This window comes from Xenopus laevis, chromosome 1S (genome assembly GCF_017654675.1).
Source record: "Xenopus laevis strain J_2021 chromosome 1S, Xenopus_laevis_v10.1, whole genome shotgun sequence".
NCBI lineage: Eukaryota > Metazoa > Chordata > Amphibia > Anura > Pipidae > Xenopus > Xenopus laevis.
In genome coordinates this window covers 88,905,730-89,049,382 of record NC_054372.1, presented here as the reverse complement: position 1 = coordinate 89,049,382, position 143,653 = coordinate 88,905,730, and the positions used below count along the sequence as shown (strand labels likewise).

Genomic DNA, 143,653 nt, shown 5'->3' with positions numbered 1-143,653 from the left:
TATCGAGCCCTGAGGGCCTCACTAAGAACCTTACTCCAAGTAAACTATTTACTATTAACAATCACCCACTATGCACAGTTTCCTATATGGCTACATAGTATATGGCACATTTGCATCAGCAGGCCACAAACCATAGAAAGTGCTGCACTTCCCAAATATATAAACCACTTTTATTCCAAAGTAGTTAAAATAATCAGATAAACACTGTGAGGACTGTGTGCACCACCTGACATGTTTCAGACTTTGGTGGTCCTAAATCATAGGCTATGGCTCATTTTCACCAGCTTTTGAGATGAAAAAAGTGTATAACAAAATGTATATTAAGCACATTGGTGCCACACATCTGCTCCACCACGCTAAAATTGGACTGCAGTAATCCATTTCAGTAAAATAAAGTGTTGCTTTAAAACGCGTCCCCTTGTACTAATACATTTGGTGGTGTTTGTACCTCCACTTTATATGGGTAGAACTACACAGACAAGTTCTATGCGTTTTCGGTGGCTGTGCCAAAACGCAGGCGTCAAATTGGATGCGACGGAAAATAAGGAAAGAAAAACAAATGTCATATTAAAAGCTCTACTTGCACAATATTGTAGAATTTAAGATCTGCAGCACCCCCTTCTCTTGGAAAATGCTAAACCAGCTTTTAAAGCCAGTCCAGCATTTCAGCTTGCTCCCTTGCCCCTAAGCAACAAGCAAATTGGAAGCAACTGCCACAGGGTACCAGGAAAGCAGCAAACATGTCGAAACCATCCTCACTTCTGGCCCACTGTGTGCTAGTCCCTGAAACTATTGAAAAAAAATATGTTTTAGTTTGAGTGATTGTATACTCTGTTGCATTCTTCTTGAGTACTTGTTTTTGCCTGATATTTATGTTGGTACATTAGAATACTTGGGGCATATTATGGTGTACGTGCAAGCTTTGAGTCCATTTTTAGAAACTCAATACGCCTTTTTCGATGTCTCTCACCACATGGCACTTAATCTACAGACAGTATATTTACTTATTACAATGTTTTTCCACACTGTTTGAACAGTTCTGTATTGTTAATTGTACAGGGCTACATACAGTATACCAGCAGTACTATAAAAGTCATACATACATAGCGTCTCCTATATATTCATGCAGGACTATGCCTCAAAAAAACTCTTCATATGCAAGGCATTCATACATTAGCCTTATCACATGCCACATCTTGTACAATGTACAGTTACTTAAGTTACAGTGTCACTCATGCATGTGCTCCATTTGCAAGTTTCAGTTTATTGAACACAGAATCATCAGAAATCATCTGCCACTTATTAGGGTTAAACCAGCTGCAAAAAAAAAATGTAGATGTTTTAAGTTCTTAGTATTTTAATGACATTTCCAAAGGTTACAAAAAGCCCTTGGTTAGAAGAGCAATTAGTAGCTTGAAAAAGTTCTTCCATTGAAACACAAAACAATTTCATTCAAATATTAAGACTTTTCACATAAGACACACAATCGCTTGCTGATAACTAATCCCTGAACATTTTCTGCAACTAGGAAACAGGTATTTCTCCACAGAAATATTTATTTTTGGTTGCACAGTCTCTAGGCAGGAAAAAGGTACATCTTTTGAGCCTTGCTGGCAACAACCTGTTTTCTTGAGAGTTTACCTGTCTCTGTGCTCGACTTATAAACCACATGAATGTGCATCTCATAGAAAAAGTTATTATGTTTACTTTATTTAAAAAAAAAAGGTGTTTACTAAAGGTCTTAAAAGTTATGTAAGTGACTGGGCCTGCATACAAAGAGAAAAGAATTACTGGCTTTAATATTTCATCTACAGCTCATTTGAAGAAAACTGGAACACACCGACAGGTTGACATTAGACTATTCCTCATTAAAAATACATTGTTGGAGCTTTCAAAAGACTATACCAAATGGCAAGGCAGTAACAAAAAAATACAGTTACAGCTCTAATTTAGTAGACTCTTGGTAAATTTCATTAGACTCTGATTTTAACTATACTATCAATTTACAAAAGGTGTTTGAAAATTAATCCAAAATAATATTTTTACAAACGTATTTCTTTTAAAGCAGCTGTGAGGACTAACAAAGTATCCATGTTTTCTTTGTAGTAGAACGAAGAAGGTTGATGAACGCTGACTGGTAAAGAAATGTCTTAAAAATCAAAAGGTTTATGGCTCTTCAGAGATTTCAGCATCCAAAATCAGGCCTGCTGACAGTGACCTTGGGATCAGAGGTGTAAATGAAGGGCACACTTTTCTTTGAGGTATCAATGCCAGCCCTGCATCAGTGCTTTGTGGGTCTGGTTCCAGTTGCCAGTAGCAAGTATTTTATGAAGAGAAGAGGTTGATAGGTAGCAGACCTATAAAAGAGAGGAACAGCATAAATTACACTAGACTAGACTATTTCTCTGTCTCGCAGAAAGGGTTTCACTGATAGTTCACATTTAAATAAACCTTTAGTATGATTTAGATGCTATTTTTTTAAAATTTAGCTTTCTTTTCAGCAGCTCTCCAATTTGGAATTTCAGCAGCTAGTTTGGTTGTTTGAGTCCAATATATCCTAGCAAACTTAAAGGTGGCCCACCATTTTAATGAACCTTAATGGGTTAAAATTCTTTTTTTACTACAATTCAAGTCTTTCAGTGCTGCATGGCTAAGTAATACTGTGCAATTAAGTGATATTTAAGTCTCATATCACAGCATTTATTTCAATGGAAGTTCAATAGCCAAAATAAAGTGGTTGGTAAAGAAAGACTTATAGACATTGAAAAGGCCCAAACCCAATCCTGGATTCGGTGCATCCCTACTTTAAAGTGAATGTGTTTCTAGCTTGTTTTTGAAATATTTCTCTACAGTATGAAATAGAGAATTAACTGCATTCGACATTGAAGGGTTAATAGTATTTAAAGGGGTCGTTCACCTTTAAATTAACTTTTTAAATGTACAGAGTGATATTCTAAGATAATTGGCAACTGGTTTTCATTTTTTTATTTGTGGTTTTTAAATTTAGATTTTTATTCAGCAGCTCTCCAGTTGGCAATTTCAGAAATCTGTTGCTAAATTTTCCTAGCAACCATGCATTGATTTGAATAATAGGAGATTGCCTGAAGAGAAAGATAAGTAATAAAAACAAGCAATAATAAATGTGTAGCCTTACAGAGTATTTGTGATCAATTTGGAAGCTGGGCACAAACAGAGTGCAAATAATCCAAAAACTATAAAAAGAAAAAATAAAGGCCAAATGAAAAGTTGGTTAGGTTTCAACATTCTATAACATCGTAAACGTTAACTTTAACGTGAACCACCCCTTTGAGTAATTAGATGGTTCTTGGCCCTCTTAGCCTTCATTTTACAAATTTTTGCATGTGGCTTTATTATTTGCCAAGATTTTTTTCCATCAACAGGGCATAACATTTTTGCGGTTTATCAAATCTTTGAAGATAATGCTGTACCCATAACAATGTTTACCATTTTTATACATCATCTGCTTCTTGTTCTCTGGGGTCTTGGTCTTCCTCTTCGTCATCAATATCTTTGTCTAAAGGAGCACCACCATCTTTGGAAATCTCTTCCACATGAGCAAGCATATCAGCCATGAGAGCTTCCTCTAGTTTCTTCCTAACTTGCTGCACCAGCTCCTCTTGTTTCCTGGAAATGTACAATAAATCCTTTATTGGCATATCTAATATATTTTTTACAATTTTTTTTTTAAGCAACATTATCAAAGATAGTTGTGTTACACACATGTAAAATGGCAGTTATTCACAAGATGCCAGAAATGTCAATAATTCATTAAAACAGTAGCGGTGTTGGCACAAAATGTTTAATTGTTTAAAAATTAGTAGTGACATAAATTTTCCCTTTATGAGAGTATTTTTGTATGAAAGCTTGTCAACAATTCCCTGTCAGATAAGAAAACAGATTTGACACCGTTAGAGAAGCGATGTAAAACGGAGGTTCATTCGTTTTCTGTAGCTCCATATCTTTCTTATCTTGGTGGGCTTTCTCCCTGGTACATGTATGTTCAGCTCCCACTGTACAAGTACTGGGATGTGGAGTAACTACTACACAAGCACATGAAGTGTTAGTGGACAACTTTGGGTACACAGACCAGCACTGGCAGAGAGCTTGCATCTAAAGCCTAGTATAGTAGCCCTATGCATAAGCCAGCAATTTTGGACTCCACTTTATTCATTCTTTGTTTTATACCATTATATATGTTTATCATATTTTTTCACTCTCTTTAATTAAAAATCTGAGTATAATTATTTTTACATCATAACAAATATGGCAATCACCTGATGTCTTCGTCTGTCACCATAAAGGCTTTGCAAAGAGGCTGAGAAGTATTAAGCCATACACCAGGATTCTTCTCTACTGCTGCAGAAAGCTGACCTGTGATAGGCATAGTGCTAGTATGCAGAGCACTAGCAATAGCAGACAGAAGAGTCTCATCTGTGCAGCCAGGACCCACACCTAGGGAAGTAAAATAATACAAAGTACAAGAACACCTACCATTTAGGTTCATGTATTTTTCACAAGACTATTTACATGGCAACTGTACATCTAAATATCATGCTGACCTAATGTGGGACTTAAAATTATATATAATATCCACATACAGGATTTTACTAAAAACTGTCAAATCCGTCATAATTGTATTGATTTTTTTATTCAGCTAATGAGATATTGTCAGCAGTACTAACAGCTCCTCTGTTGTCAATATTTAGGATGGGGCTGTACATGCATAAAAAACAAGTTGTTACCTCTTAACAGCTGCTTAAAGGAAAACTAAACCCTAAAAATGAATATGGTTAATAATTGTATATTTTACATAATTAACTTATTGTACCAGCCTAAAGTTTCAACATCTCAATAGCAGAAATGATCTGGGGCTTCACACTTGTCACAGGGGGTCACCATCTTGGAAAGTGTCTGCGAGACTCGCGTGCTCTGAGCAGCTGTTGAGAAGCTAAAATTTGGGGTTGTTGCAAATTTTCAAGCAGAAAATTAAGTTTGTCTGTAATATAGCTGATGCTACAAGGTTGATTATTAAATTCTGATGCTAATTGCATTGGTTTCTGAGTGAACAGGTAGTAATTAGGTACTGAATTAAGTACTAATCAGCCTTATATTATGACATTTCTATTCTAGATATACAGTATACTGTCAGTCCCTAAGCTCAGTAACCGACAGCAGCACAGAGCAGGTGCAGTGAATCAGCAAAGAAGATGGGGAGCTACTGGGGCATCTTTGGAGACACAGATCTTTCCTGCTAAAGGGCCGAGTTTCCCTTGGGCTGGTACAGAAGCCCAAAACATAGTGTACAATAATTCTAGCCTATATCTTTTGTTAGGCTTTAGTTCTCCTTTAAAGGGTCACACAGTTCACTACAGCTGTGAAACCTCCTGGCTAAGCAATCAATGTGCTTTATAATAAAGCAGCGGAAATTTTGTCAAGAGGTAATATAAATAATACATCCAGCACTTCAGACTTATCTCTCTCACGCCACACTTCAAAGAGTTAAATGAAGTGTTCAAAGGATGGTTAGAACATACCACTGCAAAATGTATTCTTCCAATAAAGTTAGTTAGTATTATTCCAAATTGTAAAATTAACCCACACAATAAAATATCTTATATTTTAGGGCAATACTTTAATAACCTCTACTTGTAGCAGAAATGAAAACACAGCTACCTGCCCCAATTGCTGGCATGTATTCAAGCACTAATCATGAGAGCAAGCTCATCCACAATACTTCCAATTCAAGTAAATAGGGAAGCAATAAGAATTGTTACAGACACATTAAACCAGAAGCAGTGGATATTAAAATGCTGCATGTGGCAAGGGATTTAAAGCATAGAAAACTACCTTTGGACATTTACCTTGCAAACCTTTAGGTAGTTCCATGGTTTTCACCAACTCCTCTGCAATGTCAAATGCATTTAACCCACTCAGCTTCTTTTCCCAGAAGAGCTGCAGATGTTAAAGCTAGTGTTACCTTAAGTTCAGGAATATAGAGACTGTAACATTAGAACACAGAACACAACATAAACACCTCACCTGCCTTGGTTGGTCAACAGCTTTCTGTGGGTCACTCTTGACTTTGTTAGTGGGGTGATTAGTCACCTTTGTCACTGGTTGCTTAAAAATGGAGGCTGTCTGCCGTACAGGAAGTGCAGTATTAAGGTCTGGCTTACCCTGTGAAAGATTTACAAAATGTAGGTGGTGTGCAATGATGCCAGTCTGAAGAGAATTAAAATCCATTTAATACAGTAGGTTCACTCTATTCCCTGCTGTTCATACCTTAGATTGATTGAGTCCATCATACCGCATTCGCTGTCTGTTTTTGTTGATTTTGCTCATGAGCATTTTTCCTGTACGAAAGTCAAATGTGCTGAGATCCATGGAGTTTCCTAAGTAACGAGCAAGCTGAGGCTTACTGCGGAATTTCTTCCCACTTGGGCTACAACATAAAAGGAAGGTATTCACTGGCACAGCAAATTGAAAAGATCATCCATTTTTATCATGGCTTAGCAATTTCAACCTGTCTGCTTGCCTATCATGGATCTCTTTGGTTAATGAACGGCAAACAAACAGCTTAAAATATTCATGTCACAACATTTTACTGCAATTTTCGCAAACGACTACAGTCAAAGTCACTTGTGGGGACCCAATTTGGTAGGCACACTCCAAGAGATTAAAATCAGTTATCTACTACCCATTTTGGCACAACTCTTCTTTAAATTATGCACTAGTGGTGCCTTGCTCGAATGCAGCTGCATTTTATTTATTTATTTAGATAAGGCACACTGCCCATGGGTAGAGCACAATCAAATGAGAGGACATAACAAATTTGCACCCCCAAGTGTATAACACAATTCTGTTAAAGCATTTGTAGGTATAAAAATGTAAATTATGCAAAGTAGTTATAAGCAATACAGTAAGCTTGTATGTGTCTGGGTATAGTACGACATGCTTAAGTCTCATTGCAGTGATAATAATATCCTTTTGACTGGGAGAGTTAGTACTATGACATTTAAAGCAATGGTTATCAGTTATCCTAAATGAGATAGGAATCCTGGTTCTGAGCTTAACTACAATTAACTTCATTAAGGGGAAAAAAATTATCCAAACTGGCAATGTGACCAGTCAATGAATCAACCTTGTACGAACAGTGTAAATGCCAGTAGCCTTGTATTTTCTTACTTGATATTAAGGCATCCAACCCTGTCTCGAAGCGATCTATTATATCTGCTGGGAGAGCTGCTTTTGGGAGAGAATTCCACAACTTCATACTTTTCATTGTACAAAAAAAAAAAAACAAAAAGCAAAAACAAAGACCTTTCTACACCTACAGATGATTTCCCCCCCCATGCCCCAAATATCATGCAATTACCTTGTGTTTTCAGGAAACATATATAAGTGAATAAGGAACCAGAAAGTGTATTTAATGGTCCCCCTTATAATATATATTTTTACATACTGATGATATAATCTCATTAAATCAATCATTTGCAATTATCCTTTTTTCAGGAGTCTTAATCCTCTATATACTACATATTTTGCCATGAAGATTTACCCCTTTTAGAATATATCAAAATTCTTCCAGTTTATACTACCCCCACAATTATTACTAGATACTTCTCCCTCAGCCACCTGACTTAGTGGAGCTGATTAACTGACAGATACAAAATTGCACCAGTGCAGCTGCCTATAGCAACCTGTCAGAAAATGAAAGCAAAATCTAACATATAGTAGATAAATAAAAAATAGTAGGTTCTAAACTGGTGCATTCTATCAAGTTAGTAAATCGGCCCCAGGTAGGTTAACTGCAAACTGGTAAACCTCACATTCATTACCTAACTATTTAGCCTGACTGAATTGCATCTGCCACTCATATGCCCAAATCGCCAACTTGTTCAGATCCCCAATTAAGAATGATATACCCTCCGTTGATTCATCAGCAAACACAAAAATATTGCTTTCAATGACTGCCAGGTCATTAAGCCCATGGGTATTGGCTTTGACATCAGCTGGAAAAAAAGGTTCCAAATTCTGAGGACCTCTGTGCCCATGTCTAGAGAAGATAGGGCGCATAAGGCATTTTTATAGCCAGAATGCATTTTCAGATAATAATTGCAGGTGCAGGGATACTAAGTGTGCTTTACGTAGCAGGTAATGGGAAATGACCATAGCGATTAAAAAAAAAAAAGTACCATGTCATAACACACAAATATTACCAGATTCCCCTCACCCCCTTATTGATAGGGCAGCAAAGACGACACCACATTGTGCTGAAAACGCCAGGAACTGAATTTAAATCTGCCAATCAGGCCCGGACTGGCAATCTGTGGGTTCTGGCAAATGCCAGAGGGGCTGCTGTATGGTTCCATAGAAAGTTACCATATAGTGGGCTGGTAGGGGGCTGTTTGGGGCTCTTTGTACTTGGCATGGCAGGGCCTATTTTGACTCCCAGTCCAGACCTGCTGCCAATACATTTTATCTGATAATAAACATATAAAGCACAACGGACAATTACTAGTAATGCGGGAGATTAAGCCACAGGTTTAGTGCGTGTGTTAATAGCAGAATCCAGTACTTGTTAAGAGTATACTGTAGCACACTGACTCTAAGGATAATTTCTAAGGACTTTTGCCATTCTATGGCTTTTTCTCATCATGGTCAGAATGAATAGGGATAGAAATTCACTAGGGCATTAGGAGCTCTTTTGTGTAAATAAATGGAACATTCAGATACAGCAGTGAGGAGCATTATGCTCCAACTTGATATTCTGTCCTTGTTCCTCGGCACACACACACACTTCTTTTCCAACTATACAACGGGCACCTCTCTGTCCCTCCTAATTATCTTCGCTCCGATATCCCGCCTACTCTTTATTCCTCCAGTCTGCCCTCATTTTCTACTTGTCCCCGTCTGACCCACACTGAGTGCTATTTTCTTTGAATCGTTGCACTGTTGCCACCCAAACCCCCTTCTTAGTCCTACCCAGAGCTCTCTGCATCCACATTCTGCACTAACCAACCCGCCTTACAGTCCCTCACTTCCTTTCTGTGCATCTCTTACCCCCTTGCCTAAACAAATACTATAACTTGCTCTCTTACTTCTCTCCCCAGTTACCTATAGTAATAGACATCGCTCTTGCCGGCGGAGAGGCCAGACCTTCGAGTAACCTCCTCCTTTTTCCAGCCCTGGGGCAAAGCCGAGCACTCCCATCGCTTTTTCTCCATCTTCGTCCCGCTTCAGTATGGAACACAAAGCACGTATACCTCCGCGGAGTCTTGCAGAATCCTTCCGCTAATTGCCTTTTTTCGTAGAAGGAGGGCGCGCGTTGATTGGGTCGATTCACTGGAGGGACGGCGCTTAATCACAACATTGTTTGTTATGGGTCACGGGGTCGCTAGGAAAGAGCTATAAAACAGCGGCTAAATCCTAATGAGAAAAATGACAAGTAGTCGCGATAGCGTGACCACGCTGCCGGAAGAGGTGGAGCTTGGGATGTAACCTGTAGAGGAGCGGAGGGATCGTAAGAGTGCAAATTTAAACAGAGAATGGAGTAGTCTTGGGGGAAATGAGTCTCTGGGTTCCCTATGACTGAAATTAAATGAGCGACAATCTTTTTTAGGTTCTCTACTTTACAGTAACCTTCTATTGGAAGAAATGTTCCAAATGGATTTTCTAATAAAAACTGGTAGACCTCTTTCTTGTGGTGTGCTTTTTATTTCATTGTCTTTTATCCTCTCCCTTGGGGAGCAGCAGAATTATCTGTTAAAGGAAAAGGAAAGCTACCAAGGCAGTTTATTGCAAATAGATTAGCCACAATAGTGCAAACTATAACACTTATATTTACACTTAATTTATTCTGCAGAATGCTTTACCATCCCTGAGTAAACGGCTCTAGAAGTTCTCTGTTTGCTTAGGATAGCAGCCACCATATTAGCTTGGAGTGATATAACTTCCTGCCAGAGTCTTATAGCTCTGGGCTCAGATTACTGCTGTGAGGGGAGGAGAGAGGAGCTAACTGGGCATGCTCAAGCCCTTGCCCTGGAGGTTTAACCCTTTAAGTGCCACAGAACGTAGAATCTACATTCTGTGGAAAAGTAACTTGAAATGCCACAGAACGTAGATTCTACGTTCTGCAGCACTTCCGGGTTCTGGAGCGGAGGAGCGGCTGTTAGAGCCGCTCGCTCCGTTCCGCTTCGATCCCCTGCCCCTAGGCAACGAGCAGAGCAGGGGATCGAGTGGCCCCTGGGGCGCGATCGCCCAGGGGCCCAAAAACAGCAGCAGGCACGTGTTCCTTACGTGTCCTGCTGCTGCAGCCTGCACTGCGCCATCCAGCTCCGCCCCCACAGCACAGAGACACGCAGATCGTCGCAGATGTCTTCCTGGGACCCCTCCACATCGTGTGCAACAGTCTTCAGCGACTTTTTCAGGTTAGTGCAACAATTACACACACAAACACACCAACACACACTTATTACAGTAATACACACTTAGATTCACACTTACACACACTTACACATACATTTTTGGGGATTGGGGGGGTCACTTACACTCACTGCACTTACACACACGTGCACACGCACACACGCGCACATAACATGTAATTTACCATTTGTACACACGCACACGCACATACATGGCATTGTGGCTTTTTTTTTTTTTTCTTATCGCATCGTCTCTTTTTTTTGCTGAAAAAAATGTTTTATTGCCATTACGAATAGCGTATTCGCTAACCGTACTGTGCAATATCTTTTGTATGTTATTTCGGTGATTATATTGCAATTTTGGGTATTTTGGTGCATTTTTAGCCATTTTATTGAATTTTTAGCCATTTTATTGCATTTTCAGCTCTGCATATGTTGTGTTCACTTGTTTCTAGCCGTATAACCTGTTTGGCCCAGCTAAAATATTCAAACTGTGATTCTGATGGCCGATAACACTATTCTGGAAAAAAAACATTGATTTTTGTGGTTTTATTGGATTTTTTTTCATTTCACTCTTTACTGCCTTATTTTGTTTTGCCTTGTAAATTTTATCTACTATATATCCATTTGGGGGTCTCTGTGCGCCACATAGTTTGGTATATCTATGCATATTGGGCATCAAAGTGTTCAGTAGACCCCTGGCGTTCATATTTAGGATGTTTTATGCTGATACGTTACGAAATGTGGGGCATATAATGGGGTAAAATTCAAGCTTTGTGACGATTTTCAGAAATTTGATAAAAACCGTTATGTTCAGCATTGCTTTGCAGTTTGGCATTTTGTAGTAGAAACACTTATTTACCCATATTGGATTCGTCAGAATGTGTACTTTCTGAAAATATATGGTTTTCTGGGGTCTCTGTACTGTTAGGGGGGTCTAATGTCGCATAATACACACACCAGGTGCTCATATTGCAGCAGCCAGCGCGTCAGCCGTGAAAATGTATATACACTATTGTCATTTGGTGGTCTCTGTGCGCCACATAGTTTGGTATATCTATGCATATTGAGCATCAAAGTGTTCAGTAGACCCCTGGCGTTCATATTTAGGATGTTTTATGCTGATACGTTACGAAATGTGGGGCATATAATGGGGTAAAATTCAAGCTTTCTGACGATTTTCAGAAATTTGATAAAAAACCGTTATGTTCAGCATTGCTTTGCAGTTTGGCAGTTTGTAGTAGAAACACTTATTTACCCATATTAGATTCGTCAGAATGTGTACTTTCTGAAAATATATGGTTTTCTGGGGTCTCTGTACTGTTAGGGGGGTCTAATGTCGCATAATACACACACCAGGCGCTTATATTGCAGCAGCCAGCGCGTCAGCTGTGAAAATGTATATACACTATTGTCATTTGGGGGTCTCTGTGCGCCACATAGTTTGGTATATCTATGCATATTGAGCATCAAAGTGTTCAGTAGACCTCTGGCGTTCATATTTAGGATGTTTTATGCTGATACGTTACGAAACGTGGAGCATATAATGGGGTAAAATTCAAGCTTTGTGACGATTTTCAGAAATTTGATAAAAACCGTTATGTTCAGCATTGCTTTGCAGTTTGGCAGTTTGTAGTAGAAACACTTATTTACCCATATTGGATTCGTCAGAATGTGTACTTTCTGAAAATATCTGGTTTTCTGGGGTCTCTGTACTGTTAGGGGGGTCTAATGTCGCATAATACACACACCAGGCGCTTATATTGCAGCAGCCAGCGCGTCAGCTGTGAAAATGTATATACACTATTGTCATTTGGGGGTCTCTGTGCGCCACATAGTTTGGTATATCTATGCATATTGAGCATCAAAGTGTTCAGTAGACCTCTGGCGTTCATATTTAGGATGTTTTATGCTGATACGTTACGAAACGTGGAGCATATAATGGGGTAAAATTCAAGCTTTGTGACGATTTTCAGAAATTTGATAAAAACCGTTATGTTCAGCATTGCTTTGCAGTTTGGCAGTTTGTAGTAGAAACACTTATTTACCCATATTGGATTCGTCAGAATGTGTACTTTCTGAAAATATCTGGTTTTCTGGGGTCTCTGTACTGTTAGGGGGGTCTAATGTCGCATAATACACACACCAGGTGCTTATATTGCAGCAGCCAGCGCGTCAGCCGTGAAAATGTATATACACTATTGTCATTTGGGGGTCTCTGTGCGCCACATAGTTTGGTATATCTATGCATATTGGGCATCAAAGTGTTCAGTAGACCCCTGGCGTTCATATTTAGGATGTTTTATGCTGATACGTTACGAAACGTGGAGCATATAATGGAGTAAAATTCAAGCTTTGTGACGATTTTCAGAAATTTGATAAAAACCGTTATGTTCAGCATTGCTTTGCAGTTTGGCAGTTTGTAGTAGAAACACTTATTTACCCATATTGGATTCGTCAGAATGTTTACTTTCTGAAAATATATGGTTTTCTGTGGTCTCTGTACTGTTAGGGGGGTCTAATGTCGCATAATACACACACCAGGTGCTTATATTGCAGCAGCCAGCGCGTCAGCCGTGAAAATGTATATACAGTATTGTCATTTGGGGGTCTCTGTGCGCCACATAGTTTGGTATATCTATGCATATTGGGCATCAAAGTGTTCAGTAGACCCCTGGCGTTCATATTTAGGATGTTTTATGCTGATAAGTTACGAAATGTGGGGCATATAATGAGGTAAAATTCAAGCTTTGTGATGATTTTCAGAAATTTGATATTTGATGTTCAGCATTGCTTTGCAGTTTGGCAGTTTGTAGTAGAAACACTTATTTACCCATATTGGATTCGTCAGAATGTGTACTTTCTGAAAATATATGGTTTTCTGGGGTCTCTGTACTGTTAGGTGGTCTAATGTCGCATAATACACACACCGGGTGGTTATGTTGCAGCAGCTAGCGCGTCAGCCGTGAAAATGTCTATACATATTGTCATTTGGGGGTCTCTGTGCGCCACATAGTTTGGTATATCTATGCACATTGGGCATCAAACTATTTAGTAGACCCGTATGTTTATATTTAGGATGCTTTATGCTGGTAATGATACATGGACAATACGATGCTGGAAAGTTGAAGCTTTGAGGCAATTTTCAGATATTTCACCAAAACCGCCAAATTTGGCAAAGCCTTGCGACTCAGTAGTTTGGAGCAGAAAAGCATGGGTACCCATTTTAGATTCTGTAGAATGTGTACTTTCCAAAAATGTATGGGTTTGGGGGGTAAACATATATTTCTGTGTTTTTACCCCACAAAAATGCAGACTATGTGCTGATTTTTCATTAGCTGAAGTTACCCACAGGACAATTTGTATGTGCTAACTTCATTTTGGGGCCTCTAAATGCCATATACTTTGGTAAACCTATGCACAGTGGGCACCAAACTGTTTGGAGGACCCCTGGCAATCACAATTTGGGTGCTTTTTTGTGATACGTAATGATACATGGGCGATATGATGCTGGAAAGTTGAAGCATTGAGGCAATTTTCAGATATTTCACCAAAACCGACAACTTTGGGAAAGCCTTGCGACTCAGTAGTTTGGAGCAATAAGGCATGGGTACCCATTTTAGATTCTGTAGAATGTGTACTTTCCAAAAATGTATGGGTTTGGGGGGTAAACATATATTTCTGTGTTTTTACCCCACAAAAATGCAGTTAATGTGTTGATCTTTCATTAGCTGAAGTTACCCACAGGACTATTTGTATGCACTAACTTCATTTTGAGGCCTCTAAATGCCAGATACTTTGGTAAACCTATGAACAATGGCCACCAAACTGTTCGGAGGAACCCTGGCAATCATATTTAGGGTGCTTTTTCTTAGTACGTAATGATATATGGGTGATATAGTGCTGGGAAGTTGAAGCTTTGAGGCAATTTTCAGATATTTCACCAAAACCGACAACTTTGGGAAAGCCTTGCGACTCAGTAGTTTGGAGCAGAAAGGCATGGGTACCCATTTTAGATTCAGTAGAATGTGTACTTTCCAAAAATATATGGGTTTTGGGGGTAAACATATATTTCTGTGTTTTTACCCCACAAAAATGCAGTCAATGTGTTGATTTTTCATTAGCTGAAGTTACCCACGGGACTGTTTGTATGCGCTAACTTCATTTTGGGGCCTCTAAATGCCAGATACTTTGGTAAACCTAGGAACAATGGCCACCAAACTGTTTGGAGGAACCCTGGCAATCATATTTAGGGTGCTTTATCTTGGTGCGTAACGATACATGGGCGATATGGTGCTGAGAAGTTGAAGCTTTGAGGCAATTTTCAGATATTTCACCAAAACCGACAATTGTGGGAAAGCCTTGCGACTCAGTAGTTTGGAGCAGAAAGGCATGGGTACCCATTTTAGATTCGGTAGAATGTGTACTTTCCAAAAATATATGGGTTTGGGGGGTAAACATATATTTCTGTGTTTTTACCCCACAAAAATGCAGTCAATGTGTTGATTTTTCATTAGCTGAAGTTACCCACGGGACTGTTTGTATGCGCTAACTTCATTTTGGGGCCTCTAAATGCCAGATACTTTGGTAAACCTATGAACAATTGCCACCAAACTGTTTGGAGGAACCCTGGCAATCATATTTAGGGTGCTTTTTCTTGGTGCGTAACGATACATGGGTGATATGGTACTGAGAAGTTGAAGCTTTGAGGCAATTTTCAGATATTTCACCAAAACCGACAATTGTGGGAAAGCCTTGCGACTCAGTAGTTTGGAGCAGAAAGGCATGGGTACCCATTTTAGATTCGGTAGAATGTGTACTTTCCAAAAATATATGGGTTTTGGGGGTAAACATATATTTCTGTGTTTTTACCCCACAAAAATGCAGTCAATGTGTTGATTTTTCATTAGCTGAAGTTACCCACGAGACTGTTTGTATGCGCTAACTTCATTTTGGGGCCTCTAAATGCCAGATACTTTGGTAAACCTAGGAACAATGGCCACCAAACTGTTTGGAGGAACCCTGGCAATCATATTTAGGGTGCTTTATCTTGGTGCGTAACGATACATGGGCGATATGGTGCTGAGAAGTTGAAGCTTTGAGGCAATTTTCAGATATTTCACCAAAACCGACAATTGTGGGAAAGCCTTGCGACTCAGTAGTTTGGAGCAGAAAGGCATGGGTACCCATTTTAGATTCGGTAGAATGTGTACTTTCCAAAAATATATGGGTTTTGGGGGTAAACATATATTTCTGTGTTTTTACCCCACAAAAATGCAGTCAATGTGTTGATTTTTCATTAGCTGAAGTTACCCACGGGACTGTTTGTATGCGCTAACTTCATTTTGGGGCCTCTAAATGCCAGATACTTTGGTAAACCTATGAACAATGGCCACCAAAATGTTCAGAGGAACCATGGCAATCATATTTAGGGTGCTTTTTCTTAGTGCATAATGATACATGGGTGATATGGTGCTGGGAAGTTGAAGGTTTGAGGCAATTTTCACATATTTCACCAAAACCGACAATTTTGGGAAAGCCTTGCGACTCAGTAGTTTGGAGCAGAAAGGCATGGGTACCCATTTTAGATTCGGTAGAATGTGTACTTTCCAAAAATATATGGGTTTGGGGGGTAAACATATATTTCTGTGTTTTTACCCCACAAAAAATGCAGTCAATGTGTTGATTTCTCAGTAGCTGAAGTAAAGTCCTGATCAATTTGGATGTGCTAACTTCATATTGGTGTCTCTAAATGCCAGATACTTTGGTAAACCTATGCATAATGGGTATCAAACTGTTCAGTGGACCCCTGGCAATCATATTTCAGGTGCTTTTTCTTGGTACCTAATATAGTTTGGGATATGCGGAGCAGCAAAATAAAACCTTTGAAATGATTTTTCAGAATTTTGAATTTTTTTTTGAAAAACCGCTATGTTCAGACAAGCTTTTATGTTTGGTAGTTGGGAGTAGAGAGACATAGTTACCCATTTTGTAATCGGCAGAATGTGTACTTTTCAAAAATGTATGGTTTTCTGGGGTAAACCTAAGGTTTCAGGAGTTTTTGCCTTGGAATCTAAAGCATGCCGTTTTCTGCCTTAGTGCTTTCAAAATTCGTTAATATACTGCCGGGAGTTTTTGAGGTACAGAAGTCCTAAATCTCCCTAAAACTATACATATCTGGTATTGGCACGTTCGAGAGACATAAGGCTTTCCAAATCAGTTGGATTTTCATCCGTAAAATGAAATATTTTTCTGGTATAAATTGATATACGATGAAAAATGGTAATTTTTCATTTTTTTTTGGTATTTAGCACTATAAATTTTTTTGCACAGGTGGAAATACATGAAAACTCAGGCAGATTTAGAAAGCTCAGTTTCTACCGAAAAAAACAATGTATAGTTTTCCTAGGTAAACTATAGGTTTCCCCTCAGAAAATGCCCCTAAAGTGAGAGAGCACAAAATGTTTCAAAAACGGCTGGCATTTCGCGTAACCAAAATGTGAAATTCTGCTGGCACTTAAAGGGTTAAAGGAATTGTTCAGTGTAAAAATAAAAACTGGATAAATAGATAGGCTGTGCAAAATAAAAAATGTTTCTAATATAGTTAGTTAGCCAAAAATGTAATGTATAAAGGCTGGAGTGATTTGATGTATAACATGTCAGTCAGAACACAACTTTTCAGCTCTCTTGGTTTACACTGACTGGTTACCAGGCAGTAACCAATCAGAGACTTGAGGGGGGGGGTGCATGGGTCATATCTGTTGCTTTTGAATCTGAGCTGAATGCTGAGGATCAATTACAAACTCACTGAACAGAAATGTACCATGTGGCCCCCCTTCAAGTCGCTGACTAGCTCAGAGTTATAGAGCTGCAAAGCAGGAAGTTGGATTCTGGCTGTTTTATTAGATATCTGTTCACTCCAGCCTTTATATATTACATTTTTGGCTAACTAACTATATTAGAAACATTTTTTATTTTGCACAGCCTATCTATTTACACAGTTTTTATTTTCACACTGAACTATTCCTTTAAGCTAAAAACAGGAAGCCCACGTGTACACAATAGAAGGAAATAAATGTAGTGTTTCTTTTGACAGAGGACTCAGAGCAGCATTACTTTTACTGGTGTATTTATATAGACCTTTCTGATAAAGCTTACTTAGTTTTAACCTTTCCTTGGGAAAGGTAGAACAGTAAAAGCATGCTTTGGGGTAATTTATGGACTAGAGGAATTAAAGGAAAACTATACCCCCAAACAATGTAGGTCTCTATTAAAAGATACTGAGTAAAACAGCCCATGTGTAAAACCCTGCTTCATGTAAATGAACCATTATCATAATAATATACTTTTTTAGTAGTATGTGCCATTGGGTAATCATAAATAGAAAATTGCCATTTTAAAAAATAAGGGCCGCCCCCTGAGATCGTAAGATTCACTGTGCACACATACAAACCACATGTAAGGTCACATGAGCCAATTAACAGACAGAGTTCTGCCTTTTGCTTCCTCACTTAGAGTTGTAGTATTTCTGGTCAGGTGATCTCTGAGGCAGCACAGATAGAGTCATGAAATGGTGGTTCAAGGCAAGAGATGTAAAAGGGCAATATTTATGTAAATATATATTTCAGTTTGGTAAGATTCTTTAGTATGTCATTCAATTTGATATAAACCATCTGTTGCTAAAGTATTCATTATGGGGGTATAGTTTTCCTTTAAGGAATGCAACAGGAATGTCATGGGTAGGCTGAATAGGTATGGGAAGACAGAGTTAGTGTGGGTGGTGAAAGTAGGGTGGTTTGTGCAGTGATAATGGGGGAGCATAATGAGTTGTGATGAGATAGTGGACACAGAATCAGCCATTCTGGAGAAAGAGGAAAGCAGGATGGCACGTGCCACCATACATAGCAGTAAAATATAGTGCCTGCGGTCTATATCCTATTTAAAGGGATTGTTCACCTTCCAAACACTTTCTTTTCTGCTCAGTTGTTTTCAGATTGTACCACTGAAATAAGGACCTTTGTTCAATTGTTATCCAATTGTTTACAGTTTCTCTAAAATTGAAGTATAAATTGCCATCTTTTGTCTTTTCAGTCGGGCAGCTCAGTAATCTAGCAGATTCTGAACTGTTACAATTTGCTACATTAGTTGATACATTTCTCAGCAACATCTGTGGAATATTAGCAACTAGTGTATCAATTCTAACAGCTGCCTTGAATAAACAGGGATTCCGCTCAGTAGGGACAAAAATAAGAGATGTATTAACTAATGTATTAAATTAGGACAGTTTGCAGAGTTGTAGATGTGTGATTCCCTCACCCCCCAGCTGCTTTAGAAACACATAAGAATGTGAAAAAAATGTAACTTTAAATATTACAATTTTAGAAACATGGTCGCAAGTAGACAGTAATTGAAAACATGTTTTCCTTGTGAACTATCTGAAACCAACTGAATTGATAAAAGTGTTGGGAAAGGTGAACAACCCCTTTAATATTACTCGTGACAAATAAGTGGGCAGTGATTTGGGATATAAAGTTACTTTTTATCTTAAATTTAAACTCTTCAACAGTAAACAAAAATATAACCACATTTAGATCGATTTCATAATGAATTAAGTATAAACAAATATCGAGATTCACCTGGAGGGCTTTTATCACAAAACTGCTGCACTATGTTAAAGGGGCTGTTCACCTTTAAATTAAATTTATTATGATGTAAACATTGGTTTTCATGTTTAATTTTTTATGGTTTTTCAATTATTTGGCAGAGCTTCCTGTATGGTATTTTAGCAGTTAAATAGTTGCTAGAAACGTATCTACTCTAGAAGCTAGGCTGTGTTTTGAATGAAAGACTGGAATAGGAATAGCAGATGGACATAACAGGAAGAATAACAATAAAATTGTAGCCTTACAAAGCAATAGTTTTTTGGCTGCCCAGGTCAGTGGCCCCATGTGAATGCTGGAAACAAGCAAAAGTAGGAAAGGTCAAATAATTTAAAAACTATAATAAATAATAAAGACCAATTGCATAGTTGCTAGAAATATGACATCACCCCTTTAACACGTTACAGAGCATGACTAGGTGTTAAGACTATATTGTACCAAGCATTGCCATCTAGTGGCCTGCTCCAATATTGCACAAGTGTTTAGTAGACACCTTTTTTAAATGATATTTTAGTATAGGTAAATCTAAAAAAAATATTAAAAACAACTGGACTTGCTGAGTAATCATTGAAGACGTTTCACTACTCATCCGAGTAGCTTCTTCAGTTCAACTAACTGGTGTGGGAAATTCTCGGCATATAAACTCTTCCACTAATCCAATCACAATGGCACATTGTAATTCTTCAAAGAGGTGACATCTGAAATTCTTTGAAGTTACAATATGCCATTGTGATTGGATTAGTGGAAGAGTTTATATGACAAGAACTTCCCATACCAGTCAGTTGAACTGAAGGTGCTGCTCGGATGAATAGTGAAACGTCTTCAATGATTACTCAGCAAGTCCAGTTGTTTTTAGATTTACCTATACTAGATATACCATGACCTGGATGAATGAAAATCTTCATAGTCACTTTTTTAAATGAAACCTGCAAACTTTCTATTTTTCTTTAACAATGTTTTACTTATGTATACAGACGTACATGTTTCATATACTCTTCCCAGCACACTTCTAGTGTTTCCTATTTAGATTAAGTCTATATACAGGTATAGCATTTATTTTCTTAAAGGAGAACTGAACTAAAGAAGTAGGCTAGAAACATTGTAAATTGTGTTTTGGGATTCCGTAGCAGCCCAAGGCAACCACCGTCCTTCAACCACAGCCCTTTTATCTGTGCTGCCAAAGATGCTCATGCAACACCCCATCTTCTTTTCTGCTGATTCACTGTGCTTGCTCTGAGCTTAGGGACCAATACAAAATATACAATTCACTTATGTGGTAATGTAATATTGGTCACTAACGGAAAAAATATTACCTTTTAAGAACATGTTGTTGGGGGTACTGTTAAGGACAGGGAGGACCACATGTCATATGTTAATCATGGTACCAGTATTAAATGTATGTTTGCAAATGCAAAGAGTCTGACTGGTAAAATGTGAGAGGCAGAAAATTTGATGTGATTGGTGTGGCCGAAATATGGCTGAATGAGTCACATGACTGGACAGTTAATATCATCTATACTTTGTTTCAGAGGGACAGAGGTATTAGAAAAGGAGGAGGGGTTTGTCCTAGAGGGGATCTAAAGGAGGAGGTCATGTTAGAAAACGAGGGGGCTGAAGTCTTATGGGTGGAGTTCTTCATCGATTGTAATGAGTCCAGCAAATTAATTGTAGGAGTATGCTAGACCCCCTAAATAATGTAAGCGAGGAGGATAAGCTCCTGATGCAAATAGAAAAGGCTAATTTGGGCAAAGTATTGCTAATGGGTGATTTTAATTACCCAGATATTGACTGAAGCAACAGTACAGCCAGGACAGTTAATGGGAACAAGTTTATATTTTATGGCACAAGTTGTTGAGGAGCTATTCAGAATCTTGTGATGTCTAATGACCCAGAAAGTATAGCAAATGTGCAAGTATTTGAACCCCTGGGTAATAGTGACCATAATTTGATATAATTGAATGTTTGGTGCAAAGAAATAATATACTGGGGCAACACATTTTAGTGCCTGCCCTTCAGAGCATATATTGGGGCAGTATGTTTTCATCTCAAAACACAGAACAGAAATGGTGGTCATTTAAAATGATATTAAATCGTTACAGTTCTCATTTTAGTCCCTTCTGAAGTAAATGTAGAAGCACCAAGCATCACCCTATGTGGCTTAATATAGAAGTAAAGAAGTTAATAGGAAAGAAGAGAAAGGCATTTAAAAATCTGTGGGAACAGAAGCTGCATTTAATGAATATAAACACTATTATAAATGTTGTAAAACAGTCCGGAAGGCAAATATAGGAAGTGAGGAGCACATTACGGCAGAGGCTAAGACAAACCCCAAAACGTTTAAGTATATTAAAGATGCGGGTTCAGAGGGTTGCCCCTTTAAATAATGGTACCAGTATGGTTGTTACAGATAAAGAAAAGACAAATGTTCTAAATCAGTTCTTCAGTGATTACAATAGCGTAATCAGTGTATACAATAGAGGCGTCAGAGTTCCCAGGCCCACCTCATAGCTGTACTGTTGGCTCAGTCAGTGGCTGATATGATTCATAAAGCTTTAGCGAATATTAATGTGAACAAGGTGCAAGGCAGACCGCACTGGCAGTTCCATTGTGAAGTGCTGCCTGTTTTTGAATACACAGGATCAGTCACAATGACCTGAAATGGATGCCTATAAATCAATATTGCAGCTAAACAAATTACATTTGTTCGCTTAGGAATAAAATTGCATATAGCAGAATTAATTGTTTGAAATGCAAACTGTGCAATTTAGGATTAAAAAGACCATCGTAAAGCTCATAACAGAATCCCCACAGTATAGAGATATATACCACAATTGCTACAGGTATTGCAGAAATGATTGACACCAACAGATATGCAAAGAAAACATATTCATAATTAATGTGCTGGCAGGAAAAATCCCCTGCAAGTTACACATAACTAGTATATATACTTACAGTATATTATACATGTATAATTAAAAATACACACAGAGGGCACTAAATCCCAGAGAAAACTTCACATAATGTTCCCTACATTCATAAAGGAGAAGGAAAGGTACCAAAGCAGTTTATGGTCAATAGATTAGCCACAATTTGCAAGCTACAACACTATTTATTCTGCAGAATGCTTTAGTATACCGGAGTAAACAGCTCTAGAAGATCTCTCTGTTTGTTTAGGAAAGCAGCTGCCATATACACTTGGTATGACATCACATCCGGCTTGAGTTTCCCTGCTCACTTATAGCAGGGAGGGGAGGAGGGACAGGGTGAGGAGGAAACCGGGTATGCTCAAGCCCTAGCCCTGGAGGTTTAAACTGACAACAGGAAATCGAATACAGAAGCCTGTGTGTACACAATAGAAGGAAATAAATGCTGCGTTTATTTTGACAGAGGACTCCGAGCAGCATTACTTTGAGGGTTTGCTGGTGTATTTATAAAGACCTTTCTGATACCGGACTGGCTCCAACTGCACATGCACCAAAAGGCTCAGCATCTATGTGGGGAGGAAGCAGGGAGAGGGACAATGGCGTTCAGTGCATGGGGCTTCTCTCTTTAGATTTAGTTCTCCTTTACTGTTTCAATGAATATTACTAGACAAAGTATGGAGACTCAAAGGCTGTAAAACCGTCCATTGTGGCACTGGCCTTAGGTTACAAGGACCTAACTGAAAACCACTTCTTAGAAAGAGCCATCTTGAGTTTAAGATGAACTGGAAATACTGTATTTCAAGTTGAATTACAAACATTTTATTAGATTTCTTTTTCAGAAGTGAGCACTACAGTTAAAAATTACACCAACATAGCAAGTTTCTGAATATAAATCTGGAATATGTAAGTCCAAAGTTTATTCATAAATAAGCTGCTTCATCCAAGGTGTAACAAGTCGGTCCATTCCCTTCCATTAACATTCTGGAAACTGAAGATTTTCTGGTCTGGGCCAAATCCAAGACATGCTATGGACAGAATAAATGGCATTTAATAAAATAAGTCTAGACAAATTTGTTAGTATCTTGTAACATTTATCATTACTAGAAGAAAATAAAACACACGGCTTATGATGTTTAATATAAAGATGCCATTGTTTCAAACTGATTCACCCCTAGGTTAAACAGACGGATATATGTGTTGCCACACTCACAGCCACCTTCGGAGTCTAAAAGCTGCATGCATTTCAAAATCATGCAAAAGGGAAATGGTTATTACTATAGAAAATCCACTTAACTGTAGTGGCTATTTAATACATGGTTTCATAAACAATTTCTCAATTGCTCAACATAACTTTCTTTCGCAGTTACAACGATCATGCCAATACTGTGAATTACAGATAGATTCCCTACAGACAAATGGCCCCAGTATCCTATTGGGCTTCACAGACCGCTTTGTTTGATATCCTGATTTTAATATAACCCATTCCTCAAAATGTGGTATAAAAATCAGCCCACTACATGTACTCACCTCATAGTAGACAGACAGGTATTCAATTATTTCTCATCCTTAAACTTTCCATTTATATATGGAACATAATCAAGAAACAGTCTCCAGTCTGTGGCCCATATCAGTCCTACTGCTCCTATGGATCCCCAAGTGGCTAGGACAGGAGCCCTGAAGAAGAGAACAGACAAAAGTCTTAAGTCCAAACTTGATCCCACCAAGCGATCAGGATTTACATCTGAAGACAGTGGATTGCAGGACAGCTCTCATTTTATTGTTTTTAAAGGGGCGGTTCACCTTTAAGTTAACTTTTAGTATGTTAAAGAATGACCAGTTCTTAGTAACTTTTCAGCTGATCTTGATTTTTGATCTCTCATTCAAATCACTGCCTAGTTGCTAGGGTAATTTGGAACCTAGAAAAAAAGATAGCTGCTGAACAAAGAGCTACATAATTCAAAACCACAAACAAAATAATTGTAAATATTGTCTCAGAATATCAATCAATTTGAACGTGTACAACCCCTTAAAAGAAAGTAACAAAGTAAAAAAAAAATGTAAAGGGTAGAAGAGTCATGAAAAATGAGTATACGTTGTAATGTAAACCTATTAATAATTCTTCCCCCATTTTTAGCCTTGGGCAATAATCATATCAGGCTTTTGATGGGTCTCCGCAGACCTGTATTACGATCAGATTTGCAGAACAATGGTGAATTGAGTGGGCCTTTGCCAATCTGACCACCTAAGGCCACAAATTAAGAGCATCTTTCTGCTGCTCATCAGGAAACCAATTGGACCTTTCTTTGTATTGAAAACGCATGCGATCAGATGAGATCTGGCATAAGTCAATCTCTTAACTTCTAAACCTATTTTATGTATTTTTAAAGTTATTTTCCCCTTTACCTTCTCCCATATCTTCACCTGCTTTGGGCAAGACTTCCATTACCTGTTGGGGCAGTATAAGAACGGTTACTGTATTTCTCTTATCATAGAGCAATGTAGGCTATTGCTTTATAAATACAGAATCCAGATGGTAGTTGTTTTTCTGTCAAGTTTTGCCATCTTTGTTGTGCTGGACCTCCCAAGGGCCTTATACACAGGACAACAGGCTGCTAAGTCAACAGCTCCACACAACAAGATATCTGGATTACTCACCCATGGTAGAGCGTATTCACCACAGGCAACTAATTTCAGTGTGTGCCATATATCCCTTACAAGCAAAGCTAAATTGGGTCTCTACAGAACTATGTAAATGGGGTATTTGTATCCAAGGAATAGTTAAATTTTAGGTACTGGATAAACAGATACAAACCTTAAAGGCAGGGAAAGACATTTACTGTGTGTGTGGGGGGGGGGAGGGGAGGGATAACAACTTGCTAAGCAACCCCAATGAATATAATCATGCGTTTTTCAGAAAAAAGAGGAGCACCAGCCTGGAGTATTTTCAATGTGAACACAACCATCTTTGAGCAGTTTCCTGGTAGGAATGTGAAATTTTGAGGTAGATCATCAGATAACGAGAATAGAACCCCCTTGCTTTCCCACTTTGTTGTGACATTTTGTCAGCAGGAGTCCATTGTGCAGAGGAACTAGTAGTAACAGTCTACCTGTAGGGACCACTTTCCCTGTTTAGCTCATAAAAACATAGATTTTGTATGATTAATATAATAGACAAAATATGTCCAGCACAAGCCCTGTTCATTAAAGTCAGAAAAAAGGGGAAAAGCATATATGACCTAGAATCCCAGGACCGTAAAGTCTGCAAAAAACGAATTCACTTAGTAGGTTACAAGCTCATTGAAGCCCAATAATGTAAAAGCTATCCGGGTGTATAACATTCAATATGCGAGTTCGTTCCAAATATTCTATACATTGTTTCGAAATCACACAGACAATTCCAAAGGGTAATAACCTACACCTGCACTAACTTACGCACCCAGGGCAGTGGAAAAATGACTTTCTTTGTGAAACTTAATTTACATTCTATGAGCGCTAAAATTGCCACGGTAAATTAAAATATACCCGCCTTAATCTCGACTGTGCAATGAAAAGATGTACATGCTTATGTAAACCCCAAGTGTTTGTTTCATACCAATTCTTTGCCAGTTGCTGATACCGAGGACCTAAAAACCTAGCAATCATGATTTCTGTTACGCATTCAATGTGACCTGCAAGTCCCAGCAGTCTATGATATAAACATTTGCAAACAAAATGGCGGCGAAAGGACCTCTGGATCCAGGCTGCCCGAATTGCTGCCTGATTAAAACATATTTTCATCGGCTTCCCAAAAGCAATGTCTGTGTTGTCAGGAGATTTGTAGGACTACTAAACATCACGTTTGGTTGCAGAAAAGAAAAGCTATATATTGCCAGAAGTCTGGCTTGGAGACCATATCATTTTGTTAGCTAAATTTTCAGCATTTAATAAAACGTGGTGGAGGTTTGCATAGTGAAATGCAGAATGCTACATATTATTAGTGGCATGAACTATGCAAAGGTCTTGGAACTTCTTGGGTACAGGCTGCATTTAATTTTGTCATTAATTTAAAATCTATAAGTCTGTGCTTAAAGGAACAGTTACACTGAAAATTTTTTTGTTTTTTTTTTAAAAATGCCCTGTACTGGTACAACTTATATATGTGTTCAAAAACTCTACAATAGTTCATATAAACAAGCTGCTGTGTATCTGTGGGGGGCAGCTATTCAAAGCTGAAAAAGAGAAAAAAGGCACAGGATACACAGCAGATAACAGAAAAGATATGTAGTAGTACAATGGGATTCTTCAGAGCTTATCTGTTATCTACTATGTATCCTGTGCTTTAATGGCTGCCCCGTTGCATACACAGCAGCTTGTTTATATGAACTATTGTAGAGTTTTTGAACACATATATAGTAGTGTTTCTGAAGCAAACACATCAGTTTTACCAGTGCAGGGCAACAGTACATTATATCGTCATTCCTTTTAAACACTTTTCTTTTTTGGTGCTACTGTTGCTTTAGCATTGGCAGCAGGGCTGTTATTTGAAACCTGGGTAGCTAAAATAACAGCTATTTTCATACACTACATATGTTAGTTCATAACAGCCACTTGGAACAAAAAAATGGGGAGTTTTTACACACTGGCTACACCCTGCCAGCAACTTCATGTGTCCTGATTATATTATGATCAGCTAAATAATTGTTACTTCCTCCTAGAGTGATTTACATCTGGTACATTTGTAATTTCCTAAGTTCGGGCCCTGTCCTGTCCACGTACACCCTGACCCTCCACTGTCCAACTGAAACATCTTACCCTCATCTACTGAGCCTTGCCCTGATCATTCCAATGTGCACCCAACTACTTGCACACCGATTTCCTGTCCTTACACATGGCAGTGGGCAGTAAGGGTTAAATCCCCCTGACGTAGGAAGGCACAGGAAATAGAATAAAAGCCCTTCCGGGTCCCACCCGCGCTCATCTCAATTTTCCTGTCGAGGAAATACCCCCACACCAGAGGAGCTCTCTCTCTCCTTCTGAAGCGCCTGGGGCCGAGGTTCACCTTGTGCGTGTCCCAGGGGAAGCCGGCGGGCTTCAGGGCCTTTTGTTGCCTACGGCGCAGTAAGACGCAATGCTGCCTCGGGAGGTAGCGCATGCGCGATAAGACGCCGAGCGCCCATCTGATAATGGCGCTACTTGACTTGGCGAAAACTCGCTCCCGCGACAACACGCCGAGAGCCCATCTCCAAAATGGCGCCTACGGAACACGGCGAAAAGACGCATGCGCATTGGCGCTCAAAATAAAAGGCGCGCGCCGATTACAGGTAAGCACTGTTGGCGTTTTTTATTTTCTTCAAGCTGCACCCTAACAGAGGATCTACTGAGAGAATCTCCAATACCTCTGCAGTGCACCTGTATTCTGTCCAGCCCAGGTGTAAGTAAGCTGGCTAACAAAAACGCAGGAACCTCATTGTTAATATACAATGCCTTACAAAGACTCTATCTATCTTACAGACTGTCTGATATGAGCAGACGCTCAGGTTCCAGGGGGTAAGTGCACAAGAGAGTTTTTTTCGAGGGATTACAAGTAAAAGCCGATGGGCTTAGTGGTAAGTAACTGTTCTAACTGTCTTTCACAGAAGTCCCCCTCCAAGAGAAGAATCTCAAAGGAGGAAGACTCCCAGGATCGACTGCACGGCCTGTGGAGATGCAGCTCTACATGACAGAAGGCTATGTGAAAGATGCCTTCACGAAGCAGCAGGTCCTTCACCGGACCTACACAACCTAAAAGATTGGATGCAAAGCACCATCAAAGAATCCATGGACGACATGGTTAACCAAGTCACAGAGAGAGTCCTAATCAATATAGGAGACAGATACAACCCACAGTCCTCCACGGCAGGGAGCAGTGGCAGAGCCCATAAAAGAAGGGAGCCCCCAAGCTACTCCAGCGTCTCGGAAGGGGAACTTTCCCAAACCGAAGAAGACGAACCAGATGACTCGGGCTCTTTCAACTTGGACTACTTGGAACCCCTAATTAAAGCCATGAGATCAGCCCTAGATCTCGATGCTACCGAAGACACTCCCAGACACGACAGAATGTTCAAATCCATAGCCAAAAAAAGTGCTAAATTCCCCATCCACAGTGTCATCAAAGACACTATTCTGGAAGAGTGGAAAATGCCTGATAAAAAAATAGGCACCTCCAGAAGAATTAAGAAATTATACCCCTTTGAAGAAAATGACTTCAAATTCTGGCATACCGCCCCCAAAGTCGACGCGGCCATAACCAGAGTGGCAAGACGTACCACCCTACCAGTAGACGAAGGGGTATCACTCAAAGACGCCATGGAGAGGAGACAAGACATGACTCTCAAAAAGTCATACCTAATCAACGGAACATCCAATCAAGCCTCAGTAGCCATCACCACATTGGCAAGAGCTAACCAAATTTGGATAGAAGACCTAGAACTATCCATAAAAAATGGCACTGACAGAAAAAAACTGATACAAATGGTTCAAGACATCAAAACCGTCAACGAATACACCACAGAGGCCTCCATGGACCTAGTAAAATTTTCCGCAAAAGCCATGGGGCTTAGCGTGGCAGCCCGCAGAGCCCTCTGGTTGCGACACTGGCATGCCGATCCCCAGAGCAAGCACAACCTCTGCTCTCTTCCCTTCGAAGGGTCTTTATTATTTGGGGAGAAACTGGATAACATTATTTCCAAGGCATCTGCAGGCAAATCTGCCTTCCTTCCGCAAGATAAAAGGGACAAGAAACCCTTTCGGAAACCCTTCCAGGACTCCAAACAATACAGACCAGGCAAACCCTCCTTCAGACAACCTTGGAGGGCCAGAGGCCAGGGCCAACCCTGGACTAGAAGGAAGGACTTCAAATCTGACAAAAAGCCAGTATGAAGGTGCGCGAGCCCCCCTGTCTTGCCTTGGAGGACTAATCCAGATCCAAGGAAAATGGACCCATTCAGAGAGCAAGAAATCCTCCAACTGGAGAGAACTGAAGGCGGTCTCGTTAGCCATCTACCGCCTCCAAAAACACCTAAAGGACAAGTCCATCCTAATCAGATCAGACAACTTAACCGCAGTAAGTTATATCAACAACCAGGGGGGGACCAGGTCCAGACAGTTGTCCTCCTTGACCACAGCTATTTTCGAATGGGCACAAAAGAACGTGATAACCATCAAAGCTTCCTACATCCCGGGCCCTTCGAACTCCCTAGCGGATCATCTCAGCAGGAAGTTCCCAGCTATAGGAGAATGGGAACTGAACCAGGATGTATACCACACGATCTGCAAGAAATGGGGCAACACATCCATCGACCTAATGGCAACTTTCAAGAACAAAAAGAACAAAGTGTTCTGCTCATGGCAGAGGGACCCCAGGACAACATACTGGGATGCGTTCTCCTTCCTATGGAACTTCCCCCTAGCATACATTTTCCCTCCAATATCCATGATAGCGAGAACTATCAAGAAAATACAAGAGGACAAAGCACATGTGATCCTCATCACACCCTGGTGGCCAAGGAGACCCTGGTTCCCTCTCCTCTTCCATCTATCCCTACAGAAGCCATTCCGTCTTCCCGTCACTCCAGACCTACTCCATCAGGGACCAATACTACATCCAGATCCAGGGAACTGGGCCCTAACTGCCTGGAACCTGAAAGGATAAAACTGAAGGGACTGGGGCTCTCCGACGAGGCCATCAAGACCCTCACAGCATCCAGGAAAATTTCAACATCCTCCAAATACTACAAAATTTGGGAAAAATTCTCCAGCTGGGGACTGGGGAAATACGGAGAGGCCTTCTCCATTTCTGAAATCTCCATCATAGAGTTCTTACAGTCTGGGGTAGAGGCCAGCCTCAGCACCTCTACCCTAAAAGGGCAGATCTCTGCCATTTCTGCTTACACAGACAACCAATGGGCCTCCCGTCCACTCATCAAACAATTCTTCAAGGCTCTCTCCAGACTTCGCCCTCAAAACAGGGACTCGGTTCCCCCATGGGACCTATCTCTAGTCCTAGACGCTCTGACCAGAGCTCCCTTTGAACCCTTAGAGGACGTTCCCCTAGAAATCCTCTCATTGAAAACCACATTCCTGCTGGCCATCTCCTCAGCCAGAAGAGTGGGCGAACTCCACTCTCTTTCCGCCAGGGAGAGCAAGATAACCTTCCTCCATGACAAAGTCATCCTGAAAACCAGGGACAACTTCATCCCCAAGGTAGTCTCAAAATTTCACATGTCCCAGGACATAATACTACCAACCTTCTTCGACAATCCCCAAAACGAAGAAGAAAACAGACTTCACCACCTAGACGTCACCAGATGCCTGAAAATCTATCTCCAGAGAGTCGCAGACTTCAGAAAGTCAGACAACCTCCTCTTAATTCATGAGGGTTCTAAGAAAGGCCTTGCAGCCTCCAAAAAAACCATCTCTACATGGATTAGAGACTGCATACAATCAGCTTACTCCTCTCAGACAGTACCTGGGCCTACTTCTCTACGAGCACACTCTACCAGAGGAATCGCGGCTTCCTGGGCCTTCCATGCCCAAGTATCGGCTGATACCATATGCAGAGCAGCTACCTGGAAGAACCTCCACACCTTCTCCAAACACTACTGCTTTGACATTTTCTCCAACGATATAGCTGAATTTGGGCGCAGTGTCCTTTCAGCGGCTACAATAAAAGCTCATAACTAATCCCTCCCTAATGTGTTGCTTTTGTACATCCCTTACTGCCCACTGCCATGTGTAAGGACAGGAAAGCAGAAAATCTATACATACTTACCGTGATTTTCTTTTCCTGGACTGTAACATGGCAGTGGGCAGGGGTTCCCTCCCTAAAATGGGGGTATTATCTCCAGCCATTGAGATGGGCGCGGGTGGGACCCGGAAGGGCTTTTATTCTATTTCCTGTGCCTTCCTACGTCAGGGGGATTTAACCCTTACTGCCCACTGCCATGTTACAGTCCAGGAAAAGAAAATCACGGTAAGTATGTATAGATTTTCTGCTGTCATGTCCCTGCTGCTGTAAGTCTCCAAATATTGTGTCTGGTTTTATTTTTAAATATTTCTTTTTCTTTTTTTAAAAGGTGACAACCCTACTTTTTCCTGACCAATAAATATTTCAGCATCTATTTGAAGCCTTTTGTCTAAGCTGGATATGTTGCACATAATGTAAGAAATGTCATGCAAGCAATACGTTTGTGATCTATTTTGGTACCTGGAGTTCTTTATTCTTTACTATAAATGTGATTTGATTTTCCAGTTACAATAATAGACACTCTGCGGAAACTAATAAACAATTGCACTATTACCCTTTTTGTGCCAAAACATGTTGATCTGGCAAAACCACCTTTTGCCAGGTAAAATATGGCATGTCATAAATAAAGGAGAGAACCAGAAACCTTGGCACACTGGTACCTTTATATTGGCACCACTGATTTTATAATCAGTAGCACATAAATAATTAAATATTTCCAGTCTAAGGTTGGAAAAGCACACAAATGCAAATACTAATGACTTTTCCAAAGGATAATTGGGGTTGGCTATAACAAACAATGAGATGGAGTGTGCGGTACGTACACTGTGTTGAGGTACGCACACGGCATTATGTAAAAGGAATACAATTACTGGTTACTAACACTAATAATCGTGTTCATGCAACATGCTTCTAGAAAATGTTTGGTGCCGGTGGAGGTTATTGCTGCTAAAATATATTTTTACACTTACTTAATGGAGAGGTTCACACACTTTCTTTTCAGCCTAGACTTGGAATGTAAACAGTGTGTTCACTGTTAGCAAGAACAATTTATTGTTTGATATTAGTTTAAGGAGATTGTGTATGTCTAATATTGTGTAAAAGCGTGACCACGTTAATTCGAGTAATAAATGCAGAAATCTGAGTAATGTCAAATAGTAAATTTTTTTTTTTTGTGGCAACTGTATATATAGTTACATAGTTTAGTTGGGTTGATAAAAGACCATCAAGTTTAACCCCTCCAAATGAAACCCAGAACACATACTTACATACTGTACACCCACTGAAACTATATATACCAATATCTATATTAAGTGTAGATTTTAGTACAGGTATAGGATCCCTTATCCAGAAACCCGATATCCAGAAAGCTCCTAATTACGGAATGGCTGTCTCCCATAGACTCCATTTTATCCAAATAATCCAAATTTTTAAAAATGATTTCCTTTTTCTGTGTAATAATATTACAGTACCTTGTACTTGATCCCAACTAAGATATAATTAATCCTTATTGGAAGCAAAACCAGCCTATTGGGTTTATTTAATGTTTAAATCAATTTCTAGTAGATTTAAGGCATGAAGACCCAAATTACGGAAAGATCCATTATCCGGAAAACCCCAGGTCCTGAGCATTCTGGATAACAGGTCCCATACCTGTATCATTATATGGTGGGTGTCTTAGGGGGATATTTATCTAGATCCAAATTTTTCTGAATTTTTTAAAACAAAAAAGTCCGACCAAACTAGAATCCACTATTTGATCTTATTTAATATTAAAAATCGATTTAATCGGTTCTGGTAAAAACACTAAAAATCAAGCGAAAAGCCAAATTGTATGATTTCACTTGATTTTTTTTGATTTCTGCAAGAAAAGGTCGGATATTCGGGCTAATTACAGTGAAGACCACAGAAACTATAAAATAGGATAGGGACCTCTGCCATTTACTTACTGTATACACAAACTTGGCAGGTCTGAGTTGGTGGATTTTTGGATTCTGGGTTTTTGCTGCATAGGGCTTTAATAAATTTTGAAAAACTTGGAGTTTTAAAAAGAAACCCGAAAAGTGTGAGTTTTGCCAGAAAAAGACAAACCGGAGTTTAGTAAATAACCCCGTTAACGTTGTTACTTTTCGTGATGGTCCTGTGCCCTTAATCTCTTGGGGACCTTATACTGCCATACAGTACATGTTACGTGCATACATTAAAACATTTTTATATATATATATATATATGTTTTTTACTGTTGCCATGATTTATGTGAGTTTTTTTTTTAACAACAATAAAACAGGGAATGTACTCTGTACTTTTCAGTATGTATTCTGCATTTGTGTACAATTGTGGAATTGTGCAACCTGTCAGCAAAATTTCAAGGTTGATAGAGATTCCGAAGGTTGGGATTCCCTAAGGGTAGGGACACACTGGGCGATTTGGGGAGATTTAGTCGCCTGGCGACTAATCACCGCGACTTTCCACGACCAATCTTCCCCGAATGCCTCCCCTCGCTCTGCGCCTGGCTAAAATGAAAAATCGCCTGCGCTAATCACACGCGGCGATTCGTTTTCCGAAGTCGCCCGAAGTTTCCTCGTGAGGCAACTTCGGGCGACTTCGGAAAACGAATCGCCGTGTGTGATTAGCGCCGGCGACTTTTCATTTTATCCAGGCGCAGAGTGAGGGGAGGCATTCCGGAAGAAAAGTCGCTGCGATTAGTCGCCAGGCGACTAAATCTCCCCAAATCGCCCAGTGTGTCCCTACCCTAACAAAGGAAGAGAGGATTAAAGGTGTGGGACAAATCCAAGGCAGCAACTGGACTGCAGACATGTTTAACACATGAATTATAAGTCCCAATAACAAATACAATATATAAATTTAATTTAAAATCAGGTAACTGCTTGAGTCAGCCTAACCTATGGATACAAATGGACAATGCAACTCAGCCTATACAGTCACTTGCTTTGTTACTATGTTGTGGACTTGAAAGCGATATGTTGCTAATCAAATATAAACTCTTTTCGATCACTTTCTTGTTGCAGTGTTACTACATGCTAATTGTTAACAATATGTACTCCTGCTGGAATGGACTCAACCATATGTGATTCAGCAGGAGATCCTTGGCAATACAGCTAGCTGACTAATTATAATACCTAAGGGCAAGAAACAGAATATTTAATTATAAAAAGCATGACAAATTGTATTGTTCATTTAGCCCCTTTGGATAAGTACATTCCAAACGCCTAATCCATCTTGATTCCCTTTGCAATAGTATAGTGTTATGCTCTCCTCCTCTGGTCGGTTTAGGTACTATTTCTAGCACTTTCCATTTAAGCTGACATATATTGTGTTTAGCTTTATAGAATGTCTAGACACTGGTGTGTCAGAGTAACTGTCAACTTTAAAATTTCTTATGTTACCTTTGTGTTCCTTAATCCTAACATTCACAGATCTGATAGTTTTGCCCACATACAGCATCCCACATGGGCATTTCAGGACGTATATAACAAAGGCTGTTTTGCATGTAGCAAACGCATTAAGTTTAATTTCCTGCCCTGATGTTGGGTGATGTATATTGGGACCTTTTATGATTGAACTACAACAATTACACTCCATGCATGGAAAGGTACCTACTTTCCCAATACCTCTAAATTGTGTACTTATTCTATCTGATCCTGAACTGGAACACAGTGTGTCCCGTATTGATCTACCTTTCTTATATGAGAACCAGGGAAAGTTGGAAAAAATAGGTCCGAACGTGGCATTGGTCTGGAGTACTGGCCAATATTGTTTTACAATTCTTTCTACCACTTTACTCATTTTATCATATTTACTAACAAAAGTTAGTCTTTCCCTGTCGATATTCGTCTGTTTGGGTCGTAATAGTTCTGTCCATTCTTATGCACCTACTCCTCCACCGCTTTAAGTTTCCCTTTGGGGTACCCCCTCTGTATAAACCTGTCTGTTAGATCTTTACATACCAGTTTGTACCCAATATCACTGGATGCAATTTTCTTCGCTCTCATGTATTGTCCCTTAGGAATGGCATTTAGGGTCTGAGGGTTGTGAAAACTCTTCCTATGCAAGAGATTGTTTCTATCCATTTCCTTGCGGTACACATTAGTGCCCAGACTATTGTTCTCCAATTTAATCTGCAAATCCAAAAACTCCATTGTTAACTTGACTGTCCGATGTGCTTCATTGGCAGAATTAACCATATTTTTAAAAGCTTCAAGTGGTCCATCCCACAGGATCAGTATGTCATCCACATACCTAAAATAATGAATAATGTGTTGCAAATATGGCTCTTTCAGGAATAATTTCTTCTCCAAATCGTAAACATATAAGTTGGCAAGGGACGGCGCCACTGCCGATCCCATAGACGTCCCTTGCCTTTGCCAATAAAAAGAATCTTCAAATTTAAAATAATTCTTTTTAAGCACAATTTCGAGACAGTCAAGTATAAACTATATTTTTGCATTGTTCATGTTAGTTTCCAATAGAGCTTCTTCTACACATTTAATGCCTTCATCTTGGGGTATATCGATACTACACCTTAGAAATTTCTCCAAGTTTGATCAACAGATCATTCTTGTCTTTTAAACAAGTGGGAAGGTTACGGACTAACTCCTGTACGTTATAATCAATAAATTTAGAAAGGGGTTCAAGCACAGAACCAATGCCGGACACTATGGGTCTTCCGGGCCGGTTTTCTAGTGTCTTGTGTATTTTAGGTAACATATATACATATATTTTCCTAGGAAAATGTGTAATTAGGAAATCTTTGGTAGTAGTGGCCAGGGGTCTCAAGTTGTATTTCTGATCTATAATTGATTACATCCATCACAACCACTGCCCCTCCTTTATCTGCCCTCTTGATTATGATTTATTTATTGTTTTAAGTGCCTTCCTTTCTGCATGTGTAAGGTTACTAGTAGTTCCACTATTTCCTTCCCAAACCTTTTTCACCTCTTCTATAACAACAGTTGTAAACATTTCTAAAGCAGAACAAGATATATCTGGGACATAAGTGCTTTTCTTTTTCAATTGTGAAATATTTACAGTAGGTTGCACATTAGGAAAATTCGTTTTAAGTTTGGCAGATCGAATGAATTCAAAGAATTCAATGGAATAACTGGGCATAAAACCTAAACCCTTGTTTAAAACGTTCAGTTTGGCTTTAGTCAATACATGGGACGAAAGATTCACCACAAGTTGATTTACCTTCTGCTGCTGTTGCTCCGGTATCGTTGTGGGTAAGCTTCTCTTGCTATTGGGTAGCGTGGGTTTTTTTCTCTCGGTTGTCCCTGGCCCCTCTTTGGGGCAAGCACCTAAAAAATGCTGCCCAATGTTTGTGAGTAATATTTGTAGACAATGCTAAGGCTGTTGTAGCTATCCTTTGACTATGAACAGAATCATTTTTATTCTTTGGATTTTTGATGCAGACCCAATACATGGGGAGACCCATTTCTCAAAGGTAGAATCTCGAATTCATGTGTTATAAACTAGAATTCATGTGAGTCTAATAAATTAGATTTACCTCCAAATTCGGATGGTTATTTAAGAATGAAATTCAATATCTAAAACTCAAACAAATTTTACTAAAACTCGAATCGAGTTTTTTCTTCGAAAAAACTTGAATGTCAGGAAGGCTAGAAACATCTTCAAATTGGTCACGGGACCTCTCCAATTGACATACACAAACTCAGGTTTTAGGTGGCAAATAGTCGAATTCGAATTTTTAAAGGGGGCAATGTTTCAATTTGATCCTTAATAAATCTGCCCCTTAGTAATAGTTTTAACAATTAATTTTTAGTATATAGGGGTTTCATGCAGTCACTCTGGTCAATTGTGTCTGACATTTTATCACTTATGTGAGCATCTGGTATACTAAGGGGCAGATTTATCAAGGGTTGAATTAAAAATTCGAAGTAACAAAATTGAATTTCGAGCTATTTTTGTGTACTTCGACTAGGGAATTGTCTAAATTCGATTGAAATTTGAATTTTTTTTTTTAGAAAATTAGAATATTGAAATTTATCATGTACTGTCTCTTTAAAACTTCGACCATTTGCCATCTAAAACCTGCCAAATTGCTATTTTAGCCTATGGGGGACCTCCTAGAACCTATTTGGAGTCAATTGGTGGACTTTGAAAATACTTTGAATCGAACTTGATCGAATACGATCTTACTTTGATTCGTAAGATTGAATTCAACCGATTCACCCGCAGGAAAAAAAAAACATTTTTTAAAATAAAATTCGGGTGGTTATTTATTTCGAAGTTATGGGAGATCAAAAAAAACTCCCATTACTTCAAAATTCGACCCTTGATAAATCTGCCCCTAAGGGCTATTCCACACGGGGAGATAGCCTTGCGTTTGCGGTCGCGGCTACAAAGCGCCGCGCCAGTCGCCGCGACCGGCGCAGGCGACAGTTTTGTATGGGCGCCTATGTAAAAACGCCTGTGCTAACCACACGAGGCGATGCGCTTTTCAACAGTCGCCTGAAAAAGCCTGGCGAGGCATTTTCAGGCGACTGTTGAAAAGCGCATCGCCTCGTGTGGTTAGCACAGGCGTTTTTACATAGGCGCCCATACAAAACTGTCGCCTGCGCCGGTCGCGGCGACTGGCGCGGCGCTTTGTCGCCGCGACCGCAAACGCAGGGCTATCTCCCCGTGTGGACTAGCCCTTAGTGTGGGTTTGTTGGCACATAATGAAGCCTGTCTGTGCCCTCTACCGCCAGATATGAATATCAAGTATGAGTTGAAAAGATTTGCATCAGACTGTGACTAGTGCGCGGATGAGCACCATTAAAGAAAAGCAATATGTGGATGGGACTCGCAGTATAAGGAGTGGCATGTCCAAGTGATCCTTTCTTAAGGCACTCCTTTGGAGCACCCATGAATTCAGGTTGTATCTTAGAACCCTGTACTTTACAGCTGTTCAAGGCACCTCTCACTGCCAGTATGAGCATGGCTCAAAATGTTTGTTATGATTTGGTAAAGAGTTTTTAGGGCTTGTTTAGGACTGCTGCTGTTTCCTGCATAACAAAATGAAATCAAGTACCTTAGCATAATTTTGTTCATAGGTACTTATGAATGTCTGTATATTTTACTTCCTGGATCCATGAGCTTCTTGGACAGAAATACTAATTCCACTTTGGGTGGTAAAAGCAATTTGCACTGCTTTAACAGGTAAATCATGGTCTTGTAATGTAAATGCATTACCTTGCAGTTAAAATAGCTGCTAAACTGGATTAACCTGTATTCAAGTATTTACATTTCTTGTTATATCTTGATACAGTAAGAGGTGTTTTTTACAATATTTCAACAATTATTTGTTGCTAAATGCAAAACAAAGGTTTAAAAGAGAGTGAGCATTCATTTAAGCATATGTAAAATTAGTGCCAGAAGTGAAATTTGATACCCTCAGCCACCCCATCCCTTACCTCCTGTCATTCATATGAATGGGAAATGCTCCTGGAGTGTGCCATACACTGCTTGCCATATGCTCCGTACAGTGGCGTAACTAGATGTTGCTGGGCCCCACAGCAAATTAATTCTAGGGCCCCCAACATATCCAGTGTTTGCCCTGTTTTAACAATATATGTTGAAATTGCTCATCAATGAGAGCCTCATGGGGCCCCCTGTACCTCCTGGGGCCCCCTGCAGCCGCAGGGTCTGCTTCCTCTGTAGTTACGCCCCTGGCTCCGTATGTGTGTAATACTCTGCCCTACTCTGTACCCTGTGGGGTGTGAGACTGGTAGGGTTTGTTCTGTGGTTTTGTAAGCATTTGCATTTTTTTGGTGTGTTACCACCATTATTGTGGACATTGACTTAAATGTTCTTGAGATAACATGGGTGTGGCTTAAATGGGTGTGGTTTAAAAAAGGGGGAGTGGCCAACACTGGCTTCCATTATCAGCTCTCCACCACATAGGCCAGAAAAAGTCTGGCCCTCTGTAACACAGAAGTTGGACAGCATTGCTTCAGAATATTGGCAAGCAATCAGAAGAACTTGAATTTCCAATTGAAGATCTTATTCTTAATTTTTATCCTTAAACCAAAATCTACACATCTCATATGCATTTACATTACTCCCCTTTACAAAGCACTGGAAAGGCCCCATCTAAAATCTAAGTCTCCAGCAATTAAGAAGGATATTCATGGACAAATGATGATAAAGAGTTGATGTGCAGGACTGATCAACAGTTATCACAAATGTTTAGTTACAGTTATTGCTACACAATGGATTCATTTTAGCCACACACAGATATGTGATTGGATCTTTTTTTTTTTCAATAAATACATGACCAAATGTAATTTGTGTGTCATGTGTTTAACAAGGCTTTCTTCATCTACTTTTAGAACATGTTTGAAAATCAGATTATATTTTAGGTCATATTCATAAAAATATAGAAAAAGGGTTCACAAACTTTCATGCACAAATGGAAGAAGGGAGTAAGAAACAAAGTGTACGGTTGGGTAGGATCAGAAACAAAACAGGTGATCCTGAAGGAATACAGCATCCCTCAAAAACCTTTATTAGAGACTCATGGATAGGAACATGTGTCTCATAGAGCTAGGATACTCAGGGGCACATTTACTAAGGGTTGACTATCGAGGGTTAATAAACCCTCGAATTCGACCCTCGAAGTAAAATGCTACGAATTCGAAGGATTTACAGCAAATCCTACAATCGATCGAAGGAAAAATCGTTCGACAATGAAATCATTAGAATCTAACGATTCGAAGGATTTTAATCGATCAAAGGATTTTTCTTCGATCATAAAAACCTTAGAAAACTAATGGGGAAGGTCCCCAAAGGCTAACATTGTACCTCGGTAGGTTTAAACTGCCGAAGTATGTAGTCAGTTCTTTTTATTTTTTTAAAGAGACAGTACTTCGACTATCGAATGGTCGAACGATTTTTAGTTCGAATCAAAGTCGTAGTAGCCTATTCGATGGTCGAAGTACTTTGAATCCTTCACTCGAGCTTAGTAAATGTGCCTCTCAGTTTTGATATTTTTTAGATGGCATATATTTGCATAAAAATAGTTTATATGCACGCGTGTGTGTTTACAAACTTTTAAAAAAATAAAATAAAAACCAATAGAATGAGACGCTGGTATAAAATTGTTGTGTTTGTAGAAAGATTTTCGAATTTTAGGCCATTCTCCTGCGCAAAATAAAAAAAAAACAGACCTCACAGCTGTTGTTTTAATTACCAACATCATGTTAGTATTATAGCAAAAAAGCAAACAGTCCCATTTATATATCTGGACTATTGTGCTAATGCTATAAATTAGAGCTATAGAGTATAGTTCTTAGAGCTTGTGCTAAACAGGTTTGCCTATTGTTTTAAAAATGTTAGCGCTATATAAATACATGTTAATAATAAAACCACATGAAAAAATTCTATGGCTCATTTACTGAGCTTCTCCACATCTTTGACTCAGCCACCAATATCCTATTTACTTAAATCTATGCAATTTAGCTTGATATATGAATGCTTTTAACTTTATATAGTCCGGATAGAATATTTTGCTATAACTGCTGCCCTTGCTGGATTAATATTTTATTCCCCTCAAGGACATTTTTACATTGAGATCCAGTTTGGGAGCCGAGCATCCCTCACGTACCTTCTAAGACAGACTAACCCAAGACTCAATGTGTGGGTGCTTTCTATGCTGGCTTCTGCTTCCAGCAGCCACTAGTTATAGACCAGCACCTGTCCTGCCCCCTTTGCGAATGTCAGAGATGAGTGGGTTGGGAGTGGGCAGGTAAGGGTTGACTTATGCCCATGGTCTGCTAGTCCTAGTCTAAGTTGTGCAGAGCAACACGTTTAGCTGGTACAGGTGTGCCAATCTAGAGGCAGTGGCAAAATAGACTAAGAAAAAAAAAAATGAAATAAGAAAGTTGGTCTAAAATAAATATTGTAAGGCTGCTATAGTTTTGGGGCTTTACAACATGAAAAAAAGCTCAGTCAAAGCTGTATTTAATACAATGCAAATCTTTTATTACAATGTTTTTTTTTAAATGTATTTCCTTTTTATCATTCATCGTATACAACATCTGAAAGAACGGGATTCAAGAAGTTATATAGTTATAAAAGCTTACATGTATTGCTGCAACACAGATTTATGTACAGGACAGTTCTCAAAACCTACATAAAAAAAGTTAGGATTATTTTTGTTATTAAAAATTCCAAATATTCCAGCCAGCTGATTTGACACATATAAAATTTAGAAAAAAAAAATATCAGAGGCACTAAAGAAATACCATTTGTTTTCTGTTTGTGCTTCTTCAAAAAAAAAAAAAAAAAAATGTATTGTTTTTCTAAAATACTTTTGAGTTGTAATTACTTGATTTGGGGTATTAAGGCCTCTTCATTCCCTGCCTTTGCAATATGGAGCAAAATGTTATTGTCATATGCGTAATAGCATTAAACAAATTAAATTTTATTTTAACAAAAACACACAGGACTATAAAAGAAAAAAGAAATATACAAAGCTTAATGGCATGCTTAGCGGAGGATTCTGGAAGTTGACCATGCTTATTTCTGTTGAAGTCATGGACTTGCACTCAAGGCATTCTGTTTCTAGATCAGATACAACAATTAAACCCATGCTATAAATCAAGTCTTCAATGCTTGTAAATTATGGCTAGAGCACCCCCTTTAATCCTCTCACGGTACTTTCAACTCTATTGCAAAGAAAAAAATTGAATACCAAGAAAAGTATAAGGACAGTAACAAGTAAGCATAGCTGGACATGTTAAAGGCAGGATATTTAAAATAAAATATTAAAAAATATATATTTACGAATGTCTGAAGGCAGTTTTCCAGAAATATTCCAAAATCCCACTGCACCCTTCCAAACAACACATATCTACAAAAATAAGGGTATCTGCACCCTAACATTTAATGCTACATATTTCTACACTGATGCACAGCCCTTATAAAAAGCTGTGGGAGAGAGAACTAAAGACAGTCCAGATCTTCATTCGGGTGTCAGCTGAGCTACAGCTGTGTTTATTCAGAGAGTTAAAACAGGACTTTCAGTAAATATTTTTATATATAGAATCAATTAAAAAAATACAGCAAGACATTTTTGTAAAAAAAAAATTTAAACAAATTGCAGTAAGGTTTTTTTTTTATATGGAAAGGAATAATAGTGAAAGGAGCAATAAAAGGGAGTTTAAATGTGACACATGGGACAATGAGGGTTTTTAATATTTTTTAGAAAATACATTTCATCAAATAGATCTGATGGGTAATTTGTTCAACACCCCTTGCATCCATCAGAAACAATGCTCTGTGGACTTACATTATCCTATCTAAATTGAAGACTTATTTTTGCGGAATATAAATCAGAGTAACTGTTCATTTTTAAAAAATCAACCTCCCCCAACACTGGATGTAATCGGGAAGCACTCATCTATTACGAAGAATTCCAGATTGGAATAACCCACCCAAAATCCCCGTTCTGCTAAACAGTTCACAGGACATCAACAATGCAATGGTTGTTCTTTGCATCATGTTTGTATGCAGAGTGGAATAGTTTTGCTTCCTAATCACCAATAAAAGGAGTGCATGATATGCACAAGGAATAGGATGAGCAGCAAGATAGTGTATGGAAAACAACGGCATGTAAAAAGGTAGAACTAGGGTGTGCAAGATGGAATTAAGGGGCAGGTTACAATCAAGTGTATAGGGTTGGGTTCCTTTTCTGTTTTTAAAATTTTTGTTCAGCATTTATTTTTATATAAAAATGTTACCGTAAGAAAAAAAAATCCTGAAAAAAAATAATTATTTCTATTTTGTTCTAAGTTTAAAAACATTTTTTCTATGATGCCTAACTTTCGTTAATTTTTTTTTTCACGGTTTTCCATTTTTTCTTTTATTTAAAAAAATTCAGTTTGTTGTAGATGTGTAGGTACAAGGACAGAAAAATTATCCTTGCTTCCCCACAACTCACTAGTAGCAGGGAGTATCTGAGCAGGCCTCCTTTCCCCTGCAGCCTCCTTTAAATAAACCGATTGGATTTTGTTTTCAGTTAAGGCAATTTCTCACGTTGTCTTCCTTTTGCTTTATAAAAGTCCAGAAAAGACAAATTGTCAGTTTGTGTCAGTTTTTTTTTGTCCTTCCCGCCCCCCCCATTGGAAAGTTCCAGCGAGTGTCTACATCTCAGGAGAATAAAGTCAAGGCCACAAAGACTTCTGTGTCGTGGAGGTTTTCCAAAACACAAAGAAAAAAAAAAATTCAAAAAAGGAAATTTATAATAATATAAAAAAACAATAACAGCAACAAAGGATCATCGGGAAAAATATTCCAGTGCGCCAGTGGAAACTGCAGAAAGAGAAAATGGAAACTTAATTAATAATCCAAAAAAATATACTAATGCCTAAAATTTGAGGTATAGTTAGGTCCAATTTGGCTCTTTTTAAATACATGCATATACACAGAAACATAGAATTTATGGAAACATGTACATATGTACTTATTTTATATAATAATTGCACCTAATTTGTACATATTTCTCCCACCAGAAATCCCCACTAATTCGTTTCGTGGATTTGCTACGGTTTCTACTAATTCTCTGCTCTTACTTACCTCACATGTGCCCCACTGGGTTGTGAGAGTCCCCAACACCAGGGTGTCCTCCAGACAGGCCCATTTGAGGGTCAACACCTGAAACTTTCTCCTCCTCGCGCCTCTTAAGACAGGCAGCTTTTGGGTTCAGGTTCCGCTCTATAAGAGAAGTGGGTAGCGGCAATTATGAGTGACAACATACAATCCTTGTGTGATGTGCATATAAGCTGATCATAGTAGGACAGTGCCAGATTGTCAATGATTTACATGTAATTCATTTGTGAAGGCAGAGGTACCAAGTGGTATACTGAAGATAGCAAGAATAAGGGTGTTATTTTCTTGCCTGCCTAATAAAACAGTACTTCAGCTGAGAATTCACAATAAAGACCGTTGATCCATTTGCTTCAAGGTTTTTAATGCAGTTATTTTTATATTGTTATATATAATTTTATTGTAACATTTCTAATAAGTAAAGCAGCTGCACTGTTCCCTACCACTACATGGGAGACAAGTGCTTTCTGCTGAGAGTCAACAGCCTGGGACAGCAGCAAGAAACAGTAGATGCAAGATGTAAGCAGGGGTAGCAGCATAATATAGAACAAATTTCACAGTCATTTGTGATATATGTTTGTGATATTCCCCTTTTACATTAGGTAGCATTGCTGCTTTGCAGTGCCGAGGCCTAGATTTGATTTAAACCAAGTCACGATTGGCAAAAAAGTTTTTATGTTCCCTTTATTTGGGTGAGATTTCCTCCCACACTCCAAAAACTAGATCTTGGACTGTGAAGGTGGCTATACATGGGCCCATCTTCACTTCATCTGCCAATATACCATAAGCTGACAGATTTGGTGCATTGGCAGATAAAATCTTCTAACCTGGCACATTCCCAAACCAACCAATATCCATTGTACATGAATATCAGTTGCGCATGGGGAGGCACCATACACAACAATTATCATACATATAATTTTGTATTAAAATATCTGTATATCTATGGCCAACTTAAAGGAAAAGATGGACCCAAAGTCTGCTGTATGCAATAGTACCCCCCACACTGTACCTGACTGCTTAATTAATTTGTATAAATATTATCTGCTGTGCTTAAAGATATGCACACGCACTTACTGAAAGCAGGGCTTTGCAGGGGAAAGTGCGCCTTCTCCCAGAGTACAAAAAAATGATTTATGTAGATGCGTTGTCTGGTGATTCTACGTTCTGTACATGAGGGTGATTCATGGGAAACGTTTTAACTTAAGTCAGCAGTTTTTACTACAATGTGGAGATTGAACTGATAAAGGGCTTTCACAGAGGAGAGTGAATAGACACTGAAAGGAATGTCTTTCAATAAAGGCTAAAGCTGGCCGTAGACGCACAGATCCTATCGTACGAATAGAGGATTCGTACGTTTTTCGGATTGTGTGTGGAGAGACCGGCAGGGATCAGTTGTTTGGTGGATCGGACAGGTTTGATTTTGACCCGACCGATCCCACCGGAGCCCATTGCGCATCGTAATTGGATCGTTCGGCCATATGGCCGAACGTTCAGATTACCCCCGATATAGCCATGCTCGTTAATGGCATATTGGGGAAAGATCCGCTCGTTTGGCAATGTCGCCAAAAGAGCAGATCTTTGCGTCTATGTCCACCTTAACTCTTTAGTAGCCTTTCTTAGTCATTTGAGCTCCACTGGGGCAGGAACGGATGTGTAAGGGGGATGCAAAATATATCAGCTTATATAAGTAAAGAATAAAAATAAAGTTTCGATTTTGCTATCCTTAGCAAGAATTTTAAAATTAATGAAATTTAGCACATTTGTCCTTTAAATATCACCCTTCACAGATATAAATTTTATTTTCTAATGCAGTTGTTCAGGCCACAAGTTAGGGTAGAGGAAAGGTGATTTTGTCTTGATTTTTATGGTGTTGTTTTTATTTCTAAATTAGACTGTTAGAATGCAAATAATTAATTCTACCATATACAATTATTTCCTAAAAACAGGTATATATTTTTAGGTGTAATATTGTTGCATCCATCTCAGGTTATTTTGTCTGGTCATGGGCTTTCAGAAAGAGCTAGTGCTGCACTATGGAATTGCTTTCTGAAAGGCTATTGTTTCTCCTACTCAGTGTAACTGAAGGAGTCACTGTGGGACATGGATTTTTACTACTGAATTTTATTCTTCTATCTACCAGGGAGCGGTTATCTGGTTACCTTCCTATTGTTCTGCTGATGGGCTGCTGGGGGAAAGGGAGGGGAGTGATATCACTCCAACAGTAAAGAGTGACTGAAGTTTATCAGAGCACAAGTCACATGACTGGGGGCACCTGGGAAACTGACAATATGTCTAGCCCCATGCCAAATTTCAAAATTAAATATACAAAAATCTCTTTGCCCCTTTAAAAAAAGGATTTCAGTGCAGAATTCTGGTGCTTTTCGAAAAAAAACAAAAATGCTTCTAATAAATATCAATCTTAATAGGCATTGTCAGCAACATTTCTTTTACAATCTTATACTATATTATTGATCTTACATTCCTTCCCTCACTCAGGGTACATCTAGATTCCGGACTAACTGCATTTTCCATAATTCCTTTTCCTACAGCTATCCCCCTTTGGCATAGCTGCCGAGACAAGGAGGCAGTTGCCTATATGCTGTGCTGTTAGTTTTTATTCTAACAAAGAAAAGCTTTATTATTCTGCACAAACCTTTATAAGTGTCAGATGCACTTTCAGAAAATAAAATATATAATGATGCATTTAGACTTTCAGAACTCATTACCAACGAGTAAGTCCACATGGATAACAGACATAACAGGGGCTTTCCATATAAATGTAGCACTCTCCATAACTTACCAATTTAACAATTTTAAGTACTATGTAACTTGCTCATGCTATATAAATTATAATGATGAAATAAAAAAAATTAATCAAATAAACCCCAAGCACATAATCCAACAAAACGTTTTTACTGCTCAGTGCAAAGTACCAATCTCTTTGAAAAGTTTACAAGCATTTATTTTTACGGAGCTATGTTTAGACTTTTCAAAACCACACAGACTTTCCAGAACCGGACAGCATCTGCCTAAAGCAGATTGTCTGGTTCAAAACCCTAATTATGAATGTTACCCATAAGAGTGTTACTTACTATGTTACTATGTATTCAAAAGCTGTACACTCAAGAATGACTAGCCTGAACTGGTGATATAAACGTTTGTGTGCATGCTCAAGCACAAAGCCTAGAGGGGATGCTGCAGTAAGAAAAAGTCGAAGTCTAAAACAAAAGCGGCAGCAATTAGCAGAGGGGTCAAAACAACTACTTTCTGGAGGGAAACAGCTCCCTAAAACTACAACATTGCATGATCTGCTCTATAGCAAAGTGAGTCTCTGACAACCAAAGTCAAAAGTGCAATTTTGGCCTCAGAATTTTATTTTGTTGCCTTCCTCTGAAACAACTAGACATTAGGTAGGATTTACTTGAGCAACCACGACTACTACAAACCATGTGAGTGCAGCTTCAGGTGGATAAAGATCAGCATCACCATGCTAAAAAAAAATATTTGCATACACTGGCAAACTGTTAGTTATTACTTCTGCATCAGGCTCTGGATGTGGTGGAGAAACTAATATATATGTTCTGTCCATTAATTGACAATTGTACAAAAGTTAAGTTGGACAAATAGTAGTGAGATCTTATTGCAGCCAATATAAATATTTTTGCCTGTCCTCTTGACTAAACGACAGATTGCCATGATATGAAAAATGTCGAGACACCACGCACAGTCTGAAAAGCGCATGAAACGAAGATGCACTGCCTCTGTGTGTCTATGGTCAGCTTAAGGGTAGTGGCACACAGGGAGATTTGTCACCTGAAAAAGTACAGCCAATATCCTGAAAATTCTTTCCCATCGGCAATCAATGAAGTCACGGATCGGAAAACACTCTGCTTTTTTACGAAGCCGCCCGAAATTCCTGCATGAGGCAATTTTGTAAAACTAAGCATTTTACTTTACTGTCTATATAGGAACGCATTTCTGGGAGATACAAGGCCCACGGTTTCGCAGTTTTAAACATGGTTAACAAGTCTTACTGTGTGCCACTATCCTGATGCCAACATTGTGATAGCACAAGAAGCACTTTTTTCACAAAGACAGAAATTATATATATACATATACATACACATACACACCACGGGTAAACATATTTAACTGCAACTTTGCAGATGTATGCAATTAATGTGTTTTCCAGTGTGAAGGTATTCTCAGGCTTTAAATTAAAAGGCTGCTGAAGGCAGACATGGTCATGGGAGCTGGCTGTGCTAAAATGTATGATGATGCAGTCACTATTTTTGCAGTATACTGGTTTATCAAGTTTGTGATATAATTATATGTGCTCATATGGCTAGATGTGTTACTCTTTAATGCAGCATGGCAAAGGAACATTTTTTACAGGTAGGACCAAAGTGCTAAAGGAGGAAAGGTTAAAATGAAGTAAGCCTTATCAGAAAGATCCACCTAAATATACCAATAAACCCTCAAAGTAGTGCTGCTCCGATTCCTCTCTCAAAAGAAACACTGCATTTCTTTCCTTCTATTGTGTAAACATGAGCTTCTGTATCTGCCTTCATGCCTTCAGTTTAAACCTCCGTGCCCTGGGCGTGAGCATGCTCAGTTTGCTCCTCTTCCCCTCCATCTCTCTTCTCTGTTGTAATCAAAGCCCAGAGCAGGGAGAGATTCAGGCAGGAAGTGATGTCACATCAAGCTAATACTGCAGCTGCTATCCTAAACAAACCAAGAGCTTCTAACTCAGGTATGGTAATAAATATAGCATTCTAGCTTGCACTATTGCAGCTAATCTATTGGCAATAAAATGCCTCCGTAGCTTCTTCCTTCTCCTTTAAAAAGAAAAGTGCTAAAACAATATTTGAAGGAAACCACAGCCAAGTTGGGGTTGCCATAGTGGATTCTGGGTATAATAAACTCCCCAACATAAAAAAAAAAAAAAAATGGATTGTCCTGAGAGAGGGGCAGTAAAGGACTCATCTGTGTTTCAAAGGGTAATAAGTTTAAAAAAGAAAAAAAAAAAAAAAAAAAGCCTCTGGTCTAGAGGACAAAGAAAGAGACCAAGTATGATAACGGTTCAGACATCAAGACAAGCTTTACAGAAAAATAAATATAGCTGTACTGCATGGAAAGATGGCTGATGTGTTACAATGATAGAGGTTATAGATTAAAAGAAAAATGTAATATTGGTTATAGATTGGTGAAAGATTCATTGTGGATCATCATGGTTCGAGTAGGCAAAGTGAAAGCAACAAGAAGATGACTTTAAATGGCAAGTTAGATACAACAGTGGATGGCTGCTAGGGGGATACCTCGCACTTGCTGCTCCAGAGTCATTATGACCTGCACGGCCTCCTGAAGGATGAGGAGCTTGGTTTGGGACTTGTCAGCCTTCGAATGCATCTGCACCATACGACCAAGTTCCTTGAAAGCTTCATTAATGTCTCGTACTCGCACTCTTTCTCGTGCATTATTGGACATTCTCCTGTCACGATCCCTTGTGTCTTTTTCTTCCACAGAGTTACTTTCTTCCTTACTGCTTTCACCGCTGCTGGACCCCAGGAGAGTGAAGTATTAAAGAGGGCATTGGGTACAAACCCCCAAAATACCTTTCACTACTTAGGACACTCAGATTGTTTTAAGAGACACACATACGAACATACTGAAGCCATGCTCACACTAATGGAGAGAAGCTGTGTAGTGTTTGAAAATGTAGTGAAATTTTGGAGATTCTTAAAATTAAAACTACTTTTGAAAATTCCTTTATTTTACGCTCTGTCAAAAAACCATAAACAGTATACTGAAACTGTTGTTGCCTACACTATAGGCTATATTTTTAAAGGAAAAATGAAAATTTAATGTAAGCTTCCTCATAATGAAGTAAGAAATGTTCCATATACAATCAATTAAAAATTCGGCATTGTTTCTGAAATGATCAAATTTATCTTCACTAGTCCTCTCAGCATCTATTTCTCTTCATTCTGTCTTCATGCAGCAGTTGGGTGTCAGATGAATGATCCAATATATCTTATGGGGGGCTACCTTTTTAGCAGATGAATTAGAACTCACTCAATTAACAGATTCCAGTACAAACAAAATCTAACAAAATATCTGCCTTTTGCACAGATTCTGCATGTAGAGAGACCGGACGACTGGTGATTTTAATAGAGTGAGCTTGAATACATCTTCTAGGCAAAAGGAGCCCCCCTATAAGATATATTGGATCATTCATCTGACACCCAACTCCTGGATGAGGACAAAGATGCTGAGAGAGGAATAGTGAAGATAAACTTGATTTCAAAAACGGTACAGAATTTTTAATTGATTTTATTTAGAAAGTTCTTATTTTGGTATGTTGTAAGTTAAAATTTCATTTTCGTGATAGTTCCCCTTTAAACCGCCTTCTTTTGCTTCCAGAAGACAAAGCGAATATGATAAAGCAGCCTAATCCCTCAGTAGATATCCCCACCAAAAAAAAATTGGTTGACAGCAGCAGCAGTGGAGATAAATGCCAGTTATAGATACTAGATATTTTTATTATTACTATATTGGCATTGTGCACAGTGTATTTCAGCAGGCAAGAAAGTGCGTGCACTTGAGCTTATTTACAAATATCTAATATGGTATATACTGCATTCATGAAGGAGAAATCTGAGCAACTGGTCATGTATAGCTGTGTCAGATTTTAGGAAATTGTTCTAGTTCTGCAAATAATGCTATTAGAGTCTCAGGAGATCTGGAAAATACCTCAATATATTGAAACTGTATTTATTAAAAATGCTGCATGCACTATAAGGTTTCATAGCCATTGCACAGATTAAGTCCAGTATCAATCAAAAACTATAGAAAAGCCATGGCATATTTTAGTAGCTGAAAACTTTTCTGCCACATTGTATGATATGCATCATGGTAGTAGAGGAAGCCAAAGGGCTAGATTTCAGCAGAAAACACAACAGCTTGCTAAATCAAAAAGGTTTTATTTCTGAAGCTTCTCCATCAAATGCATCACTATGGCTTAACTGGCCATAGAGTGCTTCAAAAATAAAACTGCAGAGGCATACTTCCAGTATAATTCTGGCTGAGTTTACTGTGGGAGAAGCACAGCGGTTTTTGGCCTTAACAGTCCTTTATTTGGCATGTGCCACTTTTTTAAAAATCTTAAGCATAAATTAAGGACAACCTGTAGGATAGGTTTTTAGGCTGCAGTGTATTATGAATATGGGGTATATTCTAGTAACAAATATAACTTCGATTAAGCCTTAAGTTTTTCCACTGCTGCTTCATAAGTCAACATCAGTAAAATAAATCATTTATATATTCAGATATGAAGACAGACCAGGAGTTGGAGATTTAGGGGAGACTACCAGTCATAGCAAACACACACATATACACACATTGCTTTCCAAGCACTGAAGAATCTTTAAATTTTCCAGCAAAGATCTACAATTTTATTTTACATGTCCGAAATACATTCCATGAATGTATTCATTGGTGTTCTTCCTTCCAGAGCAAAAAGTCTTGGTTGAATGGAGGAGAGTGGGATTCCAAAGGCTTGTGTTTGCTTGCAGGCAGCTTTTGTTTATAGTGTCAGTAGAGCTTCAATGAAGAATGTTGTCCATGCTCCAGAATATTTCAACTTTTTGTAGACTTAATGAGTGGGTTGGTACTTGCTGTACCAGTACATTTTTAGTTTGTAAATGCACAAATCTGCCTCTATTGTACTTATTTACACAGATAAGTTAATTTTGTGCATATACTTAGACATAACTGCACGTCTGTATACTGTTTATTGTTGTAAGCTGTGCACATAAAACTCAAGGAACATTTCAGCGCTAATGGCTGCTGGAGCAACACAGTACCACACAGATATATTACTACTTTTTATGGTATCCACAATTTCTAGGAGCAGGTAGTGCGAGGTAATTAGGACTGGGGTGTGGAGGAGGAGGAGCAGGGGTTGGTAGGAGGCACTAAGTTTAAGAACTGTCTGTTAGAAAATGGAAAAAAAGTGCAAGACATTTGGCAGTAAGTATGAAAGGGACATGAATGAAGCACAGTGTAGAAGGATGAAATAAAATATCATTAGATATAAGCTGTTATGAGTATGTAGTGGGGCAAGAGAGGCATATCAGAATATTGCAAAGAGTGCAGCAGATGCCCAGCAAAAGTAAGTCTGGAGACAGGTGGTTGAAATTGTGACCCTACAAGAGAGAGTACTTATAGGGCACCAGCATGCAGAGCCTGTTACAGAAACACACGCCTATTACATGTTCTAATTAATGTTCTAAATAACAGAAGCACACTGCAGAGAATTAAGTTAAGACAAATCTGAAGACAAATTTATCTGTACAATTTCTGTTGCAACAAATTGGAGCAAGAGAATATATTTTTAATGGTCACAATTAAAAATTGCAACTATTTAAAAAGGCCATAGGATATAAGGATGCTAAATATTCACAAGCAATGTGTTACCAGTGTAATTCAGGTCTAAAAAAAAAAAAACCCTCAGTGGACATTCCCTATTTCTGATTACATTTAAATGTAAATGTTTAGCCGCTGCTGGTTGCTGTAACTGAATATCATAGCTTGAAATAAAGCCATGTTTCCTTACAATAAATTTTATGAATATATTACCAGAAAAAAAATAATTTACTGTTTTGAACATGTTTTTTTATATATAATCACTGCTGTTTTAAAGCCTAAAACTACATGAGTTCAGAAGTATATAAATTGTTCAAAAAAAGAAATTTTAGTGTTCATCAGTTTTAATTATCTCTTTTCCAAATTCTTCCTGACAGCCCATCTCTAAATGTGACTAGGGAACATGGAAAATGTCATGAATCCCATGCAGTTCATGCAGTTTTTCCCACTCTACCCACCAAAACCCACAAAAACAAAGCAGGATAATTAAAAAATCATTAGCAAGCAGGAAGGATTGGTAGCAGAATATACATGTACTGTCCAAAAGCAAAGCACCCTGAAGGATGGAGGGGGGGTGTGGCATGTATATCCTGGAACTCAAGAGAAGAATAGGAGGGGGGATGAGAGACAGACAGATCCGTGCCCCACCACTCCCTCAGCACATCCCACTCACCTCGCACTTGCTGCTCCAGAGTGAGGATGACAGAGACTGCCTGGTGCAAAACCAGCAGCTTAGTCTGTGGTTTCTCACTGTTGAGGTGCAGTTGACACATCCTCCCCAGTTCTTTAAAAGCTTCATTGATGTCTCTGACACGAAGCCGCTCTCGAGCATTGTTAGCTACCCGTCTCTCCTTCTCACGCTCTGCTTTTTGCTCTGGGGGAAGGTTATCATCATCTTCATCGTCATCTTCATCTTGACTGGAGGGCAGGTGTAGTTAGGATAGCAATGTAGAATTATGGGAATACGGGTGTAAGGAAAGGAAGACATTTGCAAGACTAAAACTTTAAACTTTCACTCCAACTCACACAAGTCCTTAAGCAGAGTTAAATTCAAAATATTTATATAAACATGCAATGATGTTAGCAGATTTTATTTATAGAGTATATAAATTGCTTAGAGTGCTCTACCTTGCTTCTGGCAGAGCAACTTAGGCCACCAGAGGGTTAATGGGAAAATACACTCCCCATTAGGGCATGTGCTCATTCATTTTTTTTTTAATGCAAACATACCTGATCTTCACAGAGTGAAAGGGAGACATCCAACCATTCCCCATCACCTTGCTCCACTGTAAAGAAATTGATCCTGGGACTTGAAGTCTCTGTGTACCAAACAATCTCCACCACACACTATGGAAAGTAGAGGGACTCCAGTCCCAGAATCTATCACATGGAACAAGGCTAGGGAGGGGTTGCACAGGTATGGGGCCTGTTATCCAAAATGCTCAGGACCTGGAGGCTTTCCAGATAACGGATCTTTCTGTAATTTGGCTCTTCATACCTTAAGTCTACCTTATATACATCTTTGCTCGGATCATGTACAAGATACGGTTTTATTATTACAGTGAAAAATGAAATAAAAAAAATAAATAAATAAAAAGAAATTTGGTTTAGATAAAATGGAGTCAGCCTTTATGTAATTCTGAGCTTTCTGGATAATGTGTTTCCGGATAACAGATCCCATACCTGTTTTAAACGGTGAGCTAGTTGGGAAATGGTTTTATCATCAATCAAAAAAGATTTTAAATCAGGTAGGTCTACCTAAAACAAAACAATAGTTTAGATCGTGTTTATGCACCACTTCTATATAAGCCCAACTGAATGAGTTTATGTTGTTAAGGTGTATATTTTTCCTTTAAATGGTTTTATCATCAATCAAAAAAGATTTTAAACCAGGTAGGTCTACCTAAAACAAAACAATAATTTAGATCGTGTTTATGCACCACTTCTATATAAGCCCAACTGAATGAGTTTATGTTGTTAAGGTGTATATTTTTCCTTTAAATATGTGGTGCAGTCAGCACCTCATGATCCTTCTCTTCTTCAGGTTGTTTAAGGTAGAGAACTGCACCGAGTCAGTCGAATCTATAGACGTATGCAGCAGTCATTTAACTCTCTGTAGATTAGATGGTACAGATGCATGGATAAGACATGCCCTGCCAGAAGTAAGGTACCAGCAAAGGTAAAGGTTTTTGTTGGACTTTAAAGGTGTTGTCAACCCAAACAATAAAAATAGTACATTTAAGCAACATTCTAATCTACAATAATTTTTTTTAGAATAAAAACTCTGTTTTAGTTATTTGTAAATGTAACTGCTATTGAGAATAGCTGCTAGTACTTGGTATTAACTATTGAAAAAACAGACACTTGGGGGATTTACTAAAATCTGAATATTTATTTTATTAAAACCACTTTGACCACACTCCCATCCACATTTCTATCTTATCAATAAATTAACTCGAAAAAATCTGGTGCTGGAAAAGATAATAGTATGATTTTTTCAGATTTGACAACCAAAAACTCAGATCTCTTTGGATTATCATCCGAAAACCACAAATTCTTCGGATTACTGTACAAAACCCAGCGCAGATCAGGATATCTTCCAATTGTAAAATAGACATCAGCCATCTACGTCCATCTACAACTTCTACATGACCTCGACAGGTTTGAGATGTAGTTTTTTTTTTTTAATTCTGACTTTTAGCAGCCTCACGGTTTAATAAATCTCGAAAAAAAATTCAGTTTTTTTCCCCCTAGGAAAAATTGTCTTTGCCTTTAAAATTCCAACCAGAAATATTCAGACTTTAGCAAATAAACCCCATGATCTTTACTAGAGAAGACCTGACCATTGCATCCTTGTTTTAAGAATCAGACCGACAAATTGAAGCTGCTTGCATGGGTTGACAATTTCTTAAAATCATGTTTACAAATAACCCCAGCAAAATATTAGTGAGACCTGTTAATTGAGCAGCGAGTCCGACTTCTCTGTGGCTTAGACTCTTTCTTCTCATCCTCCGATAGATCTGCCACAGATCGGTTCTCCTCATCCTCTTTACTCTCCCTTTTTATCTCTGGGACTCTGCCTGGAGGTATTGCCCTGCCAAGCCCAGGAAGCCCTGCAGCAATCACAGGTTAAATAAAGAATACTATTTCATACTAAAACACACACAGGAATCTATCTGATTTACAATAGGCCATGATATTTTGGAAGGCAAAGGTTGCAGGTATGGCATCTACTTAGAATCATGAACATACAGCCATAGCAATTATGAAGCAGTCTCAAACATAGTGCAATTTGTTCTTTCTGCTGCTCTGACACAAATATTTGCACTGTGGAATCTGGAAAATTTTACAGAGCACCCAGTAAATGTTTGTGGGATACCTTGTGGGCTTTTTGGTGTGGGATTTATAATCTAGAAAGCTTGGGACCTGGTGTTTTTAGAATGAGGTGAAGCACACCATGCCTTAAGGTTACCAAAAGCCCCCCTACATTATTGCAATTAACACAGACTTTGTAAACAGCAGGTTCAAGGTACAATTTACATAGGACCCATACAGCGATAAGAGGCAAACTGACATTATAAATTAAATTCAGATTAATTAAAGGATATACCTTAAAAACTAACATGGCTAAAAATGCCATATTTCATATACTGACCTTATTGCACCAGCATAGAGTTCCAGCTTCTCAATTGCAGATATGATCCAGGACTTAAAAATTGTCACAGTGGGTCACCATCTTGGAAAGTGTTTGCGACACTAACATGCTCAGTGGGCTCTGAGCAGCCGTTGGGAAGCTAAGCTTAGGGGTTGTCGCAAATTTTCAAGTAGAACACAAGGGTGGCCTATAATATAAACTGATGTTACAAGGCAGATTATGAAATTCTGAAGCTAGTTACACTAGTTTCTGTGCTGCCTACTGAGCATGTGAGTGTCGCAGACAAGATGGTGACCCCCTGACAAATTTGCAGTCCTGGATCATTGCAGCTATAGAGAAGCTGAAACTTTAGGCTAGTCCAGAATATAAAATATGGCAGTTTTAGCCACATTTTTTTAGGGTTTAGTTCTCCTTTAAACACTATTTCTATATCAAACACCAGAAAAAGTGCCCCTTCCAACCTGAGTAGGAATCCTGTGGTCTGGTAAGATCAGAAAGTGATCCTGGCTGTGGAGGAACAGTGACCTGGTTGTGCAGCATGTTGGAAGCACTAGGCAGGGCTTCTTCTGTATGAGAGTTTATCTAGAGGGGAGAAGGGAAATGTGCCAAGGGTTACATTAATTGGATAATCAAAGTATAGAATATATGTTACAAATAAAAATGCACATTATTTGGTAATAAATACAGTAATACTATTTGCATTACCATAGAATGTCGATTGGCAAGAGAGAGTACAGCAGCAGAAAAGCCACTTCCAAGAACACTAGCAGTAGCACTGAGAAGAGAGTGCATGTCCTCATGGCCTCCTGGTAGGGAGCCTGTCTGCCCCACAGCATGACTTCTCAAGACATGGATGGCTTCGTCCAAGCGATCTTCCATCTTGTTCTGCTATGATAGGGAAAAAGAATAAAAAACAGCTACAATCCACTTGAATTTACAATAAACTGATCATTTGCAAAAGGAGGTAAATGTAAAATGTTTATAGCTTCACAAAATTTTAATCAGTACAAGTACTTACCAACGTGTGAAGTGTTCCATCATAACTAGGAGACAAAGCTCCAGGACCGCTTGCTCTTGGCCACTGTCCTGTACCTGCAACACGACAGTGATGCATTGAAAGCCAGAAACTACCATGGGGAGGCCTTATACACAATTAACCAATCCTTAAAATTCTAAATACAAAACCATAACATGAATGCATCAAATATCAGCAGACATTCCATAACATTCTGTGAATACGGAGATGCATATTTGAGTTTCAGTACCAATCTTTCATCAGACATATACCAAAGAGGAAGGAATAGAATACATGTTGGTTGGCCTGAAAAAAATTGTTTTGCTACCAGTATAACTTCAAAAACAAACCTGTTATACCTTGTGGTGAACCCACAGGCGTAGATGGGGTGGAGGAAAAGTTGGTACTGGAATGATCTGGAGAATAGATCTAGAAACAAAGTCAGGTGTTAATAGACAACACATGGTAGCCAGCCACCAGGGGGGTAAAGCAAGCAATGTAATGGAAACAGTCTGGGGGGAGGCTATGAATTAAAAAGCTGAACACTATTTTGTAAGCCTCAGGAGGCCTTCTAACTATACTTTGCACTACAAGGTCAAATAATAAACTGTTATTTCTTATAAGTCTTTCTACTATTCTAAAAGACATGGAAAATAAAATCTTAACCAAACCATTTGAAGGGGTGTTTCACCTTTACTACGATATAGAATTGTCAATTCTAAGCAACTTTTCAACTGGTCTTGCCTTACCCTCTACATCATACTTAACGTCAACGCAACAGTAAACACCCCCTTTAAGATAGTTTGAGTGGGAGCGAAGGGAAAAAGAATCTGGGATGAACTATATCTCATTTTAGGCCATGTCAGCACACATATGTGTAGACCTGTCTGCTGTCCATAACAGAAGTTATGCAGGTCTTCTAGAAGGAAGCTTGCACTCACAGGGCTTAAAGGGGAACTATTGCGAACATGAAGATGTAATATTAGCTACAGCATATTGAAATAAGAAACTTTCCAAATACAATCAATTAAAATTCTGTACCATTTCTGAAATAATCAAGTTTATCTTCACTATTCTCTCACCATTCGGAGTTGTATGATACATTATATCTTATAGGGGGCTACCTTTTTACCTAGAAGATGTTTTAGCGCTCACTCTCTCTCACTCACTCAATCACCAAACATCATATTTCTCTGCATGGCAGGATTTCTGCAAACGGTAGTGATCTTGTTAGATTTTGTTTGTACTGGAATCCGTTATATGAGTGAGCTCTAATACACATGCTAGGAAAGGGAGCCCCCTATAAGATATATTGGATCATTCATTTGACACCCAACTGCTGCATGAAGACAGAATGAACAGAAACAGATGCTGAGAGAGGAATACTTAATATCAACTTGATTATTTCAGAAACAAAGCAGAATTTTTAATAATTTGTATTTAGAAAGTTTTTTTACTTCAGTATGAAGAAGCTTATATTAAATTTTCACGGTAAATCCCCTTTAAGATGACAAAAATATGTTATTGACATGTGTGCTGGATGCCAGGCTGTTGCCAAAACACAAAATGTGTTTATTGGCAGGCTAATTCTTAAACCCTGTGCAGACTTTCCCCTACAAGACATTTATAATTTTATAGATTAAGCATACTGTGCTATTTAATGATGCAAATAATCTTTACATGGGTAAATAACCTGTTGCATCACAAAGATAAGCATATAAACACTATCATAAAACATTAAAAAAGTTACTCTATAAAAGTTCTATACTGTGCTGCATATTAATCAGAGTAAAGGATAGTTTACAGAGGCTAGTGCTTTTCCAAGTGCATCTCCCGAGCTTCCAGTGGCTGTCCCTCGGTTTCCTGCAAATAAGCATAATACAGGCATAGAATGACATCTGGTGTATCTCATCTTAGTGCAGACTCAAATATGATTTGAGTCAAGTGGTGAAAATAAACCAAGTTTCCAACATACCTATCATTGTATCCCCAGTACTGATTGGGGGTGTATGGCTGGAGACCCCATACTGTGCAGGGGTAGAGGAGAAACTGGAAGTCACAGAAGGGTTCACCTCCCCGGAATGCATTGGAAAACCCTAAAAAATTAAGAGACAAACATTACTTATATATGGATATCTTAAGACGGAGAACAGCAGCAGCTAGGCAGACCACTATGACTGCTTCAGGCGCCATGTTCTACATAGATCACAACAGGCAATATTGACAAGTGGATGGGGGCATTTGGGGGGTGTTGCTCTTTTCTGACTAGATTACAGCAATGGTCTTAACACTCAGTGTGCTTTTACCACCAGTCTCTAGCAAAAATTCTGCAGTAACCGTATTCTCCACAGGCAGCTTTTGCCAGCAAATCAACAGGTAAATCTTCAATTGCTCAGCTCCTCTGTTTGTACCTCACATGCACAAACAGAATTTTAAAGAAGTGGGTAGGATTGACCACTTCTCATCATTAGGTTAGATGAGAACCACTTCTCAGGTGGCACTAATGGTAGGTTTGGTACTTCACTGGTATTTTAGCTTGACACAGATGTGGTTTGTAGGTAAGAAGGCTACGGAAATAGGAAGGCCTGAGTTTTGCTTTGCAGAAAAAGTGGCACCGATACCTCTAAGGGCACTTACAGATAGACCAAATAAGTGATTAGACAAGACACACACACACGTTATCCCTATATTTCTTTTTAAAGTATTCTAATACATTGAACTGTAACGGAGAAGAATCACGAACCATTCGCTCATGGGGATGCAGGGTGCTGAATCCTGATGTCTGGGAGACGGATGACTGAGAGCTATTCAGGACTGAACTGTATCCTCCTTGCCCAATACCTCCTGAAGAAGCCCAGATATCGGAGGAACTGTGAAGTGCATCTTAAAAAAAAAAAAAAACACAAAATTAGAATCTCTGAAAATATTAGGGATGCACTGAAACCCAAAACAGAACATATATGGGCAAATTCTGAACTGAATCCAAACTCTTGGCAGTACACAGCTAGAAAAGATTCAGTTTCAGTTCAGCCAGGCTGTTGGATTTGGTCAAATCCTGCTAAAAATCCCTAGAAAATATGAACATAAATGCATGCCAAATTGGAAGTGGGTGTGCTATGTGTCTTGTCTCTTCATGGACTGCAGTCTGATGCTCTACCAGCTATTAGACATACAGTTTAAAAGGGACTAAAAAAAAGTGTAAAAGTGTTCCTCTGTGAGCAGTAACATGGCATTTTTGGCCATACTTCACTATTTAATAGGATAAAAAGCCTCAAGCCAGATCCTGTTGACATTTTGGCACTCACTTGATGCCTTCACCAAGGTATACTGCACAGTTTTTCAAGACCTGAGTAAGAACAGCAGGTCAAAAATTAAATGAGATCTTTGGCATGGTGCAATGATTTATCCAGAGCCCAGTACAGTAGCACATTGCATAGGGAGGTTACGAATGCGAATTGCCTGATGCATAGTAATTGCCCCTCAGCTATCAACATGGGAGAGATTATTTATACTACAATGCCTTTATCAGGGATCTACCATATTAACAAACACATCTTTTAAAAGAAACATCTGTCAGAAATAGACATGATTAAAACAGACCGCAAGAACATGCAGTAATAAAAATGCATACGAGACATGCAATAAGAAAACATAACTCCGATTTTGCAGTGATAATTACTGACCTGCCATGTAGAATGCACCAGGATACACTGAATTAGGTGCCTTAGCGGAGGCATAATTTCCTCGGTCACCACAGTATTCATCACCTGAGTTTGCTGGATAAACCTGCATAGAAAAGCAAAAAATTGTATGTTCTTATGGAATAAAAAAAAAAATTAATGATGCAAAATTAATCACAAGAAACAGACTGTACCAAAAAAGTTAACAAAATAAATGCTTCCTTTGCAAACATGCAAATGCAACTCGGATAATACAAAGGCTAAAGCAAGTTTAAAACACATGTCTTCAACACCAATCAGTGGACTGAAATGTTAAGACTAAGGCATTGCCTTAAGGTTATTTTTTCCCCCCAGGCCCATCACTATTTTCTGCTTCCCTGGTCTAAATATTATGACTGGGACAAGTCCGTTATTTCTTCCTGTCGCTAGTTTACTTCTTTACCAAGCATCCCTAGCGCGGACCAGCACTCATGCATGGGCAGCAGAGTCAATTCATAGAACATGCAAGCCCGAGCCGGGGACAACCGAGAATACAGCAAGATGGCGGCGCAGAAATGTTACTTCCGGGCAGCAGGGGGTAACAATATGTTAGCCTTTTTAAAACCCTTTGTGAATTAGGCCTTCCTTGTCCTTTAATTGCTAATTGTTTATATATTGAAGTTAATGGAGCAAGATAGCAAAGGCAATAGTTTGCAAACGACAAGAATACTCTGCAACATGTCCATCTCTACACATATTGATAAAAGTATTTAGTGTGGTGGAAACAACAGTAAAGAACTGTACTGACTTTTTTTTCATGCCATGAAGCAAGTTTTCCCTTTTCATAAATTAGGGGGCCATCTTATTATGAAACAAAGTCATGATCTCTATGGGGATCACTTGAAGGGCCAAATCTGGCCCAGTGGGCCGTTTAATTTTCTTCATGTTATCCCAGAACCACAAAATGCATAGGATACTAAAATACTGGATTCCTATAATTTGATTAAAGACAGAGTGTGTGTGTGTGTGGGGAAGGGAGGGGGGAGTTAGACCCTCAGCACCATCTGCCATACCTTGGCACTGTGCCAGCATTCTGGGCAGCTGGGAGGGGGGATGTTGATGAGAAGGAGGAGGGGGCTATGTTGCAGGCTAGAATGGAAGGGGGATGGGAGACGAGAGGTGAAGGGATGTATATCAGAAGAACTCCACCTGCCAGAAAGTCACACACATACCAAAACCAACATTATAGATGAATACAAATATACATAAGTAAATATGAATGAATATTTTCTCTTGAAAGAGGTTTAGAGATGTTTATAAAAGTTACTCATTCTCAACCAAAGACATCATCAATAAATGAGTATTATATCTTTTAGCATATTTAGCAGATTCCAACAGCTTTTAGAAATGTCATCACCTGGCATTGTGGAATTGACTCTGCTCATACAACTTATTCCTAGCTCATGTCCCTGTTTAAAAGCTCTGGTATCCAGAAATCCCTTTTAACTCTTTACCTGACAAAAATCTACCTGGGTAACTTTTGATGAACTCCTTACTTTAAACAACTATTATGCTACATATTGTATACGACTACTTGTATTATATATTTTGTTTGGCCTGCAGACGAATCAGTCCGATTACCATACAGGATTGGACAATATACAGCCACTTATACTTGCATGAAGACTATTCAATTCCTCTGCTTACTTATTCAGCTCAAGGTATTACAAAAAAATAATTAAAAACATTTTTTACATAAAAAAGTAGGTTCAGCACAAGTCCCATTCACTGAACTCATGTTCAACAAGGGGTTTACTGCTCCTTTAAAGTTCTAGTCCCATTTAATAGTCTTAATAAGGATAATAAAGTAATTTTCTATAAAGCGCCAAAATATACTGCCGTGCGGTTTTAAACCTCATGCCTGTGGCACTTTGGACTTGTTAATATTTCATACCAATAGACTAGAGGGTCAATTTATGTTCTTCAAGGCAGGATATAAAGCTCAAAAATCAGGCACAAGTTTACATCACGCTGTGCCCCACAAGTTTACACAGCCAAAGCTGTCCTTGCAATTCCATTTCTTCACCTACATCAGCCCACCAATGTAACTGACCAATCAGATTTCCGCATTCCATATGACTTACAAAACATGAGTTTTAATCTCCAATAAATTTGCTCCAATCACATTTGACCAATGACATTATGCCATTCTGTAGTATCAGACACTGCATGGTTTCCAAGTAAAAAACCATAAATCTGAGGGTTTTCATGGGTAAATTCAAAATTTCCTAGGCCGCATCCAACATACTGTTGGCATAAAGGCGGCCATATACAGGGCTGATTTGTACATTCTCAAAGACAAATCGCACGCGAGGGGCTGGTCATGGTATGGTTACCTTTCTTTTGTTCCAATTTTTCATGCAAACAGAATGATCAATTAAACAGAAGGAAACGAGGAAGGGCTAGATGTTTCGTCAGATGCCAAAAGAGCTACTAACATGAAATCAACATCAACATTTAAAATATATTCATATTGAAAACAGTGGCAGACAAATATGGGGTATTTTGGCCACCCTTTTTTTTTTTTTTTCCCATCGCAGGACATCAGTGGTCAGAAAGTTCGGTCTGACAGCAGTTTTAGCTGCAGCAAAATAAAGCAGTGCATTAAGCTATTAAATAATATGATATATTAAATGTAAACCTCTAATACATGGCTCAGGACTCCAGCACAGCAAGACAGCAGGGGCAAAACACTGAGGTAATTCCTTAAGAGTTTGTTCTCTATGTTTTGTGCATGTCTACACTGCTTTTCTCTCACATCTCAAAATCATATAGGCAGGTTATACAGCCTGTTTTTTTTTTTTTTTTTTTTTTTTAAATCCCTGTTATGTGCGTGATATGAACATAATTGGAAATTTAGATTGCAACCTCCACTGGAGCAGAGTCTAATTTAAGACTTTGACGAATACTCTTATAAGGGATAATGTGACATGACGAAAAGATGTGAAATTTACAGCCATATTACAATATTATATATAATTTTTGTGGTTTAATCTTGGGAGCATTTTTTCATTTCTCCAAACATCACAGCTAGTATTTTCCTTGCAACAATGGTAGTGCATTTATATAGACAGACTAAAATAAAACTCAAAAGGAGGAGAAGAAATTTATGTTTTGTTTTTAAATTAAAACCCACAAAATTCCCATTAACCACAGGTTGGAAATGAGTAAGTTAACAGTTACTCAGGAAGCTGTAAATCATACAGGCTACCCCTCCTCCTTTCCAAGCCCCTTATAAATGGTTGGGAGGGGGGGTCTCACCCCTCCAGCAGAGTGAAGTCATTTCCTCTGCTCAGTCTGGTTAGGAGGGGGCGCAAGGGGATTAAGCATAAGAGGAGGGGTGAGGAGTGGGGCTTGACACACTGCCCTGAGTGTTTTAGTTGGGTCTGGAATGTTATTTTACATGAGCTATCACATAATTTTTAGTGCATCACAATAAAAACTCAAATAGACACTATATTTATTTATTTAAGGGTTGGCTCTATTGTACCATTACTGTAGATTTTATATCTCCTGTTTCCTCTATCATTTTGCATGGTGGCTAGCACTCAACCAGATGTTTTATCCAGCAACTACAGATTTCCTATTTTGTGTGAGAGACATTCTTTCTAAGGTTATGACACACAGATTGCTTTCTATGCTGACATAAATATGCCATTGGAGAAAAGCCAATGTACGGCCTTTCATTTTCCTTATGCATGTGCACTGCTATCGAATCAACAATTGCACTGTTGCCAGAAAGTTGTACATTTTCCTGCAATGATATAGCAATAAATCAAAATTTACCCCTAATCTACATGAATGATTTCAGTCAAAACTAGAGCATTTCTAGTCTGCAATATCAGTTTCTATGGATCTAAATGGATGTCATAATATAGTTTTTACTAAGATTTTATAGGTGTGATTGTTAACAACTATGTTAATGAACATTTTTGCTTTCATTATTTACGTTAGTCTGTCTCAGCAGAGTACAAAAATAATCCAACTATCATTGTGTATTTATAAAGCACCAACAAATTCCACAGCAATGTACAATAAATGGTGCGTATATTAAATATACAGACTACATACACAAAAACATAAGGGACCTGCCTAAAAAAGTAAACTACATCAAATAAGTAAATGACTTATCCCCTTATTTAGCGTGCATGTTTATATTGATTACAGTTACCTTTTAAGCAGTTTTTTTTTGTTAATCCAGGACGGATGCTAGCTGGCACTTTACAGACAATGTATATTCAAATTAGCCAGTGCCCTCATAGAGCTTACCACCTAACATCCCTATTAAAGTTAGCCAATAATAAAATTTCATCCAAAGTCAAGTAATATCAATGTGTATACAGACTGGAGGAAAAAACCTCAGCGATAGAAATAGGCACATAACTAGAAACCCTGCAGGCAATTATGACATGCCAGATGGCATTCATATCATAAACTACTTTACTGACTGCTGGGTTTCCAGATATGTGCATGCCTCATCTTTTGAAATACAGTTCACAATATTCATCTAAAAACCAAGGCAAACAAAGGGATATCATCCAAACACCATGCAGATAGTGGTCATAATGAAACCCAACATTACAGATCTGCATGAGAGTAATGCTAACTAGGATGCAAAAATACAGAAATACCTAAATAACAGAATATTTTCTACTCTTATATTCATTGTATTATTATGTTATCCTAGAACAGAGGGAGCAATTCAATTTTTTTTTTTTTTTAAATGTACAATTTTCCCAGAAAAGAACACTCACACCATCCAGAAGCATGATTCACCTTCACAAAACAGTTTTGAAATCGTACACTATAGTCACAAATGGTTGGGGTGGGTACCTGGCCTAACTTTTGCAGAGTCTGGCTTTTGTCCTGAACCCTCTCCCCTCCTCTTTGTTGGTGTATTACACATTAACCATTTTTTTTCAGGTGATTTCTACCCGCTCCCATGGTGTATTACACATTAACCATTTTTTTCAGGTGATTTCTACTCGCTCCCATGTTGCCAACTTCTTTTTTTTTGGAGAATGAAACATTTTTTCTATACATTTTCGGTGCAGATGCACTACATCTAAGTAAAGCTTAATTAATGGCAAATAAATATCACTTACGGAAGAAGGCAGTCCTGGTGGTACCTTTCGCACTTTTTTTGGCTGGGCATCTGTGGGATAAGAATCAGGATAACGATAATCAATAATGACTAACAGCTTGGGGTAAAATACCACTCATTAGCTGGGCCAAGGGCATAAGATTGTGGGTCATCTGCAAACCCCCTTGCAGGCTAAAGCATGAAAATTTTTTCTTACAGAAACTGTACTATGCAAGAGATTATTCATTTGGCAAAATGCCAATCTGCTTTCTTACCAAGGCTACTGTCTCCAGGTCGCCGCCGTGAGTTGGGGTATGTATAATATTGTGACCCTGCTTTTCCTGCATTTGGCGACAGTGCAGAAGGACTGTTCATTGCCAAATCTCCAGAAAGAAATGCAGTCTAAAATGACATCAAAAACATCCCTTATGTATCTAGCAACAGCAAGCTAAACAGAATTGTAAAATATTCAAACATACAGGAGACTTAATAAATTATTAATAAGTTAAACAAATAAACTATCACAAGGCCCTGCTTGCAAGAGCTTACAATCTCTTCGGTCTGTTTCCATTTGCCAATATAATGTGACTCAGAACTAAAACTGAAAGTTCACCATAAATCAACTTTTAATATGATGTATACCGTATTCTGACAATATGGAAATTATCTTTGTTATTTTTAAATAGTTTCACCTCTACAATACCATAGTTAATCAACTATTTGTGGGTGTCACAATTTTGGAATCAGACAATGGTATGACTGATAAACATGTAAAAGCCTGAATTAAAAGAGGGGTAGAAATGAATGACTATTAACGCTATCCTATATAATAAAGTTGAAGTGTCTCTGCGTCCAGTCCCTGTGTCCGTGGGATTGCGCTACTGCGCATGTGCCCCACGGACCGTCTCTGGCAAATGTTTGACTACATATGTTCTAGCGCCCGTTAATTTAATGGGTTTAATGTCTAGTAGTTTTATAATTTACAATAATGCACCTGTACAAACTGCTCCAAGGTTCTATTGTTAATCTTACAGGTAAGTGGAAATAAGTCACTTGGTTGTAAACGGACATGCATTACTACTCTAGTTTGAACATATACTGACTTTGTGAGACAAAGACATGCTCAGCAGGAGAATGAGAATTTTCAGAAATATTGAATACAGACCTACATATTACTGTGTTCACCTAGTTTGAATTACACTTGCCAAATAAGACTAAACAAAACACTGTTTTAGAGTCTATAAAGCTTTTACCTACAAACACTACAGGTATATTACAGGTATATTAGATCAATAAACAAACATTTAACCATATTTATTTTGTGTGTTATTTTACAAGGGAGTCTTTCACCTACACCCTGGTAGTGTATTTGTACACAGGTATAACTATAAGGTTGTAGTATCTACCTGATTCATGGTCATCCCAGGGTCTCTTCCAAATGTAGAATAAGGAGGTCTATCATTTTTTCCTGGAGAGAAAAACAAGCACTTTGTCAGTATATAATAATTGTGGTTTAAATCATCTTAGAATGTCTAGAATATTAAGCTCTTCTGACAGCATTTTTTTCACGGTGATGTAACGGACTTCAAATGCAGCATTCCCGTAACTGGGCAACTGTGCATAATTAACACCAACTCGCCAAGTTGAAATGTCCCCATTCATGCTGATTAGAGCAAACCCCCAGCCTATTACTGCCTCCATTAAACAGTCCCCATAAACCAGTAAAACCATTACATTCCTTCATAGAATTGCACATAGCATAAATACTTTTGTTAGTACCTATAACTACAGCTGAAAATTAAGCTAGTCTCACAGCTACTATCTTCCATTCAGCCTGTAGAGATTCAACATGTTCACATAACTCATGAGAACTGCAGTGAAATCACAAGCTTTAAAGATAAGTTATCAAGGGTCACTGCCCACGAGTAATATACAGTAGTTATAGGGTCGGGCAAAAAGGAATTTGTATTCATTTGTATCAGCATTGAAATAATTACAGGCTTGCTCTAGCTCATATTGAGTGCAATGGCAACCCCTGCAATCCTGAAGATCTACCACCTAATTTCTTTCACTTACCTACAAGACCAGATGCAAGGAAAGGAGCAGATATGTTCCCTTCGTGTGATGGCAGTTCCCTATGCTCGCCATAATGTGCTCCATCTCCATAACCCTAGAAAAAGAAAAATATCAACAGATATTGGTCAGAGAAGGAAAGAACAAATATGTACATGGGCAAACAACTTCATATAAAATATTAACAATGGGTTTTTGGTAGGGATGCACCGAAGCCAGGATTTGGTTCAGGGTTCGGCCAGGATTTTGCCTTTTTCAGCAGGATTTGGACTCGGCCAAACACTTCTGCCCGGCTGAACCGAATCGGGCGGGGAGGGAAATTAGGCGCCTTTGTCACAAAACAAGGATGTAAAATATATGTTTTCCCCTTCCAACCCCTAATTTGCATATGCAATTTAGGATTCATATGGTTCAGTATTCGTCCAAATTTTTCGCGAAGGATTCGGGGGTTCAGCCGAATACAAAATAGTGGATTCAGTGCATCACTAGCTTTGGCAGCAACGGTTGTTTATATGGTATGGTGAACCCATAGAAACTTTGTTTTTAAAAATAGTTAAAGGCGAAGGAAAGGTATAAACACTGGGGAGAGCGCCAAATGTTAGACTATTTACTGAAAACTACACCAGCCCAGGGTACTTCTGAAGGAGCATCACAACTCCAATGCAGTGCAAATGCACAATAGAACTATGGGGTCAGCTTTTTGCTTCTAAGTTCAACTCTTTACTCTTCCTGCACATGTGCACCAGGACTGCTGAATGTAGAGAAGATCCAAAAAGAAGTAAAAGTAGTACCCTGAGTGCAATTCCCAGCAAACAAGTTCACCATGCAGGGTCTCAGGTAGGTGATTATAATCACTGGGGGGTGCTTAACAGGGTTTTTATGTGCCAGTTCTGAATAATTCTTAAAGGAGGTGTTCACTTTCAAACACTTCTTTCAGTTTAGTTGTTTTCAGATTGTTCACCAGAAATGAAGACTTTTTGCAACTACTTTAAATTTGTGATTGTTTTTCTAATATTGAAGAGTAACATTACAAAGCAACTGAAAGTATTTCTGGTGAACTAACAACTAATTTTTGCACCCACATATAAAAAAAATACATAATTTTACACATGTTCTATCCTATCTGCACTAGGGATGCACCGAATCCAGGATTCGGTTTGGGATTCGACCTTTTTCAGCAGGATTCGGACGAATCCTTCTGCCCGGTCGATCCGAATCCTAATTTGCGTATTCAAACTAGGGGTGGGGAGGGAAATCACATGACTTTTTGTTACAAAATAAGGAAGTAAAAAATGTTTTCCCCCTCCCAAACAAAATTTCCATATGCAAATTAGGATTCGGTTCGGTATTCGGAGGTTCTGCCGAATCCAGTGCATCTCTAATCTGCACTATAAAATAGTACAGAGCCTACTAGTAACCCCCAGCATAAAACAGCAATGTAACCACCAGCAACCCCCTCCCCTTCATAGAACAGCACGATTTGTAAACTTACAAACCAGGCTGCTCGTCCCTCAAAGCCACCATTAAAGTCCCCATTACTTTACTTACTTACAAAAGCAGAACTATCAACATGACCTACTTTTAATGATTAATATTTTGAAAAGTACATTTTTAGTGTCAGTATCACTTTAAGAGCTTTATCAGTCTATTTATAACATGCCCACCTCTAGCTACTGGATGCAGGGCACATGCCTCAGGGGCCTACAGAGAGCAACACCCATGTCTTTGGTCACCCTTAACTAACGTTTAGTATGATGTGTAGAGTGATATTCTAAGACAAATTTTCAATTGGTTTTCATTTTTATTATGTGTGATTTTTGAGTTAGCTTTTTACCGTATATACTCGAGTATAAGCCGAGTTTTTCAGCACTCAAAATGTGCTGAAAAAGTCTACCTCGGCTTATACTCGGGTCAGCGATAAAAAACACACATACTGTACATACACAGACGGTCTACAATGCTGGACTGCCAGCTACCGGCACTGCAGTCAATACACTTTAACCCAGAGCAGATAACCCCCAGGAAACCGAGCAGATAAAACCGCGTCCTGCTTCTAAGAAACGAGCCACTACCTCTCACCTCAGTGACCGGATGCAGCCGTTTGGATTTAACCGGATCTTGAGCTGGATTTCTGTGCGCGCCGCTGAGCTTGTGCAAGGACATACAAGTCCCACGCGCATGGACCCGTGTGCGCACCTTAACCTCCTTCATAACCGCACTGCCGCTAAAAATCATGTCAGCGACCCCCACTTTTACCGACATGCTGGCTCCTGTGTCCCCCGCAGCCTGGGCCTTCAGAACAGAGTGCCACTGGGATCAAACCAGGTAAGAGAGGGCGCGCAGCAAAGTCCTACGACTGGGACTTTTTCTTTCCAAACAAGCGCACAGGGAGCGGCTTAAAGGAATGTGGCGGTAGAAACATCCACTACAGGCTGTGGATCCTCCCTCACTTCCAGGCCCCAGCAACCCTCCAGGCTTACCCTGTCACCCGACCCGGGCGTGTGCGCCCCTCCAGTTATTGTTGCACTTGTTGTACCTGCTTCCCTGTATTGTGCATTTCCTAAAGTGCAGCTGGAAGTCTACAGGTTGGACACCCTGGCCCTGCATTAACATATGTTATCAGAGTTTGACACAGACCAGTGCATGCTTTCTGCCTCCTCTGTGCCTTGTCATTGTTGTGTGGGGAGTGTGTGTGTATATAGTATATGTGTGTGTCTGTGTATGATGGTGTAGGTAGAAAAAATGTCTAATATAAATCTACTGGGGGGGACAAATTTTCAGTGATTTAGCTGTAGTGATTGCAGCATAAAGGGTTATAAATGGAAACTTTCTGTTAATAAAAGGAATGAAGTTTAATTTTGCCAAAAATTACTGTCTATACCTGATTGTCTAACGGTCTTGCTTGTGTCTAGGCTTATACTCGAGTCAATAAGTTTTCCCAGTTTTCGTAAGTAAAATTAGGTACCTCGGCTTATACGCGGGTCGGCTTATACACGAGTATATACGGTATTAAGCAACTCTCCAGTTTGCAAATTTAGCAATGTGGTTGCTAGGGTCTACATTACCCTAGCAACCATTCACTTATTTGAATAAGAGCCTGGAATATAAATAGGAGAGGGCCTGAATAGAAAGATGAGTAAGTGCAAAGTAGCAATAACAAATTTGCAGCCTTACAGAGCATTTATTGTTTAGATGGGGTCAGTGACCTCTTTTGAAAGGTGGAAAGAGGCAGAAGACAAAAGCAAAAAATTCAAAAACTATAAAAATGAAAAAGTGAAAGTCAATAGAAAACTTGCTTAGAATGAGCCATTCTATAATATAACAAGTTAATTCAAATGCGAATGACCCCTTTGATTTTTATGGATGCTTTAAAAAAGTTAATTTACAATCTTTAAACAAAACATTTACATTGTAATCACGTATCCAATACTGTTACATAAAAAGTAGGTTGATTGATAATCAGGGAGGAGATTATGGTCACTTATGCCGTTTAGAAAATCACGTAAACATTTTTAATGGAAATGTGTTCTCTAAAACTCAGCTGAAATTAAGCAGAGCCTGGGTTTTAATTTAGCTCACAATTAGGATTATTTTCAAAATAAATATTTTTACATGTAAAATGTAAATTAAATAGGCCAATTGCCTTACAAATAAAAACATGTTCATTTTTGCAGAAATATTAGCCCTTTAAATAACGTGCTCAAAATCACAAGAACTGGGGAAATTTGTCATGCACATAAAAATCAGTTATAACTTCAATTACCGAACATACTGCCTTTGAATGGATAGGGGAAGAAAGTTCAACCTACACAGTTCCCAAACAGTAAGCAATGCTCAACAAGAAAGAAATGGAAAAATTCTAATGGCAGAGAAATGAAGAGGGTGTCCCAATGATACAACTGTATTACAATAGCAGACATTAATTCTGCCTTTCCTTACCCTCCCTTGGTCAAAGGTAGATCCATTGTGAACTTCTGCACCCCATGGTCCAGAGCCCGTTCTCTCTTCCAAACCTTTAATTGAAGCAAAACAAGTGTTACATTACACAAATGATCAAAACAGAAGTAATGGCATTTATATTGTCTATTTGTAGATTTTGGGAAGCTAAAAGTAAACAGCGAAGATGCAATAACCCACTCTGAATAAAAAGTACCAGTTTCCAAATGTGAACAAAGCAGTTTTATTTCTGCTTGTGCTACTCAAAAATTCCATGCAGTTGCCAAACAATTAAAATGGCCAACATATATTGCATCATCTATGCACTCCCTTGACACCTTGAGCTAAATAACACACCATGCTTAAAGGAGAACTAAAGCATAACAAAAGAAGTAGGCTAGAAATGCTGTACATTATGTTTTGGCCTTCTTTACCAGCCCAAGGCAACCACAGTCCTTTAGCAGGAAAGATCTGTGTCTCCAAAGATGCCCCAGTATCTCCCAGTCATCTTTTCCGATGATTCACTGCACATGCTCTTTGCTGTGGTCACTTACGGAGTTTAGAGAGACTCATAATATACAGAACACATAGAATATAAATGTCACAGTATAAGGCTGATTAGTAATTTATACAAATAGTTACTACATGGCAGCACAGAAACCAGTGCAGCTAGCATCTGAATTTAATAATCAGCCTTGTAGCATCAGCTTATATTGGAGGCCAACTTCATTTTCTGCTTGATAATTTGTGACAGCTCCTAAGCTTAGCTTCTCAACAGCTGGTCAGACCCCACTGATTAAGTGAGTGTCTCAGACAGACACTCTCCAAGATGGTTATCCCCTGTTAAAAGTTTTAAGTACTGGATCACTGCTGTATTAAGAAGCTGAAACTTTAGGCTGGTGCAGTAAGTTAAGTATATAAAATAAGGCATTTTTAGCCACATTTTTAGGGTTTTAGTTATTTAAAGCAACAAGAAGTGAAAATACATCAAATGTTTGTATAGACTTTAGTGGATAGTTTAACAGTGTGACTAATACTTATATAGGCTACAGTATATACGCGAGTATAAGCCGACCCGAGTATAAGCCGAGGTACCTAATTTTACCTACGAAAACTGGGAAAAATTATTGACTCTAGTATAAGCCTAGACACAACTACAGCCCTGTCTCCCAGCAGCGCACATTCTGCCAAAGCGACCCCCCCAGCGATCAACCGGACTTCTTTGCAAAGTTGATGGTGACAGAGAATTGCCAAACGGATTACTGTGTGCATTGTCCCACTGTCCCACTACCATGTGCAGAGGGTGCTGTTTGATATTGCCATCACTGTTAATCTTTCATATAACCAACAGAGGGCGCTGTGTGATATTGCAGTCACTGTTATTCTTTCATATAACCAACAGATGGCGCTGTGTGATATTGCAGTCACTGTTATTCTTTCATATAACCAACAGATGGCGCTGTGTGATATTGCAGTCACTGTTATTCTTTCATATAACCAACAGAGGGCGCATTGTTATTCTTTCATATAACCAACAGAGGGTGCCGTGTGACATTGCAGTCACTGTTATTCTTTAATATAACCAACAGAGGGCGCACTGTTATTCTTTCATACAACCAACAGATGGCGCTGTGTGATATTGCAGACACTGTTATTCTTTCATATAACCAACAGAGGGTGCTTTGTGATATTGCAGTCACTGTTATTCTTTCATATAACCAACAGAGGGCGCACTGTTATTCTTTCATATAACCAACAGAGGGTGCAGTGTGACATTGCAGTCACTGTTATTCTTTAATATAACCAACAGAGGGCGCACTGTTATTCTTTCATACAACCAACAGATGGTGCTGTGTGATATTGCAGTCACTGTAATTCTTTCATATAACCAACAGATGGCGCTGTGTGATATTGCAGTCACTGTTATTCTTTCATATAACCAACAGAGGGCGCAGTGTTATTCTTTCATGTAATCAACAGAGGGCATTGTGGGATATTGCAGTCTCTCCCCAAGTGTACTGTTGGTATAGGAATGATTAAAAGTGACTGAAATCTCAGCTACTCGGTACCCGACCCGAGTATAAGCCGAGGTAGAGTTTTTCAGCACATTTTGGATGCTGAAAAACTCTGCTTATACTCGGGTATATATGGTATATAGAATCAGAGAGACTCTACTAAATAAATACATTGTAAAGAAATCAATTATTAGCTATAAAATTAGCCGACTGCATACTCTTTTACACTCATTCTATTCTGAAAATATTTACAAAAATGTACGACTTTCCACGACAAGAAATTAAAATTATTAAAAGAATCCCCACAAAAGTAGTAACAGTAGTCACTGTTTTAGTTCTAGTGTCCATAGGCTGGGACTAGTTTGTTTCAGTATTTTTTAGTGCTTTTCCCCTTTATGCTTGCCCACACAAATTTAAGCCCGTGTTCAAACGTTCAGTAAATAAACATTTGCAAAACAATAAGCATTTTACAAAGAGTATGTTTACACTGGTAAAGAGTATGTAAACGATTATTCATATAATGCATAAGAGACTATCCTCTGTACATGCACACTGTGCTGGGATCAAATGCCCCCAGGGAAACACTACTGCAGGTATGTATAATGTCCCTTAGCAGAGAAAAACTTGCCAACCACCACCATTCCTGGAAAACATAATATGACAAAGAAATAACGACAATGAATTTAAATGTACATGCGTTGTGTGTTGCTTTTTTCCCCCACAATAGATTATATTTCCCCTTTTCTTCCCCAACCCCCATATTTGTAGGTTGCTTCTTTTGTGTATGTAGATAATCTAAGCAAGCGTAGGCGGGGCCAGGAGAGAGAGAGTGAGTATGATATATAAATATAGATATATCTATATCTTTCATTTGCCAGGAGCATCATGAGAAAAGGTATTTAAGGTGGCCAATTGCAAGTTGTGCCTCTGTTTGAATCTCCTCTGAAAAGTGACAGCATGGGATCCTCAAAGCAACTCTCAAAAAATCTGAAAACAAGGCCACAGGCACAGTTGCTGTAAAACCCAGGTCTGACAGGCCAAGAAAAATACAGGAGTGGCATATGCAGAGGATTGGGAGGTTATTTGGTCATAACAATAAGCAATATGCATGGCGGAAGAAGAACATTCCAAAAAAAAAAAAACACCTGCTACCTACTGTAAAATTTTGTAGAGGTTCCATCATTCGGTGGGGCTGTGTGGGTAGTTCAGGGACTGGGGCTCTTGTTAAAGTCGAGGGTCGGATGAATTCAACCCAATATGAACAAATTCTTCAGGATAATGTTCAAACATCAGTCACAAAGTTGAATTTAGGCAGGGGTTGGATATTCCAACAAGACAATGACCCTAAACACACTTAAAAATCTACAAAGGCATTTATGCAGAGGGAGAAGTATAATGTTGTGGAATGGCCGTCACAGTCCCACAACTTGAATATCATCGAAAATCTATGGGACGATTTGAAGCAGGCTGTCCATGCTCAGCAGCCATCAAATTTAACTGAACTGGAGAGATTTTGTATGAATGAATGGTAAAAAATACCGCCATCCAGACACTTAAAGTCTATTGGAGCTGTCTAGAGGCTGTTACATTTGCAAAAAGAGGCTCAACCAAGTATTGATGTACTCTCTGTTGGGGTGCCAAAATGTATGCACCTGTCTAATTGTATTATGATGCATATTGCATATTTTCCGTTAATCCAATAAACTTTATGTCACTGCTGAAATACTTATCCATAAAGCTCTGAATTACGGAAAGGCCATCTCCTATAGCAGTGATCCCCAACCAGTAGCTCGTGAGCAACATGTTGCTCTCCAACCCCTTGGATGTTGCTCCCAGTGGCCTCAAAGCAGCTGCTTATTTTTGAAGTCCAGGCTTGGAGGCAAGTTTTGGTTGTATAAAAACCAGGTTTAGTGCCAAACAGAGTCTCAATGTAGGTTTACAATCCACATAGGGGCTACCAAATGGCCAATCACAGCACTTATTTGGCACCCCAAGAACATTTTTCATGCTTGTGTTGCTCCCTAACTCCTTTTTCTTCTGAATGTTGCTCACGGGTGAAAAAGGTTGGGGATCCCTGTCCTATAGACTGCATTATAATCAAATACAAATTTTTAAAAATTATTTCCCTTTTCTATGTAATAAAAAAAAAACAGTACCTTGTACTTGGATCTAAATGAAGACAGAATTGATCCTTAATTATCAAAAACTTTAAAAAAAAAAAAAAAAAAAAAAAGAATAATTACAACCAACTGAAAATGTTACTTAGAATTGGCTAATCTATTGCATACATAAATTACGCTGATCTAGTGGCAGGAGACTTTTGGGATGATAGCATAACATTAAATTAACAATGCATCTCATAATTTGTAGGCATTGTTTTACATTGTAAATTCCTTTGCAGGAATTTAAAACAACAGATAGCCCTCAATCTAGGGAAAAACTCTGCATATATGCAGAGAATATAATATCTATATCTCTATATATCTATATATCTATCTATATATATCTATCATATTTTGCAGAGTTCAGTCTTGCTGTTGCTCATTTAACTGGAATAGCCTAGCTGCAATTAAAGCCTACTACACTTGGGTCTTTTGTGCTCGAGAGATTCACCAACCCCCTCCTCAAGCCACTCTGGAGGATTGGTGGTTTAATTGCTGCCTAATTTGCATAATTATGCATATTAATCTATGCAGTTCATGAATATTCATCATGTTTCTTTTACATTTTGTTTTCTAATCAACGGGGAGAGAGATGGAGACGATAAAAATGTTGATTACGGAGCAGTTGAGATGTGGCAGCAAGCCAGATATATCCATGGTCCAAGATAATGATGGATCTCTGCAACATGCAACACAAGTGATGACACAGATCTGCATAAACTTACTTATTCCCAGGATTTAAAATACCCCGGGATACAAAGGATCCTAATATTGGAATAAAGACTGCACTTTTACTGCAAACCTCAACTTATTCCCATTTTTAACTCTTGGCTCCAAGTACAATGTAGTCTAAAGAGTGTCACACTTGGCGTTTTCTCAGCTGGTGTAGATATGCCAGTAGAGTTTGCAGATTCTCAACTTCCAGTGCCATCTTGTCTATGCAGAGAGGTCTGTCAATGCATACATAAGAGGACACGCACGACTGAACTGTCATTTGACCAAAAGCTAGAGAAATAAGGCCCCATCCAATCAAAAGCCATTGGTTAAGAGTCCCCAATTAGAGTTTTACAAGAGACCTAAAGTATATGGTTACCTTTAAAAGTTCAGTACAGGTATGGAATTATTCAGATTGCTTGGGACCTGGCATTTTCAGATAAGAGATTTTCCCCATCATCTGGATCACTATACCATAAGGCTAATGGCACACTGGAATCCTGGAGTCTAGCGCACTCAGATCCCCATCCTCCCACCCCCACATCCCTGCCAACTTGCTTTCTCCTTCCTCACCACTAAGAGAGCATTTTATTTTTTTTTTTTTTTAAATAATAGCTATAGAGGAAGCAAACTCCACAGTGCAGGCCCCCTGCAACTGCGGGGTCTGCTTCCTCTATAGTTACGCCCTGAAAACATTACCAGTGATCTTGCTCATAGCAACCAATCAGCTCTTTGCATTTGTTTTTGCAACTGTTTTGAAACTGATTTTACCTAATAGCGATGCACCGAATCCAGGATTCAGCAGAATCCAAGCGCATGGCTGAAGCGTATCAGAAGCTGAAAATCATGTGACTTTTTTAATCACACACAAAAAAATTTTTTTTTTAAGGCATGCTCAGCATACGGTTCTCTTTCTAACCTGGTTTCTTTGATTTGCATATGCAAGTTAGTATATATAGATATATATAAATGTTTATATATTTTCATGGAAATATAGGCTCTCACGGAAATGGCCTTCTCATAATTTGGAGCTTTCTGGATACTTGTTTGCCAGATAAGAAATCTCAGATCGGAGATGCAAAATACAATGTACTGACATTATTATCCAGACACCTGTCTTTCCAACAGGTTTTCTGTTGAATTAACATAAAGAGGTTGGTATTTTATATTATTAAATGCAAATCTGTAGCCTGCAGGTATGGTGAATGTGAACATATAACATGTCAATGCCAATACAGGTATACCAGTTATCCATAATGATCGGGACAAGGGGATTTTCCAGATAAGGGGTTTTCTGTAAATTGGATCGCTATTAAGTCTGCTACACATCATTAAACCCAATAGGATTGTTTTTACTCGAATAGGAATTTTAAGTGCTGTCGCATGCTACATGCATAGAACATTTCTCTGATATTACACCATTTTTTTCTGCTCCAATGGGGGTTCTACAGCAATATCTTAGATGGGATCAAGTACAAAGCACTTTATTACACAAACAAATTAATTTTTAAAAATGTAAATTTGTTTACAATAGTATCTATGGAAGATGGCCTTTCCGTAATTCAAAGCTTTCTGGATAATTCATGTAATCCCCTCTAGATAAAGGTTTCCTATACCTGTATTACATAGCAGCACAGTGGTTAAAACAAGTGCAATATTTAATGTATTTAAAATAAGAAAACTGAAAAATAAGAAAACCCATATCTTTTGATCAAAATGCAATAAACACTTAATATTACTTTAAACAACAATATAATCTTACATTTGTAAGGAATAAGAGTGGAAGAAGTAAATGGGACATCTTTATCTTCCCCCAACAAAAACATCTGCTTTTGGAGTCATAAATTCCAGACATAGGCAAAAAACAAAGGGCAGGGTTTATTCCCGCAATTTAAAGATAAACACTAGTTATACTAGTTACAGAATGTAATATTTTATAACAAATGTGATGGTGTCATAATAAGTAAACTTTTTGCATAATTTCTGTAGAAGCATTAACGTCATAAATACACACCAATCATTAGTACAGGACTTGCATGCCTAGGGGGGCAGGATTCCGGAGTGGTTCATTGTGCATAGGCTTAGGCCAACTCCTGCTGCCATCTTGCAGAAAACAGCAGTGGTCATGGGGCACTGACTGCTGCCGCTTTCCACTGGACTACAGCATGCACAGGTATCTAGCTACTTAACTGCTTCCCCCGAAATGGGTACTGTTTGAGAAGTGTCACTGCAACAAATTTAGCAGGGCGCATGCACAGTAAAGAAATCGTATCTTGCCCAGAAAAATCTGGTGGAAATCAGAAAACCGTACCCCGGGTAGCAGGTAAATATCCAGAATCACAGGGGTGCCTCTTAACTTGGCTACTCCAAAGGATATTACCATTCTTTCTCCTATAACTGAAAAGATAGATATGAAATTGCTAGTGACAAAATGACTGGAGAGAAAATCCCAACAAAGACACATAGCAGAGCACTGGAATTAAGCAAGGATGTCAGAAATATGTTCACTCGTGGCATTATACACTTTTCTTGCTTGTTCCATTCCTGCACACACAAAGTGGGGAAGGTAGGTAGATCAGCTTTGCTCTGCTGGTATATAAAAGCCAGTGGAGAAAACAACTTTGTTGAAGAGATAGGCATGGAGCAGTGTGCTTTCAAGCAATAAATCCTCGGGTTAAGGACAGGTAGTTTTTTTTAATAAATTAACGTATAGGTATAGTATAGGCAGTATACTGTGCATGAAGGCACAAGCAGCCTTTTTCAGTCAGCTGAAAGCATCCATAAGTGTTTTTAGCAGTTCCCACTGACCTGAAATGGAAAGCGTAAAGGTGCAGATATGAGCTTTTAAGCCCAAAAGATCCTTACAAGAGACTTTGCAGCCAGAAAACACCACACTCCTAGTCAAGTCAATGAGAGATGCACAGCACTCCCAAGGGTGCTTTTACAGGCCTAATTTTTATAATTTGCCTGTGCAAAACTCCAATTCTCCACTACTCTTCCTAATCTTCACCAACTAGTTCCATGATGTTACAATACTGTTACAAAACACCAAAAAGGCTGTAAACTGGAGGTTAAAACAAACAAGTTGCCCCACTACGGTAATTCTTTTAAAGCAGAAACGCCATTCATTGTGCTCTATAACACTGCACCAAATTCCACCAGTACTACACACAATAAATCTGCATGTACAGTTTAAAATTTTACAAAAAAATACAAAAAGTAAATTTTAAAGTAGTTAGAATGCATCTACATAAGGCATAGCATGTTGCGGACAATAGCATCCAATTGCACACATTTCTTAGAAAGGCACCATATATAATACATAGTTTAAATCAGCCATACAAAAAAAAAAAAGAAACTGTAAATGTACCAATATTCTTTTCCACAATATTAGGGTAGTACAATCTAATAACACGCACACAATATTCCTTTGCAAGCATAATGATGCACATCAGGAGGTACTCACATTTGTATGGAGTCTTAAAAACACAAATATGGGGGAACCTATGTCCAAAGTCCAAGCTACCATTCTTCCTACACTTTTTGTATTCCAAGTAGTCCAATCTTTAACAGAATAGGAGAGGACCTTGATAGCAAGCTATGCAACAAAAAGTAACAATAAAATTGTAGCCTCACAGAGCAATAATTTTTTGGCAGCCGAGGTCAGAGACACCATTTTAAAGCTTGAAAACATGCAGACAAAGAGGAAAGCAAATATTTCAATTATAAAAAATAAATAATGCGGACCAATTGAAAAGTTGCTTAGAATTGATCATTCTATAATATACTTAAAATTAAAAGAAGTGAACTAGCCCTTTAAAACATGTACAATAATACTCTAATTTTGAAGAACAAAAAAAAAAAGTTTCAACATTGGCTTGAAAAGGAAAAAAGAGGCATGTTTATTGAATTACTTTAATGAAGAGGTTTATAATCAGGATAGGTCTCCTGACACCTAGATGCTTCTCAAATACACAGCAAACAAGGACAAAAATAGGAGTGTTGAAAACAAATAAAACTAGGAAATTAGGAAGAGAGGAAGAGAGAACGAGAGAGCGCGGGGGGGGAGGGGTGCACAATGGATGAACGAGTTGGAGAGGCGATGGAAGGAGGGAGGAGATCAGCAGATGAGGGTGAAGGAGCAGCTGCTTGAGAGAGAGGGGAGGGAATTCCAGAGGAACTCTGTAAATGAGAAAAACAGGCTGGGGGAGGGCAGAGTTTAGCTTAACACATGTACATATACTCAGAGTAAAATAATTTATCAGCTCACTCATAATGGTCAAATTCATGAAGACTTTACACATCCTAGAATTTTTTTTATTAAAGCAGCCTTTTTAGTTTTGAATGTAGTTGCTTTTACATTGTTTGAATAATACACCTAAAAAGGGAGCATTAACCTTATAAGCATCATTCACAGGTGGTAGTCTGCAACAAGCTGGATGCCATAAACCAAATTCTACAAGAATTGGATGGGTCTGTTCAATCTATACAATCCACATGTGATCAAGCTGTGAATTCCACATTGTGAAAATATCCACAAGCTTCATAGAAACTGCTGTTTTTTGCCAAACATACACATTCAAAAATTGGTTACTTGAACCATCTGATATATAAACCACAGCTCGAAAATCCAATTTTGCCTGGGTTCAGTGTTGCACCCAGTAGAAAATTCAACAAAACAGAAGTACAGGTCATATTTACTGCAGACTATAGCTGGACAAGGTTTACCCCAGAATTTAAGAATATTTGTGACCAATGTTCCTTTTGCACTTGTGCACACAAGTTTTGAGGCCAGTGCACACAAATTGTGGTGTGCACAAGGAATTGTGTAAAAATGCTAAATTGTATCCACAAGCTTCATAGAAGCTTGTGACCTAAGCACAGTTTTTAAAAACTGTGCATGCAAATTTAAAATGTGTGTACAAAAGAATTTTTACGCACTGATAGCTGAGAGGAAATTCGAGGGAACATTGTGACCACTTTTATTGACCACTATTTATTTATTATTTGCTTGTTGCACTAGTGGCAAAATAAGCACCAAGTCAATAAGATAAACATTCCTTACAAACACACTAGAATGCAAAAAAACAGCCCATGAACATTCGCAAAGGAAACCATCTACTTAATACCCAGTCAATAGCGTCTGCAAAGATAGGTGTCAATACACACTACATTATTTTAAATTGCCAATAATAACCATTTAGATCTTTGCAACCAGAAAATGAAAGACCGGTTAAAAACAAATTGCTGATTGGTTGCTATGAGAAATTGCACTTGTGCAGTTAAGAAACTACCTTTGTAAATAAGTCTCTCTTTCACCGTGCCTAATCCCCAAGGTGCAAAAGGAGCATTGCCATTAGGTGTAAGAAAAATCCATGAAAAGTTGAATTTCATACCAAGAATTATGCCTTTAACAAACAGAATTATCCTGCTACGACAGTTCATAGCATTAGATGTAGACAGAATATTGTTTGTATTTTTGGATTAGTACATTTCCTCTTATTTCTTTATACATCTTTAAATGTTACATGCTTCACAGAGCACTGCATGAAACGATGGTGCGGTATAAATAATAAAAATTCTCATGTGTTGGAGGATGGGTGGGGGGGCAGGATACTTTTACACCTTGACATCCGGCCAGTATATAACCAGTCCAGCAATATTGGGCAAGGACTGTATATTAGTGGATGAGGTCCTCCCCTGAGAAATATCCACGGGCCCCTATGTGAAACAGTTGCTGATCAGTTCAATTTGAACCAGCTGCAAAGTTGCCGCATCATGCAAAGATTTTTATGTCAAACCAAATGGACAGATGCTGTACAAGCGGCCATGCGTGTGTATAGACATGTGTTAATTTGTTAATTTGGGCTGACCCCCTAAATGACTAGAATAGCCTGAAGTGTAGGGTTCAGCTCCTCTTCCCTTCCTTTACTCTGAGCAGCAGAAATGATCCACTAGGACTGCAGGATTATTTAAGTGGCCCCTGACAAGCCGTATATTCCCAAATGGTTGTCAGTAACATGAAAAACTATTCTAGCATGATCAGGAATAATTTGTTTCATTTCCCCAATATAATTTCAAAACCTTTTTGAAGATAAGTACAGTAAACAAAGTGAATATTAACTTACTAAAAACACTAACTACTACTTCATAAGAGATTTGTATAGGATTTCGGAGACATTATCTTTTTTTTTTTTTTTAAAGTTTATAGTATAGTTCTATAAATAAAGCAATACTTCTAGACATTAGACCACAGTTTGTTGCATAGTTATATAAACAGCAAATAATAGCAGACTTAAGAATCAAAGAGCTTTGCAATAAATACCCTTCAACTTCAATGACAAAAGTGACTAAGAAGCCGTTTTATTGCCGAGAAGTTAAGCTTAAAAAGCAGTTGTCAAGTAAATTTTTATCAATGTCAAAGTAAATTAATGTGGGATAAATGGGCAGGCTGTGGAGTAATGCTAACTTCTTATTTAAATCCTAGTCTAGTAAACTAGAAATGCATAATCTAGAACTCTACTGCAATAAAATCAAAATACTTATTCAATGAAAAAATACAGAATTTGGTGGGGATTACACACTAGGGTGATCTCCCCCACCTTCTTTAAGGTTCTTTACCAAAGCATGAAAGTTCCAGTTGTCCCCCCTCAGTTGCCTAGGTATAGAATAGCATATAGTGTAGTTCTACATATCTGGTCTTTTATTTTGCCATTGAAATGTATTTATTTTATTTTCTTATGAACAGTGCTCTTCCACGAATAAATCACCTAATGAACTACACTAATGCCTTGTAGAACGGAGCACTGCAATGAATAATGGTTTCGGTGCTATAACTCATTTTGACTTTTTTTTTTGTCTGAAATGTACAGAAAAACCAATGTCACTAAACAGATGCTTATGTTTGCCTGTCCTGTAACTATGATAATGTTGAAATAAGTGGAACAGATTTCTAGCAAAGGAAATCTAGCAGCATTGAAGCATTTTGAAGTAGAGAAAAAAAACTGTGGAAAGCTCATATACCAAACAGTGAAACCTGAATGTGTAAATGTTTGCCTGCCAGTTAATGTGAAAGTATACGACGCTAGCAAAACCAAAAATAAAAATTACAAAAGAAGCTACAGTCCCCCTCCCTGTGGAACATACAATTGCTAGTTGGGGAGTGCCTCTCATGAAGCATGCTGCCGTCATGCCTGAGTTGATACCCATGTTCCAACTGAAACGCATGATGGGCAAGAAAGAGCTGTGATGTCACGACCCCCCTCCACCCTCCCCATGCCCACGCAGCGTAGGGGAGTGTAAATCTATTCATATCTGATCATTGCTCAGCTCTTGCACCCATCTGGCAGCAAAGCAAGCTCAGTTCAAGGCAATCCAACAGGACATAAAGGGGATGTTAACAGGCTCACCTCAGAGTGCCCAGCCAAGGGTTGCAACAGTAGGTTAATAACCTTTGATCCAGATATAGCAAATAACTGCGAAATAAATGTATATGTATAAACAAAAGTGACATATATAGGACATATACAAGCCACCTGGTCAGTTTTCTAAGTGGTCTTAGCCATGCCTGTAAGGAAACCCTCCATTATAGGCATTTCTAAAAATGCACTTAAAGTCTATGAGCAGACATCATAATTAAAGAATGAGGGGAAAAAGACTGATCATAAAAAGAAATTTTGAGCCCTAATCATGGGGGCTGGGAGCGTGAGCACTCAATACATTTTAGATCCTTTGTTTCTTGTTGCCATAACACAGGCTCTTGCTCTATTATATGTCTGGCCCTGTGTCAGTACACAGGCATAGTACATTAAACGCTGTAAATAATGAGCAAAAAACTAAACCTGAAAGAGCAGACCAATTATTTCATTTCTCACAGTAGACACTAAAGCTTGGGGTAATTTACATATTATATTATGCAATTTTATGATCATGAGTCATGATTACAGATACATAACTACAGCACAATTAATGCACTATTATTAGAGGACTGTGCACAGTGCAGGTTTTTTTGCACTGTGGGTGAAGATTGCATGTTTTGTGCACCAAAAACTGTTGCACATGCATTGCTCAGTTTTTTTAAATCGACCTGAACACTATTTGCATATGAAAATTAGGATTTACATTAGATTTGTCCAAGTCCTGCATGAAAGATTCAGGATTTGGCCAAATCCCCAAAAAAGAGGATTAGGCATCCCTAATTTCATCTAGAACAAGATGAGATTACTTTTTCCTCTCGCAGTGTTAATATTGCCACAAAACGCAGTGTAAATTGAGTAAAAATAAATATGCATAATATGGGAATACATTGTGATGTCTACTACTTTCTATACCTGGATCACTACATACTAAATATTTTATATGTGATCACCATTCTCCTTAATTAAAGGATCTTACGGACATTTTGCTGCCTGCAGGAGAGGCAACCTACCATGAGCATTATGCACGACATAGCCTTTAAAGGGAAACTATACCCCTAAAACTTTGTAGGTCTCAATTTATATTGCATGTAAAATACGGCTTTATCTAAATAAATAAAAATAGTAGTATGTGTATAATTCTAAAGAGAACACTGCCATTTTAAGTACTAAAGGGGATATGTATAACGCTAGGTTACATTAGCCAATGAACAGACTTCTCTCACTTCTTCCTGTTATGGTTAGAGCTGTATTATGTCCTGCCAAATGGTCTGTAAGGTCCCTTAGCTCAGAACATCAGAAAATGGTAGCTCCAAACATTTCAGTTCTGCCCTATATTCGCAGTTTCAAAGCATACAATAGCAGAACAACAGAATCCACAAAAGGGATTTTCAGATAAATTAAGACGAAAATGCCAGTCTTCATATACAAGACACAAATGTAACCTACCCCAGCAATTACACAAGTTATTAGATATTAGTTTGCAGGCTATAAGGAAGTAGAAATTGCTTGCATTATTAAGCCTGTTTCACAAAGAAAATTGCAGGGCACAAAGTGTAGCACAAGCTAGCAGTTCTCCCCCCCCCCCCCCCCATTTACTATCCCCTTATTTGACCACTGTTGCAGAAGACTAAATCCAGGTTTTTCCATTGACAAAATCCTCTGCTATATGTTTAAGGATTAAACCACATAAACTGATTACTTGAGGGAGCTAAAAATAGGTTACATGATTTCCTGTGGGGACAGACTGCATGACAGTCTTAGTTTGCTCCTGCAAGTAGTCATCGAAGTCTTGTGTTAGTGCAAAATGAACCCATTGCAAGAGTCCATAGAAATATTTTTCAAACTTTTTAGATTAACAAATATTTTTACAGACTAGGTTAGGTGCAGGCTGATGGAGCCTATACTCAGGTTGGGGGTAACTTTTTTTTTTTAATTGCCCCCCCCCCACCAGCACACTTACACTGGCATGTTACTCAGAGAGCATGCGCATAATGAACAAGTTGCGAGAGAGAGAGAGAGAGAGAGAGAGAGAGAGAGAGAGAGAGAGAGAGAGAGAGAGAGAGAGAGAGAAGAGAGAGAGAGAGAGAGAGAGAGAGAGAGAGAGAGAGAGAGAGAGAGAGAGAGAGAGAGAGAGAGAGAGAGAAAAAATTGGACACATGGTACTTAATGATCCCAAAGAGAAGACACATTCACAAATTAATGATAGAAGGTCCATGATACAATAGCTTGCCCATGTTTTTACTAAATTATTTTCCAACATTTCCTCAGCCATGAAAAGGATCCAAAAAATATTCAGTACTTGCCCATGTGCCAAACATACACCAGACACCCATACATTCCCCACAAGAAGGAAAAAAAATGACAAATTCAGTTTCTTCAAAAAAAGCTTTTACCTAAAGACAGTGTCAAGATAAGGCAGGTGCAGGGCACAGGTATGGGATACATTATGCGAAAACCTGTTATCCAGAAATCTCTGAATTAAAGAAAGGCCATTTCCCATAGACAACATTATAATCAAATAATCCATAATAATAACCATTATTTCCTTTTTCTCTGTAATAATAATAATTATAATAATAATAATAATAATAATAATGCACCTTGTACATGATCCCAATTTAAATATAATCATTGTAAGCAGAACCAGCTTATTAGGGTTATTCAATGTTTACATGATTTTCTAGCAGGTATGAAGATCCAAAACCCCAGGTATCCAGCATTCTGGATAACGGGTCCCATACCTGTATTTTACGTGAAAGGAAATGACAAACGAGGTCTAATTTTTTAAGGAGCCTGCAAACGCAGTTTGCACAACAATGTATTTAACTATACCAGCACACACACAACAACAATATATTACAAACTTTTCAAAAAACTTCTTCCTGGGAGGAAATAATTTACCTGGTCCTCCAAACTGGGTGCTGGCCAGCGTAGTAGGCCTGGTCTTCCCATTAGCCACAGGTAGAGGGAACATCTGAAAAACCAAAGCAAAAAAAAAAAAAAAAAAAGCCATGAGTGAAGTTGATAGATATAAACAAACATTCAATGTAAAGTTATATTTATGCGTGCAAGCCAAAAGCCATTTCTACTCAAGCTTATATTTCACTACCTGAAATAAAGCAAATGATGTACATGAACTTAGCAACACTTTCAGTATTTAGGCTTGTAATTAAACTCAAGAGCAGGGATCCCCAACCTTTTTGAGCCACATGCAGTAGTAAAAAAGAATAAATAAAAATGGGAGAGCAACTTAAACCATGGAGATTGTTTGGTAGTATACGCGTTCGTTTTTGCAACTAAAACTTGCCTTTAAAAGAACAGTAACACCTAAAACATTTACAATGTTTCAAAGGAATGACAATGTATTGATGCCCTGCACTGGTAAAACTGGTTTAGAAATACAAATATTGTTTATATAAACAAGCTGTGTAGCCATGGGGGGCAGCCATTGAAACACAGGATGCACAGTAGATAACGGATACGTTCTGAAGAATCCCATTGTATACTACAGAGCTTATCTGGTATCTGCTGTGTATCCTGGGACTTATTTTTCCATCTTAATGGCTATACAGCAGCTTGTTTATATCAACTGTGGTCGTGTTTCTAAAGCAGATACAAAAGTTTTACCAGTGCAGGGCAACACAATTATATTACTTTAAAACACTTTCATTTATTGATATTGTTCCTTTAATTTCTAGCATGCTCTTGAGCAGTGATCCTGGCTTAATGTAATGCAGCAAAATGTATAAGCTGGTTAAAAATAAATTATGCAAAATACAATGGCAATAGCACTTACACAAGGTAAACACATGCTAAATGCCAAAACTATAGCCTTTTATAAAATGCCTTGCACAAAATAAATAGAATGTTTGTTGCATTTTATTCATAGAAGGATAAAAAAAGCTCCCAACTTTAACTGTGTATATATTTTCACTTGATGTAACTTGTCCTTTAATTGATTTCCTTTTAAATTTGAAACTATTACAAACTATTAAAATTAGTTTGAAACCAAGTACAAATTAAACAAAAAAGAAGCTGCAGGGTTCCCAAAGATAGAATAAAGGCTTCTCACAATTTACCTAAGGGTTCATAAAACTAGGGATGTACTGAAGTCACTATTTTGGATTTGGCAGAACCCCCGAATCCTTTGTGAAAGATTCGACCAAATACTGAATCCTAATTTGCATATGCGAATAAGGATTCAGTTTGACTGTGCAGAAGGATTCGGCCGAATCCTGCTGAAAAAGGTAGAATCCTGGCCGAATCCCGGATTCGGTGCATCCCTACATAAAAGAAAACAAGTTTTTTAATCTAGCCCATAACATGTTTATTATAATAAGGAGGACATTGTATCAAGCAAAGTACATAAAAAAAAAAAACAAATCATACAAGGCTATCTCACCAACCCTTGGGCAGACAGACGACCACAAAATATCCTGGAAGCCCACATCCAGCCAAATACTTCTAGTACCACATAACTGCAGTTCCCAATCCCATAATCTTGCTTATATAGGCATCCTAAAATATCTTTTAAGATCCATCCTCCCCTGTAATCTCTTAATGTGATCCTTATTTACCTGAGTCACATATCTAGACAGGGTTGTAACATATGTGTTAACATTCTCATGTAAATAGTTCACATCTTCCATAGTGCTGACATTATAGTTGCCAAAATAGATCCTTAAAATACCCTCTATTTTCTATTCTGGAATATTCTATTTACCTCTAAGAACAAATAAATAAAATAAAGGTGGCTATACATTGTAAACATTCTTGTTAGGTTGCCAAACCAAATTCCTCCAACTATATAGTTGCCCAGATTAGGCCCCTGAACCCATGGATTGTTTATCAGTCACCACGTTTGTGTGTATGCAATTATCTCATGTAATTACACAGATGTGTATATTATATACATGTAGACACACTCTTCGACACTATTTTACAGGATGCATTTCAAAATCCTTAATGCAAGGTCTCAGTCTCAACATCTAACAAAGATTTATTGCTTGAGTGCCATGAATACAAAAATGTCAATGTCCACTTAAAATCATGACAAGGCCAAACTTAAGGCTAATGTTGCACATGGCATTTTTACACTGCATTTTTAAAAAAATTGGCGCATAATCACACCAATGCATGAAAAAAAAATTTATAAATTAAAACTGACAGATTCAAGCTGATTACAGACAAGATTTTTTCCTCATTGCGATTATTCAGTAATTTCTTGCTCCCCAAGACACACTGTGTAATTTCGCAATGCATAACTGTGTAAAGGTAATGGCTCTGAACCATGCTTCATGCTTGTCAAAACTGCTAGTGCCATCTTGAAACCAGTGTATTTTTAGTCATATGGTTACTATTGAATTATCATTGTAATGAACTCATGTCATCTACATCAAGTTTTTTTTTTCTTTTCAGCAAAGTCAAAAAATGCACTGTCCTGCATTGCTTGGCCCATTAGAATGTGCATAGAAATGCAATGCGTTATTGGCATTATCCACTCCAAGGGAATTTTTAAAAAACGCCACACGTTAATTTGGTAAACTGAAAATGGATGTCGGAGATGAGAGATGAAACAATTAAGCAAAAGAGGGAATTAAAGCAGAACACAGTTTGCTGGCCAGCTTGGTCTCGAATTACCATCTGAATTCCTACTTTTAGGTAAACCGTAAACCTCCTGTTTGTCACTCAAGTACATAATCAAATAGTTATATTCACTTTTCACCTGTGTTCATGTTCAATATACTATTTAAAAAAAACCAAAAAAAAAACCAGTATTTATAAATTGCCAACATATTTGTTAGTGCAATAAAAGGGTGTATACAAACATTTTAAATATACATATCCCTCTTTCATAAATCTAGAGACTGAATCCAACTACATGCTCCCTTCTATTCACTCAGATTTACAGGACCAGTAACATCACAAAATGAAATGGCTTTAAAGTAAAAAAATATAATGCAGTGTTGCCCTGCAATAATAAAACTGCTGCTTGCTTCAGAAACACAACTATTGTTTATATAAATAAGCTGCTGTGTAGCCATGGGGACAGCTATTCAAAGGAGAAAAGGCTCAAGTTACACAGTAGATAGTAGATAAGCTCTGTAGAACATGTTTTCAGTTATCCACTATTTAACCTGTGCCATAGTCTTTTTTCAATTTCCGCCATTGCTAGTCAGCAGCTTGTTTATATGAACTATAGTAGTGTTTCTGAAGCAAACAGATCAGTTTTACCATTTCAGGGCAACACTACATGATATTTTCACTACTTTGAAACACATGAATTTTTTGGGGTTACTGTTACTTTAAACTCATGTGGCATATCAAAACCTTAGGCAATCCCTTTGACAAGTTTCACAAGATAGAATTCAGATTTAATGTAGCAGTAGGGGGTCTTTACAGAAGCAAAGAAGAGAACTGTTTGCTTTACACGCACACAGCAGCATTTTAATTAAGCATGCAAATGAAACAATCTGCAGAGGTTCACACAGGGGACCCCCCAGCATTGTGCAAACTGCAGCTTCCTCAAACTGCAGGGGAAAAGGTGGGGGTGTGAGAGAAAGGAGGCGGCAGGTGGGGGACCCTTCATTTCCTTTTTGGTTGCGTGGGAGTGGAATTCACTGTTCTCATTAACCCTGGGAAACCCCTGTCTTATGTGTAATTAAGTGGCGGTGAGGTGAGAGAATTGACTCCCTGAATAGTCTACTCAACACCCCTTCTTTAAAAAGAAAAAAAAAAGTGTCAGTCAGGATGTGAAAGGCGAATCAGGAATCCAACTCTGCCCAGTTACTCTCAGATCTGATGTAACAACACTGCTACCTCTCAAATGGCTAGAACACGCCTTTCTCTGTTTGCCATATTCATCAATAGGCTTAGTCAATTTGATGTAATGAATCGGGATGTCTGTATCTTCTCATACTTCATAATGAGCTCATGTCAAATTATTTGCCAACAGATCATATAATGAAAAGGTAAAAAAAAAAAAAAGCTGCAGACAATCTTTTTTCTCTTTTATAAGTGTCAATGCTAACCCACAAGAATAAAAGTTGAATGTCCTGATACACTTTGATCATTTGTCCTACTACTTAAAATTACAAATTTTACTAAACTACAATTTGTAAGGACAGATAATAACCTGCTTAAAGTAGCCATTAAAAACATTCATAGTTAAAGGGATACAGTCATGGAAAAACATGTTTTTTTCAAAATGCATCAGTTAATAGTGCTGCTCCAACAGAATTCTGCACTGAAATCCAATTCTCAAAAGAGCAAACAGATTTTTTTTATATTCAATTTTGAAATCGGACATGGGGCTGGACATATTGTCTGTTTTTCCAGCTGCCCCAGTCATGTGACTTGTGCCTGCACTTTAGGATGGAGCTACTTTCTGGCAGGCTATTTCTCCTACTTAATGTAACTGAATCAGTCTCAGTAGGACTTGGCTTTTACTATAAGGGTAGGGACACACTGGGCGATTTGGGGAGTTTTAGTCGCCTGGCGACTAATCGCCGCGACTTTTCTCCCCGAATGCCTCCCCTCGCTCTGCGCCTGGCTAAAATGAAAAATCGCCTGCGCTAATCACACGCGGCGATTCGTTTTCCGAAGTCGCCCGAAGTTTCCTCGTGAGGCAACTTCGGGCGATTTCGGAAAACGAATCGCCGCGTGTGATTAGCGCAGGCGATTTTTCATTTTAGCCAGGCGCAGAGCGAGGGGAGGCATTCGGGGAGAAAAGTCGCGGCGATTAGTCACCAGGCGACTAAAACTCCCCAAATCGCCCAGTGTGTCCCTACCCTTAGAGTGCTGTTCTTAGATCTACCAGGCAGCTGTTATCTTATGTTAGGGAGCTGTTATCTGGTTACCTTCCCATTGTTCTGTTGTTAGGCTGCTGGGGGGGGGGTGATATTACTACAACTTGCATTAAAGCAGTAAAGAGTGACTGAAGTTTATCAAAGCACAAGTCACATGACTGGGGGGGAGCTGGGAAACTGACAATATGTCTAGCCCCATGTCAGATTTCAAAATTAAATGTAAAAATATCTTTTGAAAAATGAATTTCAGTGCAGAATTCTGCTGGAGCAGCACTATTAACTGATGCGTTTTGAATAAAAAAAAAAATATATACATGTTTTCCCATGACAGTATCCCTTTAAGGAAAATGTCAAAGGAATTCATTTTACTGAATATACATTAGAATTTATGATAGTGATGATCACAAGCGTAATACAGTTTTAGTACTAGTTCTGCAAATTTTTTTGTGGAAAGTGAGAATGGTGCATAGCATAGATAGATGCTCTTGCAAGCTATACATATGAGCGATTCCATTAAATGGATAGCTCAACCTAAAGTTTATTATTTATAGCATGTGTCATCTCTACAAATCTGTACATTTCAGTTCAAAATGTCTTCATATTCAGTGACTAGGTAGAAAAAAATTGAAGGACAAATAATAAAAAATAGTTCATTGGTGTGCAATTAGGATTGATTAGGGAAACTCATGACAGGCCGACTGCGCTTACCATGCTAAAGTCGAGGAGGTCACTTAACTCCTTGTCTGTGCCCACAGCTGTGATCCTCTGCTGCTGATTCATTCTCCTCCAGACCCTTAAAATAAAAGGCTTTTATGTTTAAAAGGAAAATATGAAATACACAGTTGCATGGTACTTTGAGCTTAAAAGTATTAAATATAATAATTGGAGGAAGGTTGTAAAGCAAAAAGAAATGCAAACTTAGCCCCTATACAGAGTGACCAGTGGAAGCCAAAAAAAAGCCAGTCTTCTGCTCAACCCACAGTTCATAACTGGTATTATCTTTTATTAATATAGCAATTATATATTTCCCTATCAGATTCACACAACAGCAATAGGTACACAAGTCCATTAACTTGCCTCTTTGCTTTAGAAGTTTGGTAAGAAGCCACCAGAACATAAAACTACTACTTGACGAGTGCAAAATACATTTACTATAGTTCTCAACATTTTGTACACACAAAATTAATGAAAATGACTTCTAACTCAAACAGGGAAAGGGATTGTCAATGTGATCAGAGCAGTTCCCCCTATTCTTTATTGTAATGCTACTGCTCTTTCCTGTAATTATTTTCAATGCTGAGACTTTAAAAACATGTTTTTTTCTCTCTCTCTCTCATCAGAAGAAAAAAAAGTGCATAGCAACAGTCCAATAGGATGGACCAGAAAGAAAAAACAAACAAACTTGTGAAAAGTGAGGTTAGAAAGGGATGAACACAAAAGCCCAAGTTAAATAAGGTGTCAACAAAATTACAAGTTTAGACAGCAGGAAGCCCCTTTAACTAGAATATGAATTGTAAGCTTAAGTGAGGGTATTGCTATTTATATCACACAAAACAGAGACCATTCATCATTCATACAGTTCCCCCAGTTCCCAGTTGGCTCACATGTTTGGGTTTAATCCAGAAATCCCAGTATCTATTTTATCACAACATGTTAGATTGTTGACTGTCTAAGCAAAATGTATATGCTAGCTGCAAAGATGGTTGGCTGTTTTTTTTGCACATAACAAAATAGGTTGTCTTTAGCTAAGAAATTTTTAGAACTGTAATAATATTTATCTGAATCCTGCACAAAAGAAAAAAAATTAAAGGTGGCCCATACATGGGCCATTAAAAGGTGCAGACAGCTTATTTGTAGTGTACAGAGCCAATTGACTGGTTTCCCTGATTAATAACTCAGCCAGATATAGATTGGACAGATTTAAAAAACCTGGTGGAGCAAGCTTGTTAATGTGGTCCTCACTCAAATGGCCTGTATCTCATTATGGTCTACAACACAAAGGTTTGCATACTTTCCTGCAGCCCCCTTCAAACATTAGCAAGGGTATATGGTAGTTCCCCCCCCCCCCGATTTATCATCACAATTTTTATTTTTAAATCTGGAACCCAGATTCGGTGTCATCCACAGAACAAAGTGTTTTAAAGGAATTCAAAACAATTGTCATGATTCAAGACATATTGCATATTTTGCTCGCATTTCATTGACATGCAAGTCAAATATTAAGCATACACGTCACTTTGCAAATAGCATGTAATTCTTGGTTTAGTTATCTATTGCAATGTTTGTGCTGGTTTTTAATTTTTTAGTATCGTAAAAAGGTACAGATCTGCATATACTAGTAGCACTATATAACATTACACATTCATACTGTACATACTTCCATATCATTATAGGCAAAAAACAGATAAATCACAGTATGCATTAAATCTAAACATATGAATATGAGCTCATACTAAGATGGCAGATTGTGGCATTGTACTCAAAATGATGCAGAGCCTTTTTCCTCTAATTTAATTTTGGATGCATATGCAAAAATCATCTTTTCACACACACGTCTAAAACAATGTTCACACAAAAACCTGTGCACACAGAAAGGTCAGAATTACCATAAAATTCTGTGTACAAGCCGCAATCAGCTGTGTACTTGATTCAAAGCTTGTGTGAGAACTTACAGTGATAAAACATCAACCACTATGACATGGTCATATTACAATTACTAATTGTTAATCATTTGCATTGCTATATGTGATATTCTTATTGGTTCTTTTCAACCAAATAGGAAAAGAAACCAAACGAGGGAATGCCATTTATGTGTATCCCTCCAGGCTCATACAGACAAACATTCCATGTTGATTACCTGCTCTGAACTCAGTCTCTAAACTACATAAGTGTCCCATATAGTTTCCTATGCTTTCAAACAGGAGTGCTTAAAAACTTCTAATATTATTAGCAATGTTCTATTTTGTTGTGGATTTGGTATGGAGCACATGCCTTAAATAACTATACAGACATGGGGATTAAATGTTATGGCAGCAAAGACAACATAGGCTGTAGCTAGAACCTCAGTCCCCGAGCACAAAAAGGCTGGTAATTGTACATCTCAAGTGAGAAAAAGGAACACATTTCTTCACACAAGCAAAAGGGAGTATAGGTATAATATTTTCAAAAATGTACATACAGAACTTCTCCAGAAATTACTTCTACCTTTATATTTTAGTAAATATTTAAAATTGTCTTCAAGTACAAATATTAAATTGATACTTTCATGACAAGGTCAGTTAAAGAGCTCTTACAATATTGCATTATATAATACCTGCTTGATGGAGCTGTCCCATAGTCATATGAAAAAGTTTGGGAACCCCTTTAGTTTTTTGGAGTTTTGTTTATCATTGGTTTAGCTTTCAAATGAGCAACTTCCTTTTAATATAACATGCCTTATGGAAACAGTAGTATTACAGCAGTGTCATATAGTTGCATAAATGTGGGCATCCCAACAGATATTACATCAATACTTAGTTGAGCCTCTTTTTGCAAATGTAACAGCCTCTAGATGCCTCCTATAGCCTTTAAAGGAGAAGAAAAGGTTAAAACTAAGTAAGCCTGATCAGAAAGGTCCACCTAAATATACTAGTAAACCCTCAAAGTAGTGCTGCTCTGAGTCCCCTGTCAAAAGAAACACTGCATTTCTTTCCTTCTATTGTGTACACATGGGCTTCTGTATCAGACTTCCTGTCTTCATCTTAAACTGCCTTGCCCCAGGCGTGAGCATGCTCAGTTTGCTCCTCCCCCTCCCTTCTCTGCTTTAATCGCAGCCCAGAGCTATAAGTGAGCACGGAGAGACTCAAGCAGGAAGTGATGACACACAAAGCTAAAACTGCAGCTGCTATCCTAAACAAATTGAGAGCTTCTACAGCTTTTTACTCAGGTATGTTAAAACATTCTACAGAATAAATATAGCATTCTAGCTTGCACTTTTTGCAGCTCATCTATTGCCAATAAAATGCCTCTGTAGCTTTCCTTCTCCTTTAATGAGTGTCTGGATTCTGGATGGCAGTATTTTTGACCATTCAGCCATACAAAATCTCTCAGTTCAGTTAAATTTGCTGCTGAGCATGGACAGCCTGCGCCAAATCATCCCATAGATTTTCAATGATATTCAAGTCGGGTGACTGTGATGGACATTCCACAATATTGTACTTCTCCCTCTGCATAAATGCCTTTGTAGATTTTGAAGCGTGTTTAGGGTCATTGTCTTGCTGGAATATCCAACCCCTGCGTAACTTCAACTTTGTGACTGATGATTGAACATTATCCTGAAGAATATGTTGATATTGGGTTGAATTCATCTGACCCTAGACTTTAAACAAGGGCCCCAGTCCCTGAACTAGCCACACAGCCTGATGGAACCTCATGGTGTTTTTCTGGGAATGTGGTGTTCTTCCGCCATGCAAAGCGCTTTTTGTTATGACCAAATAATTTGTCTCATCAGTTCAAAGCACTTTGTTCCAAAATAACTGTGGCTTGTCTAAATGAGCTTTTACATACAACAAGTGACTGTTTGTGGTGTGAGTGCAGAAAGGGCTTCTTTCGCATCACCCTGCAATACAGATGTTCTTTGCGCAAATTGCGCTGAATTGTAGAACGATGTACAGATATATCATCTGCAGCAAGATTTTCTTGCAGGTGAGCTTTGGGTTGTCTACCCACACACAATACTCCGCATATACCTCTCCTGTATTTTTCTTGGCCTGCCAGACCTGGGTTTTACAGCAACTGTGCATACGCAATATGTTGGCGCTATATAAATACATGTTAATAATAATAATATGGCCTTCCAATTCCTGATTACATTCCTTACAGTTGAAACCTCTGAGAAAGCTTTTTTTATCCTTCCCCTAAACTATGATATTGAACAATCTTTGTTTTCAGATCTTTTGAGAATCGCTTTGAGTATCACATGCGGTCACTCTTCAGAGGAGAGTCAAACAGAAGCACAACTTGCAATTGGCCACCAAATATCTTTTCTCATGATTGGACACAACTGCCTATGAAGTTCAAAGCTTAACGAGCTAATCCAACCAATTTGGTGTTTCCAGTAATCAATATTACAAGGGTACCAAAATTTTTGCACAAGCAGCTTGTCACATTTGATTTAGATTCTTATAACTGAATACTGCTTCACTAAATATCTTTGCTCAAAAAACACCCCAGTACTCATGGGAAATGAAAGACATACCACTGTTATCTTTTTTGTTGAAAGTGGAGTATATTATTATGCAGGCTGAGAGGTGTTACCAAACTTTTTCATAGGACAGGATTGAATAATTCTTATATATAGGGATGGGCGAATTTGACCCGTTTCGTTAAGTCGCTGCCTGCGAAATGTCGCCAATGCCCATTAAAGTCTATGGGCGTCCAAAAATTTGCCGCGCGGCAAATTTTTTTTGACTTGCATTTTTTTTTTTGTCGCACAACGCCATACAAGTCTATGGACGTCATTTCCATGGAGAAACAAGGCGAAAAAAATTCACCCATCCCTACTTATATACTTAGACATTTCAAGCAACCTCTTACTCTTGAACCAAGATTCAAAATAAATACCATTAAAGATTTAGAGCACCTTTTAATTAATGGGCTGAGGGAAAAAAAGGACAATAGTTATGATTTTTTAGAGCAGAGGCATATTTAGTGCTGTACATGGTGATAAACACGTTAAAACAAACTAATATATATCCTTGGCACAGGCAAACAAGACGACACACATTACAGGCAACTGGTATTACTATTAGTATTAGTTAGGTATGCACTGAATCCACTATTTTGGATTTGGCCGAACCCCCAAATCCTTTGCGAGCGATTCAGCCGAATACCGAACCTGAACCCTAATTTGCATATGAAAATTAGGGGTGGGAAGAGGAAAACATCTTTTACTTCCTTGTTTTGTGACAAAAACTCATGCCATTTCCATCCCCCCCTAATTGGCATATACAAATTAGGATTTGGTTCGGCCTGGCAGAAGGATTTGGCCGAATCCTGCTGAAAAAGGCCAAATCCTGGATTCGGTGCGTCCCTAGTATTAGTAATGTGGAAGGCTATTGACATAAAAGCTATTTTTCATGTTATAAACCTAGGAGAAATTGTTCTTTGGCTGAAAGTCAGGTTTAAAATAGGACACTCAATGCATGTGAATTTATATACAAATGTATTCAAGGTAAAACTACGTAGCTAAAGTAAATTAAAAAGGTGCCTAAAAAATACAATCCTGGGTAAAAAATTTAACAGTTTAAAACTTTACTCAACCACTCAGTTCTTTATAATAATCTTTAACTAATGGAAATTTTCAGCCCAGCATGTAATGCATATTCAGTTATTAAATATACACATACAGAACACTGGTCTGGATTTGTGTACTCACGTACACAAACAGAGAGAGTATTGCTGTAAGCCTAAGCAGAGTAAAGTACAGTTTCACTAAAAATTAACATCATTACACCAAGTCTTACTGAAGTTATGTAGACCACCTCAGAAAGGATAAACATATTCTGCAGTAGCAGTGCAGGGAAAAGGGTTCTTCATATACAGACGGTTAGAAAACAATGCAGAATGCCTAGTATCTATTTTACAACAGCATGATTAACAAAAATGTTATGCACATTTAATTTTATTATAATATATTTTTTTTTCTTAAGCAGCTGCTACTTCAATTACCTTTGGGTGTGCTCCATTACTGAAGTAAACGCAGAGCATAAGTATGATCAGTAACTTTGCTTAAACATGAGCAGCAAAGCCCACAGAATACACAGAAGATTAGAGAGTTCAGAGAATAAAGTATTCAACATCAGTAACGACAAACAAGTAGCTCTCTACAAAACAGAGTATCCTCAGGCAGACATCTTACAGCAGCATAATGCTGGAACTTTTAGTCTGCTAAAGAATATAGGGATAAAAATGTGATCTTATACAATACTATCTTAACATACAGCTAGTTTAGTAAAAAAAATAAAACTGAATATCCGTGGTGTAGAAACAAAATGATAAAGAACAACGTGCTCTTTTGGGCAGGCCTCTATACCTCTTGTATTGCTTACTGGCTGCTTTGTATGTTACATGTGCAGTATATACCCATTTATTGTTTAGTGTTGCCGAATATGTTGCTTTATAAATGTGATGTTAAAGTCAAAAGAAATGGCAAAACTAATATCTGAAAAACCATACCAAACAAAAAAAAATTGCAGTTATAGGATCGATTATCCAGAATACTGAGGACCTGGGGATTTCTGGATAAGGGATCTTTTTATAATTTGGAATTTTGTACCTTAGGCCTAATAGAAAAACCTGTAAACATTAAAAAAACCAAATAGGCTGGTTTTGTTTCCAATAAGGATTAATAATAGTTTAGTTTGGATCAAGTACAATGTACTGTTTTATTATTACAGAGAACAAGGAAATCATTTTTAAAAATGGCGTCCGTGAGACTGCCTTTCCATAATTCGAGCTTTCTGGATAACAGATCCCATACCTGTAATATTTCCCATTTTGTCAGATTCATTTTGTACTTGAGTTTTAACGAAGGTTGCATTAATTTATGATGTATGACAAAACAATGCCAACAGAACTTTGCCCAGGGACAAAAATGAAAGTGTCATGTCTCCATTTTACTTACTTTCTCAGGCAACTCTAGCTCAGACTTATACTACTTATATACTATATCCATACTTTGTTTTTTTTTCCTCTGGGCCAATGCACATTTTATCAAAAAGGAGCACTGACCAGGGGGAAAAAAAATCTGATTTTATTTACTGGGAGGGCCTAACAATTTGCCATCCCTCCAGTGAATATCCTTTACAGGTTGGTGTTCCAAATTGCACACATTACCATGTGCAAAACCCCAAGTCCCAACTAGTCTGCATAATAGATTCCATAATATCAATATTACTTTTAGGACACAGCAGTGTTAACCTTATGGAGGTTAATCTGGCTGATGTCATTTTAGGTTTCATGCATTTATTTATAATGTGCAGGGCCCATGCATGTGCAGAAAGAATCTGATCTTAAAGCTGGGATTTTACATGGATTACATACTGTTCCTGAAAAAATGCCTACAATAGAATTCCCCATATTAGAAGAGTAAATGTGCTAAAAGCAGCATAAGTAAAAAGTACACGTTTTTGTGAAAGGCCACCGCCGTTTGATAGCAGAACACTTTAATATGACTACAACTAAAACAAAACAAAGAATAGCCAAGTCCTGTGTTTTTAGAAATAAAATAAGAAGAAACTGTGTTTACAAAAGCTTGGCTGTGCAATAAAAAGGGCAACCCCCTTCCCCGGATCTGGAGAGTCAAAGACCTAAATCCTTTTTGGTTTACTGTTAGAAAAGCCATAAGACTGTCATCTTCTAAGAGACTCAATGTTGTATTTGTTTTCTTGCACAGTAGACTTTCTCAGGGTTAACATGGTCTATTTTGTGTTCAATGGTCTGTTGGGTTCAGGGTGTTATGCATTAAGCGGAAAAAAGTTTGAAGGGTTTTTTGTTAAAGGATTTTAAATTATTCTCAGAACTTTGTTCCCCCCCTCCCTTTTTTTTTTTTTTTTTTGCTGAATATCTTCATCCCTCTTCTACCCAGTTAACACAGAGCAGATGTTTCTGTAGCTCAGAGAAAGGGAGAGACTCCCCCTCCCCTCCACCACCTCCCTCCCCTCCTTCAACAAACTGAGCCTGCCAAACTCACTCAGGAAGAACCAATTCCTTACGGACAAAAGGTTCTCATCCACCATTACACCCCTGCCATGCGTCCCTGTCCACCAAAGCCCACGCCACAAAGGTGGAAAAATTCACTGTACTCTAAAATGAAGCCTTAAAAATTAGAAAAAACTGAAGATGTTTTTAATTTTGAGAGGGGCATAATTAAATATTTCAAAACAACAAATACTCCTAAGAAAAAAACTTTTATAAAGTCAAACTTCCATAAAAAAAATGCTTTGTTCGATTTTAAAAATATGAGTGACCATATTCATATGAATTTAATTTAGAAACTACACTGTTGGAAAAATAGCAGATTAAAAGTATTTGCAAATTCAGCATGAAATAAAGCCTTGCAGGTTTAATATAAAAAATATATAATATATAAAGTACAAGCAGCCAATCCACAAGTAAAGCAAGTTCCAGTTCTGAAGAGATTAGTATTTCATAACATACGACGAAAACAAGCAAGTAATAAATAAAAAGGAGTAAGGAACGAGTAGCAGGAAAGCCACTTCTTACTGCACACACAAAGGAGAAGTTATCAGTATTAAAACATGTACACTGCATTCTAGTAAACCAACTGAGGCCCAAGGTCTATGGTGATATTACAATGTTAAAGAAAGGCTTCTTAAGATCTGCTGGGGGAAATCTCTCTCTTCTGGGATTAACAGCGAACAATTTAATTAAATTTCAAACCATGTTTAGACTTTAGGAAACTTGCCTACATATGTGGCAACAATTAAATAGTTTCAATAAATGTTTAGTATGTGCATTATCAAACACATATGCACCAATTCAGTCTCTTACAGTGGTTTTGATATGCAAAGCACCTCATGCCTTTTCCCATTTGTAAAATGTCTTAAGTATATAGATGGGATGTAAATATATGATTTACCTTTTTTTACAAAGTCAACAGCCAGAAGGATTGCATGGAGATAGGAAGTGGATTAGTCCCCCAGGAGAAGCAGGTCTGAGAGCAGTTATACTATCCTCAAGCTGAAAGCAGAGATGGGGGTTGTTTGATGATTTCTGGGGTCCTTCCTGTGCCCCCCTCCTGACTGGGGGGTTATTTGGGAAGAGGAGGGGGGTTCAGAGGTCTGTCTTCTTGTCTGAGAAACAGCAACTGTAACTAGTTCCAATGCTACAATGTAACCAGAGAGAGAGGGAGTGAGAGGAGAAGGGGAGGGTGAGGAGGAAATCCACACCTTCCTCCACCCTCCCACCTTGTATAAAACTCAAGCCTCCCCACCCCCCACAGTAACACCCCCTTCTATTTCCAATCCCTTTGCTTAAAAACCTGCAGTAAAAACCTACAACTTCACGAAGCGGCTAAAAGCCGCCCCCCCCCCCCATTCCACCCTACAACTCCACGAAAACACTCCCTCGTTTTCTTACAAAATGTTTCATTCTAAAATAATTTCCCCTCTCTATCAGAACCCCCCCCCCCCCAACTAATCCTACACTGCCACTTTAAAAATCGCCTTCCATTATTTCACAAAACACCCCTCTGTTAGCTTCCTGCGTCTCTTTACTGCCAAACACTCCCCTTAACGTTTTAAATACTCCATGACATAACCCTTCCGTTCTTTCTAGATATATAAATATGCCTGCTGAAAGCCAAGGCCTTCTTCCCTACCGCCCTTTAGCCCCGGTTGGACTACAAATCCCAACATGCCACCGACATCTTAAATGCCTGCGGCGTAGTCCGGTAGAAATAAAGCTAAACAGCTGTAGGCTAGCCATTAACCATATAAAGAACCCACATTCTCCGCTCTTGCCTTTGCTAAACAAATACTGACGTTATCATTGTTCTTAAGTATTCAACAATCCATCTTTCTTTCTCACCTTCGACTAGCTTCTCGGCCCCTCCTGCGCCCAAAGAAGACCCCAAGAAGAAGGCGGGAGTTAAGGACTATTTTCAATTCTTTCTGCGGCGGAAGAACATGTATTTTGCTAAATTGAGCTACACAACAACCGAGTCACCACGCGCTAGTCCCTGCCCGCCCCTTAAAGATGGCGAATCATAATACTGTGGAGGCTTAATTGCGGTCACGTTGGCCAATCAGAGAGTCTAGTCCGCATCAGTCGCCCACGTGAGCTCTTTTTGTGGCGAAGCTGGAAGTCGTGTAATATAACTGGTTGGGGGGTTGGCAAGCCTTCCAATTTTTTTAATAAAGACTAAACGATGTTTTTGTACACCATACAAAGTTCTTGGGTTTCAGTGTACTTGTCAAAGTCCGGTGTTCTCATACAGCGTTCAGCACGAAGTCCCATTTGCAATGGCTTAGTATGTCATCCATGCATCTTGCGATTTGCGTAATACGTGGCAGGGCCGTGTGTACGCTCCCAGGTCCATGAATGTTTCCGTTTAAGACCGAGTGTAAATAAAAGGGAAAGGAAATAGCAACAGGTTTTAAAGTCGGCATTTTGCCAGTTCTGGGAAGGCGCAGTACTGGAGTGTAAATAAAAGCATATGGTCACACTTGCCATCGTGCTTCATTTTAAGAGCAAAAGCAAAAAAAAAAAAGAAAACAACAGATTATACACACATACAGAAATCCAGCATTGAAAATGGTCCCATATATTTGCAAATGTTACCCTAATGTATGTGTAGACCTTACATTTTATCATTGCACATGTATTTTATATGCCCATATTAGAGATGAAAGACTACTGCAAAAGTAGCTGAGATAATTTCACAAAGATCTTTGTCTAAATGTGGCCATCCATAGACTAATAACATATGCAGACTAAATTGGCAGTTTATTGGCCTGGGCCTGGAGACCCTCTAAAGGCCTGAAAATCAGCCACATAATTATTGGGCAATTTAGGAAATCTCATGGGAGGAGGCAGTGGCGTAACTAGAGTGCACTGGGCCCCCTGCAAAAAAAATTTCAGAGGGGCTTGGTGCATTCTGAACCCCAATCTCCCAACCATCCCACCCACTTCCTGTCCCACCCACTCCCCGTTCTGTGTTCTCATGTGCCCCCCTTCCCCGCCGCAGGTTAGAGTGCGGTCGGGGAAGGGGGTTTTTCTTCTTAGCTGTTGAGAAAGCAGACCCGGGCCCAATGCGACTGTGGGGTCTGCTTCCTCTATAGTTAAACCACTGGGCATCGCTGAGGTGATGTCTTCCTTTCCTGGTGGGTCTCTGTAGGCCTCCATCGTGATCTGATCATTGGTATGGGTAGCCATATCGGGCGAAAATCTTCACATCTGGCAACCTTGTAGGATCTCTTAGTCTAGAATTTTGTCTTAATGTTTCCTTTTCTGTCATGTTTGCTAGGATCAATTGAGTTAGGGGCTTAACAATGTCAGACTAGGGTGTGTGGATAGTGATGGGCGAATTTGCGCCATTTAGCTTCGCCGGAAAATTCGCAAATTTCGCGAAACGGCGAAAAATTTGCGAAAACACGCCGGCGTCTCCTTTTTGACGCCGGCGCCCGTTTTTTCGACGCCGGCGTCCGTTTTTTCGGAAAATTTTTTTATAACGGCGGCGAATTTTTGCCGCAAATTTTTGCGGGCGTTTCGCGGATTTATTCGCTGGCGGCGAATCGCGCAAATTCGCCGCGAATTCGCGCCTGGCGAATAAATTCGCCCATCACTATGTGTGGGGCCAACCAGGGCTGCCACTTCAGGGCTCCCCCACCCAGCACAAGCCCCCCAATCCAGTTTGCAAGCCTCCCCAGATGCAAGCGCCAATAAACTTGCCTTACCCTCCCACTAGGGTTGCCACCTTTTCTAGAAAAAAAATACCGGCCTTCCTATATATTTATCTTTTTTCCCTATTAATAACATTGGGTTCAGCCCTTATTTTTACCGGCCAGGCCGGTAAAATACCGGCCACGTGGCAACCCTACCTCCCACACACATATTACCTTCTTTCCAGCAGAAAGTAGGTTTGGGTTGGTGGGGCCCACCAGGGGTTTCCCTATGTCCCACCAGCCCAGCCTGACCCTGGGGCTCAATGACTTTCCTAACCCCAAAAAATAAATCAGAATTACTATTCAGAGTTACCCCATCCAACTTTGAAAATTACATTATTAAACTAATGTAAATGTAATGTAAATTGCAAAATTGCTTAGAAGATGACACAATTTTTTTGTGTTTAGATTCCCTTAAAGAGCAGCCACTTCAGCTGCTACTTAGTATAATCCTTGGTTTTAATGAACTTTGAAAATTACATTATTAGTTTCTGAAATAGTTGCTGATGCAGGTATGGGACCTATTATCCAGAATGCTGCAGACCTGAGGTTTTCTGAATAAGGGACCTTTCCATAAATTGGATCTTCATACAATAAATCTGCTAAAAATAATTTAGTTATTAAACAAGCCCAATAAGATTGTTATAATTATGATAAAATAATAATAATCTAAAACATCTAATATCTTAAAAAGTACTATAGATACACAGTTTTTTTGTCTTTAGATTCCCTTAAAGAGCAGCCACTTCAGCTGCTACTTAGTATGCTCCTTGGTTTTAATGAACTGTTTCAGATTAATGCATTTGTTTCTTTCTAATGCTGTTGACAAAATGTATCAACTATTGAAGCAATTTGTATTGCAGTATAATAGTTCAGAGTCAGCAAAATGGCCTGCTGAGATTCTACTGTGAAAGGGAGGAAAACAAAGCAAATTAATTTTTACATAGACAAGCATTACAGAAATAAGAAATACAGAACAATTGGAAAAATAATCAATTTCTTAACTATTAGAAAACTATTGGAAAAAAAAGTGTTTGGAAGGTAGACAATCAATTAAGGTTAAACTTTCTGTTTTCCAATCTCAAAGCATGACTTCATGTTCTTTTTGTGGAATAATATAGCAGTAACTTGTGTATAAGACATCAGAAATGTCATTGAATAGTATCCTCATGAACCCTTTGCCTTCCATGCACAACAACACTAGGGGAACATCTCGATATTAGACCATCGGAGTTAAATCCTTCGACTTCGTATATCGAAGTTGAAGGATTTACCACAATTCACTCAATCAAAAGATCTAAGGAAAAATCGATCAAATGATTAAATTCTATTCAAAGGATTTTAATTCATCGATCGAACGATTTTCCTTCGATCACAAATTGATAGGAAAGCCTATGGGGACCTTCCCCATAGCCTAACATTGGTGCTCGGTAGGTTTTAGGTGGCGAAGTAGGTGGTCGAAGTTTTTTTTAAAGAGACAGTACTTCGACTATCGAATGGTCGAATAGTCGAATGATTTTTAGATTCAAAGTCGTAGTCGAAGTAGCCAATTCGAAGGTCGAAGTAGCCAATTCGAAGGTCGAAGTAGCCAATTTGAAGGTCGAAGTAGCCAATTCGAAGGTCAAAGTAGCCAAAAAAATACTTCGAAATTCAAAGTATTTTTCCTTCTAATCCTTCACTCGAGCAAAGTAAATGTGCCCCTATGTGCTTGTCAGGCAAATGTTCAGTATGCCAGCAACTAAAAATCTGCTACACAGGCAGCACTAACTGCGGCTCAAATGCCTGTGAAAAAGGGCCTGTGACGCCCGAAACATGTCGTGTGGATAGCAATAAATTGCACATTGGCATATCGTCCCTCTGTCCTCCTATTTGAATTTATATGCGGCTCAAATGCATTATACTCCTTCACATCCTGTATGGACTAAGCCTAAGGGCTTGTGCATTCGATCCTGAAATCCAGTCACCACAGTATCGATCCCAAAAAGCATCTATCTGCTTTCTGGACATTTCCTGCAGCCCCCAGCGCTGCCCCCCACACTTCCTGCTGTATGGACTCTGTTGCTAGATCCGTCCTGTTGTCCTGCAGCTAAGACACACACACATACAAACACACAGTTACAAACAGCACACATCAATGTTTACCCCTTTTCTGGCCTTTTTCTATTTTATACACTTTCACAAATAAACACACACACATACATTTTTATTCTTAACTTTTCTTACTTTTTTGTTTTTAACATTGTTTTTGCATTGGAACTGTTTTTTTGTGGATCAGCTTTTTTGACCACTAATTGATTTACTGTATTTTGAATGATTTTATTACATGTTTATGTCTGTTTTTGCTGTTTGGCCCATAAAACAGTATTTGTACTTGATGACAATGTAGACTTTATTTTTTTTTTTTTAAAAATCCCAGCATATTTGTGGGTGAATAGTAATTTGCAACATTGGAACATGCAGAGGACATGTAAAAGTTGTGATTGATGTAGTTTCCAAGGGTATTTGTTATAACTCTGTCACTTACCGAGCACTGTGTTATTAACAGCTTTATAATGGGATTTGCATTATGCAAGTGAATTGCTACTTTGGACACATTCCGCACAAGAGGTTTTCGCAATCTTTGCTATCGTGGGCAACAAAACAACTCATGTTTCCTTCTCACCAGCTGAAATACAAATCTCCAGTGGGGAAACATGTGGTGCGGCTACTATAGAAGCAAACTTTGGGCAACTTTGTCCTGTGTATGTTTCTCCACTGGCAATTTTTAGCTTGTGGGAAGGAAACAGTGGCAACAATATGCCCTGTGTGCCATTTCCCCAACGGCAGAGATCCCCAGCTTTTTTTTTTTACCTGTAAGAAGATTCAGATGTAGAAAAAAGTTGGAGAGCAACACAAGCATTAAAAATGTTCTGGGGATGCCAAATAAGTTGTGACTGGCCATTTGGTAGCCCCTATGTGGACTGGCAGCCTACAAGAGTCTCCGCCTGTCAGTACACCTGTTTTTTATGCAGCCTCTAAGTCAGAAATTAAAAATTAAGCACCTACAGTGAGGTCAGTGGGAGCAACATCAAAGAGGTTGGCGAGCAACATGTTGCTCACAAGCCACTGGTTGGGGACCACTGCCCTAAGGGTGAGAGCATTGCTGCTGCTGCAAGTTGTTAAGAGCAAGTATGGGACTAAGTTCCTTTGAAAATAGCATTTAATTCAAGCTCATTTTACATCCATGTTTGATCTTTGTTCTTGTGATCATAAACAAGGCTTAATATTTGCATTGCAGCACCTGTATATTTTTATGGTATATTTCTAAACTCTTTGTACTTGCAGTAAGCATTTGATGCTTGACCTGTTCTTTCAATTAAAGGGGTGGTTCACCTTCAAACAACTAGTTGTTTTCAGACAGATCACCAGAAATAATGACTTTTTTCAATGACTTTCTATTTTCTATGTGTGACCGTTTTTCTAATGAAGTGTAAAGTGTAATTTTTCACCTTCTGAAGCAGCTTTGGGAGGGGGGTCGTCGACCCTGTAAACTGTTCTAAATGGATACATTTAGTTGATACATTTCTTATCTTTGTCTCTGCTGAGCAGAGTCTCTGAGTTTCATTACAGGCAGCTTTAGAACTGATACAATAGTTGCTAATACTCCAGAGATGTTGCTGAGAAATGTATCAATTAAATGTTGCAAAATTTAAACAATTTAAAGTCTGTACCTACATTTCTGAGCTGCCAGAATCAAACACCAGAGACATCAACATTCAACTTTAAACTTTGATTTTGGAAAAACAGTAAAAAATAAATAATGGAAAGTAATTGAAAAAAGTCTTTATTTCTGGGGAACAATCTAAAAACAACTGAATTGGAAAAAGTGTTTAGAAGGTGAACAACCCCTTATGGTTATTTATAGTCAAATATTTAAATGTCATGCATTGCCCAGAATTTGCAAATGCAACCTTTCCTTGCAGCAACCATCCTATTTAATATCATTTTCTATAGGTATGTGGAGGCTATGGATGACACTGTACCCTTGTTATTTCAACTTATATTAGCAGTTTACAGACCTTTTCTGGTCAAGTGCCTATTTGCAAAATTTGACTGGGGCTTCAATAAGCTCATAACAATGTTACAGATATTTATCAACTGTATTGGTCCTACATAGTTTCATGAATATCTAGGACAGCAAATAAATGTTCACCCCAAAATCTTACTGTAACTGAAGTTGGTCTTCCAGAAGTTTCAAAGGAAGAAGTCTAAGTCCTAAGTCTCTCCTAACTGGGCTGTAGTCTGCCCACCCCCAACGAATGCTCTGGGCTCCCCTATGAGGGAAAATATTAAATGTGAATTTAACCCAAATGGTTAAACAATGCACTATAAATAAAAATAACTACAATAATGCTGTACAAATAATTATATGAAGACCTTGGGGCAAATTTACTAAAGGGCAAAGTGACTAACACTGGTGAAAATTCACCAGCGTGACATCATTTCGGTACTTCACTGATTTACTAACGGTCGCTGGCGTAACTTTGCTAGCGAAGGAGATAGACTCTAGCAGACTCTTCGCTCCCTAATGCCTGGCGAATTTGTGCTCTGGCGAAGGACATAACTACGCAAATTCACTGAGATGCGGATTTTACTGAATGTTACCTCTTGCGCCAGACTTGCCTTTGCCACCTCAGACCAGATGAAGTGCAATAGAGTAGATAGGACTTCCTCAAAATTTAGGTAAAAAATTTCTATGTCCCAAAAAAATGCTGTAGTCTTTTTCCTTTTTTCAGGGTGATAGATTACAAAAGAGTGTAAATTCTTTTTGGGGTAAGCAGCTTCTCCCGTACAGTTCGTAACATATGGCACATAAACTATACACTGGGCTCATGTGTAGGGAAATATAACAACTCTATTTTCTTTTATTAAGGTTTCCCGGGTTTGTGTAGTGTAATATATTTGCTGCAACATATACTTCCAAAATACTCTAACTTCCCGCTGTATGCAAATTAGGCAACGCTAGCGCAACTTCGCAGTAACTTGGTGCAGTAACGCTAGTGCAACTTTGCCGGCGTTCTGTGCCCTGGACACATCTTCGGATTTTAGTGAATTAGTGTTGTCCTGCCGAATCTACTCCTGGGGAAGTGTTGCACTGTGAGCGAAGCCGTTGCTGGTGAATTTTCGGAGGTAAGTAAATTTGCCCCCTTGAAAAGGAAATGGGTTACAAAAATTCCATGGATGGCAAGTCCTGCCGACAGGCCTCCAAATGGACATCCCTGGCACATTAAATGAATATCTATTAAAGTATATATTTCTGGGCAATACATACTATTTTTTAAAAAATAAATAACACCTACTAAATATATACTCTGTTTCAACAACAACTTCTATTTTCTTCATATTAGCTTCATGTTCTAAAGATAAAGTACCTGCATATTCCTTAAACGTTTTAAACAACTTCTGTTACATGAAACCTACTACATTTGTCAGCATTTTAGTAAATGCATTTTAAAGCTGACAAGATTTCAAGGAATAGCCTTGTAAATGGCATTTTCACCATAGTGAAATGTTCCACCCCTTTTTCCCTTCCCCCTCAACCCACCATGGGAGACAGATCTGCACCTGTCCCTGTCTGTCACAGGGTAGTGATACCAGACTTGAGTCACAAAACCATGTGTGAGTAGTGGAGGGGACAAACAAGGGAGGATGGGGGTTTCTTTCAGATTTAACACCATTTCTGCTAGTCGCATCTAGATTCTGAAAGTTCTTTACTTCATTTTGTTTACTATAGAATATTGTTTTATAAAGCATTTGGACAAATTGATAATTGTATTTTGTGATGTCCCATTTTGGATTTAACACATTCCAGTTTTAGTAAATAATTTATAATTTAAGTCGTATTTCAGAGGGTTGTGGGTAGCATTTTAAAGCTTGCTTATTTATTATAGGGATGTCCAGCCTGCATCCTAATCTGGCTAACTGTTGTTTTAGTAGATGCTGGGAGTTGGGGTCCTGTGACAACTGGACAGCTGCATGAAACATGCAAACTGAAGTTGATGGAGAGTTTAAAAGAGAAAGCACTTTTCTTATGAATCTGCAGAAATCATAAGACACCGCTTTCAGTCTCATTTAACACTTTGCAACCTCCGCTTCTTGATTTGTTTTGATCAGTATGATCAATGAAAGTAATATTGGCGAAGATTTTTCCTCCCAGTCCAAACAGCCTGCGAGCATACCATTTTGCAGAGCCTTCAGCTACAATTGTCCATAGACAACAGTAAAACAGTGACCTCTACTGTCCAAACAGTCATTAAATATGTTTGGAATTCTAACTTAGCATTCCTATACAACTGTTCAAAACAGAGCCTTTTTTAATAACCATCTTTATAGGAAGCAGTTAACTTTAATTAGTCTGGCACTGTTAAAATGAAAAAAACATTTTATTGGTTGCTATGGAGTTCTCCCATTCAGAAAATGTGCATATACAGTATGCTATTTTGAAATGTTTCATATATTTTAATTCAGTGTACTCTTCCTCTGTAATATATATATATATATATATATATATATACACACACATAGATATGATTTTAAATGACCATTTAAAGGGGATATATTCCTATAATATATGTTTGGCAGTATACCGGACTATTAATTTGGTACAGTACTAAGTTCAACAGGTTTGTCAGTTGGTCAAATATTTTCCATAAGCTTTAACAGAATAACGAACAGCTATAATTTGTGTACATTAATGCTGTAGATCAACAGGGGTGCTGCTGCTATCTGCTGCTTCAACTTGCTTCAGGCGGCAGCAGCCACTTGTTACCAGGACAGCAAAAAATCCGCTCATGGTAAATTTAAGAGATGAAATTCAGATTTTTAAAATTGCACTCTTTGCATTAGCAATTCGGCCCCCCTACACCAGCTCCAGTGGTCAAAATGGTATGCACCAGGTGCAAGGGGGGGGGGTGGCATTAGAAAGGACCCCTGGAAGCCCCTGGAATCAACTAACCTTATTTTAACATTAAATAGGCTGTTTAACTTCCAACACTTTTTTTCAGTTTAGTTGTTTTTCACCAGAAATAAAGATTTTTTTTCAGATACTTCTTATTTGTGACAGTTTTTCTAATATTGAAATTTAAGTGAGTAGCTCTGGGGAGAGGGGGTCAGCGACTCTGTAACTGTTCGAAATTGATACACTTACTTGATACATATCTTATCTTTGTCCCTGCTGAGTTGAATACCCGAGTTTCATTAAACGTAGCTTATATTTAAGTTAACAATAGTTACAATAGTTGCTAATATTCCTGAGAAATGTATCAACTAATGTAGAAAATGTTTACAGTTCACTTGGATTATTGAGCTGCCAGATTGAAACACCAGAGACAGGAAAATTAAAACTTTAAACTTCAAGTTTAGAGAAATAGACAAGAATATGGGCAAAACAACTGGAAATGGTCTTTATTTCTGTTGAACTATCTAAAAACAACGGAACTGAAAAAAATGATTTGGAATTTGATCACCCTTTAAATTATTCTAACTATTTAAGCTTATGCTACTAAAATATCTACTACCACCTTTAAGCAGTGTTTGTATGCAAACTTAATTATATGTATAAAGCATTGCAAAAGTGTGGTATGGTCAGAGGGCTTGCTGAACTAACAGCCCTTTGTAAAATGCTACCATATAGCTCTGGCTGTGTGATTTTTGGCACTTTCAACATCTCTTTGTAGTGATTACTGGTATTGTTCTCTATTTGATAACAGTTGGAAGGCCACCACTGTCTGTAAATTATTGCACCGCATGCCTTGCATTTAATTATCAGGTGCCTGCAAGGGTGTGAACTATTTTTAGTTTCACCACATTACCCAGCATATGGTTTACAACCGTCGTATTTGAAACCTGCATTTTCTGACTAGTTGTATACTAGGAATAGATTAATTGGAAGCAAGTAAATATTGATAAGAGTTTCCTATAGACCCGGAACCTAGAATGACTAGAACAGAGACATATGTTTAAGAACCCAAATGAGTTTTCACAAATTGATCTTGCCTCTGTAGAGCACAAATCATCTAGTAGATGTCACCATGTTGCTGTTGATCCCAAAAATAATGGCATACAGTATGTCCAATTTCATTCTATGAATTCTTCCCTGTGGAAACAATTGGGAAGTGCCTAAACTGGCTCCAACATAAAAAATAAGTAGCAGCAAGACGACACGAGAATTACATACACTGACTATCAGAGCAAATATCCTATTGCTTCTCTTGGCTTATAGATGAATCATCAATTTCATTTGGGGGGTTTAAAGATGCAGTAGGAGGTTAATGAACTAAACAACATTTAATAGCATATAGTTATGATTTATGTAGAGGTATGGGGTACAGTATGTAATCCTACATACACTTCTTGCATGGAGCGAGTCACTAATTCATCAGTTAGTGTCAACACCACAGAGTTATTCTTTTAGAAAAATGATCTATAGAAATTCTAGAAAGATCTGAGACCCTGAGGGCTGGGGCCCATGTTTGCAATGTGGGGATAGCAAATTTGACAATAGGCCACATAACAGAAACACAGTAAGGACTGAGATTAAATACATCCTTGTGTGAAAAGCGAGAGGGGGGGCAGGGGTGTGAGTAGCCTAGGGGCACAGGAGGTTTAAATTCAGCACTGTGCTAAAAGGTACTATACTGGCATGTTTGCAGTGATATTGAGTAAATTTTGGCATGCATATGCACACTTAAATGTTTCCATGCTGAAATCCACTACATGTGTCTGCAAACAGGCTGATGCAGATACAGGAGCAAGCTGACTGCAGCTGGGAATTATTAAAGCTACAACATGGCTGCAGTCAGCTATGAGCAACAGACAGGTGATCCCATTGGAGTCCAATAAAAAGGGTGACCATTTGGGAGATTTAACCATGATGCAAAGCAAGTTGCAGATAAAAAGTCCATATGAAAAAAGTATAATGAAGTAATAGAGTTCTTAAAGGAGAACTAAACCCTTAATGAAAAAAACCCTACCCCCCTACCCTACATAGACCCTCCTCCCTGCTCCCCCTAGTCTAGCTGCTACCCCTAACTCTTTACTTACCCCAGATTCAGGGCATCGGAGTTCACGGACGCCATCTTCTGGCACTTTTGGGTCTTTGGGTCTTCTTCCTTCACTTCGGCAATTTGTTTAACTTTGTTAAACCATCTTTGCAAGACCAAGACCATGCACATGCTCATTGTGGTCTGGGCTTTTGTTGGGAGGGTAAGCTTAGGGATCGTCATAAATTATCAAAACAACACAAGTAGGGATGCACCGAATCCAGGATTCGGTTCGGGATTCGGCCGGGATTCGGCCTTTTTCAGCAGGATTCGGATTCGGCCGAATCCTTCTGTCCGGCCGAACCGAATCCTAATTTGCATATGCAAATTAGGGGCGGGGAGGGAAATTGCGTGACCTTTTGTCAGAAAACAAGGAAGTAAAAAATGTTTTCCCCCTTCCCACCCCTAATTGCATATGCAAATTAGGGTTCGGATTCGGTTCGGTATTCGGCCGAATCCTTCGTGAAGGATTCGGGGGTTCGGCCGAATCCAAAAAAGTGGATTCGGTGCATCCCTAAGCACAAGTCAAATAATATCTGCCATAGAAGCTGACACAGCAAGAATATGCAGACTGCACTGGGTCTGTGGATACAAATGTCTACACTGCTCTACAGGGAAACAAACAAAGCTGCTTGAGTTCTGAGATGTAAGGTGGCAGCTCCCCTCTGCCATTTGAAAGTATGATCGTTTTCCTTAAGATCAGCTAGGACTGTCCTATGCACAGCAGTCAGAGCAAGTAAAACGAAGGGGGAATTTCACTGCATACAGTCAGGTTTATTAAAAAAAAAGTACACATTTTTTAATTAAAGTATATTGGTGATAGATTTCTTTTTCATTAAAGAAAGTAAAAATGGTATTTTATATTTTTGCCTTTACATCTCCTTTAATGGGGAGAGTATTTTTTTAGTAGCTTTTATGCACAAAATGTCTTAATGTCCTTAATATATTGATAATAGGTGAGGGCAGAGGATTTCTTGCTTATGGGATACAAAGGTTTTCCCACCGCTGATTCACACTGGCACCATTGAAAAATAATCTTTGTATGTTTGATCGCCAATACCGAAAGATATTTATTGCAGAAGACAAAACAGTGAAGAGTGGAAGTGATAGTTTAAAAAGGGCCATATTTCCAAGTGCTCAGAATGTTCTGTTTAAGTGTGACTAACCCCCAAATGTAATAAAAGTTTGCCTAGGAGCAGTAACCCATAGCAACCAAAAGATGTTTACTTTTTAACAGGTGACCAGTAAATGCTTCCTGCTGATTGGTTGCTATGGATTACTGCTCCTGGGCAAATTTAGTGCATTTTATTGAATAATCCCCTTAGTATACAAAACAATAGTATGTTTTGGGGCTAACTTGATTTTGATGAGAAGTAGTTGGCCTAGAAGTTAAATGATCAGCCTATGGCAGGCTTGGCCAGTGGGTCCCATCTTCATGGCCCCCACGGTGGCCCAGACCTGCTCCCCTGTTCCCCCTTAAGAAACAGTTTAAGTGGCGCAATGTGCGGCCAGCGTTTGCTAATGTGCACGGGGTGCTGGGTTTTCACACATACACGCAGGGTGCCAGGTTTCGTTCATGTATGTGGGGTGCCGGCGGTTGCGAATTCATTCGGAAGTTTGCTAGTCAGGAGGGTGTCGAAGCCTTTGTGGGCCCCCAGGGCTCCAGTCCGACCCTGACCTGTGATAACAATCTCATACTGGAGACTCTGGTTCAATTCTGTGTGGCACCTCCTTGTGACTCTGGACAAGTCACTTAATCTACCTGTGTCCCAGCATACTTAGTGTACTTGTAATGGCTGCCTTGCTTGCTGTAAAATTGCTTTAAGTCCCATGCGAGAAAAGTGTTATATAAACGATCCACTTTGATGAGAAACATGTATTTTATAGTCTTTCACAGGGCCCTTGAGGCTCTAGATGGTAAATTTAAAGTCTCATTCCAATGCCCTTCACCTGACTGTAGGTACCTGGTTCAAAAGAGTATTATATACTCCCGAGATACATTATTCCTAAAATATAGATCCTGTGAAAAAGATAATATATGAATAATCACACACAGTCAAATGAATACTCCTGATTCTACTACATGTGTACCTTTAGCTCTCAATATAAGGACATGGTTAACATAATTAAGAACATTTTTACCATACTTAATACGGAGAGATTATGCAGAAAGGTTGCCATTTTGTCTCTAGAAGATCCAGAACCCTTAGGAATGTACCCTCACCCAGTAGAATTAGTTGCAATAAGAAACTTACCTGATTGGAACATAAGGGTTCTTTTAAATGTGGGGCTAGAAGGTGCATTACTTGTAAATACGTTATAATAGGTGACACTTTCTCTTCCCACACCACCAATAAAAACATCAAAATTAAACTGATGATTTATTAAACTTTTCCAGCGTAACTGGCTGTTTGTTTTTTCTTCTTTCTTTGTTTCCTTTTTGCTTTGTTAGCTTACTCCTTTGATCATCTTTCTTTTTATCTTTCTATCTTGCTTTTTTTATTATCTTGCAGCGTTATAACAATCCTATATGCATGCTTGCATATTAATGAATGCAGAATGTGTCTTTTATGGCTCCCTAAATTCAGAAAATGTGGTAGGCTCCCTGGTCATGGCTCAATATTCTGCCTGTAGCAGCCGCCTTTGGCCTCGGGAGGAGCCCTCAGCTACTCAGATGCTGTCAGGTCTTAACTTTAGAGAAGCAAAGCAATTGTTCTGCATGAACAAAGGGGCATGTTCATTTCCAAGGTTTTGGACAGAAGGCAACAGTTCAAGGAGTAGACAAAAAGCGTAATCAGGCAGGCCAGGGTCGGTACAGGCAGAGTTCAATCAGGGTTAGACAGGCAGTGGTCGGTACAGGTGGAGTTTAAGCAAGGTCAGACAGGCCATGGTTGGTACAGGCAGCATTAAAAGAGTAGTCAGGCAGGCAAGGATCAATATTGGCAATGTTCAGAATAGTCAGGCATGCAAGGGTCAGGATTGGCAGAGCTCAGAATAGTCAGGCAGGCAAGTGTCAGAATTGGCAGAGTTGAGAAAAGTCAGGCAGGCAGGATCAAAACTGGAATATGCACAAGATACTAACTAGTTAGACCTAACAACAGGAAATGCACACAAGCCCAAGGCCCCCTTAAATTCCTTTGAATTTTGCGCCACGAATGCAATGACGTCACGCGCATGGTGCGTAAAACCCGGAAGTGCACACCGTGCACACCCTAGGAGGCTCTGGGATCAGAGGCAGAGGAACCATGCTGAGGGCGTGGGCGTCCCCGCGGCCTGCTAGACCACCAGGGTATGTTACATTACCCCCCCTTGAGGAGGGGCTACATGACTCCCAGGCTTGTTCGGAAACCTGAGATTAAATTGTCTCCGCAGACGATCAGCCCTGACATCAGTCACAGGAACCCAATAGTTTTCCCCTAGACCGTATCCCTTCCATTCTATTAAATATTGTAAATTACCCTGTACAATGCAAGAGTCAAGGAGTCCCTGGACCTTCTACCAACACTGGAGGAGAAAAAGCTTGCTGTCGGACCCATATGGCTAGTTTTAAAAGAGAAACATGAAACAAAATTTTAGAATTAGGCAACTTGAGACGGACAGAGGAAGGATTAATAATCTCCAAGATAGGGTATGGACCAATAAACCTGGGTCCAATTTGAGAGCAAGAACCTTAAGTTTAATATTATTTGCGGATAACCAGACCAAGTCTGCCACCTGATATTTGGGTACCTCCCTACGAGACGTATCGGCTGCTCTTTTTTGAGCAACAGTAGCTGCTGAAAGGGAAACATGTACCCCAGACCAAATCTTAGAAAAATGTGTTAAAGAAGAGTTAACAGAAGGTACAAATGATAATCAACCACAGTATAAAAATGCTTAAGAATGCAAACCATTAACAATAAAAAAACTGAGATTGCCCAGTAGATGCATGAGAGGCATTATTATAAGCAAATTCTGCACAAGGCAACAACTCAGCCCATGAGGATTGATTATCAGAAACATAGCATCTTAAGAATTGCTCAAGGGACTGGTTAACTCTTTACCTCTAACCATTGGTTTGAGAATGGTACACAGTGGAAAACGATAAATTGATCCCAACCAAAGAGCAAAAGACTCCCCTGTCAATATTGACTGGAAAACCATGCAATTTGAAGATGTTAGAAATAAACAATTCAGCCAAAGTTTTAGCAGAAGGAAGGTGTGGAGAGGAATAAAATGACTCATTTTGCCACCACCCAAATCAACGTTTTTCCCGAAAGGGTAGAAGGTCCACTATGAAATCCATTGATAGATGGTGTAAGGAACGCACCTGGTGGTCTAGTGGGGGGACGGCAGGGACGCCTGCCGCCCCCTCGGCGGGGACGCCCGCCGCAACGAGGAGCTTCTTTTAGGCCGCAGGCGCCGGCGTCTTAAGGCGCGCTCTTGTGTAATTTAAAGGCGCAGGCGCGCTGACGTAGTGACGTCAGCGCGCTATGGCGCGTAATTCAAAACGCTATTTAAAGCCCATTAGGGCTGTGGGACTTTGCCCGTGATAGGTTTATACCTGGTGCTTTCGAGCTTTTGCTATTTTGTATCCTGAACTTGTTTGATTCCTGTTTGTGACCCTTGCCTGGCTTTTGACTATTCTGACCTCTGGATCCTGACCCTCGGCTGTATATCAACTACCTCTTCTGCTGAATCCCTTCTGATTTACTTCCTGGTTTGACCCTTGCCTGCCTGATAACGTTTATTGCCTGCCTGTCTCGACCGGCCTGATTTGACTACTCTTTTGCTTAACGCCTTGTACTACGATCTTCTGTCCAAAGACTTTGCTTTGCAGTCGTGCCCCTCTGCCTATCCAGAACCCTCATCTTGCACCTCTCGTTTAAGTCCAGGTGGCATCCAAGTAAGCCGAGGGCTCCTCCCGAGGCCCAAAGGCGGTCACACTACTGGTGAAGCACGAGCCGAGACCAGGGTGCCTGGTGTTTGTTCTGGTGTTGGGTGCCGACCGTGACAGATGGGACCAGTGTCTATTAGGAATAGGCAATGACCTTAACAACCTTGTGATAAATTTCTAGAAGATTTTGACCTTTGACAAACAGGACAAGAATTTACACATTTTTGTATGTCTTGTTTAAATGAAGGCCACCAAACGTTTAAAGACAATAAAGCAGTAGTTTTGGTAATACTTGGATATCAGTATAAACCGTGATAGTATGTTTAGCCCCCTCCAACAAGTGTCTCCATTCCTCAAAGGCCCATTTAATAGCCAACGATTCTCTATTACCAATATCATAATTGGCCTCAGAAGACTATAATTTCCTAGAAAAAAAAGTGCAAGGATGTACCTTGTTAGTTATTGGATGCCTTTGGGAAAGATTTGCCCCTGCCCCAACTTCAGATGCATCTACCTCTACAATAAAAGGTAGGGTTGCCTCAGTATGATGAATAATAGGGGCAGACACAAATTCCTTTTTTAAGAATTCAAATTTTTTATGAACTGTCTGTAGTAGTTCACAAAACCTAAAAAACCTTGGGTTGCACGTAATTAGAGGGGTTGAGCCCCATCCAATACAGCCTTAACCTTCCCGGGATCCATCTCCAACCCCTTACCAGATATGTTGAACTCGAAAAATTGTACAGAAGAAACCTCAAAGGTGCATTTCTCTAATTTAGCAAACAAATAGTTTTTTCATAACCTGAGTAGAACCTCACGCACCTGTTGTTGGTGGTCACCCAAGATACACCGCTACAAATAGCCCAAGTAAATCCTAGAAAATGTCACTGACAAATTCTTGAAACACTGCAGGAGCATTGCATAGGCCAAATGGCATGACCAAATACTCGTAGTGACCATCTCTGGTGTTAAAGGCCGTTTCCCACTCATCCCCTTCCTTAATGCGAATGAGATTATTTGCACCTCTAAGATCAAGTTTAGTATAAATGGTAGCATTTTTACCTGATCAAACAATTCAGAGATTAGCAGAAGGGGATAGCGGTTTTTGATCGTGATTTTGTTAAGGCCATGATAATCGATACATGGGTGAAGGCCCCCATCCTTTTTGCCCACAAAAATAACCTAGCACCTGCAGGGGAACTGGAGGGTCTAATAAAATGTCTTTCAAGATTTTCTTTAATATAATCTTTTATAGCCTGAGCCTCAGGCAAGGAAAGAGGATATGTTCTCCCTCTAAGAGGCGTAGACCCTGGAATCAGATCAACAAGACAGTCATACTGCCTATGTGGGGATAGTGTTTCAGCAGCATTTTTAGAAAACACATCTGCAAAATCAGCATAGGATGAAGGGAAATCATCTAAAGAGGTAACTGCCACCATTTGAGGAGAAATTAAACAAGAATCTGTACACTTAGATCCCCACTGAATAATTTCCCCAGTTACCCAATCTATGTGGGGGTTGTGTACCTATAACCAGGGTAATCCCAAAATGAGAGCATCCAAGAAATTCTCTGCTGCCCCAGAATCCACAAAGGCAGATCTTTTAATTGAACCCCCAGACAAGGACAAAATGACAGGAACCAAGATCCTAGAGGTAAATTGGGGAGAGGAAACTTTTCGACCCAAATGTAGCTCCCCTTCTCCATTTAGGCTTTGAAATTTCCTGGCCTCTTAGGACAATGATTAAGGAAATTACCTTTATCCCCATAGTACATACACAGACCCTGGGATTGCCCCTTAGAGCCTTTTCCTCAGGGGACAGATGAGTGACCCCCAATTGCATCGGTTCCCCTGAGCAAGAGGTAACGAGGGAGTTGGTGATTTGTCGTTACTACATACAGCAGGAACATATGTACCCCTTTCAGCCTGCCTTTCCCTTTGCCTCCTATCAATTTGGATGGCTAACCTCATGAGGTCATCCAGAGTGGATGGAGGAAGATAGATAACCAGACTGTTTGACAGAGTCAGAAAGCCCCATCCGGAATTGGCTACAAAGAGCAGCATTGTTCCATCCAGTCTCAACCTACCAGCAGGAGAATTCCGTACAATACACCTCAATTACTCTTTTCCCCTTGCGGAGTTTACCAATCACTGTATCAGCACAGGTAGCACGACCTGGTTCATTGTATAAAGTGGCCATGGTACTAAAAAATACCTCTAGGGAAAAACTGGCAAGATCAGAAGGGGGTAACCTTAGTGCCAAAATGTGTGGGTCACCTTGTAGTAAGGTCATAATGAACCTTACTTTCTCCTCACCAGTAGAAAAGGAGTGAGGGAAAAAACTGAGGTACAATTTGCATGCCTCTTGAAAAATAAAAACGTACTCCTATCCCCACTGATCAGGGAAGGAGATTTTAGGTTCATGAGAACTACCTTTATTACCCAGGGTAGATGAAGGGGAATACCCCACAGGAACTGCAGCAGGTGGTTGTACCGCAGGGATAGATAGTTGCTGAACTGCATCTAACCTGGCCGATAGAGTATTCAGACCTTGAACCATGAAGTCTTGTTTCCTCTCTTGTTCCTCTAAGCCCTGTAGGAGGGTAGAGAGGAGCACCTCAGGGGTCAGTGGAGCGTCCATTTTAGGCTCGCTGTACTTATGTCACTTATGGCTCCCTAAATTCATAACAAGTGCTAAGCTTCCTGGTTGTTGCTCAATCTTCTGCCTGTAGCAGCTGCCTTTGGCCTTGGGAGGAGCCCTCAGCTACTCAGATGCCGCCAGGTCTTAACTTTAGAGGAGCAAATCAAATATTCTGAACTAGCAAAGGGGCACGTTCGTTTCCAAGGTTTTGGCCGGAAGGCAACAGTTCAAGGAGTAGACAAAAAGCGTGGTCAGGCAGGCTGGAGTCGGTACAGGCGGAATTCAAGCAGGATCAGACAGGCAGTGGTCGGTACAGGCAAAGCTCAAGCAAGGTCAAGCAGGCCGGGGTCTGTACAGGCCCACTAGACCACCAGGGTATGTTACAAGATTGATTAATGCTGCAGATCACTTACCAAGCAATCATGTTATTTAGATGTTGTTCTAAAGAAGTGCAAGGTTTAGATAACATAATGTATGTATTTAGGGAGAGTTTTTGTATATTTATGCAAGCATGTGTTGCCCCCTAATGGAGGACTGGGGGACATGTGTGGTAGCAAGGGTTACCTGTGCAGGTGAAGACACACCTTTTACAGGGTGGCAAATCCCCAGTGGCCAAGGTTTAACAAGTGAATTTAAGACAATGGCCTTTATAAAGAAATCACCATAAGCTCACTATATAATTTTTGCCTAATTTCCCTGCTGTCTGAATATTAGGTAGTTGTACCACATTAGTGGTTAACTTAAGATCTTTACATTTCTCTTCATTTTCTGATGTGATTCTTTGACCCTTTGTGTGCACAAATATGAATATAAAGATTGACTAAATTGTATGTTTATTATTCTATATGTTTTTTTACTGAAACACAATACAACATTACAGCGTAATTTATGTGAGATCCAGTCACAAATTTCTGGATCACTCATTTAATAATTCTGTTTTTGATAGTATATTTAGAACAATTAGTAAACCTGATGAGCTACTTGCATTGTACAGGTGGCTAGGCAGACAACTACCTGCACCCCCACAAGCAAGTGTGCTGAAATATTTTCAGGTGGATGATAGAACTCACTTTGCATTATTTGGGGGAGTAATTTGGGCTACCGTTGAATTAACTTGCCAGTTTCTCCCCGAATACCATCTGTTGTACTGCAATTGGAAGTTGTTCCACAGGGCAAGAGGACCAGCATGTGTATCCTATTGTCTTGTGTAGAATTTTTATTAGGAGGGTTTAGAATTTCCCATATTGCTTGCCTCATCTGAAACATTCTTTATAGGTAGTCATAAATCCTTTAACTCTGATCTCTGTAGCGTATAGGGCTTTTGCTGTTGACTTACATAGATAAAATGTCAACAGAGGTAAGAAATATTGTTCTCAATCAGTTCTATAAGAGTAACTCATTAGCAAGTTGGATCCATCAGGTTTGCTGTGGACCCAACTGCATGATACTAGTTACCAATTCTCATGGTAAGCTTTCATAATTTTGATCAGAGCTGCACCTTGGACATAAATGAAACCCAAAGACTAGACTAATAGTCTTTTCTATTACTTTTTGTAGTGTACCAAAAATAAATACACATATTAAGTATGTAAGCCAAAGAATACCCCTTCTTCAGAATTTCTAAATCTATGGACCTTACAGATAACAATTCAATCGTTACAGTTGCACAAATGACCTGATTTTCCTTCTGTGCCTTTCTTGGAATTATAAAGTATGGTTACATTGAGGAATTGACCACATTCATATATGCAGAAAAATAAATTTTCCGTACATACCAATGTCCATATTTTAAAGACTTATCAAGCTGTTATGTGTTAATAGCTACTAAATACATGCCCACTCCTTTAAACAAAACTGTAATTGTTTGTCCAAATATTACAATCATTTTCCTTGGCCAGCTTATTGCATTAAAGTGGACCGACCTACACATAAAAAGCTGAATAATGAAAGTCCTTTGCAAATTAAACATGAAACACAAATTTTTTTTCATTAAAACATCCATACCTGTTAGAAAGGTATTTAAATACTTGAGCTGTCAATCAAATATTATATGCCCCTCCTCTATGCCTGAGGCATAGAGGTGAGGCAGGCAATTACTTTCACTTTCAATTTAACACTTTCTACATATCACTGCACTTTCCCACCTCAGGCTCTATAATTATGTGCATACACAAGATTTTTAATAACAGTGTCCACAAAATGGCTCCTGCCTGCTTGCTGTGATAGTGTAATTCTTAGACTGAATGAAACAAAACGTAAACAAAACATATAGTGTAAGTAAAGTTTATTTTGCTCAGCTAACATGATAATACAGAATTTGGAATTATTTCTTAGGGTGACAGGTCCCCTTTAAGCATTGCACTTAGCAGGTGGCAGTGGCATATAATGTATACTGAAGGAATGCTAGTCTACAGTCAATAGTCTACTGGTCTAATTACCCTTGATGCTCAATTTTGGTAAATTACACCCTTGCTTCCATCCAGAGCATTCAATCAATAAATCCAATGTGTGGGTACAGATACTATGAGGCTCAGAAATACTGCTGCAAAAAGTGCCTTTATTAACCAACACTTGATAAAGAGCTGTGAAGCTCGAAACATGTTGTGTTGGTAAATAATGGCACTTTTTGCAGCAGTACTTCTGCGCATCATGGTATCTGTACCGACACATTGGATTTATGGGAATGCTAGGCTACATGAGGGTAAGCTTCTCTAATAAAATGCATTTTAAGGCTGTTGATAGGGGTAGGGGGTTGGGAGAAAGGTAGATGGGACATGAAAGAGAAATCCAGAAAAAGGTTGCAGCTGTAGCAAAGTCTCGAATGTGTGTGTATGTGAAGAGATAATGAGGAGTAGATTAGTAGCAGAGCATAACAATCAGTTTAGCCAAAAATCTCTGGGCAGAAAGAATTTACCAATATAACAGACTTGAATCCATAATTAATCTGTAAGTACAGGGCACTCCAGTACTTTGCATTGCTTTGCAACTTTTGTTTCCGAAATGCATGCTTCTGAATTTTTCAGCGATTAAGCCCTAACACTGTGTATAAAAGGTTTTTATGTGCAATTGTGCAAATGTTAGTGAAGGGATGTGTATTTTTAGAGATATGTTGCCCACAGTCTCATAGTTGACAAATCTCTTTGTGTGCCATTGTCCTACTGCTAAATCCTCAGTCTGCAATATAAATCAGATGAGAATTAGCCAATACGTGGGTATCTGCCCTCTCCTGTGTCTGCACCCAGAAACGCGTAATTAAGCATTTTTGTGTTAATGCCTGCTCCGTGTGTCCGTAGGCCGAAGTGACTCAGGGTGCAGATACTGTATAGGAGAACACAGTTACGATCAGAGGAATTTTTCCTACATACAGTATAAGCACAGTGAAAAAAATTCCGATCTTTTTCAGTCTATCACCCTTAAAAAATTAAAAGATGGCAGCGTTTTTTTGAAGCAAGCCCTATCTACTCTATTGCACTTCGCCTGGTCTGAGGTGGCGAAGGCAAGTCTGGCGCAAGAGGTAACATTCAGCAAATTGCACAAGTTAATGAATTAACTTAGTTACGTCCCTTTGCCATAGCGCAACTTCGTCGGGTGTAAGGGTGCGAAGTAGCGCTAGAGTATGTCCACTTCGCTAGCGAATTTGCGCTAGCATTAGCCTCTTCGCTTTAGTAAATTTGCCCTTAGAGTGGTGGCACATGGGGAGATTAGTAGCCAAGCAATAAATCTTCATTACTGCAGGCGACTAATCTCCCCGAAATGCCTTCCCACTGGCGAGATTCTGAATCATGGGTGGGATGGCATTTGCGCCACTCCGTTTTCTGAAATTGCCTGAAGTTGACTCACAAGGAAACTTTGGGTGTTTTTGGAAAACAAAGCGACTCATATGCCATCCCACAAGTGATTCACATTCTTTCCAGTGGAAAGGCATTTCGGGGAGATTAGTCACCTGCAGTAGTGAAGATTTATGGCTTGGCAACTAATCTCTGCATGTGTCGTTACCCTTAATAACTGATCCAGAAAATGGCAAACCCCCTCTCAAGATATGTCCAGTTGGATTAAGGGTGGTGGCACACAGGAAGATTAGTCACCCAGCGACACATCTTCTCTACTGTGGGCCACTAATCTCCCCAAATGCCTTCGCGCTGGTATGAATATGAATCACCAGCAGGATGGCATATGAATCGCTTTGGATTTCTGAGTTCGCCTGAAGTTTCCTCTTGAGGCAATTTAGGGCGACTTCGGAAATCCAAAGCGATTCGTATATCCCGATATCGATTCCTATTCTAGCTGTTGGGAAGGCAGTCGCCTGCAGAGAGTAGCTGGGCGACTAATCTCCCCGTGCGCCACCCTTAGGGGGATAATTGAATGTTTTCTTTTTTCACTGTAAAGTAAAAATGAAAACTTTCTTCTCAATTAAACTTCATTGTAATCTCAATGTTTATATAGTTGCAAGTTTGCTTTGTCTATTCATTCAGGAAACTCTGGAAACCCTGGACCTCCAAGGTGTCAAAAGGGCAATGTGTAAGAGGGGCAGCAAGGACCAAGGGGTGCCTGCAGGCATGGACTGGGATTCAAAATGTGCCCAGGCATTTCAACTACACAGAGGACCAAAAAAACCCTGACCAGTTCAATAAATAGTGACTGTCTATAGCATTTTCCAAACCCCCTGGCATTTGTCAGAATAGACAGAACTAGGCCTAGGTGCAATAATGCAGAAATGCAAGTATTACTTTCTGACACCTTTAACAACTAACTACAGTCAGCCTGTAACACCGCCTGAGGTGGCAGTCAAAATGCCCCCCCCCCCTTCTCGCTTAGTTTAAGATTGCCGATGGGGGTTCCGGATCACTAGCACAGAGAGCGAAATTGCACTCTCTGCGATAAAAAAGCCAAATTTTTGGTTTAATAACAGGAAATTTGGCTCTGTAAGTTACCTGGAGCGGCTTTTTGCCGCCCCTGGTAACCTCTGGGGAGCTGCCGTCTGAGGCAAGGTGCCTCATGACAGAAACGCCCCTGATTACAGTAAACTTACATGATTGCAAATGCACTTAGCAGCAGCTGCATTTCAGGGGCTACAGCCTGATGCCGCCCCCCACCTCCAGCTCCGCTCTTTCAACTTTTAGCGTTGGAGTGGGTGCAGGGGGGGCAGCTTGCGCCAAAAGAACGGGAAATTGCCAAAGGGCAGGAAGAGGACCCGAAGAATACTGAAGAGCTGGAAGGTAGTGCCCATGAGCTCAGCTGCGCTTACTCTGCACCTATAAGTGAGTAATGAATTAGAGGCGCTTTCAGGGGTAATTATCTATGCGGAGGGGGGGGGAGCAGGGAGGAGGGACTATGTAGGGTAGTGGGAAGTGGTTTTTATTATTGGGGGGGTTAGTTCTCCTTTAAGCACGGAGTTCTCAATAGTGCTTCAATAGCTTTACTAATATTAAAAAGTTTAGCTTCGTTTTTTTGTTTTTAACACAGTTAAAGATGTAAGGGGACACTTTGTGTTTACACTTTGTACATTGCCTTCCTCTGTCTTGAATTTACATTGTGCAAATTAAGAAGAATGGAGACTGAAAAAATTTGTGAATACTGCCATTGCCCAAGTTTAGTAGGATAAACAAAACGTGTGTTTGTCTACACTTTCCCTTTCATTAAAGGACCAGTAATGTCAATTTAAAAAAAAAAATAATTTGTTTGTATAGAATGAAAAAAACACATCAAGACATATGTAACTTTAAAATCGCAAAGTTTTTATTAAAAAACAACTTACCGATTCGCCACTTACGCTCCTCTTCAGAAAATCCATCATGCGGCACTCGATTTCTCCTCCCTGCAAAGTTTTTATTAAAAAACAACTTACCGATTCGCCACTTACGCTCCTCTTCAGAAAATCCATCATGCGGCACTCAATTTCTCCTCCCTGCCTTCTTTAGTAGATAGCTAGAGAGGAGAAATCGAGCGCCGCATGATGAATCAACGTCCTGTCCTTTTTTTTTTGAAGAGGAGCGCAAGCGGAGTTAAGGTAAGTTATTTTTTAATAAAGACTTTGCGATTTTGAAGTTACATATGGCTTGGTGTTTTTTTTTTCATTCTATACAAATTATTTTTTTTAAAATTATTTTTGACTTTACTGGTCCTTTAACAAATACACAGATATTGGAAAATTCTATCATACTTACCGTAATTTTCCTTTTCTGGACTGAAGCATGGCAGTAGTCCCTAGTTAACAACCTTGCGCAGCGGAAGGTCAGGAAACCAATAAAATCTTTTTCCCAACCCCCTTACCCCATCTCTTACCCTGTCCGAGCTCAGCCACTGAGCGGGGTCGTGCCTACTGCCATGCCTCAGTCCAGGAAAGGAAAATTACGGTAAATATGATAGAATTTTCCAATTTCCTGTCCTTCCGCATGGCAGTAGTCACTAATGGGAATTATCTAGCAGTAAACAGACTTTGGGTGGGAACAATCATTTATTAAACTGAACGTAGGAAAGGACTTTTGTCCAAAACCAGCTTTGTTTGCTGAAAAAACATCCAGCTTATAACAACAAACAAAAGTAGACATTGAAGACTACGCTGCTGCATTATAAATTTCTTTCGGTGTAGCTTGAGCTTCGAACGCCCAAGAAGCAGACACCGCTCTAGTGGAGTGAGTCTTAACGTGGGAAGCCTGCATAGCTTTGAGTGAATACGCCTTTTTGATACATGCTTTTATCCAGCTTGCAATCACACGTTTAGAAGCTTGATGCACCATAGAAGATACTTTAAATAGCAAAAGGAGGCTATCACATCTCTTGAATGCCTCCGTCCTCAGTAAATACACTGACAAGCACCTCACCAAATCCAAATTATGCCACTTAATTTCTTCTGGCATGATGATTTCTACTGGCATGATAAGAGGAGACTACTTTCGGGAGGAATTTCTCTGGTAATCTCAAAATTGCTTTATCTTGTAACATTTTACGGTATGGTTCTTTCCTAAGCAAAGCTTGGATTTCCACCACTCTTCGTGCTGAAGTTACCGCTATCAAGAAAGCTGTCTTCATCGACAAGAGATCCAAACTAATTGACTCCAGAGGCTCAAATGGTTCTTCCATGAGAGCTTGAAGGACCAAATTTAAGTCCCAAGATAGCAGGATTGGTCTCACTTGTGGTTTAAGATGTTTGACTCCTTGAATGAACCGGGCCACTAATGGAAACTCCGCCCATTTGACTTTCATCAATGCTGACAAGGCTGTCACAAGGCTGACAAAGCTGAGATTTTTCTCTAAGCCTGACTGCAGAAAATGTACTACTTGTAAGGGGCCCGAAGGCTCAGCCAGGAGTAGCGGACCAAGGAGGAAGCACAGTCCAATAGTTCGAGGTACAGGCAAGGGTATAGAAAGAGAGTGGTCGAAGTCCAGGCAATAAGGTCGGTTCAGGCAGCAAAGGTTCAGAATACGTAATCAGGCAAAGGTCAATACACAGGATCAGGAATGATAATCACAGGAAGCACACCCAGGAACTCACGAGAAAGAACCTATAGTAGGGCACAGTCTGCAGTGCTTCAGCATCTTTTATAGGCCTCCTTTGGCGCCAAAACGGACGCAGTGGCGTCATGACGCTGGCGTCTTCACGCAGGCGTTTTGACGCTGGCGTCTATTCTGACGCTGGCGCTTAGGCGCCGCGACCAATCCGATGCTGGCGGATATTCTGACGCTGGCGTGATGTCACAGAACTGTGACCAGAAGGAAGCACATGGAGAACGCCGCAATCTTGGACTCCGCCATCTTGGGACGCCAGGTAAGAACTCCTTACAGTACCCCCCTCCTTACGGGGGGCCTCAGGACCACCACGACTTGGCTTGGAAGGAAACTGTTTGTGGAATTTCTTAAGAAGTGCAGGAGCATGAACATCGGAAGATCTTACCCACGAGCATTCCTCCGGACCGAAGCCTTTCCACTCGATCAGGTATTGTAATATGCCCTTGGAGATACGAGAATCCAATACTCTTTTAACTTCAAACTCCTGGAAGCCATCCACAACAATAGGAGTGTTAGAAGAAGAAGATGAAGAAGCCTCAGAGGAAGATGCTGGTTTAAGAAGGGATACATGAAAGACACTGGGAATCCGCATCTCTGGAGGTAATTGAAGACGAACAGCAACCGGGTTGATAACTTCGACAACAGGAAAGGGACCAATGAATTTGGGACCAAGCTTAGGGGTAGGAATCTTGAGGCGGATATTCCTAGTGGACAACCAAACTCTGTCTCCAACGGTATATTGAGGAGTAGGGACCCTTCTTCTATCGGCAAACTGTTTTTGAGACAGAGAGCTCTTCTCCAGATTGGCCTTGGTAGCATGCCAAATAGCGGACATATGAGCGACTTGATCATTGGCCGCTGGAACGTTGGTAAGGAGAAGATCTTGAGGAAAGGCCATAGGATGCTGTCCAAACACACAGAAAAAAGGAGATTTTCCGGAAGAGGCATGCAAGGCATTATTGTGTGCAAACTCTGCCCACGGAAGAAGATCTGCCCAGTCGTCCTGGCATAACGATACATGACAGCGCAGGAACTGTTCCAGTGCTTGGTTGACACGTTCTGCAGCGCCATTGGACTGTGGATGATATGCGGATGAAAACTGGAGCGAGACGTGAAGTGCCTTGCATAAAGATCTCCAAAATTTGGAAACAAACTGTGAGCCTCTATCAGACACAATCTCTGCAGGGAATCCATGGAGACGAAAAATGTGTTGGATAAACAAATTTGAGAGTTCTGGAGCAGAAGGCAGCTTGCGAAGGGGAATGAAATGGGCCATCTTGCTGAACCTATCTACTACAACCCAGATAACTGTATAACCCAGGGAAACAGGGAGATCAACAATAAAGTCCATGGCCAGGTGAGTCCAGGGTCGAGAAGGAATGGGCAAGGGAAGAAGAAGACCTTTGGGTGGAGAATGACCAGACTTAGAAGCTGCACAGATAGCACAAGAAGAGACGAAGTCTTTAACATCTTTCCGAAGGGAAGGCCACCAAACAAGGCGGGAAAGCAGATCCGTTGTCTTCCGAACTCCAGGATGGCCAGCCTGCTTGGAGCTATGAGATTGCATGAGGATGGACTGACGAAGTTCAGACGGAACAAATGCTACCCCTAGGGGAGTATCAGGCGGAGCAGAGGACTGTGCGGATAGTAATTGGGAAGCCACAGAAGGAGTTAGAGCCGCCACGATCTTGGTAGAAGGTACAATAGGTTCATCGATCTCGGAACTGGTCTCATCAGGAAGAAAACTCCTAGACAAAGCATCAGCCTTCTTATTTCTAGAACCAGGACGAAAGGTCAGGACAAAGTTGAACCTGGAAAAGAAGAGCGCCCACCGAGCTTGTCTGGGATTTAAACGTTTCAAAGTCTGAATATATTCCAAGTTCTTATGATCAGTGAAAATGGTAACTGGAACAGAAGAACCCTCCAACAAATGTCTCCATTCTTCTAAGGCCAATTTCACCGCTAAAAGTTCACGATTCCCCACATCGTAATTCTTTTCAGAGGGAGAGAATTTATTGGAAAAATAGGCACAGGGGTGAAGTTTACCATCATTAGAAGACCTCTGTGACAAAACTGCTCCAGCCCCCACATCAGAAGCGTCCACTTCAATGAAGAATGGAAGAAGAGGATCAGGATGTCTTAAAATAGGAGCTGAGGAAAAAGAGTCTTTCAGATCTTGAAAGGCTTCCAGTGCCTGTGGAGGCCAAAAATTCGGTCTTTCACCCTTACGAATAAGGGAAAGGATAGGTGCGATCTTGGAAGAAAAACCTTTGATGAATTGCCGATAATAGTTGGCAAAGCCGATGAAATGTTGAATGGACTTCGTACTGGTTGGAAGAGGCCAATCTTGAATGGCTGAAGTCTTGGCTGGATCCATCTCGAAGCCTCTCTGGGAAATTATGTAACCCAAAAAAGGAATCTTGGAGGTCTCAAAAGAACATTTCTCCAATTTGGCAAAAAGAGCGTTCTTCCTTAAACGGGAGAGGACCTCACGCACTTGAAGACGGTGTTCATCCAAGGTTTTGGAAAAGATTAGGATATCATCCAAGTAGACGACAACACAAAGTCCAAGAAGATCTCTGAAGATATCGTTTACGAACTCCTGGAAAACTGCAGGTGCGTTACAAAGCCCAAATGGCATGACGAGGTATTCGTAATGTCCATCACGAGTATTAAAAGCAGTTTTCCACTCATCGCCCTCACGAATGCGGATCAAATTATAAGCTCCGCGAAGATCAAGCTTTGTGAAGAAACGAGCTCCCTTGAGTTGATCGAATAATTCCGAGATGAGAGGAAGAGGGTAGCGTTTTTTGGAGGTGATCTTATTTAACCCCCGGTAATCTATACAGGGGCGAAGACTGCCGTCTTTCTTCTGGACAAGAACAACACCGCACCCGCAGGAGATGAAGAAGGACGAATAAAACCTCTTTGGAGATTCTCCTGGATGTATTCCTTCATGGCCTTAGTCTCAGAAGGAGAGAGAGGGTAAGTCCGTCCCCATGGAGGCATGGTACCAGGAAGCAGATCTACAGGGCAGTCATATGGCCGATGGGGTGGAAGAGTCTCAGCAGATTTTTTACAGAACACATCAGCAAAATCTCGATAAACAGAAGGCAAAGAAGGAAGATCCATGGTAACTGAGGATAATTTCAGGATGGGTTTACCAGGAATGCAGTTCTGTTGGCAAAAAGAACTCCAGTGAGTAATCTGAGAGGTTGACCAGTCTATGACTGGATTGTGAAGTCGTAGCCATGGTATTCCCAGAACCACTGGTGTGGCACTCAATGATGAGGAAAGAAATCTCTTCCGAATGTAGGGTGCCAACTTTGAAAGGAAGCTTGAAAGACAATTTAAAGATGAAAGCTGAGGATAATGGTCTGTCATCAATGGCCAAGACTTGAAGAGGTTCGGGCAAAGGTTGCAAGGGAAAGGCGTGTTGTTCAGCAAATGTCCGATCCAAGAAATTTCCTGCTGCCCCGGAGTCAAGGAAGGCTTGAGAACAAATGGTCTTGGTGGAGAGCTGAATCTGAACAGGCAAGAAAAAACGAAGAGAGGAATTATGGGGAAGAGCATTAATCCCGCCCAGTTAAGTTTCCCCAAACTTACCTAGGCGTTGGCGTTTCCCGGCTTCACTGGACATTCATGGGCAAAGTGCGATTTACCACCACAATAAAGACAAAGTCCTGCTGCCCGTCTCCTTAGTTTCTCTTGCTCAGACAGTCGAGCACGTCCTATCTGCATTGGTTCTTCAGCAGAAGTGGAAGAAGAGGCAGAAGGGGTTGTTGGTGCTGTAGGAGGAGGTGTGCTAGGAAGCAGCGGCCTTTGGAAACGGGGAGCCAAAAGAGGTTGGAATCTTTTAACACGGTCTCTATCCGCCTGGTGCTCTCTTTGCCGGGTATCCACCTTGACGGCCAAAGCGATAAGATCTTCCCAGCATATCGGCAGCTCACGGGAGACCAAATCATCCTTCAGACGCATAGAGAGACCGTTGTAGAAGGCGGCATGGTAGCTCTCATTGTTCCATCTTGTCTCAGCAACCAAGGTGCGGGACTCAATAGCATATTCAGGCACAGTACGAGTCCCTTGACGAATCTGGAATAACCATGCAGAAGCGGAGGCAGTCCGGCCGGGAGCGTCAAATACGGTGCGTAGATCTTGTATGAAGGCTTTAGAGTCGTCAATCAAGGGATCCTCCTTTTCCCACAGAGGAGATGCCCATTCCAAGGCTTTACCAGTCAAGCGGGTGATGATATACCCCACTTTCGCACGCTCAGAAACGTACTGATTGGGAAGCAGGGAAAATTGAATCTCACACTGGTTCAAGAACCCTCTGCACGCCTGAGGATCACCACCGTAGAGTGGAGGCGCTGGAATACGTGGCTCAGAAGCATTGGCGCTGGCTGGCACCACCGGGAGGGAAGGTGAAACTGTAACGGGTCTCCCTGGAGTGAGGGCAGACAGTTTCTCTAGGATAGCCTCCAAAGCTTGGCCAAAATGGGTCTGCTGGGCTTCGTAGACCTCCATCTGTGAAGCCAAACCACGGAAGGCTCTCCCAAAGTCAGGCTGAGGTTGTGCCTCCTCAGAGGGGTCCATGGCCCTACTATACTGTAAGGGGCCTGAAGGCTCAGCAAGGAGTAGCGGACCAAGGAGGAAGCACAGTCCAATAGTTCGAGGTACAGGCAAGGGTATAGAAAGAGAGTGGTCGAAGTCCAGGCAATAAGGCCGGTTCAGGCAGCAAAGGTTCAGAATACGTAATCAGGCAAAGGTCAATACACAGGATCAGGAATGATAATCACAGGAAGCGCACCCAGGAACTCACGAGAAAGAACCTATAGTAGGGCACAGTCTGCAGTGCTTCAGCATCTTTTATAGGCCTCCTTTGGCGCCAAAACGGACGCAATGGCGTCATGACGCTGGCGTCTTCACGCAGGCAGGCGTTTTGACGCTGGCTCTATTCTGACGCTGGCGCTTAGGCGCCGGCGACCAATCCGATGCTGGCGGATATTCTGACGCTGGCGTGATGTCACAGAACTGTGACCAGAAGGAAGCACATGGAGAACGCCGCCATCTTGGACTCCGCCATCTTGGGACGCCAGGTAAGAACTCCTTACACTACTGCTGACTCAGCTGGTAACGTAAATGAATTTCCTGACAATATACACCACTCCCTGAATCTTTCCCAGATCCTGTGATAGGTACTTTCTGTTGAGGCTTTCTAGCTGCCAACAGTGTGTCAATAGCCATATCTGCGAGCCCTAGCTCTGTCAGCTCTTGCCACTCTAAAGCCACCCCGTCAAAGCCCATTTTTGTGGGTTCAGGTGGAATATCTTGCCTTGGCACAGTGAGTCCTGTTGGCAGGGTATTTTGACTGGATTATCCAGTGCCATTGCAAACAGCCGGGCAAACCAAGGCCTTCTCGGCCAACACGGCAATACTGCTATAACTCTTGCCTTGTCTTTCTGAATTTTGTTCAACACCCTTGATATAATTGGGATCGGCGGAAAAATGAATGCTAGTTTGAATCTCCACTTCAGACTGAAAGCATCCTGACACAATGCTTGCTTCTCCGGGCACCAGGAACAGAACATTCTCACCTTCCTGTTCCTGGACGTAGCCATGAGATCTATCTGAGGAAGGCCCCAACGATCTGGAAAATTCCCTGCGACAACTCCCACTCCCCTGGGTGGAGTGTCTCTCAACTCAATAGATCTGCCAGAATATTCTGACGGCCAGGAATATACGTTCCAGGAGATTGTTCTCCACCCATTCGAAAATCTCCAAAGTCAGACTCAACAATTTCTTGCAGCGAGTCCCTCCTTGTTTCTTGATATATTTCACCGTCGGTATATTGTCGGACTGAACGAGGACCGCTGTCCTGCCATGCTGGCTTTTGAAGCTTAATAGTGCTTGAAACACAGCTTTCAGCTACCTGAAGTTCGAGGACCACGTCACTGCCTCCGGTGGCCATATGCCTTGGGCTGACATAAACAGAGTATGAGCCCCCCTGGCACCCGTCGTAATTATTTGCTACAATGGGCAGTCTATTGACTTGCCCTGGGAAAGATTGATCAGGTTTAACCACCTGTCAGGTACTCACCTCAGTAACCGGCGCTGGGTCTGGTCGGTGCTCTGCGTTCCAGCGCTGTGCGTTCCAGTATGCGGGTCAGTGACGTCACTATGGGGGTGTCGCGCTGATTCCAGGGAGCCAGGCAGCGCAGCGTGATGACGCAGGCATCTCCATTTAAGTCTGCACAGAGGGGATTTCCAGTGCTGGGACATCGTGTTTCCTGGCTATATTTTGAGTAAGTTACTCTCTTATATATATTGAACTCGGTTTTGACTTGTTTCTTCATCCTGACTATTCTCCTGTATTAAAGGAGAAGGAAAGGTTAAAACTAAGTAAGCCTTATCAGAAAGGTCCATCTAAATATACCAGTAAACCCCCAAAGTAATGTTGCTCTGAGTCCCCTGTCAAAAGAAACACCACATTTCTTTCCTTCTATTGTATCATGGGATTCTGTATCAGACTTCCTGCCTTTAGCTTAAACCTCATTGTCCTGGGCAAGAGCATGCTCAGTTTGCAAGAGGAGCGTTGCGGCGGCGTCCCCGCCGCACCACTAGACCACCAGGGTAAGAGTTCCTGACACAGAACTTTTGAAAAGGTAATTTGTGAAGACGCTAGCCCAAAGGGAAGTGCTCGATATTGAAAATGCTCCCCCATCACCGAGAATCTGAGGAATCTTTGATGATTTTTGAAAATCTATCTTTGCTAGCCAGTCGTTTTACTGTAGGTTCTGAGAAATAATACTTAATGTCTACATCTTGAAAGAGTTTACTTTTAGAAAAGAATTTAATCTTCTGAGATCTAAAATAGCTTGGAACTCTCCAGACGCCTTTTTCCTCAGGAAGATTGGAGAACAAATACCTTGTCCTCTCTGACTCTTACTACTAAAATAACTCTTGTCTGGCTTTTTTGAAAACTCTAAGTGGTGACCTAAGGATACCACTTCTCAAACCCATCTGCCCATCATAATTTTTTCCCAGACTGCCTGAAATTGAAGTAGTCTCGCCCTTACTGGTGGCAGCTGGGTATGAACACAATCAGAAAGGTTTAGTCTTGCCCTGCTTAAACTCTTTTTTGGCTTGAACTTGTGCATGATTCCTCCAAAAGGGCTGTCTATTAAACTGCCTTCCAGGCCTAAAGGTCTTAGCTTCCTTATAAGACATCTTATCCACCCAACTTCCACGAACCAGTTGACGTCTTTCACGCCTTTCCTGTGGCAAAAAAGAGCTCTTGCCCGCTGAAGCCTTAGAAATTATACTGTCGAGTTTTGGCCCAAACAGCAACTCCACTTCAAAAGGGAGCACGCACAAATTGAACTTGGAAAGGATATCTGCTTGCCAATGTTTTAGCCACAGCATTCTCCTAGCTGCCACTGCATACCCCATATTAATGACTGCCAACTTCAGGACCTCCAACGATGCGTCTGTGATGAAATCGATAGCCAACTTTATATCATCCACCAGATGACCTACATTGCCTTTGTCTACGACAGGTTGCAGCTCCGTTTCTATCTCTTGCAGCCAAACATTAGCCTTAGCCACACACGTGACTGCTACCGCTGGCTTACAAAGCAAACCCGAAACAGAGTAGGCCTTCTTTAACACTGTATCCTGTCTTCTCTCCACCAGATCCTTCAGGGAAACACCCTCATCCACAGGCAACGTGGTCTTATGAGCCACCCATGTGATGGCAGCATCCACCTTAGGAGGGCTGGTCCAACGATTCACATCCCCCTCCGCATACGGATACACCTTTTTCATGTGCCTTTTTTCCGAATATTTATATTACATATTTATATTATCTGGTACTGCCCACTCATGCTTAATAATATCTTTGAGAACGTCATGGACTGGAAACACTAACGCTTTCTTTCCTGATGACTTAAACATTCTATCCTGTTTCTTTTCTTGTTCAGTGTCTTCCAGTTCCAGTACCTTCCGGACAGCTTTAATCAATGGTTCTATAAGATCTGTATCAAACGAGGAGTCTTCATCCAATACAATTAACTCCTTCTCTTCCTCTGAACTAGCCGATTGGCTACATCTTGCTGTTCCCTGCTGACGTCCTTCATATTCTGCTGGCATTTTAGGATCCCGGCTCTCTTCCCCAACTCCTGAAATACTGGGACCTACTTTCTGTATCACACTTACTGTAACTGTTCCAACTAGGTCCTCCAACGATTTAGACATTGACTCTTTAAACCAATCTGTCATAGAACTCCATTGTTCATCTGCTCTTTTGCCAGACATAGACTCCCAGCACATTAGGCATACTTTTTTGTTATGCATCACTGGGTTGATACACACAGAACACTCTTTTTCCACAGCCTTCTTGGAATGATGACTCCTTCTTCTAGGTGATCTAACAATAAAGCGTATTTGTTACCATCACATAAGAGTCACCACAAATCCCTCTGATCCACTTACCCCCTAGAGGATGACTGAGATCTCCGGCTCCTAGAACTCATGCTCTGAAAAAAAGAGGAGTTAGTGTATAGTGCTGTAAGCAAACCGCTCCTGCTGCATTTAAAGATATTGGGCGCTTTAAGATGACGTCATCCATACACCAACCATAGCGTCTTACAGCGTCCTCGACTTACGGCGCTCAGAACGCCTTACTGGGCACAACGACGTCTTGCGTTCTATGAGCCTAGCTACAAGGATCCACCGGTTATGTGTGAAGGCAGAGAGGAACCGCACCGGCCGCAGGGGATTCCTTCCTGAAGCGAGGACAGGAAAAAAGAGATGGGGTAAGGGGGTTGGGAAATAGATTTTATTGGCTTCCTGTCCTTCCGCTGCGCTACTACCATGCGGAAGAACAGGAAACAAGGGTTTTCAGGCTCTACTTCACTTTATGACTGGGGAGGGTTCCTTTCCCAATTTGGATCATCTGAAGGTTTCCCCAGAAGCAGAATTGAATTGTGTCATTTAACACTTATAAAAGCTGTATAATAAAAGTACTTTGCAAAAATACAAATGAAACACATTTTTTAAAAAACATCCATACCTGATATAATATATTTAAAAATTGGATCTGTCAATCATAAATTGTCTTCCAAACCACTATACCTCATAGTAGATACTTTCACTTTCCATTTTGCACTTGCTAGATGCTACTGCATTTCTCACATTCCCCCTCTCTACTCTAGAATTGTGTAGCCAGTCCCCCATGCTGGAGCACGCACAAGAGTTTAAGAAGCTTGCCTTAAAAACAGTGTCCACAAAATGGCACCTGTGAATTAGCTGTGATTGTGAATTCCAAGACTAAATGAAACAAGATTTAAATAATTTATATAGTGTAAGTAATGTTTATTTTGGTTAATTTACATGATAGAAAATAATTTAGAATTATTTTTTGTGGTGAAGGCCCCTCTAAAGCAGATCAGGGAAATAGGAAACTAATGGCCACAAAATCACCCCAGTTGTGATGAGCGAATCTGACAGATCAGGGAAATAGGAAACTAATGGCCACAAAATCACCCCAGTTGTGATGAGCGAATCTGACCATAAATTATTTTCTATCATGTAAATTAACCAAAATAAACATTACTTACACTATATAAATTATTTAAATCTTGTTTCATTTAGTCTTGGAATTCACAATCACAGCTAATTCACAGGTGCCATTTTGTGGACATTGTTTTTAAGGCAAGCTTCTTAAACTCTTTTGCGTTTTGTAAGATGATAAAAAATTTATCAAAAACACATTGAAGTCAAGGGGCTCATTTTTTCACAAAAAGTTTTATTTTACTATGTATTCTATGTCGGGGAGTCAATGGGCATTTTTTTCATAGGAAAATATTTTGCTAATCCGTATGCACTAGGTTTTCAGGGCAGAGCTATAAATTCATACCCCAAAATACCAAGTGAAAAAGAACAAATTAAAAGTGACAACCAGTAACAAACATAAGGGAAATAAATACATAACAAATAAAAGTTCCTTGAATTTTGAATATGACTATACGGTATTTTACTGCTTAACAATAAGAAACGAGAATATTCAGGATGTGAATGTATGTCAAGAAGTTCTTTATTCATAACTATATGTTTACATGTAAGAAATACATTCCATTGTCTTTTTTCGGTCAAGCTTTAATAAATACAAAGTTGAAAAAAAAAAAAAAGTTCCTTGAATTACCCCACCAACCTTCAGCTAGATTTTTTTTTTTTGTGCCTAGTCGGAGTTCAGAGTGAAGAAAAGGTAAAGTGCAAAAGATTGTGCCATTTTCAACAGTGTATGTGGCCACTTGTTAAGTCACTTCAGAGACACAGCACCTCAGTCTTCCAGTCTCAGCCAGAGGATAAAGATAGATCTGTCTTATCAGTGGAGGCCTGGAGCTGACCCCAACAAATACTACACTTGATCTTATCTGAAAGGCAGAGTAACTTGCTCTGCACCATTTACTGTTGGTGGTATATAGTGTTATTAAGGCCAAGAAGGCTTTTCTTCTGTGTCCCTCATACAGGCTTTATGCTATCTTCCCCCTTGCTGGATGGTTTAGGGGGAAAACACCACGCCAAAGCCCAACCTTAGGAGTTGCTGCCACCTACTGCCCTGAATAAGAAACTTTAATTCTTTTTTCACAATGAAAAAACAGTTAACTTCCTATTTGGAGGGTTTGAGTAATGGGTAGCAGGTATCTAAAAGTCTGCATGTTTCTTCAAAAGAAACATGACGGCTACACTGATAACTTGTACCCAGTCACTAGTGCATACATCCAGAATCTGTCTGCAGTATAGTTGTTTCTGCAGCACTACAATATGTGCAGAAGATATGCAATTTAATTAATATATGATACCATCTGCTTAATATCTTGTCATTGGTTTCCTGTATATGACACCACATGGACCTGAATAAAAAGGCTTTAAACTATTTCCTGGGCTTTTTCAGCTATATCTAGGTATAGATTTCTTGTCCATGCTCTAATAAATGTAAGACTTCTGACTCCATGCATCTAGCCAATATATTTACTGGATAAATTCATCATCATAATCATCTTTTTTTTATGCAGTGCAAGGTACACAACACTTTTCATTAATTTATAACAAACAGGGGTCTTAAAATAATTTAACAAACAATAGGGTTCTACTCTCTAGAGTTTACAATCTAAATTAGGTATACAATATATTTGGGGGGTTCTCCTCCACACACACACACAGATATTCCCACAACTGTGTCAGATCTCTGCTTATTTTTATCATTCTTTCCATGCTCTGAGAGAAATGGAGCATTCAGGAGACATACAAACTGTAAATGGCTATGAGTCAGCCCAGAATTCAGTGTCGGACTGGGGCACCTGAGGCCCACCAGGGAACTTGACCTCGAGGACCCCTTATTGACTCACAAACGCCCACAAAGCAAAATAAAGCAAAAGCATATACAGGCAAGCAACATACTTTTAGTATGTTATAGAATGTCATATCCAATTTGCAATTGGTCGTAATTATTTAATTTTTATACTTTTCTACATACAGTCAAACCCTGATATTCAGTTTCTCAATAGACCTGTGAAAACTTAAAATAGGGGAACATTAAACCAGGGGTTTCTGTAAAAATGTTGTAAACTAAAAAGAAACTTAAAATCCAGGAAAAATAACATTTACTGGGGAAAATTGGCTTTTTTGTAAGGCAAATAAGGCAACATTATTATTTAAAATGTGGGAAAACATTCTACAAATCAGGAGGATACTCCCACTGAAATGTGTTAAAACATGAAGGAACTGTTAAAAAAAACATCTAGGAAAATTTAAAATTGGGGTTTGTCAAATCGGGATTTGGCTAATTCTTAATTAGCATTGAATAACTTCATATTCAGTGCCCCACATATTCATATTCCAGTCTCTTATTTAAACCACTACCTGGCTGTTAGGCTGAGGAGCAAAAATTGCTGAAAAACCACATACAAAAATGTCTGCATTTTAAAGTTCAACAACCACTTAAGATAACTATTACATAACATTAACTTTTAAATAAGCTGATAACTAAAAACACAACGTTATTCATGTTGTTTAATAGGGAATAAATCAGTGCACATTTTATGAATTAAGTGATTTTCATTCAGTGAATTCAGTATATAATACATGTTTATGGAAATTGTAATTCATGACAATTAAGTAAATCCCAATATAATCAGTGGATGTTGCTGTATAACTGACGGTCAGCATTTACCCTTTGTTTAAACCTAATGTACCTGCCTGCCCCTGTCACACTGCTTTGATGTTCTTTGTAAGTTTCAGAAGTTTCTATGCTAGTTATGTAGTTCATACATAAGTTATGTAATTATTATGTTATCGCCACCTAGCCGGACCACCCTTAGGTCAAAATTTGAACTTTAGATAGAAAAAAAAGAAGATGAGGAATATCAGGTTTTTAAATTGTGTATTTTATACCCCACATAGAGGAAAATGGTTATAAAGAGGATAAAGATGATGTTGAGGCACATGCTTTTTTGTCATTCATGGAGACAGCTGATTGTCTCTGTACTAAGTTGGTAGCTCTCCGATGGGTTTCCCTAATCGATATCTGGCCGAAAATCAATGAGATGTCGATCAAGCAGGTTTAAAAATCCTGTTGGATTAAGGACCACCTCAGTTTGTTGATTCGATCCTAGTCTGACTGCCTGTATTGTAAATATTGTAAGAGGTGGCATAATAGTAGCATAGCTATTTTGAAAAAACGTCTACCACTCCATTACTCATGCATTTGCCTACATTGTTATTGTGTTCTAAACCACAGCTAATCTTTGCAGTTCTGTTAACAGAATGTTTTCTGCCCCATAATGTCATTTATAATCGGCATCTCTGTGTTTGCAAGGACATTTTCTGTGTTCCCTATCCCTTCTTGGCTGTTATTTTGCATTGTCATCTCCATCAGGTCTTAATGTTTCCACTAGAGGGAGAACACACACTAGTATATTACTGGGATTTCTGGAAAACGATCTCAGTTAGCGTCTTGCACATTGTTGTTTCTGTGTCCATTTTGTTGGTCTTTGCTCATACTCTGAGATCTCTCTGTATAGATAAATATATCATTTGTTTTTTACTTAGTGGTATAGAAAGCATTGCACTGCATTGTATTGAGTTTTTTTTACTGGTATTCAGTGCTTGCTAGTTTCAGACATGGGACAGCTTTCTTCTCATTTCATTTATCTAACATGCCTTGTAGAGAAGACGCTATACCAAGGTGTTTGGGGTGAAAGTGACCTTTAAACCATCACATATACATCCATTCTCTGTCTGCCTAATTTCTTTAAAAGGCTAAGTTGCAATGCAAAGGTCAAATAAAGGGTTGAGTAGAAAGGTCAAGGGTCATAAAACAATAGCAGATGTAGAGGAGTAAAATTATTTAGAGAGACTGCGGGTGTCAGAAGGTCTAGCTGCTGCATGCAAATGTTCAGGTCAGGTAAACTCATATACCATGTCATATATCTTACACGAACCCACTGTATGTTACCTGTAGGCTCTGCTGGGTACTGCTTTCCCTGATTACTGTGTATAGAAACCAAACATGCAAGTGTCTGCTTCTCTCTACTCTTTATACAAACATTCACTGATTGGTACATAACCTGTTTATTGTATGTCAGTTTTGCAAAATGCCTGCCGTTTTCTTTCTCTCAAACTCAATGATTTCATTTTTTTTATCTTGAAATAATTGATGTCACTCTCTGGTCCCAAAATGCTCCTGGTGTGGTCATCTCTAGGTTTGATGGGAATGGTCAACAATCTGCTGACCTCTGCACCTAGCTTGTGACCTTTACCCTCCATGGGTCAAAAGGGTCAACTGTTCTCATTTACATTCAGAGAGCACTCACTGCTGATCAACCAGACATAATTAATTCAGGACAAATTCAGTTAAAGAGAGAATGTAAACAGATATAATGCTAGCAATCTGAAATTACAATTTCCCAAATGTACAGTTTTTTGTCTTTTACCAGTAACGTCATACACTTTGCTAATTTGTATGATAACTTGTGCAATCAGATTATATAAGTCTTCGGAAATGAAGATAGCAAACTGTTGACTTGGCCAATACTTTTCATGTCTACGATAGTCAAATAATTTCAAGGATTCAGTTACAGAAGGGCTTGGCTAATTCAGTTGGTACTTCCAATATGATATTTAAAACCCAGTATACATGGTATATGCTGTATAAATGGATTAATGTATATCAGACAGACTACATGCAGGTGGTTGTTTAGCAAAATCCAAATATTTCTCATGTTTTAAATAAAGAAAGTCCGAACAAACTAAAATCCACAATTTACAAATATTCATCATTAAAAAAAACATGGAAAATTTGGATTGGGAAAAAACGTCTTTTTCAGATTGTCATCTGAAAATTCAGAATTTTTCAGGGAATTGGCGGAAAAGCACTAAATGTTAGGATTATCATATGAAACCCAGCACAGACCATGATATCGCCAAACCTCGACAGGTTGACGATGGATTATTGGATTCAGACTTTTTGCATCCTCAGAGTATAAAAAATCTTGAAAAATTCTAGGTTTTTTTCAACTAAAAAAAAACAGATTTTATAGTAAAAAAACAAATTTTTTCCCGAGTTTTTAGCATTCAGACTTAATAAATAACCCCGGCAGTTTTTGAGATAAAATATACAAACACACATTGGCAATAAGAAATGGGGATAACAAAGAGCCTTTTGAGATATCATAATATTTCTTAAAGACTAAGCCAAAAAACATTACAGTATATTTTCAGAAAAATGGCTTGATGGAAAATTTGCTACAATTTTACCTTAGGTAATAAGCAACCCCAGAGCAGCTGAACACTTATCATACCTCCCAAGTGTTCTTTTTCGGAGGGACAGTCCCTCTTTTGACAGCTCAACCCGCAGTCCCTCATTTGTACTGGAAAGTCCCTCTTTTCTCTGCACTGAACAGCCAGAAAAAGAAACAAAGTTTCTCACTTAATTGGCTTTTAGCAGAGAGCCCAGAACAGCTAACAGGTGCAAATAAGATACTTTGTAACAATTTTGAGACACAAAAATACAGTTTAGATAAGGAGAAATATTTTCAAACTTTCATAACCTGCCAAATTTTGTAAAACAAACATGGTAATTAGGGAGTGTGGCCACAGAAAGGGGTGTGGTCAAATAATTGCTGTGCTACATGCTGGAAAAAAAATTTTGTCCCTCTTTTTACTTCCAAAATGTTGGGAGGTATGCACTTATGAGGTGAAAAAACTGAGGGAAAAAGAAAACTGGCCAGTCAAAGACCAGGATTAAACAGACCTTTCCCAAGCTATGCTACTTAAACACAAAATGTACAACAAATTAAAGGGAAACTATACCCTCAAAATGAATACTTAAGCAACAGATAGTTTATACCAAGTTAAGTGGTATAATAAAGAATCTTACAAAACTGGTATATATTTAAGTAAATATTGGCCGTTTACATCTCTTGCCTTGAACCACCATTTCATGATGGTCTGTGTGCTGCTTCAGAGATCACCTTACCAGAAATACTGCAACTCTAACTGTAACAGAAAGAAGTATGGAAGCAAAAGACAGAACCGAGTCTGTTAATTTGTTCATTTGACTTAACATATTTGGTTTGTTTAGCTTGTTTGTGTGCA

The 143,653-nt window shown here is 39.3% G+C and overlaps 3 protein-coding genes across 17 annotated transcripts; all 3 read right to left on the bottom strand.

The window, feature by feature from the left end:
- Positions 1–1,339: 1,339 nt before the first annotated feature.
- Positions 1,340–9,512, bottom strand: mbd3.S (methyl-CpG binding domain protein 3 S homeolog). 6 transcript variants are annotated; one of them, XM_018234268.2, is made up of 8 exons: positions 9,181–9,512; positions 7,207–7,266; positions 6,304–6,463; positions 6,061–6,198; positions 5,883–5,973; positions 4,296–4,473; positions 3,466–3,645; positions 1,340–2,357 (listed from the first exon to the last, which is right to left on the bottom strand). In XM_018234268.2, exons 1-7 carry the CDS (start codon positions 9,246–9,248, stop codon positions 3,471–3,473), a joined length of 870 nt encoding a protein of 289 aa, XP_018089757.1. In that variant the 5' UTR covers positions 9,249–9,512; the 3' UTR covers positions 1,340–2,357; positions 3,466–3,470.
- Positions 9,513–22,825: 13,313 nt separating this feature from the next.
- Positions 22,826–25,780, bottom strand: LOC108706830 (cytochrome b-c1 complex subunit 10). The gene is made up of 3 exons (XM_018243583.2): positions 25,622–25,780; positions 23,557–23,703; positions 22,826–23,054 (listed from the first exon to the last, which is right to left on the bottom strand). The coding sequence occupies exons 1-2, from the start codon at positions 25,669–25,671 to the stop codon at positions 23,583–23,585; spliced, it is 171 nt and encodes a 56-aa protein (XP_018099072.1). The 5' UTR covers positions 25,672–25,780; the 3' UTR covers positions 22,826–23,054; positions 23,557–23,582.
- A 14,993-nt stretch (positions 25,781–40,773) lies between these two features.
- Positions 40,774–102,661, bottom strand: tcf3.S (transcription factor 3 S homeolog). Of its 10 annotated transcripts, none has more exons than XM_018233723.2 (21): positions 102,039–102,661; positions 101,089–101,334; positions 92,157–92,241; positions 86,542–86,614; positions 71,335–71,408; positions 67,399–67,492; positions 66,729–66,790; positions 65,598–65,724; positions 65,345–65,394; positions 60,204–60,306; positions 59,264–59,403; positions 58,496–58,616; positions 58,325–58,383; positions 56,871–56,949; positions 56,524–56,597; positions 56,211–56,393; positions 55,967–56,087; positions 54,804–54,963; positions 52,524–52,768; positions 43,391–43,528; positions 40,774–43,126 (listed from the first exon to the last, which is right to left on the bottom strand). In XM_018233723.2, the coding sequence occupies exons 3-20, from the start codon at positions 92,226–92,228 to the stop codon at positions 43,392–43,394; spliced, it is 1,974 nt and encodes a 657-aa protein (XP_018089212.1). In that variant the 5' UTR covers positions 92,229–92,241; positions 101,089–101,334; positions 102,039–102,661; the 3' UTR covers positions 40,774–43,126; position 43,391.
- Positions 102,662–143,653: the final 40,992 nt, after the last annotated feature.

What these genes read in the sequence shown, in the direction of transcription:
- tcf3.S (XM_018233723.2), bottom strand. Translation starts at nt 92,228, where the DNA reads ATGAATCAGCAGCAGAGGATCACAGCTGTGGGCACAGACAAGGAGTTA. An exon ending in CACCCAGTTTGGAGGACCAG is followed by an intron (nt 71,409 to 86,541) that starts GTAAATTATTTC and finishes CTTCAATTAAAG; the next exon opens with GTTTGGAAGAGAGAACGGGC. An exon ending in TTCACCACAAGGTATAACAG is followed by an intron (nt 56,598 to 56,870) that starts GTTTGTTTTTGA and finishes GTCGTGTTGCAG; the next exon opens with GTACAGGACAGTGGCCAAGA.
- LOC108706830 (XM_018243583.2), bottom strand. Translation starts at nt 25,671, where the DNA reads ATGATTGCTAGGTTTTTAGGTCCTCGGTATCAGCAACTGGCAAAGAAT. An exon ending in CAGCAACTGGCAAAGAATTG is followed by an intron (nt 23,704 to 25,621) that starts GTATGAAACAAA and finishes TCTCTTCTTCAG; the next exon opens with GGCTCCTGTCCTAGCCACTT.
- mbd3.S (XM_018234266.2), bottom strand. Translation starts at nt 9,248, where the DNA reads ATGGAGAAAAAGCGATGGGAGTGCTCGGCTTTGCCCCAGGGCTGGAAA. An exon ending in GTTGGATGCCTTAATATCAA is followed by an intron (nt 6,464 to 7,206) that starts GTAAGAAAATAC and finishes TTTATGTTGTAG; the next exon opens with CCCAAGTGGGAAGAAATTCC. An exon ending in ACTACCTAAAGGTTTGCAAG is followed by an intron (nt 4,474 to 5,882) that starts GTAAATGTCCAA and finishes TTACTTCCCTAG; the next exon opens with GTGTGGGTCCTGGCTGCACA.